Source organism: Lynx canadensis, chromosome E2 (genome assembly GCF_007474595.2).
Source record: "Lynx canadensis isolate LIC74 chromosome E2, mLynCan4.pri.v2, whole genome shotgun sequence".
NCBI classification, from domain to species: domain Eukaryota; kingdom Metazoa; phylum Chordata; class Mammalia; order Carnivora; family Felidae; genus Lynx; species Lynx canadensis.
The window spans coordinates 42,431,567-42,575,745 of NC_044317.1; the positions used below are offsets into that span (position 1 = coordinate 42,431,567).

A 144,179-nucleotide genomic window follows, 5' to 3' on the forward strand; every position below is an offset into this window, starting at 1 on the left:
CGGGCTCGGCCGCGACGGGGCGCGGGCTACGGGCTGGGGTGGGGGGCTGGTTTTCTCGCCAGCAATCAGGGAAGGCCGCTGGAGAGAGAGGAGGGAGGAGAGGAGGTGGGAGCGGCGGGAGGGCAGCCGGAGAGCGGCGCGAAGAGGAGGCGGCGGTGGCGGCGGCGGCGGCGGCCGCGAGGAGGGGAGGAGGCGAGGGGAGGGCGGGGAGGGGAGGCCCCGGCGCGCCGCGCCGCGAGGGGCCGCGCGAAGCGGGGGCCGGGGCGGGAGGGGTGGGTGGGGGGAGGGTTGGGGGCGAGAGAGAAAGTAACTCCAGGACGAGACCGGAGCGACCCGCGCAGCGAGCATAGGCGGCCAGGCTGCGCCCGGCGCCCGAGACCGGCGGCTGCGGGGGGCGGGGGCTGCGCCCGAGCCCGATCCGCCGCTCCGGCTCCGAGGTAAGCCCCGCGCGGGCGGCCACCGCTCGGCGCCGCGCACCCCTGTCCCCAAAGTGGCGGTGATACCGAGAAAGTAGCTCGGCCGGGGTTCGGACCTGGGTAGGGGCGGCTGCTTTGTCCCGGTGCCGGGCGGCGGGGGCTGGCGGCGCGGGGGCACCCAGCACAAAGGCCTGGCGCGGGAGGGGGGGTTGCCCACGTGGGCTGGCCCTGGCCCTGGCCCCGGGTGGACCCTCCCCACGCGGGCGGGCGCCGAGCTTCCTGCCGCGCGGGGCGGGGTGTGGGGGTGGTGGTGTTGCAGGTCCCGGCACTCGGGCCTCAGTGCAGGGCCGAGCGCCCTGCAGGGCCAGCGAGTTTCCGGGGTCAGCCCCGGGCTCACGCCTCTGGGGCTTCGGGGCGCACAGGGCCCGGCTTGGCGCCCAAATCAGAGAGAAAAAGTCTCTAACGGGACAGATGTGCGTCGTCTGACGCCCACCACGCGAGTCCGAGACGGGGCGGGGGGGCCGGCGAGCTGGTGGTGGTCCCAGGCGCGCGGTCTTGGGGGCCCCGGGCGGGCCTTGCGGAGACGCCTCGGGCTCCTGCTGCCCGCGGGTACCCCCTGACCTGGACGCGCGCACGGGGCACACATTCGGAAATGCCCCTCTCCCGCAGCCCAAACGCCTTTCCGTCATCCCTTGCCCCCCACCACGACTGCAGAAAGATAAGCTTCAAGTTTTCACTCCGTGTCTCAAATGTGCATGAAGGAATTTAACTGCACGAGTGAATAACAGCATTAGTTTCAATTAATTTTTTTTTAATCCCGGCAACAATAAACTTTGAGAACAAAAGCGCTTTTACGTCCTTAATTAGGCGAGCTTCCCATCTGTGGTCTCTAAGTGTCTGCCTCTTGATTTAACTTTGTCCTCCGCCCCGCCCCCGCCGTACACCCCTCCCCGCCCTGCCAGGCACTCCGGTTCCGTGGCCACCCCCGCCCCGCGGCGCCGCCGGCCGCGGCCCAGCCGGCTCCGGCCGCCCCGAAGTTCACACCGGCCGGCGGGCTCTGCGGCGGGGCTGGCGCGCACCAGGTGGCATGCCCGCCTCCCTCCGCCGCCCTCCCCCTCCATCCCGGACAATTCCGCAGGCCCCTGGCACTCTCGCCCGCGGCTGGCGCCCAGGGCGCAGAGCTGAAGGGAGCTCGCGAGGCGCCTTCTGTTTACCTTTTATGGTTAAAATAACAGCTTAGCAAAGAAGCGACTTCACGAAGAAGCGATTTAGTGAAATCGTCTCAAGCTGCCGCAGCTCAGCCAGTTTAATCACCCCCAGAGAGCTGAACAACTGCGAACACAATGGGACACAAAATCATTTTGTGTGTAAATGAGCGTGGCATTCTGCTCGCTTCCCTCCGCTCGGCGGGCGGGGCGCGGCGGCGGCGGCGGGCGGGCGGGCGCGGGACCCGGGGCTCCCACCGCAGCTCAGGGAAGCGGGTCAATACCTAGCCAGTTTGGAGACCCGCGGGCCCTGGAGCACGCTACAGCGCGGAAACCGCCGAGCCTCGGGAGGGCCGGGGCGCGCTGGGGCTGGGTGGTGGGTCGTGGGTTTGCCGGTGATGTTGAAGAAATGAACTTGCGTCTCTTACTGCACCCACTTTTGTGCTTCTGACCTCAGCAGTGGTGTCGGGGAAAGGGTCGTTGTCCAGCACAGATGCGTTGGCCGGAGGCAGCCCTGGAGGTTCTGGTGGAGGCGTAAAGCCTGGGGCTTCCAACGGTGAGTTTTTTGGTTTGCCAGTGAACATCAGGTTGCGCTTGTGATGGAGAAGAGGCTGGATGAGAACAGGATTGAGCAGCTTCTGTGATGGGTACTTGGTGTTAAATGTCACTTGAGTAAAACATTGCGCAGTCCGCTTTGATAGAATTTCCACTGGAATCCCTTCCAGCACACTTTATCCTCAGTTGTGGCTTTCCTTGTGACTCCTCCCCCAGCAGAACCTCCCAGGGCAGGAAAACCCATCCTGAGGTCTGTTTTGGTTTCTCAGAACTTCCTTGAGATAAGTGACCTGCATTTCTTTTCTGAGCTGGCCGGAAGTCAGGAATGCCAAAAGCCGCAGACCCTGAGTAGCCCCCCAGTGAGAGTATAAATTAAACATCACTGTTTAATCGCAACCCCCCGCCCAGTTTCGTGTCAGGGAACCTGCCAGAGCACTGAGGGCAGAACAGATCCTAGGATGGTGACCTCACTTAAATGTGCAGTATTGACGTTCGTTGGACCTTGGTCCATGTTTTAAAATTGGATGTTGAATTTCAAGGCACAAAGTCAAACCTGCGACGGAGAAGTCCAGGTTAGGCTTGTGGGAGCCAGTGTGTGTGTGTGTGTGTGTGTGTGTGTGTGTGTGTGTGTGTGTGTGTGTGGGGAGGGGGTTGGTGTTCACTGTGCCCTATGAGACAGCCTCAGGTCAATGCAGAGGGCTGCATAGACCTCTTCTCCCCCCACCCCCCGCCCCCTTTCGGTAGGGTCCTAAGGTGGCTTCTAGTGACTGAGAGTCTTATTTCAGGTGGTCGTGGCACACAGGAAAGTCACTAGTGGAGAAGAGCAGAACGGAGGGTCCGTTTGCTGAGCTGCTCTCTGTTTCCTTCCGGCCAGCTCTCTAGTGCCTTGGGGGGGTGTGATCCTGAGGGTGTCTGGAATACATTAGGCACAGACAAGACCTTTCTGGGGGTCTGGGTTGAAACTGCAGAGGTGCAGGCCAGGCAAACAAAGACAAGTTTCCTCTCTTAGGCGCCCTAGGGGAGAGGTGGCTTCCTAAGTGACTTTCACTCTTCCCTATGCCCTGGCTTCTGCCTAAAGAGACTTCTCTGTGACTGGCCATTCTCACACTGCATCTTAACACCGTGGAGACGGTGTTCAGAGTCCTGGGCTCCCGAGCCCATGGAGGCTGGGGGATCCTCCCTGAGCTGTGGTCCACAGGGCTCTCTGCTGATGCAAGAGGAGACACGGTTGGTAACATGGCTCTGAACCAAAATACCAGGAAAATCAGATTTGTTCTGAAACATTTTGGGGCAATAATGGTGAGCATATGTTTCAGCACTGTCATTAGCCGAATTAGACGTGGAGCTGCCCAGAAAACACGTGTGTGTGTGTGTGTGTGTGTGTGTGTGTGTGTGTGTGTGTTATGTATGTGTGTGTGCGCGCGTGTGTGCGTGTAAGCTGCTACGGCTTTGGAGCGTGGGGATAGGGTAGTGGCGGGTGGAATCTGGAGAGGGCTGTGTGGTGGGGGGTCCCAGAGAGAAAATGCAGAAAGGAGGATTCCAAGCGTCTTTGACTCTGGGAGACCCAGCGCCCACGACTCCTGAGGAGTAAAAGCCCTATGGTTTTGTCGGTGCTCCCCACAGATACTCTGGGCAGCGATGGAAGCCTAGATGCCTCACCGCAAGGAGCGGCCGAGCGGGTCCTCGCTTCACGCCCACGGCAGCGCCAGCACTGCGGTGAGAGCCAGCAGGGTGGGCTGGGGCAGCGGCCGGTGGCCCCCTCTCTGCCCTTGTCCCCTGCGCCTGCCTGCTTACCCGCCGCCCTTCCTCCCAGCCGCCGCAGTCAAGAGATGGCTGTTGACTGGCTGTGCGATTATGTATTTTTTGAAACAAAAATGCTCTTAATTTGATGTGAAATTTACTACATGTATAAAACTCAACGCCTTAGGTGCTGAGGAAGTCACTAATTTAGAGGTGTCTCGTTACTGAGACAAACTTGCAAAAACCCCTGAATCCCAATTCACAAATTGGTGATTCGTTTGTCAGGGGATATTTCACATCTAACACATAAGCCCGCGACCTTTAATTAGAATTTTGCAGTTTGTTTTATGCCCCTGGAGGCTGACACCTTGAAAATTTTTTTTCTTGATTTCTTATTGCTAATAAGCATCTTTCTTTTTCCCTCTGGTTCTTTGAAGAAAATGATGCAAATACACTTAATTACAGTGGTGGCCATAATTTGTCAGCTGAATATGTGATCAGGCACAGGCAGAAGTGATCTGATTAGATCTGTGATCACATTGGCAATAAAAGGGAGTGCCCAGCTCTGTTGTGGAGAAGCTCTCGTTTTCACCTTGTTTCCATCTCCAGGAGGGAGGAAGCATGTCCCGGTTGTCTCTTACCCGGTCGCCCGTGTCTCCCCTGGCCGCCCAGGGGATCCCACTGCCAGCCCAGCTCACCAAGTCCAACGCACCCGTGCACATCGATGTGGGTGGCCACATGTACACCAGCAGCCTGGCCACGCTCACCAAGTACCCTGACTCCAGGTAAGAGCTGAGCCCCTTGGAGCACCAGGCACACGGTGGTTGTTGGTCCCATCTGCAGCCCGCTGCCAGTGGGCTCTGTCTCCTCTGTCAGCCACTCAGGCTCTCCAGGGCCCTCCCGCTCTCCTGGACCTGGAGGACTAGAGTTTGGGAGGCCGAGTCTACCCCTTAAAAGATGCTTTCTACAGGGACTTGTGGCCCTGTGCTGGTGGTATTCAAAGTGCCCGGTGGAGCTCCCGACCCACCGGCAGAAGCCCCTTACGCAGGGCCAGCCCCACCTGAAAGTGGCCAGCAGCTGGCTGGGGAATCTCAGGTACCTTCAGGGTCCCCTTGAGCGAGCCTCAGGCCTGGCCTTTGCCAAGGATCATTTGTGAGCCATGCTGCATGCTCCTTGAGATCCTGGGGGGAGAGAAGTATTTAATCCCGTTTCCTACTCTGACCCTTGGTTAAGTACACAAGGGGGAGGATGAGGGGAGCTGCAGTTTCCAGCTTTGTCTGTCCGCGTGGCCGCTGCTAGACCCTCGGGTGTAGCAGCCGGCTCCCTTGGGCAGGGGTGGGGAGGTAGGGGGAGTTGCAGATGAGGTGTCTCTGACCATGGCATCCCAACAGTGCACCTGGCTCTCCGCCCAGCTCCTGGAGCTCCTGACTCCCGGGCCTATTTGTGGGAGGTGCTGGGCACTATCAGATCCCCCGCTCCCGCCACTTGGGCACATCCCTCCCAGGGACCTGGTTTCCCATTGGCATAGGAGCAGGGCGGACCAGAGACGGGCTGGGTCTCTGAGCACCCCCTGGAGATGGTACAGCACGCTGCACGCAGAGCCCACGACTGCTTGCTCCTGGCACAGCGAGGCGGCCACCGCCGAGGGCTGAGCAGCAGGAGGGCCAAGGCTACAGGGTATCGCCCTCGTTTTATACATTTAAAAAAAAAACAAGAGGAGTTAATTAATCCCCCAGACACCAAGGGATCATCTCTGGGAAGCCTTCTTGTCAGTCTGCCTTGTCGCTGGTGTGAAGGCTCGTTGTGGAGGAGTCCTAGCGCATGGCGGCTTGATGAGGGCCAGGGCGGAGCCCTCCACGGGGGCAGGAGTGCTCCCTCTAGGAGCACATGCTGGAGGTGGATGTGGAGTCCAGTTCAGAATTTGGGGAGTCTGGGGCACAGATGGCAGTTGGGACTTCATTCCCTCGGCCCAGCAGAGGCTGAGGCCTGGGGCAGGCACTGGTGAACTTGGGGCCTCGCCGGGGCCGCAGCCACGAGGCCACGTGGCAGTGGCAGCCTGTGAGCTCTGTCTAGGATGGGAGATGGATTCTGCTTATTTAATTTCAATTTTGCCTTCTGCGGCATTCCCGGGTTGTTTGAGATAGATCATCCCTTAATCGGTTGGCGACGTTTGTGAGTGAAATTCATAAAACCCTTGCCCACAACCTCTCTGAAGAGTGTTTCTTGAAATCAGACACTTGCCTTTCTAGAGCCATCGCAGCTCAGGCCTGCAGGGAATGGCTGCCTCATTCGCGTCTCCAGGCTGCTGCCTGGGAGCAGCAAGGACAGGGGGGTGGCCCTCCCCTCCCATACCCACAGGGCAGCTCATCCTTGCCCATCGTGCTGCTCTGTGGTGGGGCAGGCCTCCTCACCAGGGAGCCGAGGCCACGTGGCTCACGATCTGGCAGGTGGGACCCTCGGCGGCGGCAGGATGTGCCTGGAGGGGGTGGCAGTCTGCGTGCGCCTGGAGGGGGTGGCAGTCTGCGTGCCTTCCCCGAGGCTGGGGCTCTGCGATGAATCTGTTGTTCTTGCCTGGATGGCTTCTGGCTCAGGGCAGGGCTGCTCCCAGGGCCTGAAGCTTCGGCCCCGAGGCCAACGGGCGGCTTGACCTGTAGGACAGTCAGCGGACAGTGAGTCAGGCCGGGCCTGGGAGGTGGGTGGGGCTGCTGTGCTGGCAAGAGCCCCTCAGATCTCTCTCATCCTTCTTTCAGTGAATCATTAAAATTAAAAAGAAATGTTTTTCACCAATTCCAGAAACCAAGATCAATCCCTCACCCAGTGGCATTGATGTATGAGTCACCAAGCGATGGAGAAGATTGCTAAGGTCACCGAGGAGGCGGGGGGTTCTGGGTATCAGGAAAGTCCCACCTCGGGCAGTGCTGTGAAACCAGGGGGCTAGTGCCCTGCACCCTCGGGGCCCGTGCCCACGGGACTATGTCTGGGCTTCTGGTTCTTGGCTCATCAGGGAGCAGGTGCTACCACTGGGTGGCCCAGGGAAAGCCATCAGCCCTTGCCCATAAAGAGCAGAGCACGGCTACCCAGGGCTGGAAATGAACTCCAGGGGCTGCCGCCTCCCTCATCCCTGCCGGACATCCGTTAGCTGCTGCCATCACAGTCCCAAGCTGGTATCCATGCCGGCTGTGGGAAGCTGCAAATTACTAATAAAATCTTCCACCGAAACATCCGGGAAATTGGAGCCAAAGCTTAAACAAAAGACCTCCATCAGCTGGGGTCAGAGGCGCCCCAAAACCCTGTAGCCTCTCTCAGAGGGTAGCCCAGAAAGGAGTTGGCTCCCAAGACCCTGCAAAGTGATGGGGGGTGGGGGAGGCGGGGGTTGTCCTTTTGTGACCATTGTCCTAACCTGCCCTAAGCTGCTCTCATCCTTGGTAGCCTCAAATCCTGAGGGCATGGAAGGCCTTTGTCCCTTGGAGAGACACTGATGGTAAGGTCTAGAACCAGTCTTAAAGTAAGGCGGATTGAGAACCTTCTAGCCATGGACCAACAGGACAACCTAGAACCCAGCCAGCCCTGGAATGTGGGTGACCCAGGAAGCCCTCTAGACCAACAGGATGGTGTGGAGCCCCAGCCAGCCATGGCCTAGAATGTTGCTTGCTGCACAGAGTGTTTGAGCTCAACCAGGAACAGGAGAGAAAGTTCCACAGGGAGGCTGAGACTGTGGACTTGCTGGCTTGCCTGTGGGTGTGGCTCTTCCTTCTTCCTGCTGGTGCCATGTTTGGGCCCTCGGCTGTCTGCTGCTGAGGACTGCCCATGGGACAGGCAGTGTTGCCTCGTCCCATCTGTCTCTAGGGTGCTGGATGGCCCTCATTCTGACATCTGAATGCCCAAGCTCTGTGGAGGTCAGGTTTTGGGGACTTGGCCATGAAGCCCGTAAGGCTTTCCAGCAGGGGCTGCGTCCCCCGGGCCTGGGGAGGTGGGAGGGCTCCATGGCTTGAGGAGTCCCGAGATGAGTCGTATCTGGGTGACGGCAGTGCTGGTTCCACAGGCTGGGGCCTCTCCACGCCACATCATAGACTCTGAGCGGCTCACGCGCGTCCACGAGTTAGCCTTGCCTTTTCTACGGCCCCACTGGGACAGGGGCTGGGCCGTGTCCCCAGAAGGAGAATGTGTGATTGCATGGCTGCTGCACACCTGAGCAGGCCCTCCCGGCCAATGCCTTGAGTGTGCCAGGCCACCAGAGTGGGGAACAGTATAGATGAGAGGCTCTGAGCGAGGCTCTGGAGACTCTAACCCCTAAGCTTCCGCCCCGCTCACGTGCACTGGCACACAATGGTCGGGCAGAGCAGGGCCTCAGGAACAGTGACTTGGAGTGGACGGAGGACTGGGTTGTTGGTGGAGAGGGGAGCGCCCCTGGAGGGTCCTTGCTGGTAGGGGCAGTGAGGCAGGAGGCTTAGGCACCAGCCTGTGCGGGCTGGGCTAGAAGGCCTCGGTCCCAGACCAGGCCACCGTTCCCCCCGGGCTGTGCCTACAAGCTGCCGCCTTGGCAGGGTTTAGCTGGTGTGGGGCCCCGCCTGCTGAAGGATGTCTGGGGGTGTCATCACTGAGGGGACACTGCCAACCTCCCACCTGCTCCTGAGTCAAGCTCTCGGCTGTCCCCACCCCTCCTGGGGGCTCCTAACTGTCCACAGCTGGGCCTGGGGGCAGCCAGGGAATCAGCCAGATGGGGCCAGCCACCCTGGGCGTCGGAGAGGCCCCAGCCCTGGCCCTGAGGCCAGGGTCCTCCCTGGAGCGGATGGGGACAGGTATCAGGGGCTCCCCACGAGCATCCTGCAGGTCCTGTGTTTCTGTCAGAACCAAGTGCCCTTCAGAGGACATGGTGCCGGGATGGGACCTGTCTGTGTGCATCCACCAGCGTGTGGGCACACTGGAGTGCGTGCTTCTGTGTAGACCGTGGTGCGTGCAGACGCGTTCACACCGCAGCGTGTGTGCAAGCATGCTGTTGAGTGCACGTCTGCTGTGGCACATGCTGTCCCTCCCGCCTGCCTCTCTTCCTCCCCCAGGGCCCCCTGAGCGGGTGACTGCATGGTCTGCCTGTGAGTTTGTCCAGTGCAAACGGCTGTTTCTCTGCTCGGTTCACGCTGGCCGGCGTGTCCTTTGCCTGGGCGCGTCCGGGTCTGCGTGTGATTTGTGTGTTGCAAGGGAGGGGACCGTGTGAGCCTGTGCCTCTCGCCCAGGTGTGTCCCGTGTGCCGCTCATTTGTGTGGCTTGGGCGAGGTGTGGGACCCGAGACTGTCTTGCCGGGCTTACGTGTGTTAGCTGGGTGTGTGGCCGTGGGCTGGGGTATCTGACGGTCAGTGGGAGTTTTCGGGGGGGGGGGGCGGGGTCTGTCTGGCAGGGGTTGGCCTGCATGGGGCAACGAGGCTGTGTCTTTGTCTCACTGTAGTTTTCCAAGCCTGTCATGTGTCCACGGGTGCATGCAGACAGGCGCGTCTCTCTCTGGCTGTGGCTTGTGAGTGTAGGCTGGGTATACAGCGTGTGCCAGTGTCCTGACTGCGGCCTGGCTGCCCTTGGTGTATGCGGACATCCGTCATGCCCGGTACAGTCCCAGAGTGACCCATGTGAGGCCCCCCGCCCCTCCAGCAGGGCAGACCCTAAGGGGTGGGGGCAGGGCAGGTGGCCTGGCCCTTCCATCAGACATCCCACTCTCTCCCTCTCCCAGAATAAGCCGCCTCTTCAATGGCACTGAACCCATCGTCCTGGACAGTTTAAAGCAACATTATTTCATCGACCGGGATGGGGAGATTTTCCGCTACGTCCTGAGCTTCCTGCGGACGTCAAAACTGCTGCTCCCGGATGACTTCAAGGTAAGTCTGCAGCCGGCAGCTCCCCAGCGATGCCTGTGCGGTGGCATTACACAGGGGATGCTGTGACTTAATAAATGGACCCATGGTCGTCATGGCAACCATAAAAAGTTAAACGATGCAGCCGAGGGCTAAATCAGTTTTTCTAAACTAATTTTGTTTTCTCACGTTTTTAGCTTATTTATCAGGGTGTAACAACAATTAAGCAGTGGCGCTTACCCCATTTCATTTGCCGTGTTGAGGGACGGTCGTGCATCAGAGTTACGGGACTTAGAGGTTCCCACGTGTGCTCCTTGTCAGCAATTTGCAGGGGGAAGCCTGGTGCAAACTCAATACCTTTCAAATGAAAGGTTATCCCCCGGTCTTGGGGTGAGCCTGTCCAGGGCAGCCAATCTGGCTCTGAGAGGCTGCCTCAGTGCTGGGCCCCTCCGTGGCTCCGGGGATCCCAGAGGAAGGAAGCTTAGACCTGCCTTGAACCAGCAATTGTCCCTCCCTCCCTCCCTCCCTTCCTGCACCCAGAGGACCAATGGCCCTGGGGCTGTTTTGTCCTCCATCCAACTGATGCTGGGTGCCAACAAGCAAAGTCAGGCTGAAGATACAATGAAATCCGGGGCAGACATGGGTCCTGTCCTCATCGCACTTACAATCTAGTGAGAAGACAGATGTTCAACAACAATGAAATGCTTGAATCCCCTTGGTGGGGGAGCAGATGTTTCCTGGAAGTGAAGCGTGGTGAAGGGGAAGCATGGAGAACCTGGCCCCAGGGGGGTTGGAGGGAAGGATGCTTCTCTGGATGGCGAAGGAGGAACAGGGGCAAACAGCTGTGAGGGTCTTGGTGAGCAGGCAGGGTGGCAAGAAGCTTGGTACCGTCCAGAACCAGAGAGAAGGTGTCAGCCTGGGGCCGTAGGAACGGGGACGGGAAAGGAGGCTGCTGTTTGAGGTGGGACCTTGGTGGCTAGCTCGGCATGTGGCTGGTGGCATTTTACCCTGAACGCCGTGGCAGGGATGTGAGCAGGGAGTGACAGGTCTGCTAGCCCTGGCTACTGTGTGGAGAAGGAGGGTGAGGGGCGGGAGCAGGAGGCCAAGGGAGTTTCCTGAAGGCCTTGGTCCTGATTGGAGGCAGCAAAGACGGGGCAAGGGGGCAGACTGGGTTTATGTTTAGGACTTGGCCATAGAAGGCCGTGGTATGGACCGGTGGGGGGTCAGGGCATTCTTGAGGCTGCCTCCTGGTCTTTGGCTTGCGGCCTGAGTGGATGCATGGAGGCCCAGGGGTGGAACGGGCTGGCGGGAGTGTTACACCTCACTCCTGCGTGGAATTGGTGGTGTGGCATCGGGTGGAGAAGTTCTGGGCCATAAGAAAAAATTGTGTGCCGATATCGTTTAAAACCTCTGGAGTGGATGAGAGCAGATGCCCAGGATGGCACCCTGGGGAGCCCCTGTGGAGGGAAATTGGGCATTCCTCGGAGGGGTTCCAGAGGCTGGGGGACCAGCAGCGGGAAGGAAGGGGCGTAGGGCCTATAGGATGGGCCCTGCTTTGGGGGTTGGGCCTCCTGACTCAGCCTTGAGCTGAGCCCCAGTGACTGGCCCGAGTCATGGGTCCTGAGCTACTCAGGGCCAGGGCACATATGGGTGCACATGTGTTTGGGGGACAGATGGCATGAGCATGCCAGCCTGGGAGTCGGCTGCCTGAGGGTGGGCTTCCCACTCCCAGACACCTCCTCACCTGCCTGCTAGAGCGGGGTGGGCCCGGCACCTGGCGCATTTTGTTGTCCTTTGGCCCTCGCCCCCTTCTCTGAGACGGGCGTTTATGTCCATTTTATAGATGAGGAAACTGAGGCTCTGAGGAGGTAACTGATGACCAGAGACCTCAGAGCTGGTAGACAGCATGCGGGACATCCAACCCAGGGAGGTGTGCCCTGCCTCCCTGCTGGGCTGTGAGCTCCTCCGGGGCAGATGAGGGTGCTGCTGCTCTGTGCCCAGCCTCACTTCTCTGGGATTCTAAGAAGGCAGCAGGTCTCCAGACATAGGCACAGCCTCAGGCTCCACTAGTGCAGCCCCCTGGTCTTTCCAGAGGCCCCTCTCTGCTCCAGGCGTTTGGGGCCAGATGGGAAGAGAGCGAGTGTGGGACTTGTGGGACGAGTCTGGCAAAGGTGGACACCAACTGCTGCCTTTCGGTCAAGGCTAGACTCCTGTGCCTGTACACATTCACCTGAGCCTCATTTCCCCCATCTGTACAATGGGTACAACCATCCCAGTCCACACTGAGCCCTGGGGGTCGCAGCTCCACGGTATTGCATGGGGCCAGGCGGCGGCGTGGGGGGCTGGCCTTGGAAGGACCGGCCCCCACCTCCCACCATCCCCTCTGCGCATGCCCACAGGACTTCAGCCTGCTCTACGAGGAGGCGCGGTACTACCAGCTGCAGCCCATGGTGCGCGAGCTGGAGCGCTGGCAGCAGGAGCAGGAGCAGCGGCGCCGCAGCCGCGCCTGTGACTGCCTGGTGGTGCGGGTCACGCCGGACTTGGGTGAGCGGATCGCGCTCAGTGGCGAGAAGGCCCTCATCGAGGAGGTTTTCCCCGAGACTGGGGACGTCATGTGCAACTCTGTCAACGCCGGCTGGAACCAGGACCCCACGCACGTCATCCGCTTCCCGCTCAACGGCTACTGCCGGCTCAACTCCGTGCAGGTGAGGGCTGCGCGCGCGCGCCCCACCCGCCTCACCCCTGCCTCCCCACAGCCCTCCGGCAGCAGGGATGGGTGGAGGGAGGCGCGGTCCCTGAAACGGTGAAGCCCTCCGTGCCATCTCACAGAAGAGGCAACAATGTGTCGATGCATAATTTATGTCCCGCTCATAATTAAATGATGGCGCCTGGGGGATGGACTTAAAAAAATTGATCCGTGCTTTTTTTTTTTTTTTTTCCAAAAGGATGTTCTATAAAAATGGCCCAGAGTATTTTCAACAGAGGGTGCCTCATTTGACACCCAGAGTCTCCCTTTCGATTCAAACTGAACCCAGGCCATAGGAGCGGCGGGTCAGAGGCTGAGTGGAGGTGGCCTGGAGCCCCCTCACGCACCCTGCTGACCCGCACAGCCGCAGGCGCCCAGATGGCTGCCCAGAGCCGTTCTGAACTGGCCTCCCTCCGAAGCGTCTCAGAGCTGGAGAACCCCAGATGGATGGGGCCTATTCTGCACCAGCTCTTTCAGACCTAAGAGCAGACTCCTATTTCTGCCTGAGGGCAAAGTGGGCATTGTGGGGGGGGGGGAGCAGGCGGGGGGAGAGTCCCATCCTCCCCCCTCCATGCACACATTCCCCAGGCTGTCAGTCAAAACTTAACTACTTGTGGGACACACGGGTCAGACACAGTGACAAGACCCCCCCCCCCCCCCCAGAGGCACAAACCCACGTGGACATGGAGGCTGGTAGAGACTCAGACCCCAAGAGGGCTCCTCCTTCTCCCCACCCCGAGTTCCCTTGAGCTGATGAGCCCCCAGGCCTCAAACCATCTGGGACTCACAGCTCAGGGAAGCAGGTGGCTGCCCAGAGGCCGAGGGCAGAGCCTCCGTGGAGTCAGGCCTCAGTGAGGCGGGGGAAGGGGCTGGGACCACGCCTCCAGAGAGAGGGGGCACGTTACATCATGGCGAAGAGAAGGGGCCCGAAGACTCTTTCTGCCTCCGGATGAAGGCTGCGGACCCCTGGGCGCAGCAGGGTGGGGCAGCCTTCCCAGGTTTGGTCACTCAGGAGGACCCGGGGTCTGGCTGCTCCTGTCCCTCCTGTGGTTGCTCAACTTGTGGGCTGTCAGGGGAGGGTGGCCTTGCCCTGGCTGATGCCTACCTGCCCACAAGGCCCAGCCAGGCAGACTCTTGCAGCGGGGCATTGCTGACCATTTCTGTCTTCCCTGGCAGGTCCTGGAGAGGCTGTTTCAGAGGGGCTTTAGCGTGGCTGCATCCTGTGGGGGTGGCGTGGACTCCTCCCAGTTCAGCGAGTACGTGCTTTGCCGTGAGGAGCGGCGACCGCAGCCCAACCCTACTGCGGTCCGGATAAAGCAGGAGCCCCTGGACTAGGCCCTGCCTCAGTGCCCACCTGAGGCCGTGTGGCCCTGGGGAACCCCCCGGGGCCCTGGAAACGGTGCTGGGGAGTTCTGCCTGTGCCTGCTTAGCAGTGGGCGTGAGACTGAGGGTGGGGCTGGAGCGTCCAAAGCCAGCCCAGGGAACCCCAGGTATCATGGCAACAGAACGTGGGGCGCCGGAGGCATGCCCGCGGAAGGACCGTTAATGTGACCCAAAGATGCTGCGGTGGGGACAGTTCTCGGGGCACTGCGGCTCCCCGGCCTGGCACAGCGTTCTCCGAGGCAGGGTCGGCAGAGGCCTCCCGGCCCACTCCGGAGGAGCCGTTCATCCTTCTCCACGCGTGGCAGACTCCGCGGGGTCTCCTTGCGTCACAGATGGCTTATTTTTCTACAGTATTTAAGATGGAAGTAACTAACTGCACAAGCCAGAGAGGCCGACAAGGACCAACGCTTCTTCATCTGGTGCTCAGTTCTTAGCCGGACGTGTGCGTGCCCCCGTGGCAGAGGAGCTCCCGGGGGCCGGGGCCCAGGTGCCCGCAGAGTGGGGCTTGGGAGACCTCTGGTCCCTGTTCCAGAGACAGAGGCAAGAGTGGCAATACCATAGGAACGGAAGCAGGGCCGCCACGGGGCAGGGCTGCTGGGAGGAGGGCTGGGTGGGTGTGGGGGATGGATGGCTCTGGAACCATCCGAGACCCTCACCTTTGCTGCCACCCGGGGTGCAGGCCACACATGGTGAGTCACCTGACCTACCAATACCCTGGGGCTTCCAGTCCTGTGTGTACTCACACCCGGGCTTCTGCAGAAGTCTCTCCCCATCCAGACCAGCCACGGGGCCACACCGCATCCTTACCTCAGGAACGGGCCCCACGGTGAAGGGGCCCATGTGTCAGCGTCCTCTGGGTCCCCAGCTCAGGAAGCCGTCCCCAGCTCCGATTTTCCCACACTAATATGCACACTGAATTTGAGTTAAACCGTTCCACTAGCCTGCCAATAAGACTGGGACACAAGGCATACCTGGGGCTGTTGGCCCCGGATTCCAACAAGGACTGGCCCCGAGGGGTGCTCACAGACCTGCTCCCTCCCAGACGACAGGCCCAAAGATGGACACCCCTGGCCTTGTCACCCTTCCCTGCGCGCTGGCTCCACCCGGGTGGGGAAACCTCGGAGGGGCGCCGCAGCCAGCCCCGCGCTGTGTAACAACGCCTGTAGACTTGTATATGACTCCTTTAATATTGTAAAGATGCCGATGTACAATTGTCGTGTGTTTGTGTAAACACATTACGTTCCTAGTTCATGCCATAAATGATGCTATAAAGCGAATGACTCAGGCTCCGTCCTGTGCAGAAGCGACAGCCGTATCCTGCATTCCACGTAGCGTGGGGTGGTTTGGGGGCGGGGTTCGTCCCTGATGCGGGAGAACCAGCAGACCCTGCAGAGGTAGTGGGGGAGGGGGAGGGGCAGGGTCCCGAGCGGGCCGTTATTTATTGCATTTGGGTGTTTCCTCTCTGCTGTGCCTGTCGCCTCTGGGCAGCACAGATTCTGAATTCTGATTCACAGCCCCTAACCAGATGCGAGCCGGGAAAAGGCAGACAGAAGGTGTCCGAGGGCTTTTGAACCCAGTCAAATGTTTGAGAGTTTCCCCTCTCTGGCTTTTGGTTGAGGCTGGCGTCCTCTTTAAAGCCCCACGGAGCAGAAGGTGGCCAGCCACGGAACTTGCAGCCCCCAGCCTGAGAACTGCCGGTCGCCGGAGCGCAGAACAGGACCTCGGTGGGTCTCTTTCCAGGGGTGCGCCCTGCGTTCTAATGAGTCTTTTTGTGTTTTTCCTCAAAGTCCTTATGTTCCAACACACGAGGACCCTTTTCCATGCCCGGTCAGGGACACCAGCTTCAACCTGACTGCAGGACAGGAGCACAGAGCAGCCTCATCCCGTCGGAGGCCACAGAGCAGACGCCATCAGACAATCTAATTTGCTGGACAGAGTTGCTAGCCTTTTCCTTTGCTTAGCAACGCGCCTGTGGTTGGCACATCTGTATTTGGGCATCTGAGGTTCACATCTGAGAGGAGGAGAAAGTGTGTTTATTAGAAAGGAAGTCTTGTGAAAACAGCTCAGTGCCGTGTGCGTTTTTGGATTTTTTTTTTTCTGGTGTGACTGCGGGAGACTCCCTGACAATTTCAGGCAAACCATCTTTTTGATTAAACCATTGTGCTAAAAAACAAAAAGACTAACGACCTTACTGAATGTTACTCCCATTTCTTTACTAATTGAGTAAAATCAGGAAGTCGATTTTGCATAAATCGGGGAATTTCAGACTTTGGAGACAAAACTGTGCTCCCGTAGTAATGCTAAAATTCTAATATATGCAGTCCCTTAAACAGCACAAATTATTGATTCCTTTAAAACATTTTTGTACTTCTGGAATGAATATATTCTAAGTAATCTTTTGATCAAATACCAGCAGCATAAATGTTTCTTCTGTTCTTCATAAGCCTCAAAACTGATTATTTCTTATAAGCCCATGCTGCCAAACCTCTAGCAGTGCAGGGTGAACCAGGCAAGCCACAGCAGGTGGCTTCTGTCACTGTCCTCACATGGGGCTCAAAGCCAGGTCATAGGGGCACCTGGGTGGCTCAGTCGGTTAAGTGACTTCAGCTCAGATCATGATCTTACGGTTCTTGAGTTCAAGCCCCACACTGGGCTCTGTGCTGACAGCTCAGAGCCTGGAGCCTGCTTCCTATTCTGTGTCTCCTCTCTCTGCCCCTCCCCTGCTCACGTTCTCTCTCTCTCTCTCTCTCAAAAATAAATGATTAAAAAAAAAAAAAAAAGCCAGGTCACAACACTAAATATCTTTTAAAAAGTGGTGTTTTTTTTTTTTTAAGCTACCACTTGACTGTGTTCCTTAGAATAAATAAAGGCTATTTTATAAATTACACACACAGCTTGACTGCTTTGTTTCTAATCCATTGAGGCAGCCACAAGAAGGTACTCTGGCTTAGATGATTCTGAAACCAGCACTCCTCACACTTGGACTTGGCTTGGCCAATGACTAGCCCTGAGTAGCCCAAGTCCCAATTCCTGACCTCATTTGAGGAGCTGCTTGGAGGGCTGCGCCCTAAGCGGCTGCGCGGTCCCCAGCCAGCCCAGCGTGCACCACGCTGGCAGACCTGGGAATGAGGGCAGCGAAGGCATGGGCTTCCTTCACCTCTCCCAACCCCCCAACCCTGACCCCTGTGTCCAGGGTGCAGTGGGCCTTTTGCACTACTATATTGTGCGCGTGTGTGTACCAAAGCAGTACATTTAGAAAATGGGCAGAGGAACGCAGATGTGAGCAGTGGGAACAGGATCTCCACCGAGCCCCGACCGAGGGAAGACTAATCTGGCTGAGCCGAGCAGAGCCTATGACTATGACGTTGGAGGACTACCCTTTCTCCCATCCGGGAGGCAGACCTGCGTTCTCTGGAAAGATGGACTATCTGCTAGGATGGCCCCATCCCACTGGGCCCTGTCCTCCCTCCTGACTCTCCGGAAACAGGAAAACAGCTGCAGCGGCCCTGGAGGACGCAAAGACACACGAGATCGGAGTTTCTCCTAAGGAGGTGACAAGGTGGAGCATACAAAAATGGGGGCAGCCAGAGGATCTTCAGTTTGACCCTTGGTCCAACCCAATGGGAGATCTGGGCAGAGGGACAACTGTTGGCCACACAGGGCAGCCTCTAGCCTTGAGCCTGACACCTAGGCTAACGCGGGGTGTTGCAGATACTAATGTCCAGTTTGATGGCCGTAACTTCCATTTGGCTTTAAGGTGGATGGGCCACAAAGCTCAAGACGGCTACAATATGGCGGGCTGGGCCAGGTCACAACACTGATGAGGACACGGCTGTCCCTCTTTCTGCTTACTTCACCCCCACCGAAAGGGGGTGGCTCCAGGTAGAGAGAAGCCTCACTCTGCCTGGAGATGGGGGCCCGTGAGGTAGCCCTTTCTGGACCAACAGAAAGAGGAAGGTATTGGTGGCAGGTAAGGGCAGCGTCCTGCTGGGAGCCAGCCCAGTTCTAAAGCGGCCCAAGTGAAACCCAACCGCAGTGAGAGTTGGAAGGCCAGAAGAGGAAGGCTACCCAGGAACGCTCCCTGGATCTCACAGCCCCTGCCCTCAGTCCCTGCCCTCAAGGCCCAGGAAGGCCAGGTGCATTTTTCTGTGACCTTTCAGTGGAGCAGAGACCACAGCCCCTGGGAAGCCCTTCCAACCCCATCCCCTGCCCGTAGCTGCTCTTACTGGGAACACAGGATGTCAGCCCTCTTCCCCTAAACCCCAGAGCCAGACAAGCAACGTACGTGCCTGAGCCGTGTGAGTTCAAACCTCCGAGCTGCAGGCGGAGTGAGGAGCCGCTAGGCATGGCTGCCTGTTGGCAGCTGTTTACTCACAGGGACGAAGGCCTCCTTTGTTTCTCATCCCACCCTCCTACCCCCAATGGAAGGATGTCTTGGAAGCTACTTGTGCTATTTTAGGCTCATATAACTTTGACTTGAAGAGTGGGCTGATGTGGCTGCTGAGGCTTTGGACGTCGGCTAGCAAAAGGGTCCCCGCTTCCTGCAAAGGTCCTCATCTTCCCATCCACTTGATGAGCGCCACTGATGGATGGCCAGCATGTGCCAGCCACTGCGGGTGCTTGGGGGACAAGACGGCCCAGGGGACTGAGAGAAAACATTTGTTTTCCCACAAGGATTGTTTACCCGAGGTTCTGTAGAGTTATCAGGAAGAGAATTTCCCCCAAATTCCTTGATTTGCACATAGAGCCAACAAGCTCTCCAGCTAGCACCTCCACAAGCCGCCTTTGAAATTCTAATGAGAGACCCAGTGGCAGAGGCGGGGACACTCCCTGGAGGGAACACAAAGGAGAGGGCTGGAGGTCAGCTGCTTTTGGATTTTCGTCTTTATTTCCATTACGCAGAACAGCCAGTCCTGACAGCCATCTCTGGGCCTGGTGGCCATGCTGGACAATGCTCTTCCTGGACCCAGAGCCATGACTCGGGGATGATAGGGGCTGGGTCACCCAGGGCCTCCCTCCCAAGACCTCCTCACACAGCAATCACAGACCAGGACAAAGTCTTAAAAAGCAGGGGCGGGGCCAGGGAGGGGCCAGGACGCCCAAGCCAAGCGCCTGGGAGGATGCCCTCGGCGCCTGCCCTGCCCCCACCCCCACCCCCACCCCGCCACCCCCCATCCCCTTCCCGGGAGAACACAGGTCCTCACGTCCCTGCCTGGACAGCCGGAGGTGCGCCACCTGCCAGCTGCTCGAGCTGCTCCGGGCCAAGCCTGCTGCTCGAAGCCCGTGTCTACAATGTCACCAGAGCTTCCTCTTCTGTGTCCTGGACCCGGTCCAGGGCTCCCGAGGAAGCTGCGGTTTGGGGTGAGCAGTCTGCACCAGCAGGGCGGGGCGGCCGCTCCCACTCCGGACGCGGGCCACGCCTTCTTGGACGCGAACACACCCCCATTTCCCGGAGCCCACGGAGACACGCCTCGCCCTGCAGCCAAACAGCAGGAAGGCAGATTTGTACGAGTATATACAAGGTCCTGGAATTCTCGCCCGGTTGCCACACAGTCTACGGAGCATAATTGGGGGAGGTTGTGCAACTGCCCGAGAAGCCAGGGCTCTCCACGTTCTCATCACAGGTGTCCAGTGAGCCCCGGGACAGGGCCAGACGCCAACACTGCCACCTTTGGGTGGCACTGATGGCCTTGCTCCAGCAGGCTCTGCCTAGGGTTGGGGAGCCCAGGTCCCTAGGAGCTGGGCCAATGGGAGTGTGAGTTGGGGAGAGGGGCAAGGCCTGCAGCGCAAACCCCCCCCCCCGCCCCCACCACCAGCCTTGGTGGTGGCAACAGCCCTGCCTGGCAGGCCTGCGAGCACAGGGTTGCCCGGAAGGCCCCCAGGCAGGACTCACACCGGGTCCTCTCGTAGGGGAAGGGTCCCAAGGGGAAGCCCCACCCAACTAAAGCCACCTTCCCCACCCCATGGGGCCTGTGCCCAGCAGCTGGGCTGCATTCTCAGTCTCTAGGAACCCCATGGGTGGGTCCTTCCCTGGGGCCCAGTGAGTCACTTCCCCAGGCCCCCGAGGCCTTAGTTGAAGGTGCCTCCCTCTCCGGCAAAGCCTTCTTTGTTCTCTTGCTGGCGTCACTTCACAACCCTCTCCTCCCCTCTCACTTGCAAACTCAGGTCCTGCGGGATTTAGGGGGCACCAGCTGTGAGCGGCACAGAGGTAGGCAAACATGCCTCCTGGGAAGTGGTCTGGCTGTGCGGAAAACTGGAACTGCGCTCTGGCTTCCTGCGTCCCTGCCCTTTCAGGGCTCAGTCTCTCACCCTTCCCCAGGCAGCTGGGGAAGCCCCTACCTCCCTACACAGGTGGTGGGTGTGCAGCCTGCAGGGCACCATTATTGGATGTGCACCAGGAGGCAGGGTGCTTTGGATGCGCTCACCCTGGTCAGCACCACCCGGAGCTGCTGAACTGGCCCCTGACACTTCTCTTTCATTAGGGAGAGGCTTCCTCCGCTCAGATGATGGCAGTTACCATCACTCACTCTCCTTGTTCTCCCTTTCCTTGGTGTCCCTTGCCCTGGTGGAGGAGCCCAGTGGAAGCCCAGCCCAGGAAGGGAATTCAGTAAAGTGCTTTTAGACACAGCTTCCAGTCGGCCTCCTCTCCCCTCCCCACCTGCCAGCCCCAGCCAGACAGGCCACATGGCGGGCTCACTGTCCTGGGAGGTGCCCAGCTGCTGGGTGAGCTGGACCACCCTGTGCTAAAGGCAGCTGTTCCGCAGCGCATCTTGTGTGTGTGAGCACCAGCCTTGCAGCCACCTTGGGCTCTTGTTTTGAAGAAGTAGAAGATAATTTTTTTTTTAAAGACTGCATGCACGTGTAAATTTTATTTACAATAGTAAAAAAAAAAGAAGAAGAAGAAGAAGAAGAAGAAGAAGAAGAACTTGGGGAGAAAAACCCCAGTGTCCTAAAAGCAAAGGAAAGATGAAGTCCATTATGGAACACCATTTGATGAAATGTGTTTATCCTTCCACCGATATGTATTGCCTACTGTCTCCCAGACACTTGCAGGGCCTCTGGTCAAGAAGAGGGGTTACAGGAAGCCAGGCCCTGAGCCATGTGCATTTCACCCATCAGCTCACCAAATCCTTAAGCTACACCCATGATGAAGGAACACTCAATAGTCTTGTTTACACAGAAGAAGAAAGGTGTGAGGTCCCTCAGCGAACAAGGGCCAGAAAAGCGGCCCCAGCTGGCTCCAGAGCCTGAGATCCTGCCATTAAAAACAATGGCTAGTGTATTAGTTTCTTATTGCTGCTGTGACATATAACTGCAGACTTAGTGGCTTTAAAACAACGCAAATTTATCGTCAGACAGTCCTAGAGATCACAGGTCTGAAATGGGTCTCATCAGGCTAAAATCAAGGTGTCAGCAGAGCCATATTCCCATCTGGCGACTCTAGGAGAGAATGCGTTTCCTTGCTTTTGCCAGCTTCCAGAGGCTGCCACATTCTTTGACTCATGGCTCCTTCCTCCATCTTCAAAGGCAGTAGTGTAATATCTTTAAATCTTTTTGACTCTGACTCTTCTGGACTCATGATTACATTGGGCCCACCCAGATAATCCGAGATAATCTCCCTATTTTAAGGTCAACCTATTAACCTGAATTCCATTTGCAACCTTAATTCCCCCTTGCCATGTAACCTAACATATCCAGATTCCTACATTTAGGATGTAGACATATTTGGGGCATTATCCTGTTTACCGCAGCTAGGTAGCAACTTCATCCACTCAAAAACTACTTATTGAATACAAGCTACGTGCCAGTTGAGGTTCTGCTGGGGATACAGCAGTGAATGAAGAAGATAGAAATCCCTGACCTTATGGAGTTTACACTGCAGTGGAGGGATATAGACAATAAATAAAGTAAGCAAAATGTAACAAAGTTAGATGGTGCTAACTGCTAAGGGGAAAGGTGAAGCAGGGAAGGGGGTAGGCAGTGTGCGTGTGTTGCTGTTTTGGTCAGCGTGCTGGACATCTGTGATGTGCTCCTCTCCCTGCCCTATGCCTGGCAGTTGGTATCTATGAACAACACAAAGAGGTTCCCTTCCCCTTTGGCTTCCTGTTGGGCATGGATGGTGGGAAACACCTTCAGGAGACTGGAAGGATGCCAGGGAGGTCAGCACCCCTCATTCTCGCTCCAAAGGTCTCAGCTCCTACTAGGAAGCTTCTCCTACACAGCCCACACCCAGCTCCAAGAACAGCTTCCTTTCTTTGCTCCTCCAGGCCTAGGGATGATAAGTGTGGCTGCCTTTACTAGTCCCAGGGGGATTCACTACCTCTTCCGCTTTCCCTATCCAAACCTTTGTAAATAGTACTTTATTAAACTCCCCTCAGATAGTCCTCACTGGAGGCTGCCATCTGTTTTCCCTGGAACGACTGGCTGTGCTGACAACCTTTAGAGAAAGCCCCAAAGAAGGTAAGGTGGGAGACATGCTGGTGGGAGAGCACTTGGGGCTAGGTAGTATAACGGCCCTGAGGCTGAAGCACGCAGGATGTGTGCGAGAAACAGTAAGGAGGCTTGAGTGGCTGGAGCGAGTAAGAGAGTGTAGAGTGGCAGATGAGGTCACTGGGATAGGACAGATGTCAGATCACGTAGGGCCTCGGAAGAAGGTGCTGTGAGCGCTCTACTATACCCCCTCAGCACTCCCCACTGGATGCACACAGACTCTGTGGTTTCCCTGCTCCTGCAGATCTCTGTCTGAGGGCCTTTGCTGGCCACAGGTATACACCCTGGTGCATGGACCAGGCCAGGGAGTTAATGCTCCTGGGGGTATCCCCCAACCTGTGTGGAGCTGGTGAATAAATACATAGGTGCCTCTCGGGTTTGACACTTGTGAGGCGTGCTCTTGGCAGATTCTCAGAGATCCCCAGGGGGGTTGAGCTCCAGCTACTCTCAGAGATCCCCAGGGGGGTTGAGCTCCAGCTACCCACAGCAGTAATTCACTTATTAACACACACTGTACTGGCCTCCTTCCTTTTCCCTGTCTCATTTCCTTGTTTATCCCCACCCCCGCCCCACGCTCCCAGAATCACCTCTCAAGCGAACTACCTATACACAAGCCCTTGTCTCAGTATCAGCTTCTAGAGCATCCCAATGTAAGATACCCTGCGGGCCATTATTAGAACTTGGGCTTCTGTGAGAGTGAGAGAAGTGAGCAGAGGAATGACGTGGGCTGAAGGGGGCGAGGGAGAAGCAGGGAGACCAGCTAGCTGCTACTGTAATAGTTCTGAGGACTGGGGATGTGGCTTGGAGCACGGTAGAGGCAGTGCAGGTGGTCAGAAGTGGGTAGATTCAGGGTTTTCTTCAAGGGAAGAACCCCTGTTCACCTGTGGGATATGAGAAACAGTAAGGTGTCTAGGGTGATTTCAAGGTTTTTGGCCTGAGCAAAGGAAAGACAGAGTTGCCTTTTACTGGGATGAGGAAGACTGTTTGGGGGAGAGCAAAGTAAACAAGGCCGGGAGCTCAGTTTTGGACATGCTGGGTTGAGATGCCTGTCAGACGTGTGAGTGGAGATGTCCAGCAGGCAGATGGTCAGGTGCACCAGCAGGGAACCAAGGAAGGAGTCCAGGCTGCAGGGAGAAGTTGAGAGTCTTCAGTGGCACGTACAGTCAGCACTGGATAAGGGCTCCAAGGGAGGGAGTGTGGAAAGAAAAGAGAAGAAGCCCCAGGACTGAGCCCCGGGCACCCAACACCCAGAAGTCAGAAGAGAGAAGATGGGACCAGCAGGGGACTCCAGAAGGAGCAGCCAGTGATGGGGGAGGAGGGCCAGGAGGCTGAGAGTGGAGAAAGGGATCAACCTGCCAGATGCCACTGCTGAGGCAGGCAAGATGTGGTCTGGGGCTGGACGGCTGGATCCAGCAGGTCAGCTCATCAGTGACTTTAATACCAGCTCTGCCAAGTAGAATGAGGAGGCAAGGACCGAAAGGGAGATTATTCAAGAGAGAACAGGAGAAGAATCTAAACATACACGGACAACTCTATTTCAAGTTAGTTTTGTTTCGGGGTACCTGAGTGGCTGTTGGTTGAGCGTCCGACTTCGGCTCGGGTCATGATCTCCTTGCGGGTGAGTTCGAGCACTGCATCAGGCTCTGTGCTGATGACTCAGAGCCTAGAGCCTGCTTCAGATTCTGACTCCCCCGTCCCTCTGCCTGTCCCCCCACTTGTGCTCTGTCTCCCCTCTGTCAAATATAAATAAACATTAAAAAAAGTAATTGGTTTTGTTCCATTTTTGCAATAATCCCAAATTAGCAAAACAAAATTGCAAGTGCCAGGAAAATTGGTTTTTTGATGAACCGTTTCACAGTAATGTGTTAAGATGATGCTCCATCACCCCCCAGATACTTCCGTGTGTTAGAAAGAGACCTAAAGACTTGCAAAGAGGTGATAGAACAAATACTCGTATAGCACTATGCACAACAGCCAATAGGTGGAAACAGCCCAAACATCTATCAATGGCTGAGAAGATAAACAACATGTGGTATATCCGTACAATGGACTATTATTCAGCCACAAAAAAGAATGGGTAGTGATAAACGCTACAACGTGGATAAACTCCAAAAGCAATATGTGTAGTAAAAGAAGCCGGTCACAAAAGACGCACATAATGTATGATTCCATTGACATGAAATATCAGAATCAGTAAATCCATAAAAACAGAAAGCAGATCAGTGGTTACCAGGGGCAGGGGTGGGAGAAAGGGGGAATGGGGAGTAACTGCTTAATGAGTATGGGGGTTCTATTTTGGAGTAATGAAAATATTTTGGAACTAGACAGGGGTGGTAGTTGTATAACATTGTTAATATGCTGAATGGCACTGAATCGTTCACTTTAAATTGGTTACATTTAGAGGCGCCTGGGTGGCTCTGTCTGTTGAGCATCTGACTCTTGATTTCAGCTCAGGTCATGATCCCAGGGTTGTGGGATCGAGCTTCATGTCTGGCTCCGTGCTCAACATGGATTCTCTCTCTCTCTCTCTCTCTCTCTCTCTGCCCTACTCAAGCTCAGTCTCTCTCTCTCTCTCTGTACCCCCCACCCCTCTCCACTGCTTGCACCCACACACACCCTCTCTCTCTAAAATAAAAAAAATTTAAATGGATACATTCATGTTATATAAATTTCACCTCAATTAAAAAAAAAAAGACTCAGATCATGCATCCTCGTCAGGAATATCCAAGAAGGGTCTTTCTGTTCGTCTCATTGGTCCTATGAGGTGACACATGGTTTCTATTTGTCCACTACCAACGGTGCTTACTTTGATCACTAGATTAAGGCGGTGTCTACTAGGCTTCCCCTCCATAAAGTCACTTGTTTTCTCTTTGTAATTAATAGCACATTGTGGGTGGCTGCTTTGAAACTGTAACACCTCTTCCTCATAGAATTTTCCATCTATTCATTTATCTGTTTAGGTCAGTGACTTCCTACTCATTCATTTATTCTACTCAGGGGGTTATGATCTGTTACTTTCATTGCTTATTTTGGTGCTCTAACTCGCCCAGATTTGGCCAGTGGGAGCCCCCCTAGGTTGGCTTTCATATTCTTTGGACACATCTGCCTCATTTTTCTAGTACCTCCTTGCCTACTGGCACAACAAGCTCATCTTGTGTTTTCCCTGTTCTAGTCCTGCGGTCAGTCCTTCTGGCAAAGAACACTGGTTCATCCCAACGGATACTAATGGAAAATAGTATTTAGAAGCCAAGATATAGGGTTAGGTGTACTCATTACTATTGAGGTGTCCACCTTCCCAGTGGACAATCCCAGGGAATACATGGGTGCATGTACACATGTATACTCATGTTTTTATGCATGTTATTTCTGTATATATAGAAAATCATGAGTTCTTACCAATACTTCCAATTCTAATCCAACACCACATGTCTCAGTCTCGTGTTCTCCTGCTCATATTTGAAGCTCTTTTCTAGCAGTGAGAAACATCACTCCCATAGCCTTAAAATATCCAGTCACTGCCCTCCCCACAAACACTCAGACGCCTTCCTCATCCTGCTTGGGCTCTGACACATGTGCTAGGTCACACCCCTGCACAGATGCTCCCCGCATCCACTGTGGGTTCACAGCCTGCACCCCCCCCCAAACCCCTGTGCTGAGCTCCTCCCCCATGCACATGTCCTCACGGTTTGGTTTGCAAGCACTGAGCTTTGGACCACCACAGCTTCCTCCCTTGCTCGGCTCCACCTAATACATTTTGGCCTGAATTGTTCAGGAGAGAAAGAGAGAAAGGAAGCACTGATAAAACATCATAAAAAGCAGATGAACAGACCTCATACGTTCTATATTTACAGTTTTGAATTTCGCATGGAAATAAGACTTGTAGAAATCAAACTAAAATTATCATTGGTATGGTTGTGGGTTAAAATTATGACGGCTTCTTCTTCTTTTCCCTGCTTCCCAAATTATCTGTAATATGGTTACGTTGCTTTTCAATTAAAATATTTCAAGGAAAACATAATTTAAATTGCACTCTCTACATCAGCTCAAGCTGCATACAGCACGCTCAGGATTCATGCTGATGGTCCGAGAAGAGGCCCACGATTTTAATAGAAGATCTAGAGAAGAGTAGTTTTATATCAAAACAAACTTGGATCAGAACACAAAGTTCTCATGAATTTGAAAAATAACACCTGAGCTCCAGTTCTGGTGGGGAATGATACCCTTCCCTGCTTCTCCCTGTGTGGGAAGGCTCAATATCATGTGCTGCCTTGACATCAGGGGACTTCGTGCCCTAACCGGAAGTTTCCTCCTCAACGCCTGCTCATAAATTAAGTTCCCCAGCCAGACGACTCTCCTTACCAAAGTGACCGGCACAATTCCTGTTCATCCCTGATTATTCAGGTTTCGGTGCCCTACTAGCTCATGGAATTATTGAAACAAGCTAATCACATCCTCCTGCAGGAACCAGGGGGTACCTCACTCTCTTGATACTCTGTAGCCTGCCTCCTGTAGCCCCTGCTGGTTCATTCTGTTCCCAAGTGCAAGCCCCATGTGACCCTGTGTAGCATGTGGTGTCCTCCAGGCTATGAGTATATGTGACTATCGATCTCACTTGCCCAGTCTCAGCGGTTGTGTATTCAACCATCCCCACAACCCTAAGGCAGGAAGCCCTCCCTCACCAAGGGGGTAAAGAAGAGGTGATCAAAACATTGCCCTCTAATTACAACTAAATATCCTGGAAACTACTTAACAGACAATGATTAGAAGACTCTGAAAGCTGGAAAGCAGAAGGTGGCCTAGCCAGGGACCTCAGGACTTGAGGGACAACAATGTAGTTAGTTTTCTAAGGACTGGGCACTGAAGATTCCTTCAACACCGAAGCGCCAGTAGGCACAAACCCAAACAAAAACAAACCAGAAAAGCCTGCTTTCACTGGACCAAGGGCAATTAAAGGAAGAGTCCAGAGGAGACCCAGTGGGGACCCTCAATGGCTCCTCCACGACAGAGGCACCAGCAGGCAGTCTGATCCACCTGTAGCAGGTGTACAATCAGAGTACAGGTTGGTGAGCTGGTCCAAACGCACAGGGGGCATCAGCTGAGCCCTGTGTCTACTTACCCTAGTGGCATAAAAAGACCCAGACCCAGCAGCTTCTGTCCCTCATCCTCAGCCCTCCAACGGAAGAGAATGACCCAGCAACACCAGGTACCCCTGAGAATGACACCAACAGAGGACACCAACAGAGACTAAGCCCCAGCAGTTCTAGAAGAAGAAAAAAACTAGAAGACAGGAATCACATTGGAAGCTTTCTGATAACCAAGCCGTCATAAATATATGCATACCAGAACCTATACATTAAATCTAAACAGAGCAACCGCCCACTAAAACAGATTTAAATAGGTCAAGAGTGTCATAACATAATAACCAAAATGTCCAGGATACAACTGAAAATCACTCGTTTCCCAAAGAATCACAATTTGAATGAGACAAGGCAACTGACTCCAGTATCTAGATAAATCAACGTTGGAAGTACCTACCAAGAATTTTAAAGCATTAGCATAAAAATGGTTCACCAAACACTTACAAATTCTCTTGAAACAAATGAAAAAAAAAAAAACCTTAGCAAAAAGTAGCCATAATTAAAGAGAACCAAATGCAAATTACAAACTGGAATATACAACTGAAAAGAAAAACCTGCTGGATAGTAGGTTCTCAATAGTAGAATGGAGGTGATAGAAGATATAAACAATAAACTTGAAGACAGAGCAACAGAATTTACTCAATCTAAACAACAGATGGAAAGCAGCCTGACAAAGAAAATGGCGGAGACTCTGTGGAGTTCTGTGGGACAATAATAAAAGATGTAACATTCATACAGAGTCCCAGTAGAGAAGAGAGTGTGGGCCTGAAAAATAGTTGAAGAAATGTTATAAAAAAAATAAAAATAAGGGGCACCTGGGTGGCTCAGTTGGTTAAACACCTGACTCTTGATTTCAGCTCAGGTCTCAATCTTGGGGTCCTGAGTTCAAGCCCCAAATTGGGCTCTGCACCAGGTGTGAAGCCTACTTAAAAAAGTAATTAATTAATTTATTAATTAATTACAAATAAATCAATCCCATGCCAAAATGTATTATAATCAAACTTCTAAAAACTAAAGACAAAGAAAAAAATCTTTTACAAAGCCAGAAAGAAATGACACATTACCTGTTAAGGAACATCAGTTAGAACGAGAATAGTTTTTTCATCTGAAACCACAGAGCCCAGAAATAAGTGGCCTAATATTTTTCAAGTACTGAAAGAAAAGAACCATCAACTGCAAATTTCTCTATCCCGTGAAATTCTCCTTAGAAATGAAGAGAAAATAAAGTCATCTCAAGCAGGGAAGCTAAGAGAATTTGTTGCTCGCAGATCTATCCTTGGAGGAAACTCTCCAAACAGAAAGAAAAATGGTAACAGAAGAAAGCCGAGACATTCAGAAGAGAAAGAAAAACAATGGAATGGGTAAAAAAAATAAAGGTAAATACAATAAACTCATCGTCACCTCATGAGTTTCTTTAATCATATTTTGTGGTTAAAGCAAAAGTTATACTATTATCTGATGTGGTGTTCAATATAGCGAGAGGAAATGCTTGCAACCATCATGTTTAAAAAGCAGACATAGTAAAACAAATGGTTTTTACACTTCACTTCAAGTGGTCAAACAATGACACCAGTAGACTGTGATATGTTATATATGTATAGTCAGTCCTACAGCAAGCACAAAGAAAACTATACAAAGTAATATACTAAAAAAATATATCAAAACATCAAAATGAAACTTACAATGCTCAAATAGCCCACAGGAAGGTAAGAGCAAAGAAACAGAAGGATGAGAATCAGAGGCAGAAAACAGAAAACAAATAATAAAATGACAGACTTAAGCTCCAACATATCAATAAATACTTTAAAAATAAATGCTCTAAATTCACAAATTAAAAGACAGAGATTGACAGAGTATGCAAAACAAAACAAAACAAAACAAAACCACAACCCAAGGATATGCTATCTACAAGAAACTTACTTCAAACATAATGACATACGAAGGTTAAAAATAAAAGGATGAAAAAGAGACATCATGCAAACACTAATTTTTTTGAAAAATTGACAATGACTTTTTGGGTTTAACACCAAAAGCAAAGGCAACAAAACCAAAAATAAGCATGCATCAAACTAAAAAGCCTTTGCACAGCAAAAGAAACCATCAACAAAAATGAAAATGTAACCTACGGAATTGGAAGAAAATATCTGCAAATCACATGAGTTAATATCCACAATACATAAAGAGATCATATAACTCAATAACAACAACAACAATAATAAACAACACACAAACAATCCAATGAACAAGGATCAGAGGATCTGAATACATATTTTCCAAAGAAGACATATGATATTCAGATTGGGCAACAGGTACATGAAAAAGTGCCCAACGTAACTAATCACTAGGGAAAAGCAAATCAAAATCACAATGAGATATCACCTCATGCCTGTTAGAATGGCTGTCATCAAAAAGATAAATGCTGGAGAGGATGTGGAGGAAAGGAACCCATGTACAATCCCCCTGTTAGTAGGATTGTAAACTCGTACAGCCACTATGGAAAACAGTATGGAGAATCCTCAAATTATTAAAAATAGAACTACCATATGGTCCAGCAATTCTGCTTCTGGGTATTTATCTGCAGAAAATGAAAACACTAACTCAAAAAGATATACGCAACCCCGTGTTCACTGCAGCATTGTTTACATCAAATGTACATTGATGGATAGAGGGATAAAGAAAATATGGTATAGTTGGGGCACCTGAACGGTTCAGTTGGTTGCGGGTCCGACTTCAGCTCAGATCATGATTTCTCGGCTTGTGAGTTAGAGCCCCAGGTTGGGCTCTGTGCTGACAGCTCAGAGCCTGGAGCCTGCTTCAGATTCCGTGTTCCTCTCTCGCTCTGTCCCTCCCTTGCTCATGCTCTGTCTCTCTCAAGAATAAATAAACTTAAAAAAAAATTTTTTTAAAGAAAATATGGTATAGCTATATAATGGAATATTATTCCACTAAAAAAAAAATGAAATCTTGTCCTTTGTGACAACATGGATGATTACAGTGAGCAAAATAAGTCAGAGAAAGACAAATACCATATGATCTCACTCATATGTGGAATCTAAACAAGCAAACAAAGAAAATACACAAAGTCACAGATACAAATAACAGATTAGTGGTTGTCAAAGACAGAGGTGCGGCTGGGGAAAATGGGTTAAAATAGTTCTTCTATTTATAAAATAAATAAGTCCTGAGGATGTAATGTATAGCATGGTGACTATAGTTAATAATACTATATTGTATATTTGAAAGTTGCTAAGGGAGTGAATCTTAAAAGTTCTCATCACAAGAAAAAAATTTGTGACTGTGGGTGATGATGGATATTAACTAGACTTATTCTGGTGAACATTTTGCAATATATACAAATATCAAATTATTATGTTATATATCTGAAGTCAATATAATGTTAAATGTCAATTATATCACAATAAAAATAAATAAATAAAATGATGGAAGAGATATATCATGCAAAAATTAATTTTTTAAAAAAACAGGAGTGGCTATATTACTATTAGATAAAGTAGACCTCAGAGCAAAAAAAGGTCACTAAGCACAAAGAGGGACATTACTTAATCCACTAAGAATATCTAGCTATCCTTAATGTATGTGCACCAAACAACAGAACCTCAAAATACAGGAAGCAAAAACTGACAGATCTAAAAGAAGAAATAGACAAATTCACAGTAATAGCTGGGTACTTTAACAGCCTACTATCAGCAAATGATGGATATACTCGACAGAAAATCAGCAAAGATATCAAAGAACCATCAGGATCTAATTGCCATGTGTAGAATATTCTACCCAACAACAGAACACATTTTTAAGTACCAATAAAATATTCACCACGATAGATGATATCTTGGGTCATAAAAGAAACCTTAACAATTTTAAAAGAATTGAGGGGTACCCGGGTGGCTCAGTTGGTTAAGCATCTGACTTCAGCTCATGCCTGGATCTCACGGTTCATGAGTTCCAGCCCCACTTCCAGCTCTGTGCTGACATCTCAGAGTATGAAGCCTGCTTCAGATTCTGTGTCTCCCTCTCTCTCTGTCCCTCCCCCGCTCACATTCTGTTTCTCTCTCTCTCTCTCTCTCTCTCAAAAATAAATAGACATTAAAAAAATAAAAATAAAAATAAAGGAATTGAAATCATTCAGAGCATATTCTCTGGCCATAATGAAACCAAACCACAAATCAATAACAGAAAGACAGCAAGAAAATCTCCAAACACTTTGAAATTAAACAACATACTTCTGAATAATCCATGGGCCAAAAAACAAACTCTCAAAAGAAATTTAAAAATATATATATATCACTGAGTGAAAAGGAAAACACAACATCTCAGAATTTGTGAGATGCAGCTAAAGAAGTGATGAGAAGAAATTTTAGAGCCCTAATGCTTAGATTAAAAAAAAGAAAAGCATCAAATCAATTATCTAAGCTCCCATCTCAAGAATCTAGAAAAAGAAATTAAAAGTATACACATTGGAATGTCAGAAATAAAACATTCTCCATGTGCAGATGACATGTGTCTGTGAGTGAAATCCCAAAGAATTGACAAAACAAAACAAAACAAAACAAACCTTCTAGAACTAATAAGTGAGTTCAGAAGGTTGCAGGAGATAAGATCAACACCCACAAATCAATTGCATTTCTATATATTAACAATGAACAAATGGAAATCAAAATTTAAAAATGCAATACCATTTAAAATTGCTCCAAAAAATTAAATAATTAGATATAAATCTAACAAGACATGTACAAGATTTGTGATAAGTTACAAATCCTGATGAAAGAAATCAAAAGATGTAAATATGTGGCGAGATATACTATGTTCATTGATTGAAAGACTCAACATCATAAAATGCTAGATCTCCCTAAAATGATTTATAGGTTCAATGCGATGTCTATCAAATTCTCAGCAAGATTTTTTTGTAGCAACAGGCAAAGTTATTTGAAAATTTATATGGAGAGACACAGGCCTTCTCTTGGCCAAAACTATTTGAAAAAGAATACAGTTGGAGGATACATTCTCCCTGATGTTAAGGTTCGCTAAATAGCTACAATAATTAAGATAGTGTGGCTATCGGCAAAGAGATAGACACATAGCAGGACAAAGTAGAGAACATCAAAATAAGATTCACACAAAATGTCCAATTCATATTTGGCAAAGGAGTAAAAGCAATTCAATGGAGTGTTTGCCTTTTCAATAAATGCTGCTGGAGCAATTGGACATTTCCAAGCAAATAAATAAATAAATAAACTTTGACTTAAGCTTCATTCCTTATAGAAAAATTAACTTGAGGGGCGCCTGGGTGGCTCAGTCGGTTGAGCGTCCGACTTCAGCTCAGGTCACGATCTCGCGGTCCGTGAGTTCGAGCCCCGCGTCAGGCTCCGGGCTGACGGCTCAGAGCCTGGAGCCTGCTTCCGATTCTGTGTCTCCCTCTCTCTCTGCCCCTCCCCCGTTCATGTTCTGTCTCTCTCTGTCTCAAAAATAAATAAAATGTTAAAAAAAATTTTTTTTTAAATTTTAACTTGAAATGGATTGCAGACTTAAATGTAAACTATAAACTCACAAAATATCTAGAAAAAAACATGGGAAGAAATGTTCAGGACGCAGGATGAAGGGACAAATTCTTAGAATGACATTAAGAGCACGATCCATAAGAGAAAAATTTGATAAATTACACCTCATCAAAATTAATATGAAAAAACCTTTGCTTTGCACAAAACTCAGGATGAAAAATGCAAACTACAGACTGAAAGACAATATTTGCAAATCATTTATCAAATCACTTTATACAAAGGACTAGTATCTAGAATATATAAAGAACCCTCAAAACTCAACCATCAAAAAACTCAAACAATCCAATTTAAAAATGGAGAAAAAAACCACACAGACACTTCACTGAAGAGGACGTACAGATGGCAAACAAGCACATGAAAGAATGCTCAGGAATGGGTGATGTATGGAAGTGTTGAATCACTATACGGTACACCTGAAACTGATATAATGCTGTATGTTAACTATACTGGAACTAAAATAAAAACTTAAAAAAAAAAAAAAAGAAGAATGCTCCACACCATTAGCTTTTGAGAAATGCAAATATAAACCCCACTGAGGGGGTGCCTGGGTGGCTCAGCTGGTTAAGCGCCCGACTTCGGCTCAGGTCATGATCTCACAGTTGGTGGATGTGAGCCCCGCATCGGGCTCTGTGCTGACAGCCCAGAGCCAGGAGCCTGCTTTGGACTCTGTGTCTCCCTCTCTCTCTGCTCCTCTTCCGCTCACGCTTTCTCTCTCTCTCTCTCTCTCTCTCAAAAATAAATAAACATTAACAAAAATAAACCCCACTGAGATATTACTATACATGTAAATGTATAAATGGCTAAAATAAAACTGCTGCTGAGTATGTGACAACTGAATCACTCACACAATTGTCACTGGGAAAATAGAAAATGGTCAGCCACTCTGAAAATTAGTTTGACAGTCCCTTTTAAAACTAGTAATGGGGGCGCCTGGGTGGCTCAGTCAGTTGTGTCCGACTCTTGATTTCAGCTCAGGTCATGACTTCACAGTTCATGAGATTGAGCCCCACATCAAACTCTGCACTGACAGCACGGAGCCTTCTTGGGGTCTCTTTCTCCCTCTCTCTCTCCCGCACATCTGCACTCTTTCTCTCTCTCAAAATAAATAAATAAACTTAAAAAAAAAAAAATAAAACTAGAAGTGGACTTACCATACAACCCAGCAATTGCACTTCTGGGTATTTTTCCCAGAGAAATGAAAACGTATTTTCGTGCAGAAGTTGTGAAACACATTACGTGTTCATAAAAGCTTTATTCATCATAGCTCCAACTTGGAACCTATCCACATGTCATTCAGTGGGTAAATAAACAAACTTTGATACATCATCTCATGAAATATTACTCAGCAATAAAAAAGAAAGATCAGTTGAAACACACAACAGCTTGGATGAACCTGAAGAAATTATGTTGAAACAAAAAAGTTAATCTTAAAAAGATGATACTGCATGATTCCACTTATATAACATTTTTAAAATAACATAATTATAGAGACTGAGAATAGATAAGTGGTCGCCAGAAGGGATGAGGGGAATGGGCAAGTAGGGGTGGGAATGTCTATAAATGGGTAGTTCCAATGTGATGGTACAGTTAATTATCTTGACTGGGGTGATGGTTACATGAAGCTATCCATGTGATAAAATTGCATAGTTGTATAGACACACACACACACACACACACACACACACACAAGTATGTACATGTATAACTGGTGAAATCTGAACAAACTCTATGGATTATACTGACATCAGTTTCCTAGTGTTTTACTGTATATAGTTATGTAAGATGGCACCATTGGGGGAAACTAGGTGAAGCATAGACAGGCCCCTCCCCATCTATTTCTTTGCAACTTCCTGTGAATCTGTAATTATTTCAAAATAAACATTTTTAAAAAATAAAAACAAAACTTGAGGCTTTGAGCTCATGCCGCAGGCCATGGGGCTTCTCCTCAGACTCTGGGAGGCTAGTCTCCATGCTCTGTTTCCTGCTCTGAAAGAAGCTCCCCATTTTATCCTATGCCCCGGGCACAGTGCCTATGAGGCGTTCAGTACATGTCTGCTGAAGGATTTCACGTGACTCCAATGATGCAAACATGGAAAGAACACCAAACAGGAGTCTGATCCTTTGGAATTTTCAGTAAGAGCAGGCAGGTGACAGGAGCGCAGAGCTAAGGTGCTGGGGATGCAGAGGGTTCATCACCCATTTTCCTAGAGGGCAGGCAAAGGAGGTCTGCTGCTAGAGAAGTGCTTCAGAAACGAGGTGAGGCTAAAGACACAGAAATGCCATGGTGGGTGGTGAGGGCATCAGGAGAAGAGGCAGGGAGGTGTGTACTCAGCCACCACATGGCCCTGAGAGAAGACGGAGCCCTGGCATACATAGCCCTTTTAGGCTTCTGGCTGTGGGCAACATCCCCAGGCGGGCAGCCTTCTGGCTTCCTGTCCCCAGCCCCTGAACCTAGGGGCTTATGGCCCATCTGTGGGCAGGCAGGGGCAGGCTGTTTTGCATTCTCGCCGTCTTTTTTCTTCCTCATCACGGCATACACCACCTTCTTTCTCTTCTTCCAGTTACAAAACGAGAGCTCCAGTGCATACACAGCAATAAATGTAACCAGTTGTTGAGATGAGAGTAGAGGGTCTGGGTGGACATTTCACATGGGCTCAGCACACAGGACCTCTTGAATTATAAACAGACCCGCTTTGGGGCATCCTCTGGCTTCCGCTCTGTTCTTGGCACCCACTGTGGGCCTGTCTCTGGCCAGGGGCAGTGACGGGGAGCATATTCTTAAGTTCCCACTCAGTGACTGTTTTAGAGATGGAAATGCTACCCAAGTGACTCCAAAAGGAATTCTAGTATGTGCATGGGAGATCCTGCTTCTGCTGGAGCTGCTGGCAGCTTCCTTGCCTCTGGAAAAGCCTACAAAGGAAACAGATGCCCAGGAGAGAGAGCTGAGGGCTGGAGGAGGAGTCTGAGACCTGATGAGGGTCTCTCCTGCCTCCAGCCATGTCTGAAGCAGCCTGCTCCACTGCCCCTGGGCTTTTCAGTTATTTGAACAAACAGATTTCCTTTTCTCTCTTAAGGCAGTTTGAACTGGGTTTTCATTGCCTTGCAACATAGAGTCCTGACTGATAAAAGGATTATCTACACTAGTATTGTCATGGGCCCAGTTTAGTCAGCCAAACATGATGTAAATATGGATTTCCAGGATCACATCTACTGCCTAGCATAATAGGGAAAACTCCCCATTACAGTGATAAACTAAAAAATGGTGTGAGACTAGCCCTCAATTTCTTATAAAGGGAAATCTCATCTGAGGAGTAGATAGCAGAACTGAGTGGAACAATGTTAATGATACCTCCTCAGAATTTCAGGGACTAAAGATGAGGATAAGTTTGAGGCAGTTATTAAAACTTCTAAGAAATGGGGCGCCTGGGTGGCGCAGTCGGTTAAGCGTCCGACTTCAGCCAGGTCACGATCTCGCGATCCGTGAGTTCGAGCCCCGCGTCGGGCTCTGGGCTGATGGCTCAGAGCCTGGAGCCTGTTTCTGATTCTGTGTCTCCCTCTCTCTCTGCCCCTCCCCCGTTCATGCTCTGTCTCTCTCTGTCCCAAAAATAAAATAAACGTTGAAAAAAAAATTAAAAAAAAAAAAAAAAAAAAAACTTCTAAGAAATGTATTCGGCCCTGGAATACCCAGGATTTAGGATTTCTCCCACAGTGGTCCAAGAGAGATAGGGAAGAAACAGGAAAAATGATAAAGATCTAATTAATATTCATAATTTTGAGAGGTGATTGCACCTAAAAAGGGAGAACAAGAAGTAATGAAAATAGGACAATCTGGAGACGGAAATATTCTTGGAAATGAAAAACAGATTGCTTTTTCTATGAAGCCATGAGAACAGAACACTCAAGTTTGAAAAAGAACATAATTATAAGCCAGTCTTATTCATGAACATACACACAAAAATACCTATAAAGTGTTACAAACTAAATAAAGCAATTTAAAGCCCATCATAACCAAGTAGGGTTTAACCCAATAATATATGGAAGGTTTATCATTCAAAAATTTTGATGCAATTAACTAAAAATAGATTAAAGGAAAAAAGAAACACATAATCACCTGAATAGATGCAGAAGAAGCATTTGATAAAATTCTGTATGTACTCATTATAAAAATTAGGATAAAAGAACTACAGCAAAAACCTACAGCAAATATTTTACCTAATGGTAAAATCCCAGGAATCTTTCCTTTAAAGTCAAAAGACTATGAGGGTGCCTACTATCACTGATGCTATTTAACCCTATACTGGAAATTCTAACCACCTCAGTAAGGAAAAAGAAGAAGAAGAAGAAGAAGAAGAAGAAGAAGAAGAAGAAGAAGAAGAAGCAGAAGAAGGAAAAGGAGAAGGAGAAGGAGGAGGAGGAAAAGGAGAAGGAGAAGGAGAAGGAGGAGAAGAAGAAGAAGGAGAAGAAGAGGAAGAAGAAGAAGTAGAAGTAGGAGGAGGAGGAGGGGGAGGAGGAGGGGGGGAGGGGAAGAAGTAGTAAAAGGATTGGAGACATCATAATTACGTACATGGGGAAAAAAAGCTGGAAACAAGTAGAACTAATAAGAGAGTTTAGCAAATTTCCTATAAGCCTAATCAACATACAAAAATGGCATGACCTGATGCCAGCAACAAACTATTAGAAAAAGCAGTTTTAAAAAATACCATTCACAGCCACAACAAAACCATAAAGTACCTAGAGATAAATTTAACCAAACACATGCAAGATATTTTGGAGAAAAACTTTACAGAAGGACATAATAAAATACTTAAATAAATGGAGAGATACATAAACAGTGCTCATTGATGAAAAGATGGCATCGTGAAAACATTTGAATTTGCCTATATAAGCATTAAACACACTGTGTCTCCAACTAGAATGCCAACTTTTTTTTGTTTTGCAACTTGAAACACTGATCTTAGAAGTTACATGGAAAAGGTAACAAATAGACAAGAAAATTATAAAGAAAAACAGAGAAGTATGACTTGTTCTACCAGAAATAAAGGCTTATTACAAAGTTATGGTAATTAAATCAATGAGGTACTAGCATGGGTAGAAGAGAAGAGCCAAAGGGCGGGGGCAAACAAAATGAACTGACGAATGTAAATATAAAACCTTGGCATATCACAGAGGTGACTAAAATGAGTGGGGGAAAGAAACTATTTGGTAAGTGTTGTTGGGACTACTGGCTACATAAATAGAAAAAAAATAAAATCACCTCCTCCCACCTTCACACTATATATAAAAGTAAATTCCAGAAGGACTGAAGTCCTAAATATAAAAAGCAAAATGTAAAATCTTTTCAAAAGATAACATAGGTGAATTTCTACTCCTGGTCATCATACATCATAAACAACTAGAAAACTGGACAAAATATATGAATCAACTGTTTTCTGACATTGAACAACAAGCAGTGTGGGACTGAGAGAAAGGAAACAAATGAAGTGGGCTCTTATAATCACCTTGGCTTTCTGCTTGGAAGCATCTTCTGGCCTGTGCCACAAGGGAAGGAATTCAAACAGAGCATGGCATTCCTATTCAATTGAGAAGACAGAGACAGAGACAGAGTTCAGAGAGGCTCAGGGGACTGGAGTTTGCAGGACACAATAGAGGCGAAGAAGGAACTATGCACAGAAAAATCTCTAGAAATATGCATAGGTGTCCTCTTCAGTCTTTAGCTGTGCATATATAGAGTGAGACTCAAAGAGGCTAGATAAGGAACAACTACCAGGAAAAGAACAACTACTAAGGAGTAATAAGTGGAACAATTCCCAGAGCTCACAGAGAGCTGGGAGACATTGGAATTCTAACAGGCAGAGTGGAAAAAATTTATTGAACACTGAGGCCATTCAGTAGATACTCCAGAAGAAACACAGTGTGATATTAAGGCTACACTAGACCTAGCATAAAGACTACTATAGATTCACCCTAACAACTTTTAAAAACATGCCTCAAATGATCCATGGGTTATTTAGTTGGTTGCCAAAACAAAACTTAACTCTTTTTTAAAGGAAGAGAACAAAATCCAGGCACTAAACAATGTCTAGCATCCAATAAAAAATTACTAGACATGTGATAATGTGAACTAGAACCATGAGGAAAATGAGTCAATTCAATAGAACAGAAATAACAAAGATGATAAAACTATTAGACAAAAATTTAAACACTTATTTTTAAAAATTCAAATATATATATATATATATATATATATATATATATATATATATGAGCCAAATAGAACTTCTGAAAAACATGCATTTGAAATGAAAATTTCACTAGATAGGACTAATATCAGAATAGACACCAAAGAAGATATAAATCAGCAAACATAAAGACATAGGATTTTAATACATAGAATAGAAGCAAAGTAAAGCAGAAAGAAAAAAAGACTTAAAAAAATGAACAGAGTCTTAGCAACTTGTGGAAGAAAATCAAGCAGTCTAAAACAACTATAAAAGGAAACAAAGAAGGAAGTGGAGGAGGGGCTTTTTTGTCAGGAAATGATGATCCAAAACATCCCACATTTGAGGAAAAATGTCCACCCATAGATAGAAGAATCCCAAACCCCCAAAGAGGATAAGCATAAATCATAGTTAAATAGCTAAAAGCAAGTGATGAAGCTATTTTATTTATTTATTTATTTATTTATTTACTTACTTACTTACTTACTTAAAGGTGCATTACAACATTACATACGGAGATTACAAAGATAATAGCTAATGCTAAAAAAAAAATAGTTAACGCTGACTTCGGTCAGAAACAATGTAATCAAGAAGAAAATTGAATAACATCTTTAGATGCCGAAAAAAATGTCAATTTGTAATTCTACATCCAACAAGATAATCTGCAAAGTTGTTTGTTGGAATCTGTCTTTATTTTACTTCCATCTTGAAGGTTACTTTCGCTGGATATAGAATTGACCTATTTTGGGGCTCCTGGGTGGCTCAGTCAGTTAAGTGTCCAAATTTGGCTCAGGTCATGATCTCACTGTTTATGGATTCCAGCCCCATATCGGGATCTGCACTGACATCTCAGAGCCTGGAGCCTGCTTCAGATTCTGTGTCTCTTTCTCTCTCTGCTCCTCCCCCACTCATTCTGTCTGTCTCTCTCTCTTAAAAATAAATAAACATTTAGGGGCGCCTGGGTGGCGCAGTCGGTTAAGCGTCCGACTTCAGCCAGGTCACGATCTCGCGGTCCGGGAGTTCGAGCCCCGCGTCGGGCTCTGGGCTGATGGCTCAGAGCCTGGAGCCTGTTTCCGATTCTGTGTCTCCCTCTCTCTCTGCCCCTCCCCCGTTCATGCTCTGTCTCTCTCTGTCCCAAAAATAAATAAATAACGTTGAAAAAAAAAAAATTAAAAAATAAATAAACATTTAAAAAAATTGACATTTTTTTTCTTTCAGCATTTCAGAGAATATGTCACTTAGCAGACCTTTGCCTCAAGAAAAGGTAAAAGAAATTCTACAGCTGAAGGAATATGACACTAAATGGAAATCTGACCAACACAAAAAAGGGAAGAGAGGTGGAAATGGTAAATAGGTGGATAAATATTAGCTCTCCCTTTTCTTGTTTTTTAAAAAATTTCTTTGGGACACCTGGATGGCTCAGTTGGTTAAGTATCTGACTTCAGCTCAGGTCATGATCTCACAGTACGTGAGTTTGAGTCCCGCATTGGGCTCTGTGCTGACAGCTCAGAACCTGGAGCTTGCTTTGAATTCTGTGTGTCTCTCTCTCTGCCCCTCCCCCACTTAAATATTTTTGTCTCTCAAAAATAAACATTAAAAACATTTTAAAAATTCTTTAAAAGATATTTGATAATTTAAAGCAAATTTGAGATTTATAACATATATAGAAGTAAATTATATGATAACAATTGTACAAAGCACATGAAGAGGTAAAAAGGAACTATGCTATTGTATTGCTCTTCAATTATACATAAAGTAATAATACTTGGAGGCAGACTGTGATAAGATGCACAAAGTAAACCCTAGAACATGACTAAAAATATAATGAGGAAGTATAGTTAGCCAACATAGAGTGGAATAATAAAAAAAAATGCTTAATCCAAAAGAAGACAGGGAAGAGGAACAAAAGAACGATGGATATGGAACAAGAAGAAAACAAATAGCAAGATGTTGATTTAAACCCAACCATATAGATAATTACTTTAAATATAAATGATCTAAACACTCAAAGGCAGAGATTGCCCAACTGTATAAAAAGGCAACATAAAACTATATGCTGTTTAAGAAACATTTTAAATACAAAAACACAATATAGGTTAAACATAAAAAAGAAAAAAGAAAAACATATATCATTCAAATATGCATAAGAAACCTGAAGTAACTACATTAATATCATACAATGTAGACACCCAGAGAGAATATTATTGTAGATAAACAAGAACATTACATAATGATGAAAGGATCAATCCATCAAGGAAACATAAAAAAATTATATACACTTAGTAATACAGCTTCAAAATGCCTAAAGCAAAAATTAACTGAAAAGGAGAAATAGATAAAATTACAATCATGGCTGGAGATTTCTATATTCCTCTCTCAGTAAGTACATAGAATATCAGTAAGGATATAGAAAACTTGAACAGTATTATCAACTGTCTTGACATAACTGACCTAGAACATTACATTTAATAAGGATACAGTGTCTTTTTAGTGTATATGCATCCTTCATCAAAATAAACTATTTGCTGTTATACAACACAAGTCTAAATACATTTTAAAAGATTTAAATCATAGATGTTTTCTGACCACAAAATATTAAAGATTAATAACAATTAGATATTTTTTTCACAAATATTTGGAAATTAAACAATAGTTTTAAATAATCTATGAGTAAAGAAGAAATCACAAAAAATTAGAAAATATCTTGAATTGAATAATAATGGAAATGCAACACACTAAAGTATTGGTACACATCTAATGTGGAGTTGAGTGCACCTACATGGTGCTTACAGGAAAACTAAGAGCTTTCAATGCATATATTTAGAATACGAGAAAAGTCTAAAGTCAATGATCTAAACTATAACCTTAAGAAGCTAGAAAAAGAAGAGCAAATTAAACTTAAAGGAAGTAGAAGGAAGGAAATAACATAAATAAGAGTGGAAATCAATAAAACTAAAAATGGACAAATAATAGAGAAAATTAATGAAATAAAAACTGGATTCTTTGAAAACCTCAATAAAACCTATAAACTTATAGTTAAACTGATCAGAAAAAAAGAGTGAAGGCACAATTACCAACATTAGGTATAAAAGAGGAGTCATCGTTAAAGATCCCACAGACATTAAAAGAATAAGGAAATATCAAAACTTTAATGTTAGTAAATTTTAAAATGTAGATGAACTGAGTAAACTCCTTGAAAAATACAAAGTATCAAAACTGACCCAGGAAGAAATAGAAAGTCTGAATAGTCCTCCATCTACTTTTGAAATTTTTGTTAATAACTTTTAAAGCTTCTAATAAAAAAAAAAATCCAAACCAAGGTGGCTTCACTGGGAACCCCTATCAAACACTTAAAGGAAGAAATCACTCATAAGTATACATAAATTCTTTCAGAAAATTGAAAAGGAGGGAATGCTTCCCACAACTCTTATTATGAGGCCAATATGAACCTGTTAACAAAACCAGACAAAGACATTACAAGAAAACTCCAGACTGCTATACTTCATTAATATAGATGTATAAGTCTTCAACAAAATACTAACAGATAACTCCAACAGTAGATGACCAAATGAGGTTTACCCCAGAAATGCAAGGCTGGTTTAACATTTCAAAATTAAACAATGTAATTCACTGTATTAACAGAATGAAAGAGAAAAATCCATATGATCATTTCAACGGATGCAAAAAGAAGCTTTAACAAAATTCATCATTCATTCATGAAAAGAAAATGCTCAGCAACCAAGGACTGCAAAGGAACATCTTCAACTAGTAAAGGACATCTGAAGAAGCTATAGCTAACATCACACTTAATCATGAAAGATTGGATGCTTTCATCCTAAGATCAGGAATAACAAGAAGTCCGTTCTTACCACTTTTTTTCAACATTGTATTTAATATCTTAGTCAATGCAATAAGGCAAAAAAATGAAATGTATTATTTTTTTAAATTTGAGTATACCTGACACATCATGTTACTTAGTTTCAGGTGTACAACATATGATTCCACACCTCTATATGTTATTCTGTGCTCATCACAAGTGTAGCCACAATCTGCTTGCATGCAACACTATTATGATACCATTGACTATATTCCCTATGCAGCACCTTTTATTCCATAACTAGAAGCCTGCATCTCCCACTCCCCTTCACCATTTTGCCCATTGCCCCTCCCCTTCTGGAAAATGAAATTTAAAAAATAGGCAACTTGTATATGAAGAACATTTTTCTTTCTTTAAAGATGACATGATAGGGACACCTGGGTGACTCAGTCAGTTAAGCGGCCAACTTTGGCTCAGGTCATGACCTTGCAGTTTGTGGGTTCAAGCCCCACATCTGGCTCTGTGCTGACAGCTCAGAGCCTGGAGCCTGCTTCAGATTCTGTGTGTGTCTCTCTCTCTGCCCTCCCCCACTTGCACTCTTTCTCTCTCTCTCTCTCTCTCTTAAAAATAAATAAACATTTAAAAAAATTTTTTAAGATGACATGATAGTTTACATTTAAAAAATCCTAAGGAATGTCCAAAAGCCTTGTAGAAATAATAAATAAATTTAGTAAAGCCTCAGAGTTCAATTTCAATGTGAAACAAAACAGTTCTCTCCATACTAGCAGCAAAGAATTGAAAAGAAATTAAAAAAAATTGTAATAGCATCTAAAACCATGAAATTATATAGGCCTAAATTTAACAAAACATTTGCATGACCTTATACTTGAAACTAAAAAACTTTGTTGAGACCAATTAAAGAAGACCTATGTAAGTGGAGAGTGGATATATATTCCACGTTCATGAACTGAAAACTACATAGTGCTAAAATGTCAATTCTCTTCAGGTATACCTACAGATTCAAAACAATCCCAATAGAAATGTCAGTAGGCCTTTTTGTTTGTTAGTTTGTTTGTTTGGGTTGAAATTGACAAGCTGTTCTGAAATGTATACGGAAGTATAAAGGCCTAGAGCATCCAAAGCAATTCTGAAAAAAAGGGAAATCTGCAGGACTTTACTACCGGATATCAAGACTTTCAGTAAAACTATCATAATCAAGGCCATGTGGTACTGGTGTCAGGACAGATCAGTAGATATAGACTCTGAAATGCAGATCAGAACAGAAATAGACCCACATTTATATGGTTACTTGATTTTTGACACAAGTGCTAAAGTTTTTTGAGTGGGAAAGTGACAGGAAAATGACAGGGAAATGACAGGGACAGTGGGAAAATGACAGGAAAGCTTCTTTGCAGGAAATGGTACCAAAACAATTGGACATCCATATGGGAAAAAATGAGCTTTAACCATTACCTCACAGCCCACACAAAAATTCACCTGAAACAGCCCTAAATGTAAAATTCTAAATTATAAAACTTCTAGAAGTAAATATAAGAGAAAATCTTTGCATACCCAGGGTAGGCTAAGATGTGTTAGACAAGACACATTTGTATTCACAATAGAAACATTTGATCAATTAGACTATCAAAATGAAAAAACTGCTGCTTTCTGAAAGGCACTGTTTAAAACTAAAAATCCAAGACATAAACTGGGAGAAAACACTCTTTTTGAATGTTTATTTATTTCAGGGGGGAGGGGCAGGGAGAGAGGGAGAGAGAGAATCACAAGCAGTCTCTGCACTGTCAGAGTTGAACTCACAACTGTGAGTTCATGACCTGACCTGAAATCAAGAGTCAGACACTTATCCGACTGTGTCATTCAGGTGCCCTGAGAAAATACGCTTAATACACATTTCTTACAAAGGACTTGTATAATTTCTTACAAACGACTCAATAATAAGACAAACAACCCAATTTTAAAATGGGCAAAAGATTTAAACAGACATTTCACAGGCTAGGAAGCACATGAATAAATGCTCAGCATTATCAGGCATTAGAGAAAGATAAATTAAAACATAAGTTAAGATACCCCTGGGGCGCCTGGGTGGCTCAGTCGGTTGAGTGTCCAACTTCGGCTTAGGTTATGATCTCACGGTTTGTGAGTTCAAGCCCCGCATCAGGCTCACCGCTATCAGCACAGAAGCTTGCTTCAGATCCTCTGTTCCCCTCTCTCTCTGTGCCCCCCCCAACTCAATTCCTTCTCTCAAAAATAAACAAATATTTTTTAAAAAGTAAGATACCACATAACACCCACTAAACTTGGCTAAAGTTGAAAAGACAGCCAATATTAAGGCTTGGTGAAGCAACAGAACTTTTGTACGTCTCAGAAGTGGAAGGTGGTTCAACTACTTTGCAAACAGCTTGGCAATGTTCATAATGTTAAACATATACTCACATATGATCCAGAAACTCCACACCAAGGTACTCAACCAAAAGAAAGACAAATGTGTATATGTGACCAAGACTTGTACACAAATGTTCATAGCAGCTTTATTCATAATGGCCCCAAACTGGAAATAACCCAAGTGTCTAACAACAGATAAATGAAACACACACACACACACACACACACACACACACACACACAGACACTATGGTTTATCCACACAATTAAAAACTAGTTAGCAAGAAAAAGGATGAACTCCAGTACATGGGACAGTGTGGATGAATCTCAAAAGCATTATATTGCGCAAAAGATGCCAGAGGAATATGGCATTATTCCATTTAAATGAAATTTAGAAAAGGTAAACTCATCTATAGTGACAAAAAGCAGATTAGGCATTGCTTGGGGCCAAAGGGTAGGAAGGCAGATTGTCTTGGCAGGGGTGAGGGGACATTCTATATATTCTGGGAGGGGGCACACATTTGTCAAGAGGCATCAGATTCTACATTTAGAATGTGTGCATTTTATTGTGGGTAAATTATGCCTCAATCAATTTGAACGAAGAAGAAAAAATACAGGAAAATATTTTTATGTCATCGAGGGTAGAGAAAGATTTTTTTTAATAAATGTAAAAATTAGAAACCACAAAGGAAAAGGAGAATTCCATTACATTAAAATTCAAAACCTCTGCACATCAAAAGACACCACCAGCAATCCAGCGATGTTTAAAAAAAAAAAAAAAAAAACAGTCCACAGACTGGGAGAAGATATTTATAACCCATATAACTGAAAAAAAGATTAGTATTGAGAATATTTCACAAAGTGTTACAAATCAATAAGAAAAATACTAACAATCTAATAGAAAAAATGGCCAGGATACCATCAGGCAAATCATAGGTGAGGAAAAACCGGATAGTCCATAAACCTGCAAAGAGATATTCAAGTTCACTATTAAACAGGAAAATATAAATAAGAATGGCAAAATGTGATCGTCTGATAGCACCAACTGTTGGCAAGGATGGGGGGAAATGGGGACAGTTTTGTGTTCCCAGGGGGGATGTATCTTCCTACAGCAATTTGGGGAGGAATTTGGCAAGGACTAGGGAAGTCACTTCCCATCACCTGACAGTTCAATGTATACCCTAGAGCCCTCAAGTCTAGGTGCATAAGGAGACATTACAATGTGCTGAGCCCAGCATTGTTTATTAGTCCCAAAGTGGGAATGTCATAGATTTCCATTACTTGAGCAACGGGTAAATAAAACACAGTATAGTCACATGACGGAATAAAGTCAGTAATTAAAACAAATAACCTAGATCTATAGATGTCCACATGACAAGATCCAGAAAGTATATATATCTCTATATTAAATACACATATTTAGAGAGAGAGAAAGTAAAAAAGCAAGCTATGAAAAGATATAGGCTGCCTAGAAAGAGAGGTGCTTAGCAGCACCCTAAGAAGGGGGTTCCCACTTTATGGAGATGGAAGGGGGCGGTGTTGGGGTAAGCAGGTGCAACCTGCCTGCGGAGGACAAGGCGTCTCCCAGGCCCTAGGACTTTCCAGCAGAGACCCAGTACAGGCTTTCTATCAGCAGTACAGGTCTTTTGAATGTGTGGGATGCTGCTGCCCGTCTGTGTCACCCTTGGCAATAAGATATGAAAAAGCGATGGAAAGCGTTGTGATCCCACAGCCCGAGCGCGGCAGAATTCGAGATGAGCAGGCCCACAGGGCCTCCAGCACCACCCCGCATCACAACTTGCCTTGTTTTTCTTCTCCACTACCATTTCACTCACTTGGCTCCATGGACTTGCTTTGAGGTTTGGCATTTTCAGATTTTTTTTTTTTAATTTTTTTTTTCAACGTTTATTTATTTTTGGGACAGAGAGAGACAGAGCATGAACGGGGGAGGGGCAGAGAGAGGGAGACACAGAATCGGAAACAGGCTCCAGGCTCCGAGCCATCAGCCCAGAGCCCGACGCGGGGCTCGAACTCACGGACCGCGAGATCGTGACCTGGCTGAAGTCGGACGCTTAACCGACTGCGCCACCCAGGCGCCCCTCAGATTTTTAATATAAACTCAGATTCTTAAAACACCAGCATCAAATTCGTATATATATATGTATGTATATATAAATCCCCAAACCCTACTTCCTAATTTTCTACCTGCACTTTGTCTCCATAAAAGCACATCCATGTAGGAACAGTATCTTGTAGGTTGTCACCTTTGTCCCAAACAAGAAAAGCGGACCCTGTTTCCTCCTTCTCACACACGCCAACCTCTTTACTCCCAAACCAGTGTGTGGATGAAGCTTGTGACTTTTGATCCCCTGCTGGAGACTGGCTGGGGTGTGGGAAGGTGGGAGGTGGCTGTGTCTGAGGTTTGTCTCTGACCATGACCCTACCCTGCCAAGTCTGTCTTTGTCTGCCTTCTATGGGGAATTTAAAAAAAACATTAGTATTTGAGCTGCACAGGATCAACAAAACTGATGAAGGCTCTTTTTGTACAAATTAGAGAACACTGCCGAGTGGGAACCACTTCCCTTTCTTCTCCCAAGAGCCAAATGTATTCTTCTCTGCTTCGGAACCCCCTCCACCTGGCTGTCTGCCCTCTGGGCTGGCCTGTGCAGACACAGGGATGGGCTCCTTTGCCTCTGGTTTCTGGTTGGGGCCAGCCCCTGGGATTCTCCTGCCCTAGACAGGAATGAGAGAGAACGGGGAGGGCATTTATTCCCTACGGGGCTACCCTCGTTGAAGGTCACTGCTCAGAGGGGCTATCACACAGCCCTTGTTTTCTTTCATGCTCAAACTTGACCTGTGTGACAACATCCTAAAAGGGAAATAAAACTGCATTGCCATTCTCTCAGCAATCTCTCTCCCTCTCTTTCTCTGTATTAGGGAAGAAAACCTCAGTCCTTCCCCCTCCTGTGTCTCTCTCCTGTGCTTTCACACAGAACATTTCACTGCTAACACTTCCAAGTCACCAAATGTGTGTGTGGCGGTGGGGGCGGGGGTGGGGGGTGGGGGCGGGCGGGAGGGTTCCCACAAGAAGCAATCCTGTGACACCTGCTGGGTGTCCTACAATTTAACTCTATTCTGACACTTTCTACCTGGAAGAGCTCCAGACCCCAGAGGTTAAGTAAGGGCTCAGTCGTACAAGGCTGCCCTCCCACTTCAGGTGCTAATCACCTATAGCCACCTGTGCTTCTGGACCCATTGGCTATAATCAGAAGTTCCCATGACCCCCCTCCTTGGGTTCAATTAATTTACTAGAGCAGCTCACAGACCTCAGGAAAACAGTCACTTACAATTACCAGTTTATAAAAGGATGATATGACAAAGGACACAGATGAACAGCCAGACGAAGAGATACATGGGGGGAGGTCTGGGAGGGTCCCTGGCCCAGAGCTTCTGTCCCCGTGGAGTTGGGGGACACCAGCCTCCCGATACACAGATGTGTTCACCAACCTGGAAGCTCTGTGAATGCTATACTTTGGGGATTTTTCTGGAAGTTTCATCACATAGGCACGATCGATCATTAACTAACTCTATTTTCAAGAGAATGAGGGGTGGAGCTGAAAATGGCAAGCTTCTAATCATGGCTTGGTCTTTCCTGTGACCAGCCCTCATCCAGGAGACCACCCTCGGTTGCCTCATTAGGACAAAAGACACCCCATCACCCAGAATATTACCAGGATTTTCAGGAGCCAAGAACTGAGAGGGCAGAGAGACCAACTGGTATCTTTTATTCCCTCAATCTTTACTTCTGTCTCCCTCTCCTTGTTCACTGACAACATCTGTTTATGCCACACCTACGATGTGCTAGGTGCTGGCGGCGGGGGAGGGGGGGCGGTGACAGCGAGGACCTGGACATGGGCCCTGCCTCCAGGGAGAACGTGGTGTGTCCAGCAGAGAAGTGCGGGTGCAGAGCTGGGAGGGCCAGGAGAGGAGTGTTTCTGACCGCCTGACCATCCGAAAGCTGGCCTCTGCCTCTTTCTGTACCACAGAGTAAGGACTAAATGACAAACGTGACTAACAATCACTTGGCATTCTCATTCATGTGAGCACTTGCCTCACATGAAGCCCCTCTGTGTGGGGACAAGTGCACAAGTTGGGGGACAACCCCTTCCCTGCCTTCTTGAAGATTAGCATCTATTGGGAGATGTCCAGTGAAGGGGGCCATCTGAGGGGGAAGGAGTCCTTTCTTTTTTTCTTTTTTGAGAGAGAGATGGGGGGTGCAAGTGAGCAAGGGGCAGGGAGAGAGAGAGAATCCCATGAGGGGCAGAGAGAGAGAGAAGCAGGCTCATGTTTTACCAGAAGCGGTACTGTAGATCACCCGATGCGGGACCTGAACTCATGAACCGTGAGATCAGGACCGAGGCTGAAGTCAGATGCTTAATGACTAAGCCGCCCAGGTGCCCTGAGGGGGAAGGATTTCTGAGTAATTTTCAGGGACAGGAGGGGAAGGCCGTAGAGGAGGGATTTCAATAAAGCTCTTCTCATACCAGAACGGGCTTCTTTAGTGAAAGTCCATGAAAGTGGTTTTTAAAAAAACATGACACACTACCGCTGGACTCCTGAGTCATCCAGTGACACATCGGTTCCTGACTAGGCATTCAACTGCCAGGATGTCGCCACCTGTTTCCCCAGGGAGTCTCCGGAGCAGCTTCAGACCAAGGACCTGCGAGCAGGCCCAGGAGTGCTGGATGCGGGCTGCCTTTATGGGAGAGCCTGGTCCCCTCTTCCCTGCCATGAAAGCCAACAACTAAACCCATAATCACAAACCAGGGTATCCCTACAGACCCTGCCACCCTCACCCCTGCTGCCACCTGCCAAGGATCCTCCCTGCCTTGAGGGCTCCCTGCCCGCAGCCGGCAGGAAACCAGCATTGACGGTGCAGAAAGAATGGCAAAGGGAGGGGGTGATCCCATCCAGTGGAGGTGGTCAGTGGGGCAGGGACAGAACCGGGCCCTGAGGCTGAGTGGAGCCTGGAGAGGTGAGGAGCCTGGAGCCTGGCAGTGAGGATGAGGATGATGAGGCACAGAAAGTGTGAGCTGTGCAAAGGGCTCCACGTCAGTTCGCAAACTCAGTCCTGCCTGAGCCCTACGGGGTAGTCATGGTCATCCCCACTTACCGGGGAGGAGACCAAAGGTGAAACGGGTAAGTGACCTGCCCACGGTGACCCTGAATGGGTACTTTCGCCGTGGTGCCAGACAGGCTTGAGAGAGGCAGGGCACAGCACGGGTGACGGCCAGGGCCAAGGGGTGGGACAGCACAGAGCAGGTCTGGGGAGAGGCAGGAAATCAGCTGGGTAGGAGCAGAGGCCTGGTGAGGGGTGTTGAGAGACAGGGGAAGCCCCAGGGGGGTTAGGGTCAGGGTTAGGGGGTTAGGGCCCCTGGGTCAGGCTGAGAGGTCAGGGCTGGAGGGGGGAGGTGGGAGGGTGGGGTGAGGACAGCCCTGCAAGCTAGGGTGCCTTAGGCAGAAGCACAGCCCCCAACATCCCCCTTCCATTCACATAAAGCTGGGTTTGTTTCCATTTATCTGCTTGACTTTTCAGCCAAGATGCTGTTAGAAAAACATATTGCTCTAATTTAACCCACATGTGCATCCCCAGGACAGAGTCTGAAAGGAAACTTCGGGTCCTGAGTCCTCGGTCCCGTGGAGGTGGCAGGGAAGGGCGCTGGCCTCGGGACTGGCCCTGACCCACCTCTCAGGCACCCTCCTAAAGCAAGTCCCCACTCCACCTGTGTCCTGGGCAGGCAGGAGGGGGGTGTCGTGGGAAAGGAGGTCTGCCTCCCGCAACTGCCCAACGCTGGTGGGATGGAAACAGGAGGAAGCCAGTGGGCACGGGGTAGGCATGGAGCCTGGGCGTGAGGGGCCTTCGATCCCCTTCCACAGGATCAAGGTCCCGAAACTCCGAAGCAAGCAGAGGTGACAGGAGGCAGTTTATCCAGTCACGTGGGGGAGATGCCGTCTGCGAGACGGAAACAGGGAGCAGCCAGGCCCAGGGCTCTGCGACGGGGCACGAGACCACATGAGATTTCGCCCGAATGTCTGGCGCGCGTGACAGGCATGGTTTTGGAAACTTGTCCTGCAGGCCCCACCTCGCTGGCAGAGGGCCAGCAGGGAACAGAGCCAGTGTGCTCATTTCAATACTCTCCACAAATTCTGCTCCCGTCCCATAACTTATTTTGAACGTAATCATATTATTTGGAAGAACTGATCGCCAAAACTTAGGAAATCAAACCAGTCTCACACAGACTCGGGTTGGAGACACAGCACCAAAGGGCAGAGCGGAAGTGTCACCCTTTGATTCAGGACCTAGTGCTTTCTTGGTGGCTTACAAATCAAGTTCTTGGTGAATTAATCCACAAGGAGATGCTGATCTGTCTTCCCCAGGCTTGCCACCTCCAGTGGGGCTCTGTCTACAACGAAACTCACCGTCCATTTGGTCTGACCTTGATTTCTGAGCAAAGGCACTTTTAAATGCTGGTGCATGAAGAAACTGATGCCCGAGGCAGTGCTGGAGTGAGCGTTCACACGAGCAGCTTACATCTGTGACCCTCAGGGACCCCTCCCACCCTCCCACTCTCTGGGGCTTCCAAGAGTTGAGGCCCCAGACCCCTCAGCTAGGAAGGGCCAGGAGCAACCTCAGAACCCACCTGGGTTGGCATCTCCAAGGATGCTGCTGGAAAGAAGGGATTGGGGCAGATTACAGGGTTGTTTTTTTTTTTCTTAATGTTTATTTACTTTTTGAGAGAGAGAGGTGGTGGGGGTGGCTGGGTGGAGGGGCAGAGAGAGGAACACAGAGGATCCAAAGCAGGCTCCACACTGAGAACAGCGAGCCTGATGCGGGACTCAAACTTGTGAACGGTGAGATCGTGACCTGAGCCGAAGTCAGATGCTCAACCAACTGAGCCACCCAGGTGCCCCAGGGGTTTTGAATTATACAAAAATGTATTTCTATCAGAAACAACAAAAGAAATGGAAGTGGTAGCTCAGAACGTCAGCATGGAATGGGTTTGCATTTACTGTCCACAGACTGGAGAACAGCTCTTGTTCAAGACTGTGACTGGTGGTCCCTGTTCATGTCTGTGACTGGACAGTCCTCCTAGGGTCCCCCCCAACCAAAGGCAGGGCAGGGCTCCCTGGGGTCTGATACTGAAAGCTTTGGAATCTCCCAGGCTACCAGCTATTCCCCTCAATCTCAAGACAGAGGTTCAGCTGGTGGCCAGAACGAAGCTACCAGGAGCTTCCTCAAGGCTGGAAGGCTCTGGGAGGTCCACCTGAGGCACAGCGACACTCCCTTGGTGCCCTTCACAGATGAGCAAAGTAGGGAGGCCATTCTGGATTTTGCAAGGACTGGTGTCTACACCAGGCTTGAGCTGCTCTGGTTCTATGTGTGTGTGTGGCGGGGTGGGGGCGGGAGGGGGGTGGTGGTGGCACTCAGCCCATTTCCTGGCCAATCCTTTGATGAACCCCATGCAGAGAAGCTGGTGAGCTATCACAGCGGAGACACTTAGCAAGAACCCAAGGCCATGAGCAGGCAGAGAACACAGACATCCGAAACACTGGATCCACACAACTTCAGCCCTGCACTGACATACAGAAGTGAAGGCCTAGGACCCTGCACCTTTTTTTTTTTTTTTTAAGTTTATTTACTTATTTTGAGAGAGAGAGAGAGCATGAGGAGAGGAGGGGCAGAGAGAGGGGGAGAAAGAGAGGATCCCAAGTGGGCTCCACACTGTCAGCGTGGAGCCCGATGTGGGGCTTGATCCCATGAACTGTGAGATCATGACCTGAGCCAAAATCAGGAGTCCGACGCTTGATGGAGTGAACCACCCAAGTGCCCCAGGCATCAGGTCTTAGATGTCACTTTACATCTTAGTTGCGGCTGGGCCTGAATTTGGGTTTATCAGATTGGTCTTTCCAAGTTTCAGTGACCAATTAAGCTGAAACTGCCTTTCACCATTAACAAAGTTGATAACTACAGCACAAACGTGTGCCAGGTTCCCCACTCACAGTCACCAAGGCCGCCCATGTGCCTCTGATGGAAACTTTTTTATGGTTTGACAAGAATTTGATGTGATTCTCTTTTTCCACAAAGGGCTGGGCCTCTGGACACAATACTATACAGTAACCCTGTAATCTTGGGACTTAATCAAAACATATTCCAACAACTCATTCTGGTGCTACAAATGAATGTTTATTTTAAAACAATTTGCTATGGCTTTTTTTTTCTTCTTCTTCTTCTTCTTCTCGGAGCTAGATTCCTCCCTGCCCTAAGCTGTTCTCTCCCCCTCGAAAGACTGTGTCATATGCTCAGGTCGTAATTAACCACAGAGCTGTTTCGGAGAAGGGGACAACAAGAGGACATTTGACAAAGAGTTAACAGATGTCATCTCGGAGGCTGCTGGCCCACTGCTGCTGGGTCATTTGTGGGATGGAAGCTGATTTTGCTGCTGTTGTCAACAGAGAGTAGTAATAATTATATGCGGGCTGCATTAGGCATAACAGATTGGATGTGGAATGTTCTGTGAAAAACCAGCTCATACCCTGTTTCTCCTGAGATACAATGGAGACGACCCCTGGTTCCTACTTTTAAAGTCGTCCCCAAGGATTCTTACAGACTTTCCAACAGAGAAATAGGTCATGTTCTTCCATGGCTAATTCTGCTGAGGTCCGGGGACGGCAAAGAGATCGGCTCCGGAACAGGCACACTTCAGTGAGCCAGCCTCACCGCACCCCAGAGCTGCCTTTTTCCATTTGAAAAATGAAAGAATTAAATTCAAAACAAACAACTTCAATTTAACACCAAACTACAGGATAACCAATCTTAAAAATGTCACAGCGTAATGGATCTTAATACCCACAGAAAACACAAAAACAGCACCATTGTTCCCCAGCAAGGCAGAGCAACCTCGCAGAATTTCAGTGAAGGAGAAAGAAGGGAAAAACACCTTATTACTTCCAACCCCTGCGAGCCATTTTGGTCTCCAAAGGTTTTAGGCTGCCCGAGGCCGTGTGTCTGCAGTGTTTCGGGAAATGACTTGCCTTTGCACGAACGCAGCTCTGTTCTGCAGCGAGGCTGCTTGCCCCGGAGCAGCGCCGCTCCATTTCTGGTTAACTCTTCCTTTCCGGGCCCGCCGCGCGCAGGAGCAGTGCGGACAGGGCTGGCGGCGGGCAGGGCCCAGGGACGCCCAGGCCACCGCAGCCCGGCCTCCTGCAGGGCAGCCGGGACTCGCCGGGGCCAGGAGCGGCTTCTCAAAGGTGGCGTCTCCCCCAGGAAGGCCAGCTAGCCCCCTGCTCTTTAAAGAATCTATTCTCAAACCAAGCTAGAAAGCAACTATCATAAAACACACAACACAGCAGAAGCCAGAGGACAGAAGTGGGACCTTGTGAGCCGAGATAGGCAAATCCAGCCTCAGGATCCCCAGGAGGGACAGATTCCCGCCTCTGCCACAGGCCCCAGGAAGAACACTCTTCTCGTTAACACGGTGCCCAGCAAGGGTCCAGTCGGCTAGCGAGCGGGGCAGGACTTGGGCCTGAGGACGCTTAGTTCCCCGGTGACACTGACCGAGGAGAAGCAAAGTGACAGAAACACGTCCGGCTGCACGTCTGAGCAGGGAGACGACAGAAAACCACTTAGCACTTAAGAGGTTAATACAATTCCTAAGTGTTCAGCAATCACTGCAATTTAGTGCCATTTCGATTATTACACAATAAACAGACCCTGTTGTCTGGAAGCAAATTTTTATGAGTATAGCTGAAGGGGCTGCAACTTATTTAGCTGCTGAAACTCGAAGGGAAGGAGCATTTCCGAATGCTAAGACCGCGGATCAGAAATGCAGGTAGCAGACAGGGGTTATTCTTGGGTCACTGCTCTGGCAGCTCAACACCATGACCTTTAAAATGAGCACATCGTTAAAAGGAGATAAAGTTCACCCAAGTGTTCTTTATAAACAGAACCATTTTAATGACAATACTATTGAGTTTCCGAGTGAAGGATTTGGGGATTTTCAGAAACATGTTATGTTCGGGAAAGAACATCATGTTAACATGGACTGGTAATATGTAAACCATTTGCCTACCTCGAATACACCTTATACACACACGTACATACGTACACACACACACACACACACACACACACACACACAGAGGCATGCATGCACACCCAAAGCAGCCAGTTCATCCGTCCTGGCCACTCTTTCACAGGTCCTTGAGTGCAATGATTACAAACTAAATCAAATTCCCAATATAACAAGAGACTCAAACATTGAAACATTGGAGAACAGGAAGGCGGGGGGATACTGTTGCTCACAAAGCCTGTGCAAAATTTCACTGCACGCTCATCTCCAACAGACACTCCCCACCACCCCCCTCCCCACCAAGGCACACAGGGGTTCAGCTCTGGGGAGGAAGAAAGCCTTGCCCCAGATCCACTCATGGAGGAAGGAAATCACCCAAAATAAACTTCAAGATTCAAGGTTAACATGTGCACAGAGGCTTTATGTTTGCACATTTTAATACGTGCAAAGGGATCTCGCCTTGATGAGGTGTGAAGCAGCCTCTGAGTGAGGCAAGGAGGTTATTTTTACTCCCATTTTACAGATGACATAACTAGGGTTCCACCTAAGAAGAACCAGCTTTGCTTGCCCACACCAACAGCTGGTATATTCCAGGAACCCCTTCCAGAGTGGATGAAATCTCAGAAGGAAGGTCTAGGCTCCCTCCTTTAGGGGAATTGGACAAGCTAATCGTTAACCTACGGGAACCACACAAGGTCCCTGGGACCCAAGGATCTTAATGTGGGCAGTATGGGAGTGAGGGCAAAGCTGCAAAGATCCACCCTGATCGCAGGGTAAGTGAGCCTGCTGCTGAGAGAGATGGGTCTGGGTGACAGAGAGGGCATCTTATGCCCAGGAGGCTGGGATAGATCCTGGGACTGTGTTAGCCCAGCTAACACAGGTGGTACAGAGACAGGTAAGCGTTTCCACCTTACCTCAGGTAGATCAGTATCAAGTGGTCAGAGGAGCACGCCTTGAGAAACCTCAATTTTAAGTCACATATCTTTGTGTGTAGCATCCTTCTTGGGTGTCTCAAAAATGCTGATTCCTTGAACTGCTTCTGATACAGTTTCTGATGCGAGTTTATGAGATACTCTCAACCATCCTCCAATCTATTTGCTCTTCCATCCCTCCATCCACTCATCCCTCCATCCACCCATCCATCCATCCACCCATCCATCCATCCACCCATCCATCCACCTACCCATCCACTCATCTGTCCGTCCATCCATCCATCCATCCATCCATCCATCCATCCTTCCTTCTGATCAACAGATCCTTCCAGACACCTATTCTGTGTCAGGACAGGTTCTAGGTGCTGGAGTGACAAGACGTCCCAGCATGTATACGAGGGAAGAACTTCAAGAGGGTTGGAGACTTAGAAAGGGGACTATGAGAGACTATGGGAGACTCAGAGGTGGGTGAGCCACCATGGTCACACACCCCGATGGCCCCCATGTTGCTTTGACCACTATGAGAGATGGCTCACAGCACAGTTTGGGCCTCTTGAGCATTAATCATCTCCTCAAGGGGTCAAGTCGCCTCTCCTCTCAGAGAGGAAAATGCAATTCATAATCATTGCACGGTAAGAGAGAAAAGGCAGTGTAGGAAAGGCATGTAGGAAAAACAGGAATAGGAAGACAGTGACAATGGCAGCCACAATGAGACTGCAGAAAATTCTTCATTGGAGACCCTTTAGAGACCCAGGCAAGGCCTATTAGGAGCACAGAAGGCACCAGGCTTGGAGCTGTCTCGTCCCCATCCTGCACCCCTATTCTGAATTCTCTTTGAAACATTGCTTGGAGTTAGCCGTTCAAAACAACCCTGTACTTATAAAGCCATCACCTATGAGGTCCAGGCTCAGTGTAGTGTCTCAGACAAAGAAACACAATCCACCAACTGAAATGTAGACTTGAGCCTTGAATAATATGGGGATTATAGGGGTGCTGACCCCCTGACACGGTCAAAAATCTGAGTATAACTTTTGACTGCCCCCAGACTTGAACCACTAATGGTCTACTGTTGACTGGAAGCCTTAACAATTACATAAGCATAACATGACACATATTTTGTATGATATTTGCATTATATACCATATTCTTACAAAAAAGTATGCTAGAGAAAAGAAAATGTTATTTTAAAAAATCATGAAGGGGGCGCCTGGGTGGCGCAGTCGGTTAAGCGTCCGACTTCAGCCAGGTCACGATCTCGCGGTCCGTGGGTTCGAGCCCCGCGTCGGGCTCTGGGCTGATGGCTCAGAGCCTGGAGCCTGTTTCCGATTCTGTGTCTCCCTCTCTCTCTGCCCCTCCCCCGTTCATGCTCTGTCTCTCTCTGTCCCAAAAATAAATAAACGTTAAAAAATCATGAGGAAGAGAAAATACATTTACAGCACTGTACTGTATTTATTGAAAAGAAATCCGTGTATAACTGAATCTGTGCAGTTCAATAGTTTGAATTGTTCAAGGGTCAGCTGTCATTTCAAACTAAGCCAGCTTCAGTCTTGACATTTGTCAAACAATCAGAAGGAGATACATAGACCACAGCACTGCTAATGAAACCTGTCCCTTCTCTCCTGCTTTTTCCCTGACATACTTTTCAACACTCGTCAACACTGTCCCACAGGCCTCTCCCTCTTGGCCCTAACTTTCTCTCTTTTTCCCTTTCTTTCTGATCCTGCTACATAAAACTCCAAAGGACTGGCTGGCCACAGAGAGAAGTTGCTGGATGATCATGGGCCCCTTGGACCCATCATATGAAAAGTGGGGATAAGACCACAATCTCATGGGTGTGTGGTAAGAATTAAATGGAATAATATAAAGAAAACATTTAATGAAAGAATTGGTACACGGTGGGCAATTAATGAATAGCTTTTCATCCATGAAAAGCTAAATGTAGGAAGAAAATCATTACAGGTTTTATTATTTCAAAAGTGTTCATGGGGCGCCTAGGTGGCTCAGCCGGTTGAGTGTCCGACTCTTGATTCAGCTCAGATCATGATCTCATGGTTTTGGAGTTCGAGCTCCACATTAGGCTCTCTGCTGTCAGCACAGAGCCCGCCTTGGATCCTCTGTCTCCCTCTCTCTCTCTGCCCCTTCCCTGCTCATGCTCTCTTTGTCTCTCTCTCTCTCTCTCTCTCTCTCTCTCTCTCCAAAATAAATAGACATTAAAAAAATTAAAATTAAAGAAATTGCTCATTATTTCACAGAAAATGATTCTTTATGTTGGGGCCCTGAGTGGCTCAGTCGGTTAAGCATCTAACTCTTGATTTCAGCTCAGGTCATGATCTCACAGTTTGTGAGATCGCGCCCCGCATCAGATTCTGCACTGACAGTGTGAAACCTGCTTGGGATTCTCTCCCACACTATCTGTCCCTCCCCTGCTCTCTCTCTCTCAAAATAAGTAAACTTAAAAGATGATTCTATATATTATAAAAATTAATTTAGAAATTTGGGAGAATGTTCTCCCAGTTTATGGCAAGGAGAACTGGAGAGTAAAATTACTATTATGCAAGGTTTTCCCCCAAATAATTCCTGTATTAATATTCAAATGAAAATGGGCTCCCCAAATTCTGCATTTTTATCATGTGTGTCTGCGCTAGCATTTATGTTATATTCTGAGTTAACAAACATCAAACGCTAAAAAATTACATATGCATAAAAATGGGGAAAGGGATATGCATCTTTTGTAAATCTCAGTGGAACAGACTCAAACCTCTAGCCCTACCAGATACTCCCAGCTCAAACCACATGGTAATTTTGGAATAAGGAGCGTTCTGTTAATGAGTACAAAACAATAAGAAGGCTGTTTGGGCATGTGCTAAAAAAAATCTTTAAATCAGGCTGTCCTTATCATTGGGTGCCTACTAATGAATATCATTCTCAGTAAAGAACCTTCTGGCTCACTCATGTTCTTCCTGTTTGTTAACATCCATTCAAGTCATTGTATGTCACACGAAGTTAACGCAAATCCAAAACAAAATAAAAAGGAAAGAATGTCAAAAGAACAAACTTTTAAACTCTGCACTTTTCATTATTAGACGCTCTTCCTAACTTGTTAAAATTGATCAAATAGAAGGCTGTGAAAAGAGAAAAAATTAAGCCAACTAGAAAAAGGGTGACTTGGATTTAATATTTTATAATTGCCAAGGGACATACTGAGATCAATGAATTTTTGCCTGAGATGAACGTCAGAAAGAGATGTACTTCAGTCTTTTAGGGAACATTGGTCTATTTAATTCTTGTGTCTGATGCATGTGAAGTAGGCCCTGCCTGGTCTTCTTTCTTTGCCTGGGGCATCGCCAGCGGCGGACATTACCACTTTTAATAGGCCGCTGTCTGAGGAGTGGCAAGGGATCCCATAACCCATCGACTCTAATGGATCTGCCTGTGTATTCACTTACACCTTTTTTCCAGCTAATTTTAGTTTTGCATGCTGAGTTGTTTCACTTTGAATTAAATGAAAAGAAACAAAGGAAAAAGCCAGTGCCGCTAATAAACCATGATTATGTTCATGGCCCCTCTCGACAGGCTTCTCCACACACCAGGTATGCCATCTGAGAACAGATTCGCTGTGGCATTTTCTCCACTTGTTGACGAAATGAACATTTTATTCATGCTCGAGTTTAGGGGAAAAATTAGATTATTCAAATCACTTTACGTATAACGTGCCGTTGTTTGTAGTAGATCTTAATGCCCAGCCTCGGGCTCCAGATGTCCTCAGATTTCAGACACCGGCCAGTGACTTTTCCTACCTGGGGAGTCACTCCAGAGCTTTCTGCAGGGTCACACAAACAGGACAAATGCCCAAATGCTTTGCTTTGGCTAATGGAAAACCAGAGAGACACAGGGGGACCAGGGCTGAGTGTCCTCTAACAGAAATAACAGAAGCTGCTGGTTTAAAAAAATCTTCCCTTTCAAACTCTCTCCTTATGCCTAGAGAGCTTGAAGAATATTCCAGAAACTTTTAGACTGATAGCTGCCAAGGAATGTGAGAGGGACAAGGGTGTCCAATATAGGAGAGAAGGAAAAATAGGGCCAGCTTCCCCATATTTTCTGAACAAGAGCTATTTTCCACCTTGGGATTTTGCCACAAAGATCCCATATGCGGGAAGGGTGGGCAGTGCCCAACTGTGCCCCATGGGGACTCCCACTGATTCTTCGTGGTCCCAGCAGATTCCAAGGGCTGCCACCTCCCCACCACAGGTGGAGTCGGCCTAGGTTTGAGGCCGGCGGCCTGAGCTCCAGAAAAGGCATCTTCTGTGTGTGGGGAGGGATGATATTCCCCAGAGACCAGAAGATTCACCCCTAAACAGCTCGTGCCCCGAGCTAACTGCCCCAAGGAAGACGCCATACTGGGTGGCCGGCTTGTCTCCTGGCAGAGAATTACTAACATCATTGCCCAATCAGAAGCTAAGATGATTTACAAAATAATCTGGAAATTTTTGAGGGAAATTTAGACTAGCCGGGAGGAACAGAACGTGATCTGTCATGGAATCTAATAAAAATAGGGCCCTCCGAGTGTTAACCAGAATGTCAACAGCTATCTGAATGAAATCCCTTTCAGACGAAACAATAGCCTAATGCCTACTTTTGCCCTCACGCAATTAAAACAGGGTAATTTTTTAGCCTGTTTCTCTCAGCTATAATCTGTCACTATAAGAAAGGCCCTTAGCGTCCCAGCTGTATCCAGTTTCACACAATGGCTTTTCTTCTCCTACCAATTCTCAGTGCAGCCGGAAGTCAGGCAGCTCACAGACTCCGCAGCCCTGCCTTTCTTGGACTCACAGTCCTTATGGGTGATTTCTTCCCTCACAAGCCCCAAATCACCCAAACAGGCTTTCCTTCATTCAGCGGGATTCCGTCAGCAAATACACACTGACTTCTACCATATGCAAAGCGTTGGACTGGCGCTCAGATGCATGGAGCTGAGGAAGACGGGCTTCTGTTTGCTAAAGAAATGAAGGAATGCAGTGCGAAGGGTCCCCAGCTTACCTCCCCGCACAGTGCCATTCAGTCCTGCTGTTCAACCCAGGGTCAGTCGGGCTCTCTTGTCAATGCATAGCTTACAACGAAACAAGGCACAGGTCCACAATAGGTGTCTGCAAGGGTCACCGCAAGCACACCCTCGCCACGCGAGGAACCACGCAGCCACCGAATAATTATTTTTCCCCTCCATTCGTGTGTGGGACCTGGATCTTCACTCTCAGACCCAGTGTGCAAAGCAGACGGGGAACAACAGACTCAAGTTGGAAGTGATTTACTTCATTAGCCGGGATTACAAGTTTAACTTACAAACCAGAGGTCAAAATTTCTCATTAACAAGGGGGCCGTGAATCGCTGCAGGCTTTGGTTCAAGAGGAGACCACTCTTATTACTAACTACACATTTCAATCTGTCTTTGATGTTCTCCTTCTTCCCTCCTCCCTTTTATTTTTTGGCAGAGGAGCCGATTTTAATTGTGGCACTACAACAAGGCTCCCTCCATCCCGGGGAGCAGCCTCCTGTCTGCTGCTGCGGAGCGAGGCTGCAAGATTGGGTGCAGCCCATCGCTCAGGGCACATTTTAATGGCTCCTCTTTCCTACAAGGCTTGGATTGTTTTCCACGTGATTCTGGTTAATTTCACTGCGGGGAAAGGGCATCGGTTTTCCTTGTGAGCTTCTGATCCGTCTGCCTCAGAGAGGTGAAATATATTAAAACAGAGAAGGAGGCGTCATTCTAACTGTCCCAACTGCAAGGACCAGACCCGGCACATTCTCGGCGCCCAGAACAGAGGAAGGAGTTTGACAGAGACCACTGTGCTATGAAAAGTGCTCTCTTGGAAAACATCAGCTCATGTTGTTTACAAAATACTCAGACTTGTTCTTCACATGCCTCTTCTCTTCACAACGCTGCCAAGGGTTAAAAGAAGCAACTCAAATGAGATGAAGTCTTTGCAGAGGACGCTATACTTGGAATCTCAAAATCCAACATGACACAGAACCCTCCAAATAAGAACACGGAGAAAATATAGCAGCAGCTCACGGCATGGGGCACAGATACTAGATCGCCGAACCGTGCACTTTCTACTTCTAAAGACCAGGACCCACATGCAGGCCATGGTGGCACAATGACCATTTTAACTGAGACAGGGCTTCGGTCGGAGTCACTGATGGAAGTGATTACAGTATCTAATTATTTAGTAGCATGGCAGTTATAGAGAATAACTAAATTGTTATTCTGGTCCAGTCTGGTAAGAAGGTCACATTCAAACCACACAAGCTCTAAATACTCCTCAGTTACTATTAATGTGCGGGGACGTTGCTGTTAATGTTTGTTCTCCCTGAGAAATGTTTTCTTAGTCGCTGCATGAAGAGCCCGCGCACGGGTACCGCAGAGGGCACGGGCGCATGCCCAGTGCCCAGCCGAGAGGTGGCCGCGCTGCCCCCGATTCAGAAGGCACAGTCGGCTGCCGGGATCCGGGCTGGGCCACTTGGCTGCATCCAGCCACAGCCACGCTCCAGGCCAGGCGGTTTGCTGTGGGGAAGAAAACTCACCGTGCAAAATGAGCCCGACAAGCGGGACTGGGTGGGGCTCCTGCAGGGGACCACCCGGTTCCCCTTCTGTGTCCCTCGGGGGCTTCTCTTCCTGGGAGGGATGACTACTTTCTTTGCTTTTTCTGCTTAAAGGATTTTTGTCCCTTTACGTCTCCAGTCCCCTTTAATGAAAACACTGGTTAGAACTCAAGGAATCTGTTTGACCTGGAGGTGAAGAGCGGTCCTCAGCTAGGGACAGTCAGCGGCTCAGACCTAGGAAGCGTCGGTGGCTCCGGGTCACAGGGACCCGAGGCAGCCTGGCCATCTGGGCTAGCTGCCACTTCCTGCCGCCCGGCAGCACCCCGGGCCAGGCCAGGCCCGGCGGTCACCTTGACCGGGCTGCTGGGTGTCTCCCCCACTCTGGGGGGTTCCTCCGGCGGCCTTTCAGCTTCAACAGGGGGCTATCTTAACAACAAGACATCTTAGAAAGGTCATTATTGCTGGTCTGATTTCACATAGGCACCACAATGAAGGGCTGTCTTTGTGTGGGATTAATTTTAAAACCTCAGGATTTGATGTCAGTGGGAAAGAACCAGCGTGGGACTCATACTGTTGCCTTCTCCTGCTTCTGGCCAGTGCCGGGGGCTCGTTTCTTAGGAGATGAAAACTCTGACAAGCCCTTCAGTCAAGCTGAAAGCAGGCAGTGGTTCAACAACACCCACAGGCCTCCCGGGCATCCTGTGACCCCTCCGAAAAGTCACATTCACTTTGCTCTTGAGAAAGGAAAAATAATGCTGGAGGCACTTTATTTTAAACCATGTGAAATAAGGAAATGTGAAGATGTGAAAATGAAGTGAAAAAAAAAAAGTTAGAATTCATTTCTGTCCTTTGCAATGGCTCAGAAGCCAAACTCGTTCATTTTGAAAGAGTGTAAAAATCTGATCCATTCACCAGTAGGCAGAGACTACAAAATGCTTAAGGTAAAATATGTAAATATGTAAAATTATCTGTTGAAAACCATCTCCTTTTGTGCTTGAAAGAATTTTTTTTAAAGCATCTTTATTTCTATTCTGCATTAATATACTGTTGAACAGAAAAGTTACTTTCTGGCAAAACAACAAAACCAAGGTGCTGAAAATAGAGCCAGTCTACAGTGAAGTCTATAGATAAAGGGAAGGACAAAAAGGATTCTACCGTGTCGTTCACTTATATGGCATTTTTAGTAATAATTTAAAGAATATCATTAATATAACAAATTACAGAATCCATTTGTCAAAAAAGCAGTGTTTGCCCGAAAGCTTGAAACAAAAAACCCACCTCCCAGCCTACACTGTTTTTTCTTTTGGAAGTGGGGTCCTTCTCCCTATTCCTCCACCTCCCCCTGACCCCGCACCCCCATGTCCTTGTTGGCAGTACCCGAAGCCCCTCAGCAGTGCATTTTGACACATACTATGAATAATACGCCACAAACAGCTTACTTCATTTCTAAATATTCTCAACTTCATTTTTAAAAAAATACGCAGAAGAGAGGCAGAAGAAATGCATATGACCATCATTCATTTCATTTGGGTTAAACAGATTTTATTGCCCACAGAAATGGTTTTTGTCTAACTTGCAGAAATAGTTTTGTGGGCTGTTTTTCTTCCACCTAATTCCATTCCTTTGGGGAGGGGTTTAACCAACGAACGGAGTGTCTCATCAAATGAACTTCTAGATTGCCGTGTTTCCTGTCTCTTCCTGGGTGGAAATATGCTTGCCAGCTGGACATCCAGCCCCATCAGCCAGGGATGGAGGGATGTGCCTCAGATTGCAAACGGTGTGTGTCTGAGAGCAAAGCATCTGAACTTTCAAGCCGGGTGTAAAGAATGCTCAGATCCTCCAGGGGCAGACATGATATACACTTGAACCTGTCCTTATTTATTGCAACAGCATTGTTGGGGTGGTGGGCGGGAAGGCACTTAAAACCGAAAAATTGCTCTTGGTTTTGCCAACCCTTGGGTATTTTCTGAAAGATCAGATAGTAGAAACTAGAAGGCTTTCTTAGAACAGTTTGCAAGTCCCCTTTTTCTACCATAGGCTCTCATGTTCCTCTCCCTTACTTCCATGCTTTCTTTTGAATAAATCTCTCATTTCCTCAAAAGGGTCACTAAAAAAAAAAAAAAAAAAAAAATTAAAAAAAATTTTTTTAATCATATACAAACCCTCAAAAGATACTTGGCGAGAAAGGGTGCCCAGCTCCTACCCATGCTGATCGAGGCCAAATTCACAGAGCCCAGCTCCCAGCTCCCTGCCCTTGAACCAGGGCAGACCTAGAGCTGACACCAGAGAGCCCAGGAAGGAGGATGTTAGGAGCCTGAGAGCCGCTGATGGGTCAGTAAGATGGGACTAGGAGCCAGGTGTAAAGTGCTCACATTTTGTTCATCATAGAAATGTTTTTCATTAATTCTTATTTTAAAAATATGCATTAAAATATTTATCTCGACTACTGAGTATTTTGGCATTTTCTTAAATTTTTTCCAAAGGTAAGTGCCTTGCCCACCTCTCTCTGATCCTAGCCTTACTGTGGGGAATGGATGCCCCACCAGCTGAGCAGAACCCTGCCTGGACCAGCCAACATGGCGGAGGAGCGGCCATTTCTCCCTCCCTAGAGGGCTGGAAGCAGTTTCTCTACTGGCCCTTCTCAATCCAGGCTAGCTGCTCTCTCTCTCTTCTTAGGCCTTATCCCTTCATAAAGATTTCTGAAACAATGAAACTTCAAGAAATCCAGGATGGGAGGGGCATCAGTTGAACGTCCGACTTTGGCTCAGGTCATGATCTCACGGCTAGTGAGTTCAAGCCCCAAGTGGGAATCTGTACTGACAGCTCAGAGCCTGGAGTCTGCTTCAGATTCTGTGTCTCCCTCTTTCTCTGCCCCTTCCCCACTCATGCTCTGTCTCTCTCTCTCCCTCTCTCAAAAGTAAATAAACATTAGGAGAAGAAGAAGAAGAAGAAGAAGAAGAAGAAGAAGAAGAAGAAGAAGAAGAAGAAGAGGAGGAGGAAGAGGAAAAGAAACCCACGATAGGAAAGAGTTACTGAATTAAAATAGAATTTTCTTGTACACGACACTAGAATATATTATCCTAAGTACTATCAGGAACCACATACATAGTGTGCAAAGGTTTGTGTTCCGATAAGGGTCTTAAAAAGACAGGAGAAATATATTATTAGCATCATTATTAATCAGCCACCTCCATCACTTCCTTGGTGCCATTCGTGGAGCTGCAGGCTCTACATGTTTATTTTGCTTAGTTCCCAGCAATGCGGATGGCCGATCTGAGGTTGCACACAGTTATACACACCGGCCATGGGGCACAGCCAGGGTGTGAAGTCAGACTGGACCGCAAAGCCCGCATGCCAAGGAGCCTTGGAGATAAGTTTAATTTTGCTCTCTCTTGCACATTTCACTGGCCTAACTCTGGGCACGGATGCTGAGCCCAGGGCTGAAAGTTGGCCAGGTATCTGCAGTTGAGGCTCTGCACTACCACTGCCCCACCACCACCCTGTAAGCCTGGGGCTCCACAGCTGAGGGGCCCTGAACATCACCCAACAGAGGCCGTTTCCCCATCCACAGGGCCATGGGTGGAGGCAGGCCCTTCTGCCCGGCTGGGCAGTGCTGGATGGCAAAGGCATGCCCAGGACCGGGATCCACTTCTACTGGATGATGTTTCAGGAGCATCCATGATAAAATCATCCATTAAAAATCAGTTTTTAATTCTGGAAGCTTATGCAATAATAATCAAGACTAAGCAGTAAGATAAACAGATCTCCAGCTTAAAAGAAGGATAGGAGGGGCACAGGGAGGAATGTTGGATGTCGAAACCAGAAACCTAAGCATCAAGAAATGCATTTCTGTCAAGCTTCCAGCCTGACAAAAATTCAGTCAGGCTAAGATGGAAACAGTCACCAACCTGGGCTCTTCACTTTCCCTCCTCCCTGGGAGCCCTGTCTGTGTGTCCAGGCTCCCTGTCCTTTTCTCCCTTAGGTGAGCCTCACAGGATAGTGTGCTCCTAGTGCCCTCCCTTCCATTCCTTCTTGGCTATTCTCTCAGCTTTTCACCTTGTATTCTGCCAAGAGCCCCCACCTGCACTATCGGACCCCTCCCCAACCAAGCCTCTTTTAAAACTTAACCTCCATCCTCCATGGGGTACGATAACCCACATGCCTCCAAAAGACCTATCACGTTACACAGAAGGCTCAAGTTTCCCTGGAGTCCTAAAATCCATGACTACTTCTCAACCTTCTCAAAAGGTAGGCTCTCAGTCTGTATACAGTTGACCCTTGAACGCCACGGGTTTGAACTGTGTGGACCCAGTTATATATGGATTTTTTTTCTTGAATAATGTGGTACAGTGCTGTAAATGTATTTTCTCTTCCTTACATTTTTCTTTTTATTTATTTATTTATTTTGAGAGAGAGAGAGAGAGAGCATGAGCAGGGAGGGGCAGAGAGAAAGGGAGAGAGAGAATCCCAAGCAGGCTCTGCACAGTCAGCATGGGGTTGAACTCATGAACCACGAGATCATGACCCGAGCTGAAACCAAGAGTTGGCCGTGCAACTGACTGAGCCATCCAGGTGCCCTTCTTACTTATGATTTTCTTAACATGTTCTTTCTCTTTTCTTTTCTTTTTTAATGTTTATTTTTGAGAGAGAGAGAGAGAGAGAGAGAGAGAGAGCAAGTCAGGGAGGGGCAGAGAGAGAGGGAGACACAGAATCTGAAGCAGGCTCCAGGCTCTGAGCTGTCAGCACAGAGACTGACATGGGGCTCGAACTCACAAACGGCAAGATCGTGACCTGAGCCAAAGTCAGACGCTTAACCGACTGAGCCACCCAGGTGCCCCTCTTAACATTTTCTTTTCTGTAGTTTACTTTATTGTGTACAATACTGTATATAATACAGCTCACTTTCAAAACATGTTAAGCAACTGTTTATGTCATCAGTAAGGCTACCAGTCAACAGTAAGCTATTGGTAGAGAAGGTTTTGGGGAGTCAGAAGTTACACATGGATAGTCTACTGTGCAGGGATGTTGGTGTCCCTAACCTCTGTGTTGTTCAAGGGTTAGATGGTTTTACAACATGCATGGGACTCCATTAAAACTATGTAGTATTAGTTGTTATTGATGAACTTTCCATATATTGTTATACAGAATGTTGGGTTTTGGGGGTTTTGTTTTGTTTTTTACTCAATGGTACATCTGCAAAATCTATTGGCATACATATAGATCCATCTCAAAAGTTGCTGTATAAAACTCCATGCTGTGAAGATGATTCAGTCTACTTAGGCATTCTAATATTTATGGGCATTCAGGTTTCTTCTGCCCAAGGTCCTGCAGTGACCCTCTACACATATGTATTTCTTGAGGAGAGATATGGCAGAAGGGAAATTGCTGGGTTGCAGGGTGGGCACATGTCTGAAGGACACCAGTAGGCCCTCCAGGGAAGGTACACAACTACGTGGTCCAGGGGCATCTGAAAGCAGTATCCTGACATCCTCACTGTCATTAGATGTGTAAATTTACCATTAGATGTGTAAATTTCTGCTCATTTGATGGAGTGACAAACGCATTCAATTTGCATTCCCCTTAAGATTTGGCAAGATTGAGCATCTTTTTGTAATACATTTAGAAGACATTTTCCACGCCTCTTCTGTGAATTGCCTGTTCATATTCTTTGCCCATTTCAAAAAAAAAATGAGTATTTTGTCTTTTCACGCCATTCACTCTTGCTTCCCCACTCGAGCACACAGTCGGTACTTAGGACATGTGGGATCTCAAGTCATCCACACACTTCGTACAGGGGCCTGGCAGCCTGTGTCTCTGACATATTTCTTTGAACAGGATCAAATATCACCTCCTCTGGGAAAACTTCTCATATTTCCATGGCATTTGTGGATCGCTGATCCCAAAGCCAGAGGTGACATGAGCTAGCACTGAAAAGGAGCCCCTTAAAGGCAGGGGGACTCGAAACATGCCACACTTCAGCCTCCACAGCCCTGCCCCAGCAGTTTTCTCACAACCAGTTGGGGCTTCCCCTCTGGATCTGTGCAGCCACCTGTGGGCCAGCCCCAGACTTGGCCTCAGCCCAGTGTCCGGGGTTCTACAGGGCTCCACTTGCAGGGGCCCTCCCTGGCTGAATGCCTACTGTGTGCAAGCACTAAGCAAGGTGGTCCCCAACTGCCACTTTGTTTAACCCCCTACATCGACAGATGCCACGTTCCACGAGTGGCTCCAAACTTCCCAGGGGGCCTTGGGAAGACGGATCTGAACTGAGATCAGCCTGCCTGCAGCACGCGTGCGCTGCTGATGGCACCATCTGCACGCCTGGGTGGGCTGCTCGTGGAAGCTGAAGTGCAAGCCAGAGTGATTGGGGCCCAGCCACAGCATCCAGCACCCTCACCGAGCACCCACACCATGAGCACGGTGCGAGCGCCCCTGTTCCATCACATGAGCTGCTGTAGGCAGAGTACTGGGGAGTCTGACTTCTCAGTGAGGAACCCCTTGCCTTCCCCCTCCCCATGGCCCCACCTCAGAGGATACTGAGTAACAGGTGCACAGGGGAGAGACATCCCTGAGCTGACAAGGGCTTTGGGGAAGGGCCAGAGTCAGCCAGAGACCCAGCTACCCTGGGTGCCCCTGCCCTGAGAGCCCAAGACAGAGAGGGCACGGGCACGGTTCCTGAAGGCCAACAGACCAAATTTTGGTCAATTCTAATAAATCTTCCACTCAATATTAACATTAAATACTGAAAAGTACTAACGGTGACCTGATTCCCTCTTTTGAATTCTAGCCCTCTCAGATAGGCTATCTCTCTAGGTGACAAGCCAGTGGTACCTGAATTCATTACTGCCTGATTAATTATGCTGCCTTTGTACAGGGGAAACGGGGACTTCAATCAGCCGCAGCCACCATCCCCAGGCCGCTGCCTCATCAGGCCGGCCACTGTCAGAGAGCCTGGCCCCTCGCCCGATGCGGGGGCGGCTAGGAAGCTGGGAGTGGTGGCTGGATAGATGTGGCTGCCAGCCGTCAGAGGGCCTGGGATTTAGGGCCCTTTCTGGAAAAAAAAAAAAAAAAAAAGCAGGAGGGCATTTGAGCAGTCAAGGGAGGGAGGGCTAAGTCAGGTCCAGAGGCTACAGAGTGGAGATTTCTGCTCTGTCCCAGGAGGAGCCTGACCAGGAAGCCTCCTCCAGATTCTCTGAAATTCAGTGTCATCCCATCAGGAGGGGGGAAAGGGTCTCAGAAAGTGCTGTTTAGAGCAAATGTACCCCTGGGGATACATGGACACTTGGTAAAGGTGAAGGTTAACTTGCCGGCTACCCAGACCTGAGGGCGGGCACAGCTCTGGTGGGCATCAAAGTGGAGTCTCAACATCCGGGGTGGGGGGCGGGCAGCTCCAGGCACCCGGGCAGGCTGAGAACCACCACCTCCCAACATTGCTGGTCTGTTTACCTGCCAGGGTGTTCCTGGCGTGGCCCCCGGTCCTGCACGTTCTGCATTTGTCAAGGTCTACAAAGCCCTTTGCAGTGTAGAGAACAGATGAGCCTGAGTGTCCTGTGAGCCTCATCCTCAGCAGGTCTGGTTTTGAATCCTACCCTGTCATGGATGTGCTGTGTGACCATGGCCAAGACACCTAACCTCTCTGAGCCTTGGTTTCAGAGACAGCACTGCGTCCCACAGGGTGGTTGTGAGAGTTACCTAAGAAACCATGCATGAAACCCTTGTTTTTGCTCCAGAGGACCTCCTTGATTCAGCTGTTTCGGCGCCACTTTGTCAAAGCCAAGTAGTCAAAACATGCAGTGCTGACTTTCCTTGCTACGCTGTGTGTGAATCCACCATCCCACTGGGAAGCTCCAGGGACCGGGAGAACATGCAATACAGGGCAACTTTATAAAACCTTGTTTCTAGGCCACAACAGAGCAATCCACACACCCTGCCAGCTCTGTTCAAGTGCCCCACCCAGCTGCCCTCCCTGGAGGCTTCACTGGCCTCCCCACAAGCCACCTGGCAGGTGTGGTCACAGGGACACCCCCGCAGGGTGGGAAGGGAGGACGCGGGCCCCAGGAAGGCCCGGGGACAGTTGCTCACGTCCTGGGAGAGGCGGGTGTGTGTAGAGGTGCAGCTAGGAAGGCCATGAAGAGTCGGCAGTGGTTCAGGAACACTAGGAAATGGGGCAGGAGCAACACCAATCAGACGCCAGACCTGGCGTTCAGTCAAGGGAGAAGTTTCAGTCCAGCCTGGTCAGAAGCAATCACAAGCTGAGCACCAGGAATCCTGTGTGGGCACCCCCACTCCAACCACGGTGTGGGCCCAGCAGGGCACGGCTGGGCCATCTGAGCCTCTATTTGGAACCCTAAAGCACACAGGGCGAGGTCCCGCCAGAGACCCAGAAAGAAAGATCTAGTAGCTGGAGTCTGCTGAGGGCAGAAGGGAAGGGGGCTGGGTCAAGGAGACTGAACTAAGTTCAGAAAGCAAAATGGGGCAGCAGCCTCCCATAGCATCTCCATTTTCAGCTGCTGAGCCCACAAGCTTCAAACTTGGGAGGTTTGAAAAGAAGTTGGAAAGCTATAAAAGATACAAAGTCCACTTCATCAGTGACTTGACCTTCAGGCAGAAGCAGCAGCCACCTTCCTAGGTTTCTGGGTGTCTGAACACAGATTCGACACTACCTAGGACATATGCCCCCCACCTCCCAACTCACTTGGAGAAAATGTGCAGCTGCTTGAGGCCCCTCCTGATTCTGGCCATGAACTTGCCAAAGGACCTCTGAAAAGACAGGGGGAGACGATAGCCCACAGGGCAGCAGCCCTTACTTGCTACCCCTTTGGAATCACAATATACCCATTACACTGGTAAGAGACTACGAGACTTGCCCAAAGGCAAAAAACCCCAATAGTTATGGACTGAATTGTGTCCCACAAATTTCATATGTTGAAGCCCTAACCCCTAGCATGATAGTATTTGGAGGTGAGGGCCTTTGGGAAGTAATTAGGGTTAGATGAGGTCATGACGGTGGGGTTTTCACGATGGGATTAGTGGCCTTATGAGACATCAGACCTCGCTCTGTCTCTCTCTCTTTCTCTCTCTCTGCCAAGTGGTGACAGGAGGCTCAAACTACTGAGCCACCCAGGTGCCCCAAAAGATTTGATGTGTATAGATCAGCTCCTCAATTTTAAACTGGGACCTCAGGGCAAGTTGCTTAAACTTTCTGTGCCTTAATTTCCTATCTGTAAATGTACCCACACAGCCAACATCAGGTTATTATGGGGTCAGTGAGATAACAAATAATGAGGGCTCTGTAGAGGTTGGTTTCCTTTCCCCTTTTTCCTACCTTGGCATCTGCATTTGCCCATTTACTTTTTTTAATTAGTTAATTAATGTATGTATGTATGTATTTATGTATGTATGTATGTACATATTATTCATTTATTTGTTTTTAAAATAGACTCCACACTGAGTGTGGAACCCAACTCAGGGCTTGAATTCATGACCTTGAGATCAAGACCTGAGCTGAGATCAAGAGTCAGACACCTAACCGACTGAGCCACCCAGCTGCCCCCATTTGCTCTTAATTTTACCAGTATTTCACAGAGTTCACTGACCAGAGAGAAAAATCTTCCCCACCTTTTTTTTTAAGATCCATAGTATTTTAGAAAGAATACGAGTCTTAGAAAATGTTGACTAGGCTGGCACATAGTAGGTATTCAATAAACATCTTAAGAAGGGGGAAAGGAAGGAACAAAGGAACTCTCCAGGGAGAGTGGGCCACTCTCTTATCAGGCTCCTTTACCCTCGCTACAGGACACACTCGATTTGGGGGCCCTCTGCACATGTCGAGACCTCTTGGGGGTTGTGTGCTCCACGAGGACAGGCACTGCCCAACACTAAGCCTGAGCTCTGGAAAAGCTCAGCAAACACAGGAGGAACAGAAAGGAAGCTGTCTAGTTCCTAGAGTTTCTTCCCTACACACAGATTGTCAGACCCAACAGCATGGTTTTCCAGGCTCTGTGCACCTGACCATGTGAGTACGGATGGTATAGTAGGGAAGATGGAGTAGGACCCCACTGTAAGAAAGTGACTGGCCTCAAAGGCATACTGGAACAGCTGATTTTATTCAGTAAAAGTAAAAAAAAAAAAAAAAAAAAAAAGAATACATTCACCACTAACTGCTATTGATAGTGGCAAATTTGTGTGGTGATATCAGAAATATTTACCTTTCTGTCTCCTACATACCTTTTTTCATCTTTGCAATTTATACCCGCCTTACCCTTACACCTAACATATGTCTCAACATGTAATTGGGTGTGGGTTATTTATCCTTTCCAATAGGCTTTGTAGTTTGATGGCAGTATTTAGTTCACTTACATTTAATTTAATTGCTTATGTGCTTGGGTTTAAATCTACAATGGTTCTATTTATTTTTCTGTTTGCCTCACCTTCTTTACCTTCTTTTGGAGTAATTATTTTCATATCATTTCCCCCTTTATTATTAGCTTGTTAGTTATATCTTTTTACCATTCATTTAGTGGCTACACCCTAGAAATTATGTGATGGATTGAGTTGTGTCCCCACAACAAATTCCTATGTTGAAGCCCTAATGCTCAAATGTTTGAAGATAGTGCCTTTAGAAGTAACTAAAATCGTAAGGGTAAGACCCTAATCTGATATGCTTAGTGTCCTCGTAAGAAGAGACCCCAGAGAGTTCTCTCTCTCTTTTTCTGCATATCTAAGTTTCCATTTGTGATAATTCCCCTTTTGCCTCAAAGAATTTCCTTGAGCATTTCTTTTAGTGCATATTTGCTGGTGACCAATGTTCTCATTTTTTCCCCCTATTTAAAAATATCCTTGGGTACCTGGGTGGCTCAGTTAGTTAAGCATCTGACTCTTGATTTTGGCTCAGGTCATAATCTTGCAGTTTGTGGGATCGAGCCCCACATCAGGCTCAGTGCTGACAGCCTGCTTGGGATTCTCTCTCTCTCTCTCTCTCTCTCTCTCTCTCTCATTCCCTCTCTCTCTTTCCCTCTCTTTCTCCCTCTTTCTCTCCCCCTCTCATGTGCATGGGTTCTCTCTCTCTCTTTCAAATAAATGTTTTAAAATAATAATAATAAAATATACAAATTTAACTTTCATATTGAGGAGTATTTTATTGGTCATGGAATTCTAGATTGACTTTTCAATGCTTTAAAGATGTTATTTCATTTTCTTCTTGCTTTCATGGTTTGTTGAAAAGTTAGCTATAAATCCTATATAGCTCCAGTGGAGGTAATTTGTCATTTTATTTGGCTACTTGTTTAAAAAAAATTTTTTTTCTAATTTATTTTGGGAGAGAGAATGAGGGAGAGGCAAGCAGGTTCCTCGATGTCAGCACCAAGCCCAACATGGGACTCAATCCCATGAACTATAAGATTATGACCTGAGCTGAAATTGAGAGTTGGATGCTTAACTGACTGAGCCACCCAGGTACCCCTTTACTTGGCTACTTTTAAGACTATCTCTTCCTCTTTGGTTTCTGGTGGTTACACTATAATGTGTGTAGGTATGACTCTTTTTGTATTTACACTGCTTATGGTTCTACAAGGCTTCTTGAATCAGTGGATTCACTTCTCTCATCAATTTTGGAAAATTCCTGGCCATTATCTATTCATATATTGCTTCTGTTTTATTATTTCTCTCCTTGCCCTCTTCTAGAACTTCAATTACAATTATGCTAAACATTTTCACTATGTCCAAAATACAACACACTCTTTCCATATTTTCCATTCTTTTTTCTTTGTGCTTCAATCCAGATATTTTCTTCTGATATAGCTTCCAATTCACTAATCCTCTCTTCATTTGTGTCTGATCTGCTTTTCAATTCATCTAATATGTCCTTAACTTTAATTATTTTTTTCAGCTATAAATTTCCCATTGATTTTTAAAATAAATTTCTATTCTTTTGTGGAATTTTCCATTTTTGCTTTTTATCTCCTTGAATATATCAATCAGAAGTTATCCTGAAGTCTATCTGATAACTCTAATATCTGGATCTCCTATGGGTCAGTTTCTATTATCTATTTCTTCTCTTGGTTTTGGATCATTTGGTCTTGTCTCCTAGTATGCCTAGTAAATTCTGATCAAATGCTACATGTTGTATATGAAAATTATAGAACCAATGTGATGCTGTGAATAATGCTATCTTTCTTCAGAGATTTTCTTTTCTTTTTGTAAAGCAGTTAGTATGGACACAGACTATCTTAATCTGACTTGAGTCAAAGTTGTATCTTTGTGGGGCACCCGGGTGGCTTAGTCAGTTAAGAATCCAACTCTTGATTTCAGCACAGGTCATGATCTCACAGTCATGGAATGGGGTCCTGCATCAGGCTCCATGCTAAGCATGGAGTCTGCTCGGGATTCTCTCTCTCTGCCCCCGTCTCATGCACATGCACTCTCTCTCCCTCTCTCTCTCAAAATAAATAAATAAACATTTTTTTAAATGTTTTTTTAAAAAATTTAAGGGGTGCCTGGGTGGTTCAGTCAGTTAAGTGCCTGACTCTTGGTTTTAGTTCAGGTCATGATCTCATCTTTTGTGGGTTTGAACCTTGCGTCAGGCTCCACAATGATAGTGGAGGGCCTACTCAGGATTCTCTCTCCCTCTCTCTGTGCCCCTCCCTTGCTCTCTCCCTCTCTCCCTCTCTCTCTCAAAATAAATAAATAAACTCAAAAAAATTTTTAAAGTATGTGTCTTTGTGAGAATTGGTCCTTTTTTGATATGCCCTTACTACTGGTATAACCTTCAGAGGTCCTAACCAAAAGCCTAGGATATTATCAGGCACTCTCTATGATTGTCAAAGGTTTGCTCATCTTCTTCTTTGCCTTAAGTCACTGCTCTTAGAAATAAATGTCTTGGAGGGAATAATAGTGTTGTTAGGGACTAAATGTTTGTGCCTCCCATCCCCCAATTCATATGTTGAAGCCCTAACTCCCAATATGATAAGGAAGTGAAACCTTTGGAAGGTAATTAGGTTTAGATGAAATCATGAAGGTGGAGCTTGCATGATGGGATTAGTGCTCTTGTAAGAAAAATAAGAAGCACCAGAGCTTCCCTCTCTCTTCTATGTAAAGCCTGTTAGCCAGGAAAAGAGCCCTCATCAAATCTTCCACTACCTTGATCTTTGACTTCCAGCCCTCATTACTACGGGAAATAAATGTCTGTTGTCTTAGCCACCCAATCTATGGTATTTGTGTATAGCAGCCCAAACTGACTGAGGCAAGTGTCAAATGTCAGGCTCACTTTTCTATGCTTCCTTTCTCTCCAGGATCTTGCCCTCTGAAGTGCTTACTGCAAAAGTAGATCTCTGATGTTTTAGGACAGAACTTTAAATTAGCTGCTCTAGTTGTTTGAGGTAGGAGGCTTGGTTTGCACCAGGCTGGTGTTCCAGAGCCAGAAGCCAAAGTCTCCACTATTCCTTTCCCATAATTCCCCAGCTATAATCACGGCTAGCACAAAAATTAAGGTTTAGGGTATTGGCTTTGGAGTAATAAATTCCATCTGGGTGGGTATAAAAAAAGTACAAATTAGCTCAACTGATTGGAAAAGGTAGAAAATTATAGTTTTCTATTAAAGTAAATTATTCTAATTAAATTGGCATATGAGGCTTTTGAGCTTTTGAGCAGTCCCTCGAAACACGCAATATATCGCAGCTAACTTCCCAATATTTTTTCCTACAGAGAAGTGTACCTTTGGTTTATAGCGGCAAAAATTAGAGGAGCTCCTAACATTTCCAGCCTTCCACGAGGCTTTGAATCACACTGAAAGATGCTTGTTAGGTCCGTAGGAAGACAATGTGTTTGACTGCATCTGAACCCAGGAAAACTCTTTCAATAAACATGTAGCAACCAAATTTAAAGATTCTTATCTTCTCCAAAAGTTTCAGAAATTGTTCTTTTAACGTGTAAATGTCCATTAAAACCAAGATTATAAAAAGAATAAATAGAAACAAACAAACATAATTTTCCATAATAGAGATGTGATACAGTCAACTACTTGTCTGTTGACCACGGCCATTTCAAGCCTTGCCCTAGCAGACGGTTCATGTCACATGGGCAAAAGGGCCATCAAAGCACAAAGTTCAACCTGTTATGGCAGAGTATCAAGATGAACTAGTTAACCAGAAGGCCAGGCTGCATGCTGTATCTTGAACTCCATGTTTTACAGGGACAGAGGGACGATAAGAGCAGTTGGGAAAGCTCAGAGTATCGATGGCAGGCACTCACATTTTGATAAGCAAATGATCTTTATTACCAACGCTGGGCATAACTGCCAGCAAATGTAAAGCTAAGGTTACTTAAGCGAAATGCCTTGGGAGCTAGATGGATGGAAATAAATCTGCGAGCCTGAGAGACCACTCCCTAAGAAGGTTATGGACTGGCTAATGTGATAATGTTTTGGTCTCCAAACACAATTGAGAGATTCAAGGCCACCAGCTCAAGTTGGATTGCTTTGGCTAACAAAATAAAGGATGATGGCAGGAAGTCCATGGGGGTCTCTCAACTCCCTGGAGGGAGACACACGGGGGCGGGGGGAAATGGTTATAGGCAGGTTATAATCACAGAATCTATTAGGACTAAGTAGATCCTTGTAGATCCAGTCTAACCATCTTATCTTACAGAAGATGAACTGACACCACCCAGGGAACTCCTTGCCATCTGTCAGGACTCATATCAAACACCAATTCTTTTGCAAAGGCTTCCCCACCTCCATCTGGAGGCATCCTTCCTTATCATTTTCTAACCTAGCGTGTGAGCTCCACAGTTTCAGAAGCTCAAGCAGACAGAAAGCCCTCCATGTTTCCTAAATGGATAAGTGAGAACCAGTGCATGCAAAGTCACAGAGCAAGCCGTGGGCCAGTTGTCCCGTGCTCCAGGCCAGACAGTTCAGTCAGGTTTCAGTGCCAGTTCTCAAGTTTGAACACACTGTGCAAAAAGTAAAAGATTAAACAATTCAAACATAAGAAAAAATAGACATAATAATATAATAAACCATCATATGCCCATGACTGATGTCCGGTCTTGTTTCGAACTATACCCACTTTCCTTACCACTACATAAAATGACTTAGGAATAAATCCCAGATATCATATCATTTCATCTGTAAATATTTTAGCAGATATTTCCAAAACACATGAAAAATATCTTAAAATAGTTTTAAAATACCTCAAAATGTAACCATAGTATCCCGCTGAAATAATGTAATAACTTTTTAAATATCAAATATCCCATCAGTGTTCAAATTTACAAGTGTTCTATGAATGTCACTTGTTTTTCTTTTTGCCATTTGTTTTAGAATCTAAATGTGATTATCTTCCCTACAATTAATTATTGAAGAAGTCGGTCACTTGTCCCATAGTGTCACATGATCTGGATACCTGTGATTCTGTTCCCGTAGTATTGTTTAACAGGATCCCTGTACTTGGTGTTTCACGTAAGCTGGTTGTTGATCTACTTGAGGCTGGATCAGCTGTGGGTTCGATTTGTGTGTGGGGACAGGAGCGTGTGGAACGTCAATACTACACAATCGGTGCTGAGTTTTTCCATCAGAAGGCACATCATGTCAAGTTCTCTCTCCTTCTCTCTCTCTCTCTAATTTTAGGGAGAGAGAGCACAAGCAGGGGAGTATCTTGATGGAGGGAGGGAGAGGGAGAGAGGGAGAGAATCCTAAGCAGGCCCCACCCTCAGCACAGAGCCCAGCGAGACCGTGGGATCATGACCTGAGCCAAAATCAAGAGTCAGATGCTCCATTGACTGAGCCACCCAGGCACCTCCCAGGTTCTCTCCTCAAGTTGTCAGTAGCCAGGGCTTATCCTGCCTAGATCTGTTCATTCGTTAGGGATGCAAAACAGCAAATGTTCTATCTGCCATTCTTTCTCTTCGCTTATGAGCCGGAAACGCTTTTAAAAAGAGAAAATTCCCCTCATCTGCCACCCAAGACCAGTTTTAAAACTGTTCCACCAAGACCACGCTTTCTCTCACGTTAAAATCCTAAGTAGGGGCGTGAACAACTTTAAGCAAACCTTCATTTATTCTTTACTTTCTAGCCAAGAATTAACTGGAAGACGGGAGGCCTGACAGCTGCAGAAAAGACATGCTTGCTTCTTCCCTCACCACTCGGCTGAAGACCTGCCTGCCCTGAGATTTTCTTTAGAAGCATTTGCTCCAGGGCTTGCGCTAAAGGTCTACCCTTTCTCTTTGAAAATGTTTTCTCCTATAATTAAAGGAGTTTCTAATTTGGGGAACAGACACAAATTCATCAAAATTATATGTGTTTTAAAAAGTCATAATCCTGAAGCTGCCACATCCGGCTCCAGGGAAATCCTGAATTGAGGAAGGAGGCTAATCGGGACAGAATGTAAGACAATAGTTTATATAATCTTTCATTCCCAGAACTGGGAATATCCCAAGGAAATGCCAAGTAAAAAAGTAAAATCGGCGATTGATTTTGCATTTTGAGAAACTGACCAAGTTTCTCGATCAAATGCTCATCGCAAGTCTGACTCAAGGTTGAACAGATAAAAGAATCCTCCAGGGCACCCCCACTCCTGGGTCTTCGCATGATGTTATTTTGAAAAACCAGATCCTGGCAATCAGAGACCTCACTAGTTCCACCGCTGAGGAAATGAAGGATGTTTCGCCTCCAATTCCTGGCTCCTGTTAACATGCCCTGGGGTCCATGCTGGCGCCAGGCTGGGAGGGAGAGTGGTCCCTGTCTTGCTGTCTGCAGAGGTTAAACGGAATCTCTACTCTTCGGTTGAGGAAAGAAAGGCATCATTCTCATTAATTTCGTGAGGCCGGGACCCTCGCTGAGATGTGGCTCTGTCCATCCCGTGGAGCTGTCCCGGCAGCGGGCACGCAGCCCCTCCTGGGTCACCTGGTCCCTCTTGTCTAGCCCAGACACCCCAGGACTCAGGACCGGGGGAAGATCCCGGCCTCTTTCCGGTAGCTCTTCCTAGGCTTTCCATAGGCTCCCTTATGGTTTGCTAACTCATACAGCGGCCTTGGTACAATCTGTGCCTCAGTCTCCCCAGGTAAAGTAATAAGGTTGGACCGGAGCTTTGATTTGCAGACTCACTGAGGAAGCGTTTCCAAAACGCTCTGTTAGGGTGCTCCTGGGGCCACACGGGATCCGACGTCAGACCGGGGGCTGAAAAGGCCCAGGGAGCCCGCCGCCGCGCCTGGGACCCAGGACCCGGGTTCTCCCGCCTCTCCCTCCGGGGGCTCCACCTTTCGGCCTGGTCTCGCCCTGGGCCTGGGCGGGGTCGCGCACCGCTCGGGGCGGGTTCCGGGAGGCTGGGCGCGGCGGCCCGGGCTGGGTAGCCCCACCGGAAAGACTCGTTCCAGCCGGAGCGGGCGGAGGCCGGGCGGAAGCAGACTTGTCGTCCCCCCGCGGGGCCCTCCCGGTCCCCGCCCCCCTCCCGCGCAGGCCCGCCGGGGTCGGGGACACGGCGGCTCGCAGCGGTGGCGCGCAGGTCACCCCCTCCCACGCCGCCCCCCCTCCCCCAGGCCACACCTGGGCTCCGCCTCGGGTGCGGGGGCGGGGACTCCGGGAGCCTCGGAGGGGGAGGGGATAGAGGCCGGCCCGGGCCGGCGGGGCCCGACCCGAGCAGGGGACCCGTTGCCAAGAAACGGGACCCCCGCCTCGGGGTCCGACAGCAGCCTGGCGCAGCTGCCTCTTCTCCCCACGCCGTCCCCGTCCCCTTATCGTGCAGAAAGGCTTCTGGAGCTGTGACGCTCAGGCGACCCCAGGAGGAGACAAGAAAGAACCTTGGACGGCGGCTCCGTGGCTGAAAGCCCCACGGGCAAGCCGGACGGCCACCCCCAGCCCCGCCGCGCCTCTGGGCCCCGGGGTGGGGCCGGAGATCGGGCCGCGGCCCTGCCCCCGCCGGCTGGACGGCCTCCCCCCACTCCCCCTTCCTCTGGTGGCCGTCGCCTGCAAACGCGGCGCGCTCTTGCGGAGCTGTGAGGCGGCGGGACAGGCCCTTGACCGAAGGGCCGGCCAGCTCGGGTGGGGGCCGCGCACGGGCGGGTCTGGGGCTTGCACGAGCCGTCTGTCAGCCGGCACGCGCAGGGTCCCCAGCGCTGCCCCGGTGGGTGTCAGGGCACCGGGGAGGCCAGCCCCTGCCCGGACTGCAGCCCCGCTGACCGCGTGGACGAGGCACTGTCCCCTCTCCGCAGAATAGGAGCCCTTTCCTGCGGGGGAGGATGGGCACGCCCCAGGTCTCTGCCCACGGCCTCCCTGGGGCCACCACGACAGAGGATGGGACATCCAGGTGTCCCGCAGGCCCTCCGTGAAGAGGGAAACCTGGATGGCAAACAGCCCTTTCCTTGACCGCGCGCAGATGGCTCAAATCTCTGCTCACCTGCTCAAAAGCTCTTCGGGATTGTGCCTGGAGAGGAACACTGATGGGGAAGTATTATTGTCTGTAAAATTCCCACAGAAACCTCGGGTGTCTTTACTGCCAGGCTAGGTTGAGTCGGAAACCAGACTGGGGACCAGTTTAAGAGAAACAAACGCAATCCCAAAGCAGGTGCGGGCCAGTCTGTCCCGGCCGGAATCCTATGTGACACTGGTCAACTTATTTAAAATCTCTAAGCCACACAGTGTTCTCACTCATAAAAAGAATCTGTCCTACCTTCAGAGTACCGTCAGAACAAGTGGGACAATAAACACAACTCATTGCCACCTTTGGAGCCCCATACACGAGGCGAGTTTTCTCAGCACTTGGAGAAGAATGTACAACCGCCAAGATTTGTGGGAGGGAGACAATCCCATTCCTGCAGGAAGGAAACTGAAATAAGTACACTATTTTCCCTTCTATACAACCCAATACTGGAGAAGTGTAAAAATCAAGGAGTTGTTAGAGGCCATTTGCTGGGTTTTAACTTTCTATGGAAGAAACAGTGGGGTGGGGGGACAGGCACGCGGGATGCTCTAGATCTGTGGGAGTTAGCTTCAATTGTAGAGTCACACACTGGTGTCCTGCTTCTATTATTTACCAGCACGGTTACCATAGAAAAGTGACTTAACCTCCCTGAGCCTCAGTTTTCTCATCCGTAAAATGGAAAAAATAGTAGCACCAAGCTATGGGGCTGTTGAGAAGACTGAACGAGATAATGAATACAGAAGTGCTTGGCACAGGGCCCGGCACACTGCCATACAAGATAAATGCTAGCTAGTGTGTTTTCTATTATTCACAGTGCTTTCTCTTCTTTCCTCCAGCATTCTACTGTAAACATTTTCAAATATACAAAAAAAGAATGGAAACAGTTGTAGACTGACACACTCGTGCACGTTTCACCTAGATTCTACAATTAATATTTTACTCTGCTTGCTTTATCACGCATCTGTCTACCAGTCCAGCCCGCTATCCATTTAGCAATCCATCTGTTCTGGTTACTACTGTGGAGCAAACTCCACCCAAAACGTATAGTGATTTGACACAACAGCTATTTTGCTATGCTCATGGATTCTGTGAGTTAGGAATTCAGGCAGGGCATGGTGAGGTTGGCTTGTTATTGCTCTATAGTGTCTAGGGCCTCGGCTGGGAAGACTTGATACCTGGGGGCTAGAAACATCTGGAAGCACCTTCACACACATGTCTGGGGGTGCCAGCCGAGAGCCTGTGTGTGGTCTCCCCATGGAGCCTGGACTTCCTGCCAGGACGGTAGACTCAAGGTGGCCAAACCTCTTACCTGACAGCTCCGGGCTTAGTGTGAGCTCTGGCAGACAAGGCCCAAGTTGCATTGCCTCTATAACTTGGCTTGGAAGTTGCGGAGCATCGCTTCCTACCGGTCGAAGTAGTTATAGGTTCAAACAGAGGAGACATAAAGTTCTCCCCCGCCCCCGCCCTTGACAGTGAAGTGGCTAGGTCACTTTGTAGAAGATCCCGTGGATGGGAGCTCTGGTTGCAGCCATCTTTGGAGGTGCCATATTTGCCCCTTGGTCATGACAATTCTTATGCAAAACGTCCACCCTAATAGCTCCCCAAAGTCTCCTTCTGTGAAAGCTATACAGGCTCAGGCTCAAAGTCCAAATTTCTTTTTATAAATCACTTCCAGGTGTGAAATAAGGACCCTCAAGTATGGTCCCTTGGGTACTCTATTTGAAGACCTGTGAACTAAATGGACATGTTATCAGCACCCCGCCCCCCGCCCCGGCCCCTTCACATAAATGGGCAGAACAGAAATAGGATAATCACCACCGATACTCCTGTTCAAAGAGGGAGAAAACGGGAGACACATAGGCGACACTGGACCAAAACAATTTTGAAATCTAGCTGGGCTGCCAATTCCTTGGGACTTGCTTGCCATGGCTCTTGGCTCTGCCCTTCTGAGTCATGCTTCCTTTTCCATAAGAAATGGCCTGCATTTGTAACTAAGCCTTTTGAACCCGCTCCCTGCATGGGAGTTCAAAAGCCTGTTTTCATTTTGAATTGTCTCTTTCCCTTTCAGTCCAGTCTAATTCACCTCCTTTAAAACCTCTGTGGAGGGACACCTCGGTGGCTCAGTCAGTCAAGCGTCCTACTTCGGCTCAGGTCGTGATCTTGTGGTTTGTGAGTTCGAGCCCCGTGTCAGGCTCTGTGCTGACAGCTCAGAGCCTGGAGCCTGTTTTAGATTCTGTGTCCCTCTCTCTGTGCCCCTCCCCAGCTCATGCTCTGTCTCCTCCCTCTCTCTCTCTCTCTCTCTCTCAAAAATAAATAAACATCAAAAAATTAAAAAAGAAAAGCCTCTGTGGATTTCTTCTGTATCAATCTGTAAATGCAGTAAATTAAACAAAAGCCATATTTACAAATCTCTTCAAAATAAGCCCTGCTCTACTTTTGGGTTCTGCATGAGGTCTCTGCGGGACAGTTCCCTCAGGATTGGTAGGCGTTGTACTGTTTAATGCACACGGTCTGCAAGGTATGCGTCTCTGCGGGACAGTTCCCTCAGGATTGGTAGGCGTTGTACTGTTTAATGCACACGGTCTGCAAGGTATGCTGTTCGTATCTTTTAAAGACCTTCTGTCTGGTTGGAAGGGTCTACCAGGCACTGCCTGAAGCCTTCCTGGTGTCTTAATGAAGAGTTTTACAGGTGGGCACTTGGGCTCATCTTTACCCTGAGATGTCTTGGATTTATTCTTGGGTTTATTCTTTATTGGATTTATTCTTTCCTCTAAAACCCTTTCTCACTTTGAGAATCTTCCACTGGGAGAAACTTGGAATGAGAAATTGTTTCTGAAGCCAGCTCCTCCTGACTTCCAGATTCTTCTGAATTTAATTCTTGAAACTGAGTATTTCCTTCTTTAGTTCATCTCTAGCCACATGTTACCATGCACAGCTGAGAGGTGCAGGTGCAGGTGATCCATTCAGGGTTCTGCTTGGAAATCTCCTTAGGCTGAGGTGACTTGATGGGTAAGAGCTGGAATTAGCAGGAGGGTCTTTCACTCGCGTGTCTGGCACCTGGTACAATGACTTGCAGACTGAGGTGACAGAATGGAATGACCACATGTGGCCTGTCAATTGAGTTGGCTTCCTTGCAACACAGTGGCCTCACTGTGGTCAAACTTCTCACCAATGGCTCAGGGCTCCACGCACAAGTGTTCCTGTAGAGTCACGGACTTTCCTGACAGGCCTTGGAACTCACGCAGCATCCTTCATTCCCACTGAACTCCATTGTTCAACAGTGACAAACTCACTGGATTCCAGGGGAGGACAATCAGACTCCTTGTCTACAAAGGGGAGTGGCCTTAGCTCCCCTCACCGGCCATGGTCGTACAAGAGCAGGTGGGAAGGGAGATGTTGCTGTGGTCACTTTTGGAAAACAAATTCTGCCTCGCTATCCACCCATTTTGATGCTTTTTTTTTTTTTTTTTTTTTGAGAGAGAGAGAGAACAGGGGAGGGGCAGGGAGAGAGGGAGACACAGAATTCGAAGCAGGCTCCAGGCTCTGGGCCGTCATCACAGAGCCTGACGTGGGACTCGAACTCATGAACGGAGAGATTGTGACCTGAGCGGGAAGTTGGACACTTAACTGACGGACGATGCATTTCAAAGTAAGTGACTGATATCCTTATACTTCTTCACCGAAATGGGTGAGATTGCCCCACATCCTTGCCGACATTTGTAGCTGTCGGTCTTATGTTTTCATTGGTGTGGTGGGTATCTAGTGTGGGTTATCTCAGTGTGGAGTTAATTTGCATTTCTAGCTACAGATGTTGAATACTTTCTCACATGCTTATTGACCGTCTTCCTCTACGAAGTGTCTTTTCAAATCTTTTGCCCGTGTTTTGGACTTTCTATTATTGAGTTAGTAATGACTATATGTTTTATGAATATTTTCATATTTTTATGAATATTTTCACAGATGAGTCTGTGGCTTATCTTTTCATTTTGTGACGGCATTTTTTTTGACCAGCAGAGGGTTTTCATTTTGATGAAGTCTGCTCTGTCAGTTTGTTCTCCTATGGTTTGCTTCTTAGGTCGTTTGTGAGCTATCTCCTGTACATTGTGAAGATGTTTTCCTGTGTTTTCCTCTGGAAGCTTTAAGCTTTAACCTTTTTTAATGTTTATTTATTTTGACAGAGAGAGTGTGTGAGCAGGGGAGGGGCAGAGAGAAAGGAAGAGAAAGAGAATCCCAAGCAGGTTCTTCCTGCCACCACAGAGCCTGACACGGGGCCAATCCCACAAACCGTGAGATGGTGACCTGAGCCAAAACCAAGAGTTGGACACTTAACCGACTGAGCCACCCACGCAGTCCTAAGCCTTAGCATTTATACTCAAGTCTATGAGCCACATGGGATTAATCTTTTAATGTGGTATGAAGGAAGGGTCGTGGAAGTTTTTCCTGTGGCAAGGAAGTTAACTAAGCTGGCACTACATTTCCCTTCCCTGTGTGGTTCCAGGTTTGGGATGAGCACAAGAGGAATTTGCACCATATTTGGAAGGTGGAAGTAAAGGAAGGGCCATCTTTTTTTTTTTTTTTTTTAATGTTTAGTTATTTTTTGAAAGAGACAGAAACAGAGTGTGAGTGGGGGGAGGGGCAGAGAGAGAGGGGGACACAGAATCTGAAGCAGGCTCCAGGCTCTGAGCCGTCAGCACAGAGCCAGACATGGGGCTCGAACTCAAGAACTGCAAGATCGTGTCCGATGCTTAACCGACTGAGCCACCCAGGTGCCCAGGAAGTGCCATCTTTAACCTCCAGTGATCCGTAGAGAGCCAGGCACATTGTCATTGACCCACTGGATCACGGTGTTGACCTTGTCCGCTCCTCCAGCTCCACCGAATTGTCTCCTCTTCCCTGAGTCCTGGGCCGGAGAGCGATGCTGCATGGTGAAGGGCACCAGCTTCCTGTAGGGCGTCCCCATCACTGAGGTCAGCAGGGCTGACAGACACATGCAGCTTTCAATTCATCCTCATGGGTTCCAGTCTGTCCCTGTTCTCCCCCTCCTCACATCCATCCTTCCTTCCTGCCTACCAGTCCCGCTGATTTCAGGCCTTGCGTCTAAGCAAAAGCAACCGCTTTCCGTAGACTGTTTAACCGGCTCTCACAATTGGTACGGTCTAATTCCTATAATAAAACCCTCATTCTATATCACTCACAGTGACTCTGATTCTCTGATCAAACCCTAACTGCCACCAGAGTTGAGGTTCATTTTTTTTTCTCTATGGATATACCATAGTCCCAGCACTGTTTGTGAGAGACCCTTCTTTCCCTATTGGATTGTTTTGGGATTTTGGTCAAAATCAAGTGACTTCTGGGTTCTCTACTCTCTTCATTAATCTATTCTTCAAACTTGTCACCGGTACCACACTTGATTCCTATAGGTCTTGATTCCTATAATTTTATAGTGAATCTTAAAGTTCCCATTCTTTCTTGGGTAAGAAGATCCCTTTTTATTTTTCACTTTTTTTATTTTAAAGTTTATTTATTTATTTTGAGAGAGAGAGAGAGAGAGAGAGAGAGAGAGAGCACGCGCGCACGCGCACAAGTGGGGGAGGGGCATAGAGAGGGAGAAAGAATCCCAAGCAGGCTCTGTGCTGCCAATGCAGAGCCCAATGTGGCACTTGAACTCACGAAACTGAGATCATGACCTGAGTCAAAACCAAGAGTCAGATGCCTAACTGACTAAGCTGCCCAGGTGCCCCCAGAGATCCCTTTTTAATACACAGAATATTGCTGACCTTCAATACAGCTGCTGTCTGTCTAGTGTGTGTTGATTTAGCAAATACAAAACGTTAAAAGAATCTGTGAACACTTTAAAATTTTTTTTTTAACGTTTATTTATTTTTGAGACAGAGAGAGACAGCATGAACGGGGAAGGGTCAGAGAGAGAAGGAGACACAGAATCTGAAACAGGCTCCAGGCTCTGAGCTGTCAGCACAGAGCCCGACGCGGGGCTCGAACTCACGGACCGCGAGATCGTGACCTGAGCCGAAGTCGGACGCTTAACCGACTGAGCCACCCAGGCGCCCCTGTAAACACTTTAAATTAACCTTGGACCTTATTAATAAGAATGCCAACTGCAGATACCTGAAAATCAGGCACCTGTGCGCACATGGCCATGCACCCTCCAGCAGGAGGCAGTGTCGGCCCCTGGTGTATTTTTCTGCTATGGGGATTACTTGTAGCCAAGATTTCAGGTGAAATTCCCGTAAGAGCGGGAAGATCATCAGTTTGAGTTTTCCAATTTGTCCAGATTGAGGCTCCTTCCAGGACAGAGCAAGACACACAGGGAAGGGAAAAGGTCCTCTCTGAAACACAGTCTTGCCTGAGACACTAGATCGGATGTCCCAAAAGGACGGTTACGGGTGTAATCGTGTCCCCCCACTAATCCCCAGCACCTCAGGATGGGACCCTATTTGGAAATGGGGCCACTGCAGCTGCAGTTTGCTAAGTTAAGATGAGGTAATGCTAGAGTATGATGGCCCCTGATCTAATACGACTGTGTCTTTATAAAAAGGAGAAATTTGGATGCAGAGACAGACACGCCTAGGGGAAAGATGGTATGAAGATGTAGGGAGAATACTGGCTATAGCCAAGGAATGCCTCAGGCTACAGGAAGCTACCACAGGGCCCTGAAACACATCCTTCCCTCCCAGCTGTCAGAAGGAGGTGACCCCTTGATCTCAGACTTCCACCCCCCAGAATTGTGAGAACAGACACTTCTGTTGTTGAAAACACTCAAACCCTTTCATTCTCAGGTGCTCATGGCCTGCCCTGCGGTGGGCAACCAGGCCCCTCTTTTCCTTTGGGAACTTGCCTTTCCTATTTCATGCGGCTCTGGTGGGAAGTCAAATCCAGTACCTCCTTCCTGGCCGAGGGCTCGGTCTGACACACACCCCTTGCCAGGAATCTGAGTTTTAAATGGAACAACCCAGGAAGGAAAAAGGTTTGTGCTGAGCCATTCCCATAGCACTAACCCCAAACCCTTCCTACACCCCCACGTCCTCAGTCCACCTTGGTTCCCAACCTACCTGTGGTTGACTAGCTTTTATTTGATTCTTTGTGTGGCCTCGGGTCTTTTTCATAATAATTATTTCTTTGGCTTACATTAGCCACAGTAGGTTTCTGTCATTTGCAATAAAGAGCCCCAGTTAGGCCTGTCATGCCCTCAGCCTGGGATCCGGGAGGACCCAAAGCCCACAGGGAATTCATCTTCCGTGTCTCCATCTAAAGGCCACCAAGTGAGGCCCAGGGAAAGTAAGCATCTGCTGTAGCCTGGGGTGGGGAGCGCCAGAGCCCAGGGGGGTAAAGGGGCATTCGTGAAGCCTGGTGTGGGGTATTAGAGCCTCAGTGAGATGAGGGGGTGCCTGGGAGGGGGGTAGCAGTGGCAGTGGCCTGTCACCGGGAGCGGGATAAGGAAGGTGCCCAGAGTGAGGGACTGGAGTCTTTGTGGGATGAGATAGGTGGCTGCATGGAGTGGGGGTGGGGGATGCATCTTGGGGGTTGTTTGACCCCAAGGGGGATGAGGAGGGCCTCTGTGTGCGGGCCAACGTGGCAGCTGTAAGAGATCGGTACATATAGAGGGCACTGATCTAAGGCATAAATATTACGGCTATAATGGGAGCCAGATTTCTCACTGTTAGAAAAGGGAGTTTTAAGTATGAAAGGAAGAGGGGGGCCTGGGCGGCTTGGCTGGTTGAGCATCCGACTCACAGTTTGTGAGATCGAGCCCTGCATTGGGCTCTATGCTGACAGAGCGGAGCCTGCTTAGGATTCTCTCCCCCTCTCTCGCTCTCTCTGCCCCTCTCCCCTGCTCTCACTCTCCATCTCTCTCTCTCTCTCAAAATAAATAAACTTAAATAAATAAATAAATAAATAAATAAATAAATAAATAAATAAGAAGGGAAGAAAAAACTAGAATCGACCCATTATGGGCTGAGACGTGTCTTCTGCCCAAATTCACATGTTAAAGCCCTAACCCCCAGTACCTAAGAATGACTGCATTTGAAGACAGAGTGTCTAAAGGGATAATTAAGTTAAAATGAGGCCCTTAGGGTGAGCCCTAATGCAATCTGACAGGTGTCCTCATAAAGAGGAGATTAGGACACCCAGAGAGACATTGGGGCACCTGTGCACAAAGGGATGCTCTTCTGAAGAGACAGCAAGAGGGTGGCCATCTGCAAGCCAGAGAGAGAGAGACCTCAGAGGAAACCATCCCTGTCGGCTTCCAGCCTCCAGAACTGTGAGAAATTAAACTTCTGTTGTTTAAGACACCCAGTCTGTGGTATTTATTATGGCAGCCCTAGAAAACTAATATAGAATGCTTTAGGATTAGAGGAAAATTTGAGTTGTCCGTACCCACGCATGGTTTCCAATACATAGACAGATATAAAAATAAACACAGATGTAAATGTGGGTGTGTGTATATAGATACGTGTATGTAGGTTTGTCTGTATGTATGTGCATTCATGTATTTCCTCCTGTGTTCACTGAGAGAGAGCGGTGACACCCCAAAAGCCATGAGCTCCCCTAGTATCCAGGTGTTACTTCCTAAATATCATTCTCCACAAAATGGATGGGGCAGGGAAAGCACACGATGAGCCTGGAACACGTTGTTGCCCCAGAAAATAAAGAAGTGCTCAAAGCATGATGGGGCTTTGTCAAAGGATGCCAGAGGCGCTCCCACTGGCCAAAGGTGGGGCAATTAGGATCCACTGACTGAAACAGACATCCATGAGCCCACGCTGATGTAAATGAGTAAATGAAGAACCATAGGATGCTTCCCTGCAGTAGGATAGGGGAGCCAAGTGTATAAGGAATGATGGAGTGAGAAAATCATCCCCCAGCCACCACGGTAACTAATTCATCCAAGAGTCACCAATGGATACTAGAGCCAGTGGATAGAGGTGTGATGGGAAGCAAGATATTTACTTAGTCTCAAAGTACCTCCCCATGAAATGTTCATTAATTACAAAAGTAAAAAGAGTACTTTTGTAGCAAAAAAAAAAAAAAGCTTAGCAGATACAGATACACCTTAGTCAAGTTACCATCATCAGTAATGGGACAAACAAGTCAGATGCCACCTGGTAAGATGCAATTAGAAGATCACAGTGTCACATTCCAGGCAAAAATACAAAACCTGAATCTAAATGTGACGAAACATCAGTCAAACCAAATGGAGGGGGAGTCCACCAAATAACTGGAAATACACATTGAAGTTTTAGGCAGTGACAGGGCATCAAGCCAGCAACTTATCCTCATACTGCTGAAGAATAATGAAGTTTTTCATGCTGCACTGGCCACTCGTCTGTTGGCTTGAAATTATTTAAAAATAGGGGCACCTAGGTGGCTCAGTCGGTTAAGTGTCTGACTTCCAATCAGCTCATGATCTCATGGTTCACGAGTTCGGGCCTCACATCTGGCTCTGTGCTGACAGCTCAGAGCCTGGAGCCTTGCTTCAGGTTCTGTGTCTCCCTTTCTCTCTCAAAAATAAATAAACATTAAAAAAAAATTTAAATACAATACAAAATAAAAAATATCTCTAGAAGATATACAGATGGTAAATAAGCCTATGAAAAGAAAATCATTAGTCACTAGGCAAATGTCAATTAAAATAACAAAGCAATACAACTGTACCCATACCAGAATGGCAAAAATCTAAAAAATTGATGATACCAGTTGCCAATGAGAAGATACAGAGCAACAGGAACTCATGCGGCAGGCGGGGATGCAAAAATGGCATCTTGGGAAGACGGTTTGGCAGTTTCTTACAAAGCTAAGCATAGTCTCACCATACCACGCAGCAGTCGTGCTCCTAGGAATTTATCTATTAAATCAAAAACTTAAGTTCACCAAAAAAGTCTGTACATGAATATTTACAGTAGATTAATTCATAGTCACTTCAAGCTGGAAGCAACCGAGATGTTCTTCAATAAGTGAAGGGACGGGGGCACCTGGGTGGCTCAGTGGGTTAAGCATCTGACTTTGGCTCGGGTCGTGATGTCACAGTTCATGGGTTCGAGCCCCGTGTCGGGCTCTCTGCTGTCAATGCAGGGCCTGCTTCGGATCCTCTGTCCCCCTTTCTCTCTACCCCTCCCCTGCTAGTTCTCTCTCTCTCTCTCTCTCAAAATAAATAAATTAATTTTATTTTTAAATTTTTTTTAACATTTATTTATTTTTGAGAGACAGAGAGAGACAGAGCATGAGTGGGGGAGGGGCAGAGAGAGAGGGAGGCACAGAATCTGAAGCAGGCTCCAGGCTCTGAGCTGTCAGCACAGAGCCCGATGCGGGGCCCGAACTCACAAACTGTGAGATCACGGCCTGAGCCGAAGTCGGAAGCTTAACCGACTGAGCCACCCAGGGGCCCAAGATAAATAAATTAATTTTAAAAAAATAAGTGAAGGGCCAAACAGTAGTAGATCTAGTCAGTGGAATATTATTTAGTGATAGAAAGAAATTAGACATGTAAACTCATGAATGAGTATTAAATGCGTGTGACTAAATGAAAGAAGCCAGTCTGAAAAGGCCACATATTATATGACTCCATTCATATGACATGTTGGAGAAGGCAAAGCTACAGCGACAGTAAAGAGATCCATGGTTGCCAGGGGTTGAGGGAGGAAGGAGGCTCAGCAGGGGAAACACAGGTGATACATTTGGAGGAAGTGAAATTCTTCTGTATGATGGACAGATGACATTATGCACGTGTCAAACCCATAGAATGCTATGGCACACAGAATGAACCTTAGCTTGTATAAATTTTTTTTAAAAAATCCCTTAGGAGTTTGGAAAATCTCAGGATGGAATACAGACAATGATAAATGAATTTAATTGTATTACAAATGTATGAAATAACTGAAGGGGGTGCTGACCTACATAACTCCGGAAATGAGTGAAGCCTGAAGACAGAAGGCAAAGGGAACCAGGCGCAGGTACAGAACTCTAGCTGGTAAAACATTTCCCATGGGGGAGGGCTTAGCAATCGTACAGCCATGATATATGAACTGAACAATTAAATAAATGCTTGGAGGATGGTTGGAGCCGGTGTCTCACCACTGGAGTAGGAGTTCACAGACAAGCAAGGGGAGGGAGCTAGAATGACCCACGTGTAATACATTTGAGTTGGAGACATCAGTGTGACCCGTGTTTAGCTTACTGTAGACACATCTGGCTACCTACTGAAGTATTTACAGACGTGTGTAGATACACAAGTTGTGTACACACATATATTTCCTTGCTTTGCCATCTGAGAGGGCCCAGAAGGGAGAAACCCCAGTAGGAATGAATGCACCTGTTGCCCAGATCTTTGTTTGGAATATCATCCTCCGATACAAAGGAACTAGGGTTCTTTGGAGAAACGGTGGGCACCAGGACTGAGAAATACAAAATGAGCCTGGAGCATCCTACAGGGCTCGAGAGTAAGGAAGGGCTCCGTAAAGGCACAAGGGTGAAGCTAGGGACCAACTGAAAAAGTGGCAAAGTTGGCACAATCTGATCAACAAAATAAGTAGCCTGGTAGTGGATTATAAGTCAAAGTATAATAAAAATATTCATATAATATATGAGTGCATATAATATATGAGCCCATATGGGTCCATATAATACAAATAAATTACTGATTAAATAAATGGAGTAGAATCAACACAACTCTATGCAGAAGAATTCCAAATAATTTATGTATGTAGTCTGCCTTAACGAGGTGGAGTATAGCTGCCCACCCCTTAAGCATCACGATTTCCTTCCAAGAAGTACAGTATGGAAAGGGTGGGGAGAAAGTTTATGTGGAGAGGCCTGACAAACAAACAAACCTGTCAGGTGATCAGAGTCAGGGGAATGGCCTGTACCCTCGATAAGGTGTAATGACCAGCTACTTCACTTCTGTGGTCTTCCTCTCCACAAGCCACAAGTCTGACCGTGAGAAAACATCAGACAAATTCCAACTAAGGGACATTCTACAAAATGCCCGACCTGTTAAGCTTATCAAAAACAAGGAAAGTCAGAGAAATTGTCACAGGCAGGCAGAGCCCAAGGAGATATGACAACTGAATGTCATGTGGTGTCCTGACTGGGATCCTAGAACAGAAAACAAACAAACGAACAAAAAACAGGACATTATGTAAAAAAAATGAGGAAATGTGAATGAAGTATGGACTTAATAGTGTCTCATTAATTGTGACAAATGTACCACACTGATGCAAGATGTCAGTAACAGGGGAAACCAGGTGTGGGGTATATGGGAACTCTCTGTCCTACCTTCCCAACTTTTCTGTAAGTCTCAAACTAATCGAGGGGCACCTGGGTGGCTTAGCCCTTAGCTCTGTGCTCAGAGCCTGGAACCTGCTTCAGATTCTGTGTCTCCCTCTCTCTGTCCCTCCCCTACTTGTTCTCTCTCTCAAAAATTAGTAAACATTTTTTTAAAAGTGTCAAACTGGGGCACCGAGGTGGCTCAGTCGGTTGAGTGTCCGATTCGGCTCAGGTCATGATCTCGCTGTTCGTGGGTTCGAGCCCCGCGTCGGGCTCTGTGCCGACAGCTCAGAGCCTGGAGCCTGCTTCGGATTCTGTGTCTCCTTCTCTCTCTGCCCCTCCCCTGCTCATGCTCTGTCTCTCTGTCTCTCAAAAATAAATAAACGTTAAAATTTTTTTTTTTTAATTTCAAACTAGTGAAAATAAAACCTCTATTAAGAATTCTTTTTAGAATTTTTTAAAGTTTGATATTACGATAGAGCAACAATCATTACCTACGGACGCTCTGCCGCTCAACTGCAACGCTAGACAGAAGTCGTGCGAAAGTGTGGGAAGTTGCACTGGTCAGGCCAAGCCTGCTGGTGCGGCTGCCTTGCCTTCGTTATGGTATCCTTCCCTGCGCTTGCCCGAGGCTCGGGTTTAGTCTGTTCCTCTGTCCCTGGATGTGGGGATGTGGTTCCTGAGAGCCCCCCCACAGGCCTGGTGCGGTACTGCAGACGTGCTTCTGAGCGCTTCAGAGAGAGGCTCTACCCCTGCTTCCCTTGCACGTGTAGTTTCCCCCGTCCTTTTGCACTCGCTTGCCGCTTTACACAATCGTCTCTGAAAACGTCCTTGAAACCTTAGATGTGGACACGTGGCAACGTTTCAGTGTCATTGCGTTTGAAGTAATCAAATAATCTCCGAATTAAAAAATAGATAAAATGAAGTGGTCAAGCTATGTGTTCTTTTTCTTAATTTTTTTTAAATGTTTATTTATATTTGAGAGAGAGACAGAGAGACAGAGACAGACTCTAAAGCAGGCTCCAGGCTCTGAGCTGTCAGCACAGAGCCCGATGTGCGGCTTGAACTCACTTGCTGTGAGATCATGACCTGAGCCGAAGTTGGATGCTTACCCAACTGAGCCACCCGGGTGCCCCGTCAACCTGTGTTTTCCTTGAAGAAAGGCAGAGCAAGGCAGACCACGGCCCCCATCCCTGTCTTGGACCTGAGCTCCTATGTGGTCCCAGACTGGCTTGGGTACTATGGATTGTCACTGGTGAAAGCACCAGGTCAAAATAACAAAAGTAAAAAAGAAAAGGCTCCTGTCTTCTGATCTTCTTCAAAAGGCTGGTGATCTAATGGAGACTAAGCAAAGCAAAATCTCCCAGGTGAACCTAACTGGAGAGGTGGGAGGCCACCGCTTAGCTCCAGGGGGAAGCTTGCACGGGTTCGCGTTTACACAGAAAAGTCACTTTACTAATCACAGCAATACTCCTGAGAGTTGGCCGTGGCTGATGTCACCCTCTCTTTACAGAGCAGCGGGCTAAGTTCAGGAGGGCAGATGGCCAGTCCGTTGTCAGAGGACCAGGAACTTTCCATTCGCCCTCTCCGTGACAGGCCCAGGCTGCCTTGACCCCACGTCAGCATGGGAGAAGAGGGGATACCTGGCAAGGCTCCCAAAGACATGCCCACCTCAGGATCCTCACTGAGTGAGGTCAGGGACAGGGTGAGAGCTGCCTCCACCCCACACCACAGACAGCATTCGGGACAGGTGCACTGATAGGAAACGTATATTCTTTGTCACCAGAGTTTAAAGTTGGTTTGGCAAGCATGCCAGAATACCTGCTACACTCTTGTTCTGGGTTGGTGCTAGCCGTCCATGTGGAATGTTCCAAAACTGCCTTGGGCTTCAGCTAGAAGGCAAACTCTGGGAGGCCCTTGGTCCTTAAGAGTCTTCTTTTTAAATGAACAAACTTGGTTTCTAGAGCAGTATTTGCTTCGCAGAAAAATTAAGTAGAAAGTACTGAGAGTTTTGATCTACTCCCTCGCTCCCACACAATTTCCCCTGTTATTGACATCTTGTATTGCTGTGATGCATTTGTACAATTGATCAGCCAACGTCAATACATTATTGTCAATTAACAGCTACATAGTATACATTAGGTTTCACTCTCTATGCTGTACATCATTCTATGGGTTTTCACATGGACCCACCACGACAGCATCATGCAAAACAGTCTCAGTGCCCTAAATACCCGTGTCCTCCACTTACTCATCCCCCCTCTCCCCCCGAGTCCCCTGAACCCCTGGAAACCACTGATCTTCTCACTCTCTCTGCACCTCTGCCCTTTCCAAAATGTGATAGTTGGAGACAGATGGTGTGTAACCTTTTTAGATTGTCTTCTTTCACTTAGAAGTATGCATTTAAGGTTCCTCCGTGTCTTTTCCATCTGGAATATACTGACAAATAGAAATGAAATGGTCGGGGAGTGGCTGGGGGAAAGGATGGTTGGGAGAGGGCCGCAGGGCTCCTGGCTCTGGTGGCCCTCCCTCTCCAGTGAAGAAAAGAACCCAGAAGTCTCTGTTTAAATGTTGCTAAGTCAGGGGCACCTCGGTGGCTCAGTCAGTAAGCGTACGACTTCAGCTCACGCCATGATCTCATGGTTTGTGAGTTCGGGCTCCGTGCTGACAGCTTGGAGCCTGGAGCCTACTTCAGATTCTGCGTCTCCTCCTCTCTCTACTCCTCCCCTGCTCATGCTCTGTGTCTCTCTCTCTATAATAAATAAACGTTAAAAAGAAATTTTTTTTTAAATGTTGCTAAGTCTGAAGTACCTTTGGGGTGTCTGGAAAGCAATGTGTTCCCTGCGAGGACCCAGTAAATGATAGCAAGTGCTTCCTGGTTCCTGGGAGTGCCCAGGGTTCTAGCTGGTAAGGGGCAGGCATGCAGGTAAGTGGCCCAGCAAAGACCCTTCTCCTTTTCCAACCTTAGTATTAAAATTTCTTTGATGGTCCAGTGAGCCTTGGATCCAAGGACAGAAAGAGTTCATGAAAAACCATTCAAAGAACTAAAAATAACTCCCTTATTTCTCAGCTGGACTGGCTTTGCTCAAGTCTTGGGAAAGGCAAGGAAAAAAAAAACCAACTTGAGAGTGGAAATCCATGGCAACAGGCAAGTTCTGTTTATGGATAGCATCCCAGGGAAATGAAGTGCCTGGCTGCTACAGAGGAGAAGTGAAGGTGAAGTCATATATATCCATCTACTTTGCTCTGACTGAGCCAACAGGAAACTCCTACCTGTTCTATCCATCCACGAGAAATAAATTCTTATATTTTTGTCTGACAAGACATGTGCCATACTGTCTCGGGACTTTCGAATAAAGACTATAACATACCACTCTGATCTCTGACCTGGATTTCAAGCTGGCTTTATGTAGCATATGGATCACCAGGAACAGGGGACAGAATGAAAGCAGTGAGTGTCAGTAGGTGTAGGCTGTAATTTCTAATTAAAATTCTTGTCGCTGTTTCATTTAAACCGTTGACTGCCTTCCTTCTTCGACTCTCTTTCGTAAATTTTCCAATTGGTTTCAAGCAGACAAAAAAGTAGTGATCCTTCCTCAACTGTCTCCAACTATTTTAGACACAGTTCAGAATCTTTTTCTTGTTGTCCTATTATTTCCGGTTCTTGGAATGCCAATTCTTCTGTTTGCTGCAGCAGACGCTCCCCCACGGTGGTTTGCAATTTATGATCATGAATTCGACTTCAGTAGGGGTTCCTTTGCCGGGGAGTCTCATGTGCCTTGAGGTACAAAAGGGGCCTAACGGGAGCCTCTGCTAGGGGTGCGACCCTGCCACCCGAGATCCTGAAGCGCCGCTCTCGTTTCTGACCAAAGCCACTCTTGGAGTCCATCAAAGACACCATTTATCGACATCTACGTCAGGGCTCGATCCCCGAGAGATCCATACCGCCCACAAAGAAAGAGCCAACACCACAGGTGACGACATGCGTTTTTGAAGGCATTTCCCCTTCACCCGGCACCAGTGACCATCCTGAAAGATGCTTCTCTGCATGAATAAGAACATTCACATTTCACATCTTCTGCTTCCTCCTGCTGGGCTCTTGGCCGATCAACGCTTCCATCAACTGATATTCCTCACAAGCTAAAGAATCAGCTCTCACACCGTATAGACAAATAGGGTCTCCTTCGTGGATGTGCTGGTACTGTCCATGTTCCACCGCCTGGTGGTTGTAAACATTAAAAACAAAAACAAAAACATGCTTCTGGAGAGCGTGGCTAGAAGAAAAACATCCCTTCTATAGACAAACAGGATAGTCTGACGTTAGCCATGACTCACCCTACCTTCTCCAGCCACCATGTGGGGCTCGGCTAAGCAAGACAGATGACAGAGAGATGGACGAGGCAATGACCACCAGAAGCTTTGGAACACGGCATGGAAGGTAAGAAAACAGGAGAGAGAACAAAACCAGCCATGCCTGGCTGGTGAATGATGACTCTGGAAGTCTAGAAAAGGAAGGAACCAGGAGGCCAGAGGGGCAGCACAGAGGATGGGAGGGTAGACGATGGGCACAGGTTCCAGGCGGGTGGGCAGGGGTTGGGGTGGGAGTCCAGGAGGCAGGCTGGCATCCTGCGAATGAGGCCAACCCTCTGAGGCCCCGTTATCTGACACCGCTGGGGTCCTGGCTTTGGCCGGGAGGTGGCCGTCATTGCGCACCCCCTCCATGATGAAGAATCCTAGGACTCCGACACCACTGTTGCCACCACCATCAACCCTGCTGACACAGCACATCGGCCCAAGGGCAGGCCTCAGACTGGAAGACTCTTCTAGGCTCGGCGGTACAGCAGCTTGGAAAAGCTGGTGATTCACGGTGGAGCAGGAGCAGCCCAGCCAGGGTCCCTGTGCCTGCCCCCCTCAGCTAGGACTCCCTGTCAAGGACACGTGTTCCTAAACCCCTTGGGCCATGCAGGTTAAGTGAGAGATCATGCCTACAGGCGTGCGAGCAGCAGAGGGAGGGGGAACAAAATCCCAGGGACAGGAACCACACGAGGCCCTGTCACCCAGAAAGGACTCTGCCTGCAGCATAAACAGCAGGACAGGACATCTGTGATCAGGACCAGGTGACTGGAGGGGCACCTGGCATGCATACACACCCCTGAGATCCCAGATTTGGCGTTGTGAGGTGAGGTGAGATTTTCAGAACACCTTGTAGCTGTGAACACACTGATTCCTTTTTTTTTTTTTTTTTTTTTTTGAGAAAGAGAGAGCGAGTGCATGCACATGATACGGGGGGGGGGGGGGGGGGGGGGGGGAAGGAATGGAGGAGAGAGACAGAGAGAGAGAGAAAGAATCTCAAGCAGGCCCCGTGCCCGGCATGGAGCCCAACGTGGGGCTCGATCCCACAACCCTGGGATCATGACCTGAGCCGAAATCAAGAGTCAGACTCTCAACCGACTGAGCCACCCAGGTGTCCCGAACCCTTTGATTCTAATCCATCTTCTAAACACTGAACACATTCAAATGGTGGGGTTTTCACCTGGGCCGGGGCTGCCCACGGTTTAAGTGCAGAGCACACATCAATAAGTGCCTGTGGCCCACACCTCATGGTTCTAATAAACATGTGCCCACTATCCAGTTAGTCAAGTATTTATAGCATCTTCCAAGTCACGGGCATGGTTCTAAACATATGGGGCCAGTGTAAATGAGACATTCTTGGCCATCGATCTATCCTCCAGAGATTCACGTCCAGGCAGGGAGAAATAATAAAGCAATAAACAAACAAGATAAGTTCAGAGGACAATGAATGCTATCAAGAAATTAATAAATGTCAATGGTATACAAAGGCACAGGGGCTGGGGGCCAGGACAGAGTCGTTGATTAGGAAAAAGCACGTCTCACAAGGTGGTTTTAAGCTGTGATCAAAATGACAGGGAGAAGACAGGTGTGAAGTTAGAGGCAATAAGTTTCCAGGCAGGAAAAATAGCAAGTGCAAAGGCCCTGAGGCAGGGAAGGGCTTGAGGAGTTTCAAGGACTGGAAGAGGCCAGGGTGGCTGAAGCCTTTGGGAAGGAGGAAAGTGGAACGAGAGGGGCCGGGCAAGGGCAGGCAGGCTGCGCTCTACTCCGAATGCAATAGGAAGCCATTGGAGGGTTTTAAGTGGGGGCATGACCTACCAAATCTTCTTCTACAGAGCCCCTCAGGCTGTGTATGAGGAATGGGCCCTGGGGGGACAAAAGAACAACTGGGTGCCTGCTGGAGCCTGGTGCATTTGTCAGGTAAGAGGAGATGGAGGTGTGAACAAGGACAGGGCAGGGCACCTCCCTCTCTCGGAGATGCACAACGCAAGGTAAAGAAGGCGGTTTTACGTGGTCCGGCCCAGTGCTTCCCAAACTTCCCAGATGATGAAACCCTTTTATCCTGGAACTCCCCTTCACCCACTCCTGCATTTCATGGAACACACAGTGGGAAATGTGGCTAAGTTCTCATTTACCAAAGTCGTCTGCTTTGCTGGTTTTGCCCCAGCCGGGTGGTCTGGACATGAGACTGTATTATACTGACTTGGCTACAACAATCGATTGTTCCAGAATCTTGGGGGCACGTAGGTGCTGCTTTTCCCTTTCTTAACATAAGGAGTCCAAAAAGAATTTAGAAAAGGAACCAATTCCCAATCAAGCATTCATCATTTACAGACACAGGTTCCTGCCTGTCCCAGAAGATGCCAGAAGGGGGGATAACCCTTTCTGCCCATGAGCAGACTCCTGTCTCTCCCTTTGGGTTTTCTGGGTGTCTGTAGGATAAGCAGAACTCTGCAAAAATGACATTACCACGGAGGCTAAACAGCGAGTTTAAAGAGTGCAAAGTCCTCGCTTTCAAAATGCAGGCCGTTATTCTCATCAGAATACTGTATGCGCCAAGACAAAGGAGAAATGCAACAGATACAATCTGCCTGTGGTGGGATCAATTACCATACCTCGCTGTGACGACCGTGCACTTCCTTCATTCACGGGAGCAAGAGATTTTGCACGAAAGCTTCTCACCTAAACGCTACTGTTACATACCATTCGCAAAACATGACACTAATGTAAGCATCTTCGAAAACACTTCCATGTACACATGTTAAGAGTGGGAAAGTAAACCACACTCAAACCGGCAAAGTCGCTGCTCTTCGGGGAGTGAACGAAAAGGTAACTGCAAACAAAGGTGCAGAAGAGACGTCCTCCCAGTCAAGATTTACCGGCTCACACTGTGCACGGGACTCGTGCCGGATGATGTCAGGGGCTCGGGAACACCGGTTCCCTGGATTCTGGCTCCGGGTTCCATTCTGCTGCTGGGCCCAGGGACACATTCTAGAGCCCACCCAGACAGCACACACAATGCATGGGATGCTTCCCGCTCGACATGATGTTTGGGAATTAAATCAGTTGCTTCAAACTGTAATCCTTGGATGTACCATAACAGAGAGATCTTGAAATATGCCGTGCTCACGTTCCCGGGGCCTGCTAGAATTTGTCCTTTAAAACCAACTATGACAACCAGAAAGGTCTAACCTCTGAGATTACAGTCTCTTGTTCTAGAAATAAAGGGAGAGGACAAAGGAAACACGTGCTTGGTTTTCACCGCATTTCAGAGGACAAACACGATGCTTAGGCACGGGGCCTGGAAGAAATCGTGTGTTCACACGTGCGCACGCACCTCCACCTGGAGAAAGGGCTCAGGTGACTTCAGCTCATGGCTTTTCAAGGGCGGACGATGCTGTTCGGTCGTTCGCCTTTGCTGCAGTAGAACCAGCTCCTGTTTCTGCATCTGTGGCAAACAGAGTCATCCTCCAAATTCCCTTTCCAAGTTACTGTAAGACTCTCAACCCACGTGTACTCGTGACCCATGGCGGGGGGGGGGCACCGCCTCAGCAGCACCTTCCAGAGACTTCCACGGCAGGCCAAAACAGTGGTTTGCTTCACACTCTTCATGTGATTTAAATCGTAAACTCTTGATGACGGCTTTTGCTTCTGGGAACATTAGTGCTTTCGTTAAGAATTCTGTTAGCGGTTGAGCCACAGAGAGACACCAGCAGGCCAGCCATGGGAACAAGCCTGATTTGCCAGCACAGATTGGCTTATCCCCTCACCAGGTTTCCTCCTCTAGTCCTGGGACGCCAGGTGTCTAAGAGCCAAGGAGAACTCTTGTAGGTCGGTAGGGGAGTGGACGAGGAGGAGCCACAGTGTCTATAAAGATACGCTCAGGGGCTCAGCAGTGTGGGGACAGGCTAGGTGCTGAGCCCTGAGCAGGTACCATCCCTGCTGTCTGGAGGGCTCAGGGGAGCCGGCACAGAGGTGAGGCTGGACGGACATGGACAAGGGAAGAGTAGGGGTGGTGATGGGGGGTTCTGGGCCATCATATGGTGGCAGCTGATGCACTGGTGCCCAGTAGGGTCAGCCCCAGTGAGACTGGCCCGGCCAGAGAGGGGAAGGAGGGTGTAAGAGAGAACCAGTGGGCTCCAAGCCTGGGCTAAGGGATTCTCAAAGAAACCCAAGACAGTGTTAGTGGCCGACAGCCTGAAGACGACTGCCCGGAAGGAAACATGTCTCTGCTGCCTAGAATAAGATCCCGGAAAGGCCGACAAGAGTAACCTCAGTGACACAGTCAGCACCCTGACCACAAAGGTCACTCCTAATAGCAACGGTTCAAGAGGCAAAGAGGACGACACCTTCTCACCATCTCCAGCAGCCTTTCATTGCCATCAAGAGGGTGGGTGGAACAGTCTTCTGGATGGACTGCTCACCCCTGAAATGCAGGAGGCCTGAGGTCCTGGGGGGCTTTATGGCTGGCCTTCAGCCATCTGTCCCCAAGCAGCTCCAGGGGCCTCAGGGTGGCTTAAACACGCCACAGCTGACTTCTGATTCAGTGACTTGGACTCTGGGGATGACTTGGGCATTAAATGGAAGCTCCAGGCAAGGCTTGCCCCGGCCTCCTCAGGAAGAACGCTTTACTCTGTGGCTTTCTCAGGCTTCACGATCAAAAGCTTAGTGTTTGAGACCAAATGCAGTGACCAAAAAAAAAAAAAAAAAAAAAAGTAAGGAAGGAAAGGAAAGGGCAGGAAAGGACAGGAAAGGAAAGGAGGAAAAAAGAAACTTCTTTCCGACAAATAACAATTTTTATCTACAGGTCTAAAACTTCCGGGGATATGCTGAATTCAGCCCAGGAGGATGTGCTGGGGGAAGCTGTGTCAACAGGCTCTGAAGCAAACAGACATCCGCAGAAGCCAGGACTTAGACAAAGGAGAGCGGGTGTGAGGGGACACACAGGAAGTGTCCCCAGGGCAGAAAGTCTACACGACCTTTCTCTACAGGCAGCTCCTGGCCAGTTTTCACCTGGAATATCTTTGGCCCACGTCCAGGTTAAATGCCAGTTAGAAAGCTCTGCCCACTCGCTCTTTCTGGGCAGACAGCAACAGTGGTGAGCTCTAATCATTTACAAAGGTCACGATCGGGAGCGAGCCCCGGAGCAGTCATTTAAAATTCGATTGATCCCTATTTGTAGTCAAGGGAAGAAAATGGGCACTTGGACTGTATTGTAATTATGGGGCTTCCAGGCAACCGTAAATAGATGTGCAATCTCGATACTGGCAAATACCTGGGAGAAGAAATTATTACTCTGGTATCGCACGTTGCTAGGAAAGGTCGAAGATAAAATTGCGCATAAAAAAAATCAATCATCTTTTAGCTAATTTGCCCTGCTCACCACCCGTCAGGGTTATCACAATTATCAGATGTCTGCCGAATATATTAAGGATGAGGGTCTACTTGCGAAAAACGATCGCCAGGCAAGTGAAGGCCTCAAACGCAGTGGCGACTCTGCAGAGCTGACAGCTGGGTGGGCTGCAGGGGCCGCAGCTCAGGGACAGGGTAGCAGAGCTCTCCAGACCATCTCGGAAATGAGCTTCAGTGCCCTCCCCGAGTGGGCACTGCAGACACCATCCCTATGCCCACTCTGCTGATGACGGGGGACAAAGGGCCTCCCCAGCCCTACTGGAGAAGGAAGGTCTGCTTGTCCTGGGAGTGACGGAGAGAGGACCAGTGGCCAGCACCTTCTGTGCAGCTTAGTCACAACAGGCTAGGCCTGGAGCTTCGATATCCATAAGCTTAACCCTTGCCGCAACCCCCGGAAATAAGCATTAGCCCCTATCACTGATGGGGAAACAGGCACACTGAGGTTCAGACATGTGGCTGAGGCCACATGGAGGGAAGTGGCAGAGGGGGGCCCAGAGCCAGCTGGAGGTAGTGACCAGGTGGCACCTCATCCCATCTCAGGCGGGGTTGCACCAGCACCTCCAAAAGAGCTGAGGGAAGGGGTGGTCATGCCCACTCTCCAAATCTGCGTCTGCCCCTCTTCCACACCCCTGAAGAATCTGTCCCCCTTTGCATCCTTAGGAACCACAAGGCACTAGGCAGAGATGACACTTGCTGGGGCAGCTGGGTGGCTCAGTTGGTTGAGCGTCCCACTTTGGCTCAGGTCACGATCTCACAGTTCATGAGTTCGAACCCCATGTCGGGCTCGCTGCTGTCAGCCTGTCAGCGCAGAGCCTGCTTGGGATCCTCTGTTCCCCTCTCTCTACCCCTCCCCCAACTGGCGCTCTCCCAAACATAAATAAAATATTTTTTAAAAAATGACACTTGCTGGACGGCAGACATTCCCTCTGTCAACCTCATGGGAAGCAGGGCTGGAGGGCTGGCTGTGGTTCTGCTTGGGGATGGTCTCTCACATCTGCCCCCTCTCCTCAATCCCACCTTCACGGTCATTACTTACTGAGCTTGGTGTCCCCGGAGCTTAGTGACAGCCACTATAGGGACTGGCAGCACCTCTCTCAGGAGTGATGCATATAAAGTCAAGATAACCCATTTCCCATTTCCCCACGTGGAAATAGCAGTGCTGGGACACCGGAAGTGGGCTGGGCACGGACGGAGGTGACAAAGGTACAGCCTTTTCTGGGAATCCACCTGCTGCCATGGGGCAACCTCTAACAGTATACTTACTTCTACAAATCTACACCAGGGAAATGATCAGGGTGTAGACAGATTGATGCACAAAGATGTCGACCACAGTGTTGTTTATAATGTGAAAAACTGTGAAGAACTTAAATATCCAGTGTTTGGGATGGGTCAAGTGCATTACGGCACTGGATAGAATAGTAAGGGCAATTGCAATGCTTTGTATAAAGAGTTTCTGGAGATAGGAGAAAACGTTCATGAAATGACACTAAGCAACAGCTATCACAAAACCCACGTGTAAAATGACATAAAACCTTATGAAGAAAACATTCACAGATAATTTAGGACTACGGGGGGTGTGGTTCTGCTTCCATTGACATCTGTTCTCAAAATTATCCACGCGGAGTCTTCCTCTTCCCCAAGCCCACAGCAGCCCCAGGAGCCCCATTCAGTTTCATCAGCAGGTGCTATTCTGTTTAATTGTTGCAGTAAAATACACGTAACATAAAATGTATCATTTTAGCCATTTCTAAGTGTAGGGTGCAGTGGCATGAAGTAAGGACATTCACATTGTTGTGCAAACGTTACCACTACCCATCTCGGAACACTTTCTATCATCCCAAACAGAAACTCTTGTGCTCTAGTCTACTCTCTGTGGATTTGCCTGTTCTAGGGACCTCATATAAGTGGAATCATACATTTGTCCTTCTACGCCTGGCTGCCTTCATTTAGTCCAGCACATCTTCAAGCTTCATCCAAAATGGTGCACCCTCCCCACCCTTACCTCCACGCGGTCAGCGGTCACTCCCATTTGGCAGCTGAAGAAACTGAGGCTCACGAAGGTAGAGCGGAGACTTTTCTTCAGTTTGACTGACTCCATCGCTCGCGGCGGGCGGCAGGAAACCTGACGTAAGAGGTCCAGAGTCAGGCAAGGGGCAGTGGTCTGGTCTCTTCACACTGAGTTATCTCATGCTGAACTTGCATGAATGCACAAACCCCCAAATCCAGAGAATAAATGGCACACTCCAAAAGCCTGCCTCGGGCCGCCAGTGTATTGCACAATATTCCCATCCTTCTGGGGAGCTGGTCTCTGGCACCCTGGCCTTGCCACCTTCCTCCCCCCCACCCCCCCACCCCCGCCCCCGTGCATGGGCACAAGGTGAGGGGACAGCCTTGCCCTCCAGGCCAGCTGCAGACCAGCTTATACTCTCCTTTCAAATCAGTCCTCTGGGGCCACTTGGTGAGGGTCAGGACAGACAGGACTAGTGGTCCCAGGAACTGGTCTTTCCCCAGCAACCCCGGCTTTTTACTTCTGCCCGGGAAAGCGCCCCCACTCTGAAAACTCCACTATAGTCACCAGCGAATCCTTGCAAGTCGACCTCTGTTAAAGGTATGTTTTCCATGACCCAATCACAACAGCTAATTAATTGATACAGTCCTCTTAAACAGGTATAACACCTGCTAACAACACACATCTGATAGAATACAATACCTGTGAACTGCTGCTAGGCAATTATCAAGTTCCTACTCTGTTTAATACAACATATTACATCATACTGTGGTACAATAATCTTACAAATGGCAATCTCGTCCTGCTGTGTATCATTTTCATCCTAAAGTGATTATAACCGAAGATCCGAACAGGCCTGTCCCTGCAAACCTGGTTTTGCTCAACTCTCTCCCACTATCCCCAGCTTGAACAACCACAGGGCCTCCTCACTGGCCTCCTTGCCTTCCTCTTGCCTTCCTTGGGTCTATTCTTTCCACGAGAGACAGAGTGACCTTTAAAAAATATAAATCAGATTTACATTCCCGGCTTCAAAAGCTCCAAGAGCTTCCCATGGCCTGCAGGCTGTGCCCCAGTGGTGTCCCAGTCTCATTCTCCCCACTGGCTCTACAGGACATGGCGTCTTCCCTCTCCCTTGAACACCTGCCCCAGGGCCTTTGCACTGGCACACCCTCCTCCAGTTCTCTGCCCAACTGGGTCTTTGTCACCACTCACAGTCAGTGCTGCTGTCACCTCCTTAGAGAGACTTTCCCTGACCAGTCCAGCTAAAGTAGCCCTGTCACTCTCTGTCATATTGTCCTGATGTATTTTTTCATGCATCTTATCCGTATCTAAAATTCTTTATTTTTCTTTTTTAAAATATTTTTTAATGTTTATTTTTGAGAGAGAGAGACTAAGTGTGAGCAGGAGAGGTGCAGAGAGACAGGGAGACACAGAATCCGAAGCAGGCTCCAGGCTCCGAGCTGTCTGCACAAAGCCCGACGCGGGGCTCCAACTCACAAACTGTGAGATCATGACCTGAGCCCAAGTTGGACGCTCAACCATCTGAGCCACCCAGGCACCCCAAAATTTATTTATTTTTAATTACATGTTTACTCTCCAAGGTCAAACTCTCCGAGTCTGTGTTGGTAACTGCTATGCCCTCAGGGACTATCACACATGAGGCACTCGGTAATGTTTGTTGACTGACTGATGGAATAATCTTGTTTTTAAGAAGTCCCTTTTGAAAATATTTTTTTATTGAGTATAGTCGATACACATTACATTAGTTTCAGGTGTACAACATAGTGATTCCACATCTCTATTCATTATGCTGTGCTCACCACAAGTACAGCTACCTTCTGTCACCATACATCCCCATCACAATGTCATTGACTGTATTGCCTATGCTGTGACTTTTATCCCTGTGACTTATTCATTCCACAACTGGAAGCCTATGTCTCCCACCCCACTTTGACCCTTTTTACCCCTCCCTACTTCCCTTCCCTCCCGTAGCCATCAGTTTGTTCTCCATATTTATAGGTCTGATTCTGCTTTTTGTTTCTTTATTAATTTGTTTCATTTTTTTTACCTTCCACATGTGAGGAAAATCATATGGTACTTGTCTTTCTCTGTCTGACTCATTTCACTCAGCACAATACCCTCCAGGTCCAACCGTGTTGTCACAAATGGCACGCGCTCCTCCTTTTTCATGGCTGTGTAATATTCCAGCCACATCTTCCTTATCCATTTATCTAACTTCCTTTTACTCTAAGGCTCCCTCAGCCTCCGTCTTATGATTCTCCTCCTCGAAGGAGTTGCCTCCACTTTGCCACATCTGCCCCCTCCCCCAGTTAGATGCTGCCCTCTCCCCTCCACCCCACTGCAGCTGCCTCTACCGAGGCCACAAGGGTCACCCACTCTGGTGGCTTCCAGAGCCTCAGCCATGCCCCCAGGTCAACCTGCCTGGATATGCAAACCCCACCCAGTGCTGACTGGACTGAGCACCGTCCCCTGACCCTGCTCCTCTTCCTAGGCTCCCCATCCCAGCAGGTGCCCGAGCCAGAAACTCAGGAGCCTGGGGCATGTGCTTTCCGTGTCTTGGCTGCCTCCCCTGGGCACATGTGATTCAGCACAGCAACCACGAACAGTCTCATGCACACAGCCTAGGTCCCATCTCAAATGCCTCAGCACCCACCAGACTTTTCAGCGCCCACGGGTGGCCATTAGCAGGACGTGGAGAGATAATGTTCCTGGGTCACTGTGATGGTTAGGTCTATGTGTCATCCTGACTGGGCCACAGGGTGCCCAGATGTTTGGTCATACTACTTCCGAAGGTATCTGTGAGTGTGCTTTCAGATGAGATTAACATGTGCGGTTGGTAGACGGGATAAAGAAGACTGCCCTCCCTCATTCAGGTGGGCCTCATCCAACCCATTGAAGGTCTGAGTACAACAAAAAGACTGATCCTCTCATGAGTAAGAAGGAATTCTCCCTGCCTGACTATTTGACCTGGGACATCAGTTTTTTCCTGCCTTCAGAATTGAACTGAAACATTTGTTTTTTTCTGGGTCTCTAGCTTGCTGGTCACAGATTTTGGAATGTCACAGAGACAATCTCCATATTCATGTGAGCCAATTCATTATAATAAATCTCTTTATATATATATCTCTTTATAATAAATATTTTTATAATAAAAATTATTTATATTATATCTCATATAATAAACCTCAATAAATCTCTTTATATATATCTCTCTTTATAATAAATATTTTTATAATAAAAATTATTTATATTATATCTCATATAATAAACCTCAATAAATATATATATATATCTCTTTATAATATTTTCATAATAAAAATTATTTATATTATATCTCATATAATAAACCTCAATAAATCTCTTTATATATATCTCTCTTTATAATAAATACTTTTATAATGAAAATTATTTATATTATATCTCATATAATAAACCTCAATAAATCTCTTTATATATATCTCTCTTTATAATAAATATTTTTATAATAAAAATTATTTATATTATATCTCATATAATAAACCTCAATAAATCTCTTTATATATAATCTCTTTATAATAAATATTTTTATAATAAAAATTATTTATATTATATCTCATATAACAAATATATATATATATATATAGCCGTCGTATTGGTTCTGTTTCTCTGGAGAATCTGACTGATACAGGCAACCACCAACCAGTGGGAAAATGGAGCCAGTGGATTAACGCCTCAGCTTCCTGTCCTTCTGAGGGACAATTCTGAGGAGTACCCCGTGTGGTTTCTCTGGCCACCACAGTCTCCAGCCCAGTCATGCACCTGCACGGGAGTCTCTCCCTTCCCTGCTCTGCTCCCTCTGTGCTCACCCTCCGCTTCCTGGACTCACTCCTACACCCACAGCTGAGTCTCAGGCTGGCTCACAGCAAGACCCAACCTGGACACGTCCTAGGTGCTGCCAATTCCGCCAAAAGACACATCCGCTCAGCCCCTGGTCTGGTGGATTCCACCCACAGGTCTGTCTGACGGTGTCCGTATGGCTTCCTGTGGCTGCTCTAACAAACTACCATGAGCTCGACGGGTTGAAGCAACAGAGAGGTATTCATTCTCCCACGGTCCTGGAGGTCAGAAGTTACAAAGCTGTGTCCCTGGGCTGAAATCAAGGTGTCAGCGGGCCTACACTCCTTCCAGAGGCTCTAGGGAACAATCTGGCCCATGCCTCTTTCAGTGTCTGTGGTCATTGGCGTTCCTTGGCTTGTGGCCACATCGCTCCTGTCTTTGCTTCCATGGTCACATTGCCTCCTCCTCTTCTGTGTGTGTCAAATCTCCCCCTGCCTTCCTTTCATAAGGATACATGTGATGGCATTTAGGGCCCACCTGGGTAATTCTGGATAATCTCCCAATCTCAAAATCCTTAACTTAAGCATGGCCATAAAGCCCTTTTTTGCCATTATAAGGTCACATCTGATATCGTTTTTTAAGTTTATTCATTTATTTCGAGACAGAGCACGCAAGCAGGGGAGGGGCAGAGAAAGAGGGGGACAGAGGATCCGAAGCAAGCTCTATGCTGACAGCAGAACCCAACGAGGGGCTTGAACTCACAAACCGTGAGGTCACGATCTGAGCCAAAGTCGGACGCCTAACCGACTGAGTCACCCAGGTGTCCCTAGAATCTGTTATTGCTGCAGGGCCATTATTCAGCTATCACAATCTTACCATGACCCCTCCTGTGACTATTGCAGAAGGCCTCCTTTATGACCCCATCAAATCCATTCTCCAGGCTGTCACCAGAGATGCCCTTCTGGAAGGCAAACCTGGTAGCCCCATGCTCACAGACACTGGATGGTCTTCTGCTACCTGCAGACCGGTGCTGATGGCCTAGGCAAGGCCGCAGCCCCCTGCACTGCCTCTCACTCTCCAGCTCTAGCCCCAGATGCACTGGGGGCCGGGAAGGCTCTGGAGCCCTGTGCATACACGGAAGGGCCTGGCTCCAGGGTACTGCGGTCAGGCAGGAATGCAGATGCCAAATATTTAGGAGAGCCCAAAATTCCAGGTTTGTTGGTTTGGTTTTGAATGTAAAACCTCTCAGTGTTTAAATGCTGGCAGCTTATTTAAAAAGAAAATGTAACATAGTATAGGCCACACAAAGCGGTCTGCAGGCTGCCCTTCGGCAAACTCTCTGCCCAGCAGCTGGACCATGTTGCTCCTTTATGGCCCCAGGCCTTTGCCTGCTCTCACCGCTTTGCTGGAAACACTCCCCTGACCATCCCGCCCCAGCCTCAGTATGCTCCTTGTCTGACAAATCCCTGTTCTCCTTTGCTCTTAGCTGGCACCTCTGGTGGCCTGAGTCCTGCCCCAGCTTACATCTGCAGGGATGGTGCCTGCCCACGGTCTCCGTCTCCCTCCAGACCCTGATCACCTCGCAGATGAAGACGCATCCCCTCGTAGCAGAGAATCTGGCCCCTAGGGAGCACTCAACAGATATCTGCAGTATTATGACCATGTCTTCACCCTTAAGAAAACATCCAACGTTTTATTTTCAGAACATAGCCACAGAATCACCAAATTTGGAAGTATAAATATGGGTTAAAGTTGTTCCAAAATGAGCTCTTAAATTTAGACTTCAGGATTGTTTGGTCTACTCCGGCAAAGGACAGACGGGAGCAAAATAGCTGTGGCCTGCATTTTCTGGGCAGATTCACCACTCACCGATTTGTACGTGGTTGGCTGAGAGCACTCGGCAGGTTGTCCCGCTGTTCAGGAAGTGGGACCCCTGCTCCCACCCGCACACCCCTTTATACAATACACCAACACTACTGTGAGCACCACCAGTCATTCTCATGAGCGTGAATGGCGATCACTTCACTGTCTTGTGTAGACCAGCTTGACCTCACTTGGCCTTGTAGCATCCCACACCCCCCACTAGGAAGGAGATCAGGTGTCACCGCAATAGGAAAGTCGAGCTGCTGGGAGTTTACACTCTTGTATTAACTATTACTGTAAAGGAACACACCATAAAGCATAGAATGCTTCCCTCATAATAACCAATACAAAGTAATGAAGCCAAAGTTCAGACATTAGATCGCAAAATCAATTGGAGCATTGTCTAGGTGGGATTCAGGGAGGGGCGGGCAGCATATATTTGGCCCAAATGAGCTGGGAACAGCCATTCCTGAAACAGAATCGAGTGGCTTTGCGCTTTCCAAGCTGTCTGCCATCGGCACACATTACCCTTAGAATCCAGTAAAAAGATGAACATTTTACATGTGTGGAGAAACTGTTAACTCTAATTAGCAGAGGCTTTCTAAGAGCCCACAATGCCACTGAACTTGGGAGTGGGGGTGGGGGACAATGGGAGGTGGGCAAGACTTTGCCCTCCAGGAATTTGTCACACACTTGGCAAACATGAGCATCACGTGTGGCACTCAGCCCACAGTGGGGGCCACGGTTGGTGGGCACCCAATGGGGGTGGCGTGGGCTGAGAGGGCCTCATGTCCCGGGAGAAAACTTGACGAGGCTTTCAGTTGCTATTTTAATTTTTTTTTTTCAACGTTTTATTTATTTTTGGGACAGAGAGAGACAGAGCATGAACGGGGGAGGGGCAGAGAGAGAGAGGGAGACACAGAATCGGAAACAGGCTCCAGGCTCCGAGCCATCAGCCCAGAGCCCGACGCGGGGCTCGAACTCACGAACCGCGAGATCGTGACCTGGCTGAAGTCGGACGCTTAACCGTCTGCGCCACCCAGGCGCCCCTCAGTTGCTATTTTAATACTGCTTTCATTTCACTCTGTGTGTGTGCGTGTTCCACATCTTCATTTTCTTGTCACTCATGTCACTGAAGCAAATGACTTGCTAAAGGAACAAAGTCTGGCACCAAAAGTGTTCTTTACGTTCACAGAGACCCGGGTTTCTGTCGGAGCACCGATGTGTTTGCGAGAGGCCCCAAGCACGTGGCCCCTCCTGAGAAGCATCTCCCAGGCACACTGGCTCTCTGAGGGACCATTTCAGTGCCCGGCATACATAAATGATGCTGATTAAATCTTGCTGGATTACAGATCAATCCACACCACTTGTCTAACCCTGGACAGCGAAGCCTGATGGCAGTGGGAGCATCCTGGAGACAGTGGAGTCATGCCTCCTGACTTTCCCCAGGTAGAACGCACTAAGCAGATTTGGGGGCTGCCGAACTCCTCTAAATCAATATTGCAACATCACTGTGAACTTGAGCCTCATGCGGTGACCTGAAATGCTCGCTCCATAGACAGGACTTATCTGACAAGAAGGTGCTCTCACCCACGGAGGTGAGCTGGGGCCCAGGGATTCCTAAGTTAGAAAGGGGTCTAGATCTGGGTCCCCTGGCTCCGCCTCCTGCCTGGCGCAAGCCTGACCACCCACCATAGGGAAGAGGGACTTTGTTTAAAAAAAGGGGGGGGGGACATACCATATTAGGGTTGGTACAGCTCGCAATTGTCATTTTACAGCCAATTTAGAAGCAGCAGTGTATTCTGGTGGTGACGAATTCATCGTCATGTCCAACACCACCTGGACGGCGGGTGTGAACGTGTCTGGATTTTCCATTCTGTAGCTAGAACCCCATAAACTGTGAAGGAGGAAGTCTCACATAGCTACAAGCCACAACTGCTGGGTCTACAAATAGGAGGCATTAATTCACTCTGATGCTTAGTCCCTAGGCTGGCAGCCTCCTCCTCCTAGGCAGCCCTCACCCTCCCATCCCCCAAGACTTGATCGTTGAGCCTCAGAATCTCCTCCCAGTCTGTACTGGTTCAGACCTGGCTGGCTCTTGCCATGATGGTAAAAAAGCCGCTGCCATCAGATGGCAGGATGCCCTGGAAAGCGTTGTGACAGGTGCCCCTGTTGTACACCTGGGTGGCAAAAGCCTCCTTTATATATTCAAACCTGCCCTAAATCCTTCCATCCTCTTCACCCGGGGCCCTCCTGCAAACCCTCCAGAATCATTCCGAGTGGGAGCCTGGATGAGTCCTTGCAGCCCCTGAACACACCGTGCACATTCGCATCTCCTTGCTGTGCTCCTTGTCTATCTTCAGCCCCATTCATCCCGTAAGACTCCGTGTCACCTCCCCCGTGATGCCACCCTCTCCCGGCTGCTGCTTTGATACTTAGCAGTGTGTTCCCTATATCTCTGCAAACATGCGTCACTCTGCCTGTCTCTTGTAAGCGTCGTAAAGCCAGGAGATGGTGTCTTTTTCATCTTTGCATCCCCGGTTACTTGCACTGACCCTAGCAAAAGGCAGGTGCTCAAATCCCGTTTGAGGAACCAAACCGAGTGTTTGGGAAGTACTGCGTGCCACGCTGCCGCCCGAATCTTCGGTACAATTCTCAAGGTCAAACAGGCAGAGGCTCTCACAGAGGCGGCTGGTTTTGCCTGGGAAGTTCCTGGCCCACTAGTATCCACTGCCAGCTACGTCCCTGCTCCCTACATCGGACGGTTCCTGCACCCAGGGCTGGAGCTGTGCGGAGGGCCAGTGTGCCACAGAAGCCAAGCACACTTCTGCATCCTCCCCTAGAGTCCTACAGACCTGCTCCTGCAGAGCCAGGGGGCCCGCCTGGGGCTGACACACATTGGTATGAACGGTGTGCACAGTAATAGTGCAGTGAGAAACACCCCGGTGACGTCCAGGGTAAAAGGCTGGCCTTCGGGACCCGACTGCTGTTCCCTGCCCCTGCAGCTGTCTCTCCTTTCACTCACTCACTCTCTAGCCCTGGCAGTCCCTCACACCCCCCTGCAGTGGGCTGGGCTGTGCATCCCACACATTCGTGTGCACGGTGTTCCCTGCCTTCAAGGCCATCTCCACGTGGCAAGTTCTCTTGCTCCCCAGCAGCCCTTGCAGACATCCCTCCCTCTGGGACCTCAGTCCCAACTCCCTTCCTCTGTGCAGGCTCCACATCGCCCGCCACTCTGTGTGGTACAGTTTGCTGCTTCTCTGGTTCTTTCCTCCATCTGCACGTGGTGTCCTGAGGACGGAGATGGTCTCTGCATGCTGGAGCTTCCCTCAGGGCTGGGGCAGTGTTTTGCATTCAGCAAGTGCTCAATGTGTGCTTGTGGGCACAAAAATGGATATTCGTGACGGTGGAAAAAGCACTCTAGAAAACAGCTACCATGGTGTGTGCCCTTCCCAGGAGGAGCAGGTATAAAATTCTACTTCCTAAGAAATATTTGAAAATCTTTCGCCTGAATCTCTGCAAGTGAGCATGTACGATTACTGCAAATGCTATGGATGAGCGGAAAGGTTAACCGTGTTTAAGATATTAAGTAACCACAAAGACTGATAATGGGGTTCTTGAATCAGGCTCCGCAGCAGAGACACCTAGATCTGGTGGGGTTGAGCCCCTTCCTTTCTTTACTTTCTCTACCCACCTGCCTTTCAACCAATGAGAGTTCACTGCCTCTTCCTATTCTCCTTTAACTGGAATACTTAATTTTCACCAAGTAGTTGGAGAGGAAGCCGCTGAAACTGCTTTCTAAAGGGCCGTATGCAGGTAGGAAAAGGAGGCAACATGTTGTTTAAAGATACTACTGTTTCTGGGGTTGGGTCCACGGTCTGATCAAGCCAAAATATCATTTAAATTTTTTAAATCTTCTTTTAAAGGCACACGAACGCATCTAAACCCCCAATTCCGCTAAGTGGGATCTCTGCTACAAAAGAATTACCTGCTGTGCCCTGTTTCTTCCCCAGCAGGCGGGGCCCAGGGGAGGCTGGGGAGAAGTTTCTGGTCAAACACCCTCCTTGGAGGCCCGGATTTCAGAGGCTTCCCTCCCTCTGCGAGCGAACAACAAGCCGCCAGGCCAGGCTCCGAGAGCTCACACAGAGCAGCTGTGTTTCTCACTCAACACCCTCTTTCGCCAGACGAAGGACACTGATTCACAGAGAGGAGACACACATGCCAGGCCATTTTTCCTACACTGACAAGAAGTAAATTAGGAAATCATGTACGTACAATACAGGAGTCGTGCCTTCCTATTGATCACATGTGATTTACATCTTACAGAGATGTGAGTTCTCGTATTCTCACTCCACAAGGAAAATCTCAATGATTTATTCATTTCAAATAAAAAATAGAAGGTAGATGAGAAGAATGACTTCACAGACGCCTCGTTCTCGGGGCACTGGTGCGAGGCTCTCGCGCGCACTGCCCGAAGGGCTCCGTGTGCAAGTCCCTCTAATTAACAAGGTGAATCAGGCGGCAGCTCTCTAATTAGTGAGCATGACAAGCCGGCGGAAACAGGCAGACAGACTGGTACACAGAGCTGGCCAACAAAGGCACAGCACATTCCGAATTAAAAAAAAAAAAAAATGCAGATTTCTGCCAAATAACTATTAAAAGTAAGATGTTTGGCGGGGGGAGAACACCTCATTCTGATGCTCGGCGTCTCATGTGCACCCCTCACCCATTCTCAGGGATTACCAGCTCTTTGGCAAGACAGGGTTTCCCTCAGCTCTTTGTGCAACATTTCCAGGCAAGGCGGGCATTTTTACTTGAAATAAGAATCAACATCTTCATTTGGGAGTTCTGATCGATTTGTGTGTGTTTTAGCCCAGGAAGCAGTACCTGCCACTTCTCATTCCTAATTCTTCCAAAAACTGGAGATGGCTGATGCGAAACCCTCTCCGGAGACATACTCAGAGCTGCTCAGTCCCACGGGACCTGCGGCAAGGAGGCCCCAAAGGGCAGAAACAAAGGGAGACTCCCAACTCTCCAAAGAGGGGCAGAGCCCATGCAGGGCCACACCTGGTCACCGGCTTAGCCGCAAGGGGAGCCTCGGATGCAGAGGGCATACCAGCCGCTTGCCCTGGTTTTACCCGGTTAACGGCCGACAATGGTTAGCTAGTCCTCTGAGCGTGCCCAGCAGCTGGGGAGGGGTCTTGAGGGCAGCCGCCGGATGAGCTCCTCTCCGCGTCAGCTCAGTTTCGTGGGTGCAGCCTGCGGTCACCCACAGCATGACTGTGTGTCGGTGGGGACACCACCATTCACGTCCACCTCCTCGTCGATGGCACCTTGCAGCCAGGTGGGTTTGACCTCACTGAGGACTGTGAATGACCTTGCACTCTTTCTGTTCCGGCAGCATCCAGTGTAGCTCGAAAGGTAATTTCTTTCTCTCTCTTTTTAATGTTTATTTTATTTTTGAGAGAGAGCGAGCAGGGGAGGAGCGGCGAGAGACGGGGACAGAGGATCTGAAGCAGGCTCTGCACTGATAGCAGAGAGCCCGATGCAGGGCTCAAACTCAGGAGCCATGAGATCATGACCTGAGCCACAGTCAGATACTTAACCGACTAAGCCAGCCACCCAGGTGCCCCTCGAGAGGTACTTTCTTTAGCAGCAGGGATCAGTTGTTAGCTAACTGCTAAAAACAGTCTTCTGGAGGGAAAACAGACTGACTCTGATTTGGATACCACACCTATTGGACACGAGCTCTGTGCCAAACACGGTGTGGGGCATTTCTGCTGCAGCGGGCCCTGATGTTACTATTGTGATCAAGTCATAGAAACAGGGCATCAGGAGGGTGAAAAAGTGTGCCATGAGTCCTTCAGAAAATGCTTCTGCAGGGGCGCCTGGGTGGCTCAGTCAGGTGTCTGACTCTTGATCTCAGCTCAGATCTTGACTTTACGGTCATGAGTTCAAGCCCCACATTGGGCTCTATGCTGGGCGTGAAGCCTACTTAAAAAATGCCTCTGGGGCGCCTGGGTGGCTCAGTCGGTTAAACACCCAACTCTTGGTTTCTGCTCAGGTCATGATCTTGCAGCTTCATGGCTTTGAGCCCGTCAGGCTGTGCTGGGAGTGCCAGAGTCTGCTTGGGATTCTCTCTCTCTGTCCCTCCCCAACTCATGCTGTCTCCGTCTCTCTCAAAATAAATACATAAACTTAAAAAAAAAGAAGCCTCTGAAAGCAATGAATTCTGGGTTTATACCCCAATCTGCACCTCCCTCTCCTTCCTCAGACTCATGTTCCCGGCACTCGACTGGCAGGCCAAAGATGTCACTTCATGAGACTCCCTGCACTTCTCAAGCAAAGGCCAGTCACAACAGTAAACTCTAAGACCGGTAAGCAATCCAACGGTTCTTTGCATTGGAGAGTCGTTCTGCCTCTCTCCAAAGAGAAATAAGAATGACAGGTTTAGAAATGTGGGGGCCTGCATAAGGGCAGCCCTCCCTCGGCACCATCGCTCGCCCCGAAACACTGAACCTCGTGAAAGATTATTTCAGGGTGGGTATCTGTGAAAAAGATCTGCGTGGCAGTCAGGAGAAAGAGGCCAGGCAAAATAAGAAGGCAAAGGGACGCTGTGGCCCACCGGAGGACACATCTGCTCCACTCCACTGTGGCGGGGAGTCCCTTCCTGCTGTGGGCCTCGGTGGCTCCCAGCTTAACTTTTCTTCTAGCTTCTCTCTGCATCCACGCAAACACCCCTCCACACGCCCTCTCTGCCTGCTTCAACTCTTGATTCACAATTGCATAGTCTCTCGTCCTACGCACGAAGTCGGCACTGAAGAGTCTCCAGCACACGCTGGCCACAAGGGCAGCAGTGGCCGAGGGGACAATAAGGACAAGCCTTTCTCCCCTGCCTCCATACTTTCCCCACCGTGGAGGGGGCTTCATAGCCCCCCTTCCTGGAAAGCTTCCACGAAGCTTTCCTGGTCACCCTCATCACCAACTCTGAATCCTGTGGGGACCTCATGGCACTTTTTTTTTTTTAATTTTTTTTTTAATGCTTATTTATTTTTGAGACAGAGAGAGACAGAGCATGAACAGGGGAGGGTCAGAGAGAGAGGGAGACACAGAATCCGAAGCAGGCTCCAGGCTCCGAGCTGTCAGCACAGAGCCCGACATGGGGCTTGAACTCACGGACCGTGAGATCATGACCTGAGCTGAACTCGGACGCTTAACCGACTGAGCCACCCAGGCACCCCATCATGGCACTTCCTTGATGCTTGTCATATTTGGCTTCGTACCATATTGCCTTCCATGCAGCAGAACAAAGTCAGACCTGGGCTCAAATTCTGCCCCTGCCAATTTTCGGCCACGCCACTGTACTTATATGTGACATCCTTAAGTTTCTGTTTCCTCAGCTGGAAAAAGCAGAAATAACCCTCCTACCTTGCAGAGGACAAAATGAGATAAAGCTATGAAGTGGCTTCGTGTGGAATCTGGCATAGAGTGAGTGCTAGGGAGTGATTTAGCAAGGATTCTTTTCATTGTGGGGACTGCCTGGTATAATTTCTTTATAATTATGGATTTGAGCTTCACTTAGGTCTGGTACCAACCCTAAGCAGTCACAAACTAGCTCTGTGACCTTGTGCAATGCAAGAAACTCCTCAGAGCCTCAGTTGCCTCCATAATATGGGGTGAGCCAGACCTCACTCACAGGTGTGGTTTAGTGAAGTAGCGGGTGCTGGGGTACTCGGCCCAGGGATCATCTGATAAACGTGAGTCAGAAGCGAGAACTGTGTCTCCTTCATCTGCATGAGCCCAAACCTGACGAAGAATTCGAGCACGAATGCCGCTCTCAATCAAAGAACACTCGTGGAAGGAATGAGAAGGCAAAAAGTGTGATAGATATCTGTTCCTCTTGCAATTTTTATTCTTTCTGGCTTTGGATAAGAGGCCTTTCCCGGGCCTCGGCATTTTCAATCCTTAAAATGGGAGACAACCTGTCAACCTCACTGGATTGCTTCCAGAATTAATCCTTTAAAAAATGGAAGTCTAGAAAAAAAGGAGGTCAGACTACGAAACAAGGACTATTTCAGAAATTCAGGTAATTATTTCACGTGGAGTGACTATGATAGACAATATATATGACATTGATTATAATTCCATGTTTTTACTTGGCCAAAATTGGTGGTCACTTTTTTTGCTTGATACTAATCAAAAGGTATCTGCCTTTTTAACCTGTGGAGGCAAGCCATCTGAGATAATCCATGACAGCTGTTTTTACATTCAACAAGGGAATTGTAACATTTCATTTAAAAAACTGCCATTTTGTGCAAATAGCTTTAAGTGTCTGAACTTTCTTACTGGAAAGTTAGTACACAGTTAAAAAATAAAATTCCAAAGTAAATTTGTAGGGATCGCAAACCATTGAAATAAACAGCCTAAATTTACTTAAATTGGGGGCAGAATGATAAGAGATGCATTAGTAAATTATAATTTGTCTTTAGGAATATCTTTTGGTGCTAACGTCTTCTACCTGCATCGCTGAAATGCTTATTTTATCTGAAAACCACCTAGAAATAAAAAAGCACTAGATGATACTTGTTCAGCCCTGTGGAACACCTGTCCCTGCTCGTAGAAATCCCCCACGGCCAGAGATTCTGTAAGGGTCACACCAACCATACCCATGGGGAGTTCATATTCATAGGGCATTGCTTTTCCAGCAACAGGTAATGTCAGGGACCAGGGCTAAATGGGGGACTCTTCATGAACAGCCTTACTTCTGAGTCCCCTGGTGAAAAGTCCAGCACCAGGTATATTTGCTTCCTAGAATTGCTGTAAAAAAGTTCCACCAACAGGGTGCCTCAAACAACAGAAATGTATGGTCTCCCACTTCTGAGGCTAGAAGTTCTAAATCAAGGGGTCAGCAGGATGGGTTCCTTGAGAGGGCTGTGAGTCTGTTCCTCACCTCTCTCCTAGACCTGGTGGTCTCAGTCGTTCCTTGGTTTGTAGATGATGTTCTCTCTGTATCTTCACATCTGTGAAGTCCAAATTCCCCTTGTTTATAAAGACAGCAGATTGGGGCGCCTGGGTGGCGCAGTCGGTTAAGCGTCCGACTTCAGCCAGGTCACGATCTCGCGGTCCGTGAGTTCGAGCCCCGCGTCAGGCTCTGGGCTGATGGCTCAGAGCCTGGAGCCTGTTTCCGATTCTGTGTCTCCCTCTCTCTCTGCCCCTCCCCCATTCATGCTCTGTCTCTCTCTGTCCCAAAAATAAATAAACGTTGAAAAAAAAAAAAAAAAGACAGCAGATTGGATTAGGGTCCACCCTAATGACTTCATCTTAACTTGATCATCTGCAAAGACCCTATTTCCAAATAGGATCAACATTCACAGGTACTGGGGCTAGGACTTCAACGTCTTTTAGGGACACAGGGAAAATTGTCAAGAGTCACTGGTTTTAAAGTACAGTCTCCAAGGCTGAGGCTGAGCAGGGAGCTGAAGTGTGTAACTGAACCGCTATGGCCAGACCTCCTGGGAGGCCGCTGACAGAACTGCCTCGGGGTGGGGTCTGCCTGTTGGCCCTGCAGGCTTGGGAACGGCGTATGGCTGGCCTGTGGAGAGCCCCTTCTTTCAGGGGCTGGGTGCCATGAGGCAGGTTCTCAGGACTGCCGTAAAAAATCAGCAGGCCCATTTATTGATAGAGACCACTCATAGGGAGAATGATGTTTGGGTCCACATGACCTGCATATCTCCCCCCCCCCCCCCCCCCCCGCCCTGGCTGTGGGAAGAATGTGGATTCACGTGTTGAAGGACAACCAGCCTTGGCCCCATCTCCACAGCAGGGTCAGCCCTCCTCAGAGGATGAGGTGCCTATAGGGGCCTCTCATAGTCAATCCCTGCCAACTGTGAGTGGACCAGACACATCTTTTTTGACATATTCCTAGGAAAGCTCCCTATTGACAAGCTGACTCTGAAGAACTCAGCTTTAATACAATTCTTATAGATTTCATCACTTAGCTCTGAGGTCATTCTCTCCATCATTTCCAGGTTCTTGGGGAACCTCACTATGGTCCCCAACTACACACCCACAGCCTTTCTAAAATATGTTGGCCTGGGTGCCTGGCTGGCTCAGTCGGTTAACCGTCTGACTCTTGACTTTGGCTCAGGTCATGACCTCACGGTTCATGAGATGAAGCCCTGTGTGGAGCTCTGTGCTGACAGCGCTGAGCCTGCTTGGGATTCTTTCTTTCCCTCTCCCTCTGTCCCTCCTCTGTTTGCTTAATTGTGTGCTCTCTAAATAAATAAATAAATAAATAAATAAAATTTTTTTTAAAGTTTAAGAAAAAATTAAAAATAAATACAATACGGGCATCTGGCTGGTGACTCTTGATCTCGGGGTTGTGAGTTTGAGCCCCATGTTGAATGTAGAGATTACTTTTTTAAAAAATTAAAATTAAGGGGCACCTGAGTGGCTCAGTCCATTAAGCATCCAACTTTGGCTCAGGTCGTGATCTCACGGTTCGTGAGTTTGAGCCCCACGTCAGGCTCTGTGCTGACGGCTCAGAGCTGGCGCCTGCTTCAGATTCTGTGTCTCCCTCTCTCTTGCCCCTCCCTGCTCACACTCTGTCTCTCTCTCTCTCAAAAATAAATAAACATTAAAAAAATAAAATAAAAAGGGGCACCTGGGTGGCTCAGTCGGTTAAGCGTCCGACTTTGGCTCAGGTCATGATCTCACAGTTTGTGGGTTCGAGCCTCTCATTGGGCTCTGTGCTGACAGCTCAGAGCCTGGAGCGCACTTCAGATTCTGTGCCTCCCTCTCGCCCTCTGCCCCTCCCCTGTTTGAGCTCTGTCTCTCTGTCTGTCAAATATATAAATATTTAATTTTTTTTTAATTTTTAAAAAAATTTTAAAAATCAACATTCATGAGCACCTGGGTGGGTCAGTCGGTTAAGTGTCCCAACTCTTTAATTTTTTTTAATGTTTATTTATTTTTGACAGAGAGAGAGAGAGAGAAAGAGAGAGAGAGAGAGAGAGAGACAGAGCATGAGCAGGGGAGGGGCAGAGAGAGAGGGAGACACAGAATCCAAAGCAGGCTCCAGGCTCTGAGCTGTCAGCACAGAGCCCGACACAGGGCTCGAACTCACAGATGGTGAGATCATGACCTGAGCCGAAGTTGGAGGCTCAACCGACTGAGCCACCCAGGTGCCCCTAAGTGTCCCAACTCTTGATTTCAGCTCAGGTCATGATCTCATGGTTAAGTTTGTGAAATCAAGCCCAGTGTAGGGCTCCCACTGCTTTAGATTCTCTTTAAAAAATTTCTCTGCCCCCCTTCCCTGCTCATGCTCTCTTTTCTTTCTCTCAAAATAAATAAACTTTAAAATCATCATTCTAAATGAGAAGTTGAGATCATGGACATAAATAACTAGTTTTTTACTAAATATGAGGTGATTCCTTTCATCTAGGCTTCATTTCATCTACATCTTCCTAAGAGTGAACATCTCGATCTTTACTGTCTTGTTGAATACAATTAGCACCTGATTCCTGCTTTTTAAGTTCAGACTCACTTCCCATTTATATCTCTGACACCTCCCTACAGCCTACTTGACTTGTCCAACACATTTGTCAGATATTCGGGTTTTGCAGAAGACAGATTTCTTACCCTTTGGGGTAATTTGGGGACATTAATAGACTTTTGGGAGGCTTGACATGTAGATAGAGTCTCTGGCCAAAAAAAAAAAAAAAAAAAAAAAAGGAGTGGAAAAAGTTATTAAAATAGAATTATCACTGGTTTTAAAAATAGGAATACCTCAAAGAAGATTTCCCCAGATATTGATATATTTAAAGATTTTTTTAAGTGTGTCTGTGATTCTGTGATATTTGTACATAAGAGCAGAAACTGCACACCTGATAGATCCTCTTTATCCTGCCCCATAGAAATAGTAAAGTCTATAACCAAGAGCTAAAGAGAAGCCATTAGAACTAAGAATCTGTATGATCTCACCTTTGAAGAGACCAACAAAGGACTCTACAATAACAAACAGAAAGGCATAGAGGTTAAGAACATGGGGCTTTTGAGTCATGTAGCCCTGGGTCTGACTCCCAGTTTCCCTCCTTCCCCTCATTACTGCTCCCTAATTACTGTCCACTTCAATTTTCTCATCTGCAAAATGGGATTAAGTACAGTGTTGTTGAAACAATTCAATAAGGTCAGGCCTCCAGAATGCTTAGTACGGTGCCTGGCACGCAGTAAAAATGCTCCAAATTCTCAGCCCAGCCAATAGCTCTACCCATCGGCAGAGCCAAGCTGGTGACCCTGTCTTCCCAGGGAGCTTGGTAGGCAGTTCTGCCTGATTTGGGTTCCCAGACAAGTTTGACCAGATGTAGAGCCTGTTCTAAAGCCCTGTTCAGGCAGGGAAGCAGATTTGAAGCCTGCCTACTACTGAACATAGCTCCTGTGCTAGCCCAGCCAGGGGTCTGTTGGAGTACAGGGCGACTGTATGGCCCATCTTACAGTCCACTTATAGTGGCACCTGAGCAGAGAAACCAGCAAACAGCTCTGTCCACATGCAGATTCAAGCCACTGGGTAGTTCTGCTTGATTCGGGTCCCCAGCCAATGAACCATGCCAGCCTTTGAGCCTGTTCTGCTGGTTCTCCCCAGGCAGGGAAGCAGATTCATGGCTCCACCTACTCCTGAGTGTAGCATTCAATCCCGCCTGACCAGGAAGCTTGTCCAGATCCTCTGGTCCTATAGCTATACTTGGACAAGGAACCCAGTCAGCAGTCCTATCTGATTAATCCTAACCAGCAGCATCTCCATGACCTCAGAGCTTGGGCAGTGGCCTTGCCCAAATAGAGACCCTTATGGCAAGCCCCACCACTTGACCCAGCCAGAACCCAAAACTGAGCTGACCGGGGAAGAACTATCTCTGCCAAAGCAAACCTATAAAGTCTGGAAGAGGAGGCAGCTTACTCAAATGTGCAGATACCAACTAAGGAACCAAGAATCGTGAAGAATTAGGAAGGTATGCCATGACCAAAGGAAACCAGTAATGCTTTAGTAACTGACTGCAAAGAAATGGATATCTATAAACTGTCTGACAAAGAATCCAGAATGGTCCTCTTAAAGAAGTTTAGTGAGCTACAGGAACATACAAACAACTAAAGCTTAAGAAAACAATGAACAAATGAGAAGGCATGAACAAAATGAGAAGTTCAACAAAGAAATAGTAATCCCCCCAAATACCAAACAAAAATCCTACAATGTCTGGGGGCACCTGGGTGGCTCAGTTGGTTAAGCACCCATCTTTGGCTCAGGTCATGATTTCACAGTCTGGGAGTTCGAGCCCCACGTCAGGCTCTGTGCTGACAGCTCAGAGCTGGAGCCTGCTTCAGATTCTGTGTCTCCCTCTCTCTCTGCCCCTCCCCTCCTCACCCTGTCTCTCTCTCAAAAATAAATAAACATTAAAAATAAAAAAAAAAAAAGAATACAATGTCTGAATTAAAGAATTCAATAGAAGGTTCACTATTCGACTTGACCAAGCAGAAGAAAGAAGCAGTAATTAGAAGATAAGATTCATCTGAAAGTATCCAGAGAAGCAAAAAGAAAAAGAATGAAAAAAGCAACGAAAGTCCACATCCCAAGCGACTAATGGAACACCATTGAAAGGTATAATACACATGTTTTGGGAATCACAGAAGGAGAGGAGAAAGAGAAAGGGACAGAAAGTATATTTAAAGCAATAAAAACTGAAGAACTCTCAAACTTGGAGAAATAAATAGACATCTAGATTCATGAGGCCCAAAAGACTCCAGATAGGTTGAACTTGAAAAGAACTACACCAAAATACTTACAATTAAATTGTCAATGAAGACAAAGAGAGAATCTTAAAAGCAGCAAGAGAAAAGCAGCTCATCACATATAAGGGAACCTCCATCACATGATGGGCAGATTTATCAAGAGATACTTTGCAGACCTAGAAAGAGTGGGATGATATATTCAAAATATTGAAAGAAAAAAACCTGTCCACTAAGAATACTACTGGAGCAAGACTGTCCTTCAGAAATGAAGGACAGAGGCACCTGGGTGGCTCAGTTGGCTAAATGTCCGACTTCAGCTCAAGTCACGATTTCCCAGCTTGTGGGTTCGAGCCCCACGTCGGACTCTGTGCTCACGGCCTAGAGCTCTCCCTCTGCCCCTCTCCCCCACTCATGTTCTTTCTCTCTAAACTAAAATTAAAAAAAAATTTTAATGCCACTTCGGATTGTCTCTTTCTCTCTCTCTTTCTCTGCCCCTCCCCTGCTCACACTCTGTCTGTCTGTCTCTCTCTCTCTCTCTCAAAAATAAAAATAAATAAATATTAAAAATTAAAAAAAAAAAAGAAATGAAGGACAAGAAAAGACTTTAAGTTTTTTTTTAAGTTTATTTATTTTGAAAGAGAAAGAGAACCCGAGCATGGAGGGAAAGAGAGAGAGAATCCCAAGCAGGATTCACACTGTCAGCATGGAGTGCAATGTGGGGCTGGAACTGACAAACCATGAGATCAAGACCTGAGCCAAAATCAAGAGTCAGATGCTTAACCAACTGAGCCACCCAGGTGCCCCAAAAAGACCTACTTGAATAAATAAAAGCTGAAGGATTTCATCACCACTACCCCTGCCTTACAAGCAATGCTAAATGATGTTCTTCAAGTGGTAATAAAAGGATGCTGATTAACATTGTAAACATATGAATGTATGTATAAAACTCACTGGCAATAGTAAATATGCAACCAAAGGCAGATTCTCTAATATTATAATGGTGGTGTATAATTTACTTACAACTCCAGTTTAAAAGTTTAAAAACAGGGGTGCTTGGATGGTTCAGTTGGTTAAGCATCCTACTCTTGATCTTGGCTCAGGTCTTGACCTCAGGGTCGTGAGTTCAAGCCCCATGCTGGGCTCCATGCTGGGCATGAAGCCTACTTTTAAAAAATTAAAATAAAAAAGTAAAGTTAAAACACAGACTATTAAATATAGAGAACAACCAGTGATTGCTAAAGGGGAGGTGGGTGGGTGGATGGGTGAAATATGTGTAAGAGATTAAAAGTACACTTATTGTGATGAGTACTGAGTAATATATAGAATTATTGCAGTGTTATATTTTACATCTGAAACTAATATAACACCATATGTTAATTACACTTGAATTTTTTTAAGCTAAAAAACAAATGTATTAAAAGTAACCATAACTGCCATAATTTGTTATAGGACACATAATAAATGTAAACTGCAACATCAATAACCTAAAATATGAGAGGGGGAAGTAAATGTATAAAGTTTATGTATGCTATTGAAGTTAAGTTGTTATCAGCTTAAAATAGGACATTATTGGATATCTTATGTAAGTTTCATGGTAAAAAGTCTCAAAAGAAAAACCTACAGTAGATAAACAAAAGATTGTGATAAAGAAACCAAAGCATACAGCTACAGGAAGCCATCAAATCACAAAACAAGACAGCAACATAAGCAAGAAACAATAAATCTACAAAACAGAAAAAAAATTAACAAAATGGCAAGAGTAAGGCCTTACTTATCAATAATGACTATGAATGTAAATGGATCAAATTCTCCAATCACAAGACATAGAAAGGCTGAATGTATATAAACACAAGATCTAACTATATGCTGCCTATAAGGGACTCTAGCTTTAACGGCACACAAAGATGGAAGTGTCTGGGTGGCTCAGTCAGTTGAGCGTCTGACTCTTAATTTCGGCTCAGGTAACGATCCCAAGGTTGTGGGATTGAGCCTGTGTTGGGCTTCATGCTGAGCATGGAGCCTACTTGAGAGTCTCTCTCTCTCTCTCTCTCTCTCTCTCTCTCTCTCTCTCTTTCTCTCTCTCTCTCTCTCCCTCTCCCTCTGCCCCTCTCTCCCACTCATGTTCTTTCTCTCTAAAATAAAATTTAAAAAAAATTTTAATGCCACACAAAGACAGAGTGAAGAGACAGAAAAAGATATTTCATGCAAACAGTAACCAAAAGACAGCATACCAGACAAAATAAATTTTAAGCTACAAATGGTCAAGAGAGACAAAGAAAATTATTATATAATGATAGGTCAATCCATCAAGACAATATAACAGTTGCAAATATTTATGTACCCAACATCAGAGCACCTAAATATATTAAAGCAAATATTAACAGAACTAAAAAGAGAAAGAAACAGCAATATAATTATAGTTGGAGTCTTTAATAACCCACTCTCAAAATGAATAGGTCATCCATACAAATAATCAATAAGGAAACAGCAGATTTCAACAACACTATTGACCAAACAGACATACACAAAACATACCATCTGGCAACAACAGAATACATATAATTCTCAAGCGCACAAAGAACATTTTCTCGGCCAGGTCATATGTTAGGTCACAAAATAAGTCTTAGCAAATTTAAGAAGGCTGAAATCCTTCCAACTATCTTTTCCAACCACAACGTATGAAACTAGAAATCAATAACTGGAGGAAAGTTAGAAAATTCACATACACATGGCAGTTAAACAACAGACTCCTGAACAACTAATGGATCAAACAAGAAATCAAAATGGAAATTTAAAAAATACCTTGAGATGACTGAAAATGGAAACACAACAAATCAAACTATGAGATTACAGCAGAAGCAGTTCTAACAGGGAAGTTTATAGTGATAAATGCATACATCAAGAAAAAAAATCTCAACCTGACTTTACACTTCAAGGAACTAGAAAAAGAACAAACTAAGCTCAAAATTAGCAGAAATAAAGAAATAATAAAGATTAGAACAGAAATAAATGAAATGAAGAATAGGAAAACACTAGAAAAGATTGACAAAACCAAGAGTTGTTTCTTGAAAAAATAAATAAAATTGACAAAACTTTAGCTAGACTAACCAAGAAAAAAAGAGAGAGCACTCAAATAAATAAAATTATAAATGAAAGAGGAGACATTGCAACTGATACCACAGAAATTAAAAGAGTCACAAGAGACTACTGTGAATGATTATATGCCAACAAACTGGACAACCCAGGAGAGGTGGATAAGTTGCTGGAAACATATAACCTACCAAGACTGAATCATGAAGAAATAGAAAATCTGAACAAACCAATAATGACAAAGGATTAAATTAGTAGTCAAAAACCTCCCAACAAAGAACAGCCCAGAACCAAATGGTTTCACTGGTGAATTTTACCAAACACTTAAAAATTAACACCAATCCTTCTCAAACTCTTCCAAAAAAATCAAAGAGGAGAGAACACTCCAAAACTTACTTTAAGAGGCCAGCATTACCCTGATACCAAAGCCAGATAAGGACACTACAGGAAGAGAAAAATATAGGCCAATATCCCTGACAAATATAGATGCAAAAATTCTCAACAAAATCCTAGCAAGCTAGAATTCAATACCACATTGAATTCAACATCACATTCATACCCTGTGATTAAGTGAGATTTATCCCTGCTCTACAATAATGGCTTGTTCAACATATGCAAATCAACAATGTGATATATGACATTAATAGAGTGAGAGCCAAAAATCACATGATCCTCTCAACAGAGATGCAGAAAAGGCATCTGACAAAATACAACATCCTTTTATAATAAGAACTCTCAACAAATTGAGTACAGAAGGAATGTATCTCAATATAAAAAAGGCCATGTATGACAAGTCCATGGCCAACATCATACTCAATGGTGAAAGACTGAAAACTTTTGCTCTAAAAATCAGGAACAAGACAAGGGTGCTCACCCTCACCACTCTTTTTTTTTTTTTTTTAATGTCTGTTTATTTTTTAGAGAGAGAGAGAGACAGAGTATGAGCAGGGGAAGGGGTAGAAAGAGGAAGACACAGAATCGGAAGCAGGCTCCAAGCGCTGAGCTGTCAGCACAGAGCTCAACATGGGGCTCGAACTCATAGACCATGAGATCATGACCTGACCCGAAGTCAGACACTTAATTGACTGAGCCACCCAGGAGCCCCTCACTCTCACCACTCTTATTCAGCATAATACTGGAATTCCTAGCTATAGCAATCTGGCAAGGAAAAGAAATAAAAGGCATCCAAATGAGAAAGAAAGAAAGAAAACTGTCTGTTTGCAGATGACATGATTTTACATGCAGAAAACCCTAACCACTCCACACACAAAAAAAACCTGTTAGAACTAATCAATAAATTTAGTAAAGTTGCAGAATACAAAATCAACATACAAAAATCAGTAACATTTCTATATACTAATAAACTATCTGAAAAATAAATAAAGAAAACTATCCCATTTATGATAACATCAAAAACAACAACACCAAAAATACTTAGGAATAAATTTAAGGAAGTGAAAGATATCTACACTGAAAACCATAATACATTGATAAAAGAAACTGAAGGAGATGTAAATGAATGGAAATATATTCTGTGTTTATGGACTGAAAGAATAAATATTGCTAACATGTCCATACTACCCATCTATAGATTCAGTGCAATTTCTATTAAGATTCCAACAGCATTTAAAAATTTTTTTTATTTTTTATTTTTTTTTATTTTTTAATTTTTTTTTTAATTTTTTATTTTTTTAAATTTTTTTTTCAATGTTTATTTATTTTTGGGACAGAGAGAGACAGAGCATGAATGGGGGAGGGGCAGAGAGAGAGGGAGACACAGAATCGGAAACAGGCTCCAGGCTCTGAGCCATCAGCCCAGAGCCTGACGCGGGGCTCGAACTCACGGACCGCGAGATCGTGACCTGGCTGAAGTCGGACGCTTAACCGACTGCGCCACCCAGGCGCCCCTAAAAAAATTTTTTAATGTTTATTTTTGAGAGAGAGAGAGAGAGAGAGCAGGGGAGGGGCACAGAGAGGGAGACACAGAATCCAAAGCAGGTTCCAGGCTCTGAGCTGTAAGCACAGAACCCAATGTGGGGCTTGAACCCGCAAACCATGAGATCATGACCTAAGCTAAAGCCAGATGCTTAATGGACTGAACCACCCAGGTGCCCCTCCAACAGCATTGCTTACAGAAATTAAAAAAAAAAATCCCCAAACTTATTTGGAACTACAAAAGATCCCAAAGAGTCAAACCAATCCTGAGAAAGAAGAACAACTCTGGAGGTACCACAAGTCATGATTTGAAACTACATTACACAGCTATAGTCATCAAAAGTGTATGGTGCTGGCATAAACACAGACCCATAGACCAATGGAGCAGAATTAAGAGCCCATAAATAAACCCATGAATGTGTAGTCAGCTAATGTCAGACAAGGGAGCCAAGAATACTCAACGGGGAAAAGACAACCTATTCAATAAGTGGCACTGGAAAAACTAGACATTCACAGGCAAAAGGGGGAAAGTGGACCCTCACCTTGCACCATTCATAAAAATTAACCCAAAAAAGGGGCGCCTGGGTGGCTCAGCCATTGAGCATCCGACTTCGGCTCGGGTCATGATCTTGCAGTCCGTGGGTTCGAGCCCCGCGTCGGGCTCTGTGCTGACAGCTCAGAGCCTGGAGCCTGTTTCAGATTCTGTGTCTCCCTCTTTCTCTGACCCTCCCCTGTTCATGCTCGCTCGCTCTCTCTCTCTCTCTCTCTCTCTGTCTCAAAAATAAATAAAATGTTAAAAAAAATAAAAAAAATAACCCAAAATGGATGAAATACTTACACATAAGACCTGAAACCATAACATTCCTAGAAGAAAGCATAGGGGAAAACTCCTTGACATTGGTCTTCACAAAGATTTTTTGGATATGACACCAAAAGCACAAGTAACAAAAACAAAAATAAACAAGTGGGGCTACGCCGAACCGAAAAGTTCCTGCACAGCAAAATGAATGATCAAAAAAATGAGCAACCTATCAAATGAAAGAAAATATTTGCAAACCATATATCTGATAACAGGTTGATATACAAATATATAAGGAACTCATTCAACTCAATAGCAAAAAAAAAACACCCAAAACCAAACCAAAACAAAACAAAACAATCCAAGTTTTAAATGCAAAGAGGATCTAAATAAACATTTTCCCAAAGAAGACCTATAGATGACCAATAGGTACCTTAGAAGATACTCAACATCACAAATCACGAGGGGCGCACAAGTCAAAAGCACAGTGAAGTATTGCCCCACACCTTACTAGCTGTTAAAAAAAAAAAAAAGGAAGAAAAAGAAAAAAAGAAGGTAACAAGTGTTGGCAAGGATGTGGGAAAATGGCAACATTTGTGTACTGTTGGTGGAAATGTAAATTGGTGCAGTCTGTATGAAAACAATATGGAGGTTCCTCAAAAAATTAAAGATTAAACTACTGTATGATCCAGCAATTCCACCTCTGGGTATATATCCAAAGGAAATGAAACACTGTCTCAAAAGCTACACCCCCACCTACATAGCAGCATTATTTACAATAGCCAAGATATGGAAACAACCTAAGTGTCCGTCAATGGATGAATGGATAAAGAAAATATGGTTTATATAATAAATTATTATTCAACCATAGAAAGGAAGGAAATCCTGCCATTTGCAACAACATAAATAGCCTTGAGGGCATTCTGCTAGGTGAAATAAATCAGACAGAGAAAGGTGACCACTGTATGATCTCACTTATATGTGTAATCTTAAATAAAACCAAACCCATCAAAAGAGAGAATAGATTGGTGGTTGCCAGAGGCAGGGGGTGGAGAGTGGGGAAAATGAGTGAAGGTCGTCAAAGGGTATAGACTTCCAATTATAAGATAAATAAATTCCTGGGGATGTAATACACAGCACAGCTACTACAATTAACAATACTGCATTGTATATTTGAAAGTTGCTAAGTTCTTAAAAGTTCTCGTCACAAGAAAAAAAAAGTTGTAGGGGCTCCTGGTTGGCTCTGTCAGATCAGACTCTTGATCTCAGCTCAGGTCTTGATCTTAGGGTCCTGAGTTCAAGCCCTATGGTGGGCTCCATGCTCCTGGGTGTGAAGCCTACTTAAAAAAATTGTAACCATATGAGGTAATAGATGTTAACTAAATTTAGTGTGAGAAGCCTTTTCCAATATATACAAATATGAAATCATTGCAATTTTATATGTCAATTATATCTTTAAAAAACTGGAAAAAATGTTCAAAATTCTTTAGCCATCATCAACTGCATCATGAAAGGTATGTTCCACTGATCTGTAACAGTCAAAGCCAACTACAGTGGCTGAAATCCAGGGGCACTGGCATCTGCTCTATACTATGGCTATCCGACCCAAGACTCAGGTCAGCAGGGCCTCATCTCCGTGCGAACATTTTAAACCTTTACTGTCTTTACTGCTTCTCTGACTTTCCACATAGTCCTTCTTCCCGTTATATAAACACTATATGCCTATTCCACATCTCCACTCGCATGTCTAAAATCCAGTCAAATTAACACATCCAAAGCTAACTCCTGAAATTCTTTCCCTAACCTGTCCTGCCCACGATATTCCCCATCTCAGTTCAACACAGCTCTATTAGTTCTGGCGCTCAAGTGAGAAAGCTTGGAATCATTCTTCATTCTTCTATCTCAAACTCCACAACCAGTTCATCAACACATTGTCAGCTCAGTCTTCAAAATACATTCAGAGTCCAACCACCTCTCTCTCTCCCTCTACCGCTGCCTCCTGGTGCAGACAGTCATCTACTCTCCCAGGATTATTGCAATGGCCCTAATCAGACTTCTGCCCGGGACTCGATGGTTATTGTCAATGCAGCTTGACCGGATTTGTGATCAATTAAGTCAGATCGTAATCCTTCCACTGGTCAAACTGTAGTGGTTCCCCATCTCAACCAGAGTAAAATCTGTTTATGTTGAAGTCTCAGATTTATACATTTGTTATACTGTTGTTGCGTTTAGTTCCCTGCTGTGGTTTTTGGGGAGACGACAGTGGCCTGTTAGCGGTAGAAATGGAGGGGACTTGGTAGATAAGAACTTGGTGGATAAAACAGGGAAAGGGGAAAAACATATGCAGTCAAATCCAAGAAAAATGTTTCAGTGTAATAATTCTACCACTCTTTGCTTAGAAAGGCCTCTCTTCTCCAGAGATTTGATGAATATTCAGTTGAGATTTTCATTTGCTTCTGTCTTATACGGTGAACATTTTTTGTCTGCTGCTACTATCTCTGATATGCACAGATCTTATCAACTCTTTGCTTCCACTGAGCCAAAAAATCTTTAGAGAAAAGAGGTAGAGCAGGAATGGGGGATGTCATTTCCCTCAGCTGGTTAAGCATCCAGCTCCTGGTTTTGGCTCAGGCCATTATCTCAGGATATGTCATGATCTCTGCACTGTCAGCGACAAGCCTGCTTAGGATTCTCTCTTTCTCTCCGTCTCTCTCTGCCCCTCCCCTGCTAGTGCGTGCGCTCTCCTCTCTCACTCAAAAATAAATAAACTTAAAAAGAAAGAAAATCTTGGGCGCCTGGGTGGCGCAGTCGGTTAAGCGTCCAACTTCAGCCAGGTCACGATCTCGCGGTCCGTGAGTTCGAGCCCGCGTCGGGCTCTGGGCTGATGGCTCAGAGCCTGGAGCCTGTTTCCGATTCTGTGTCCTCCCTCTCTCTCTGCCCCTCCCCCCGTCTCTTCATGCTCTGTCTCTCTCTGTCCCAAAAATAAATAAACGTTGAAAAAAAAAAATTTAAAAAAAAAAAGAAAGAAAATCTTAACATTATGCCATATTTGTTTCAAGTTCTTTGTCTTTTGTTTTTGTTGTGTAGGAAATAAAACATTGCCACCAGAGGTGAAGTCTCCATTTTCTTTCTCCATCCCCAACCTCCGCTTTTTCCCTTAGAGATAACTGCAAGTTGGTGTGAATCCTTTCTGCTCTTTCTGTTGTTACATCTTTACAACTTCTGTATATATCTTTAAGGAATTTAGAGTACTATTTTCCTTACTTTTTTTTTTTAAGTTTATTTATTATTTTGATGGGGGGGCGGAGGGGAGGGTTGTGTGTGCAGGTGAGGGGCAGAGAGAAAGGGAGAAAGAATCCCAAGCAGGTTTTGAGCTGTCAGCATGGGGCCTGATGCGGGGCTTGATCCCACCAACTGCAAGATCATGACCTGAGTCGAAATAAAGAGCTGGATGCTTAACTGGATGCCCCTATTTTCCTTGCTTTTAAACTTTGCATTTTGTCATATTGTACACATTGCCATTCAACATGTCCTTCTCCTCATTAATACAGTCTCAAAATGTTGATGTACACAGACACAGCTCAATCAATAATTTTAACTGCTTTGTATTAATCTAGTATATAAATATGTTTTTAAAAAAATCTTATTAGTTTATGTTTAAAGAAAAATGTTTAACGTTTATTTTTAAGAGAGGGAGCGAGACAGAGGGCGAGCAGGGAAGGGGCAGAGAGAGAGAGGGGGAGACACAGGATCTGAAGCAGGCTCCAGGCTCTGAGCTGTCAGCACAGAACCTGATGCAGGGCTCGAACCCACTGGCCGTGAGATCATGACCTGAGCCAAAGTTGGACGCTTAACCAACTGAGCCACCCAGGCACTCTAGTTTGTTTATGTTTTGAGAGAGAGAGAGAGAGAGAGAGAGAGAGAGAGAGCAGAGGAGGAGCAGAGAGAGAGGGAGAGAGAGAGAATCCCAAGCAGGCTCCACACTGTTAGCACAGAGCCTGATGTGGAGCTCAAACTCATGAACCGTGAGATCATGACCTAAGCTGAAATCAAGAGTCGGACACTTAACTGACTGAGCCACCCAGGCACCCCTAAAATATATGTTTTAAACCCATTTTCCTATTGATGGGCACATATGTTATTTCCCATTTTTTATCACCACTAATGGTACACAATAAAGCCCCGATATAAGTCTCCTTATGCACTGTTTAATACCTCAAGGGTTTATAACTAGGTCTGGGATGGTTGAATCAAAAGGAGTATTATTCAATTTTCAATAGATATTGACATCTAAAGTACAGCGCTTTAGATGGTTTAAAGAACAATGGGCCGTTCTCATTTGTAGTCTGGTTTTTGGGGGTGACTTCCTGTCTCTCCAATATGTTTCAAACACTTGACATATTTTTTTTTTATACTATGATGGACATGAAACATTTCACTGCTTTAGTTTTGAATTTCCTGATTATTGGTGAGGTAAGCATCTTTTCAATGCTTATCAGTCACAAAAGCGTCCTCTTCGGGATCATTGTGTCTTTTTGCTATTTTTTTCCTGTTGGGTTATTTTTTAAAAAATTTATTCTGGATACAAATCTTTGGCCAGTTATGAAGGTTTAAAAATAATTTCTGAAATGCGCTTGAATTTTAACCTTAGTTTTGTCAACTTTTGTTCTTATAAACTTTGTATTTTCTTTTTATCTAATTCAGCAATTTTTTCCCTTAGGTATGCTTTCTGGGTACTTCTGTTTTAAGCATATCAGGATAAAGTCCTTGATTTTCTCCTAAAAGTCATCAAGCTTTACTTTTCTTATTTTGGCCTTTAATTCATGTTGAATATACTATTGTGTATGAAGTAAAGTAGAGATTTACTTTTCTTTTTTTCAAGAAAAGTCCATTTTGAAGGAAAAGAATAAAGCAAAACACTTCCATTTCAAGTAATGGTAGACTAGTTCCCACTAACCCTACCACAAAAGAAATGGGAGAATCTAGAAAAGTAAAATAAAATCTGCTAGCAAGCACCAAAGAGCTCCACCATGATAATAATGAATTGCCAGGCCAGGATCTAGGAAAGGATGAAGACCCTGGGAGTAAAGCATGGCATTTGGGGCCACTTTCCTCCAGGAGACATTTGCCAGTTCTGAGGTGGGAAAACTGAGAAGCCAAGAGATTAGGCTATCATTTTGACAGATTTGAGGGTGAGAGGGATTGATGTCCAGGCCTGGCAAGCACATAGAAGACTAGTGAGCCTCCAACAATTTGGTTTTACACCACAAAAGTCTCTGTTCCGGGTGTAAGTACGAGCCGTAGGTAGAGTCCATCAAGGACTTCTATTCAGCTATACATCCTCTCAATCCCTGAAATTTTATTAAAGTGGTCCTGAATGGCTAGTATCCCCAGCTATCTGGCAGAAGTAAAAAACTAATCTACTCTGGAGTAAACTAACATGATCCTAGTCCTCAAAACTTTCTACAAACAATATTGCACATACAATGTCCAAAACACAATAAAAATAACCAGACCATAAAAAAACTAAGACAATGAAAATTAATAGAAATAATAGTCCATAGAAACAGACACAGAAGCTCCAGACACCGAAGCTCCAAAATAACTATACTTACTATGTTCAAGCAGGTGAAAATAAGATTTGAGAATGTCAGCAGTGACCTAGAAACAAAACAAAAAGGAAATTTAAGGGTTGCCTGGGTGACCTCAGTCGGTTAAGTGTTCCTGACTTCTGCTCAGGTTATGATCTTGAGGTTCATGAGTTCAAGCCACGCATCAGGCTCTGTGCTGATAGGTCAGAGCCTGGAGCCTGCTTCAGATTCTGTGCCTCCCTCTCCCTCTGCCCCTCCCCTGATCGCTCTCTCTCTCTCTGTCTCTCAAAACTAAATAAACATTAAAAAAACTTTAAGGAAATACATGAGTTGAAAAATAAAATAATCTGAATTAAGAACTCAGTAGACGGATTATTCAGCAGTCTATGCACGATAAAGAACGAATTAATGAACTGGCAGATAAAGCAGAAGAAAATATTCATACTTAAGCAGGAAAGATAACAGTTTGGAAAATTTGAAGAGAGGTAAAAAACATAGAAGACACAGAAAGGAGATCTAACATACCAGTAATTGAAATCCAAGAATAAGAGAGAATGGTAAACAGTTGACGAAGAATTTATCAAAAAAATTTAAAAAACATCAATCCTCAACTCAGAAGGCATAAGAATACCAAAAAAGATAATACAAAGAAATCAATACCAGGGGCACCTGGTAGCTCAGTTGGTTGGACATCTTGATTTTGGCTCAGGTCATGACCCCAGGGTTATGGGATCAAGCCCCACATCAGGCTCTGTGCTGAGTGTGGAGCCTGCTTAAGATTCTCTCTCTCTCTCTCTCTCTCTCTCTCTCTCTCCCTCTCCCTCTCCCTCTCCCTCTCCCTCTCCCTCTCCCCCTCTCCCCCACTCATGGTCTCTCTCCTTCTAAAAACAATTAATTAATTAATTAATTAAAAAAGAAGTCCAAACCTAAACCCATCATAATCAAACTACTAAACCAAAGACAAAGAAAAATTTTTTTAAATAGGCAAAGAAAAGACAGATTGCTTTAAAGAAGCAATGGTTAGACTGATAGATGACTTCTCAACAAAAACAATGAAGCCAAAAGACAGTGAAATAATATCTTTAAAATTCTAGAAGAAAATGACTATCAGGCTAGAAGTCTATATTCAGCAAACTGATCTTCAAAAATAAAGGTGAAATGGAACAGTCTCATACAAACAAAAAGGATTGAATATCAGTAGACTTACACTAAAGGATATACTAAAGAATATTTTTCAGACAAAAGGAAAATAGTCCCAAATGGAGGTCTGAAGGTACAGAAAGGAAGAAAAAGCAATATACGTGTGGTTAAATAAAAATGAATATTGGCTGTATTAAACATAATAATAATAATAATGTATTATGGGAATTGTATTTTATAGAGAGAGAATTAAAATGTTAGGCAACAGTGGCCTTTAAGCCAGTAAAAAGAGTTAAAGAGTTCTATGATTTTTGTATTTTTCTGGGAGGAGATAAAGGTACTAATTAAATTAGAATTATATAAATCAAGCATACATATAAGTAAACGTATATATTTGCTGTAAATAGCAAAGGATAAAGCACTTTAAAATTGTTTAAAAGAGTGTATAACATTTAGGCTAATTGAGGAAGAAATGGAATCATAGAAAACACTTGATTAATCCGCAACAAAGCCTGAAATGAGAGAAGTGAAATACAGACCATGCAGGAGACATACAAAGTATTGAGTAAGGTGGTAGAATTAAGCCCTGATGCATCAGTAATGGAAATAATATAAATAGATTAAGTTCTCCAACATTTAAAAGACAGAAGGCACCTGGGTGGCTCAGTCAGTTAAGCGTCCCTACTTCTGCTCAGGTCATGATCTCATGGTTCGTGAGTTTGAGCCCCACATCAGGCTCTCTGCTCTCAGCCCAGAGCCCACTTTGGATCCTCTGTCTCCTCCTCTCTCTGCCCCTCCTGCTTGTTTGCTCTCTCTCTCTCTCTCTCAAAAATAAATAAACATTTTTTAAAAAGACAACTGAAAGACAAAGATGAATTAGAAGACAAAGAAGGGGCACCTGAGTGGCTCAGTTGGTTAAGTATCCAACTCTTAATTTCAGCTCAGGTCATGGTCTTGCCATTGTGAGGTCAAGCCCCACATCAAGCTCCATGCTGAGCATGGAGCCTGCTTGGTATCTCTCTCTCTCCCTCTCTCTCTCTGCCCCTCCTGGGTTCATGTGTGCGTGCTCTCTCACTCTCTCTTTCCCAAACAAACATTTTTTAGAAAAACACAAAGAAGAGCTGAATTTTTTTAAACCAACTATATGTTATATACAAGAGTTACGTCTAAAATGTAAGGATACAAGAAAGTTGAAAATAAAAGGATGGAAAAAGATATACCCTACAAATATTAACCAAAAGAAAGATGTATGGCTATGTTAATATTAGTAGATCAACAAAGGATACATTAAGGCAAAAAGCATTACCATAGATAAATATGAAAAATTCATGATGATACAGAGTTCAATTAATGGGGCAGAGGAAATAATTCTAAATTTGCATGAAACTAATAATAGACTCAGAATATATAACACAGACTTTGAAGAGACTCTAAGGGGAAATAGACAAATTGACAATCATGATAGATTTTAACACACTTATAAGTGTCAGAAAAGGCAGACAAAAAATAATCAGTGAATGTACAGATTTGAACCACACAATAACAACCCTTTCTTAAGGAAAGGGTATAGAACACTGCATTCAACTAAAGAATACATTTAAAGCAAGTGTCAACTGATATCATTTGATGTCTGAAATCATAGAAGATGTTTTCTAATCATAATGTAATCAGGCTAAAAAGCAGTAAGAATAAAACTAGAAAATTCCTATATGTTTGAAAATTAATAACCTAGGAGTCATAGAATGAACTACAATGCAAATTACAGAATAATTTGATTAATGAATGAAAACACTACACACCAATGTAATTAGGTGTACCTCAAACTATATTTAAAGGAAGTTTTTGCTTTAAATGCATATGTTAAAGAAAAAGAAAGCCGAAAAAAATCAATGAACCAAGTATCCACCTCAGGAAGTTAGAAAAAATTAAATCAAAGGAAAGTAGAAAGAAAGAAACAATTTAAGAGTAGAAATTAATGAAATACAGAATCAGAATACAGTAAAGAAAATCAACAAAGGCAAAAGTTATTCTTTGAAAAGGCTAATAAAATAAACTCCTAACAAGATAAAAAGGAAGAAAGTTACAAATAAGTGCTTTCAAGAATGAACAAGGGGATGTTACCATAGATCTTAGAGATATGTATAGAGAGAATATTAGCATGACATGAATAATTAAATTTCTAAAAATGTAGGGATTTTTCCTGTTATCTTTTCAAAAACTCATGTCTAGCTTAATTGTAATGTTGAAAGAAAACAGATGTTATATGAAATCAATCCTTTGAGGGGCGCCTGGGTGGCTTAGTTAGTTAAGTATCCGACATCAGCTCAGGGCATGATCTTGCAGGTTCGAGCCCTACATGGGGCTCTGTGCTAACAGCTCAGAGACTGGAGCCTGCTTCAGATTCTGCCTCCCTCTCTCTCACACCCCATCCCCCCGCCCCAGCTCACACTCTCTCTCTCTCAAAAATAAATAAACATTTAAAAAAATTTTTTAAAATCAATTCTTTGAAATTTATGGCTCAGTATATGGTTAATTTTTAAAAATATTCTAAGTATGCTTGAAAAGAATGTTTATTCTGCAGCTGTTGAGTATAGGGTTTTTATAAGACAAATTAAATCAAGTGTATCAACAGTCCTATTGTTACATCTTTCTTGGTTTTTTATGCTTGTTCTGTTACATAGATACTAAGAGATATCCTAATATCTCCCACTATGGATGAGGATTTATGCATTTCTATTTTTGTCTATTGACAAGTCAACCTTCAGTCCAACTGTCACCCCTTTGAAAGTAATCTTTATTGTCTTCTACAGCTGCTTTTAAGATCTCTTTGCCTTTAGTTTTCAACAGTTTTTTAACATATATATTAACAGAATATATATATATTAACTTATTATCTATTTGAGGATGTATATATTAACATATCATATGCATATATATTTGAGGGTGTGATTTTCTTTGTATTTACCCTACTTGAAGGTTTTAGTCTTCATGAATCTACAGCTTGATGTCTTTTAACAAATTCTTAGCTATTATTATATCTTCAAGTAATCACATATATGTTGAACTTTGTCACTATATCTTACCCTTTCTACTGCATTTCCCCTTCTTTCTGCAGTTCACTGTAGACATTTTATTCCAACTTATCTTCTAGCATCTTACTAATGTTGCTAGATGCAACACTGGCATCATCTGGGGGCTTGTTTGAAATGCAGAATCTCAGCCCCAACAAAGCCTACTGAACCATCGATAAAGGAGCATTGAAATCTCGACCCATTATTGTAGATTTGTCTATTTATTCTTGGCAGTTCTATAAGCTTTTGCTTCATATATTTTGAATCTTTGTTATTGGGTGAATAAACGTTTAGAATACTTATTTCATAATGATAATCCCTGTTATATTTTAATGTGAAATCTATTTTGTCTGGTATTAATATAGCCACCCCAAATTTCTTTCAGTTAGTGTTAGCATGGCATATGTTTTTTCATTCTTTTACTTTAAAACCCATTTGTGTCTTTACATTTGAAGTGTGCTTCCAATAAACAACATATAGTCGAGTCTTGCTTTCTTATCCATTCTGAGACTATCTTCTCATTGAGGTGTTTAGACCATTTACATTTAATGTGATTATTGATATGGTTGCATTTAAGTCTATTTATTATCTTGCTACTTGTTTTCTATTTTTTCCTTCTGTCCTTTCTTCCCTTTTCCTCTTTTTCTGTCTTCCTTTGAATTGAAGGCTTTTTATGATTCCATTTTATCTCCTTTGTGAGCTTATTAGACGTAATTCTTCATATTGTTAGTGTTTGCTCTAGAGTTTATAATACATATTTAATTTATCACAATCTGCCTTATAATGCTATTGTACCACTTCATATATAGTATAAGAATCTTACAATAGTATACTCCCATTTCTCCTTTCAAGATCTTTATGATGTTGTCATACATTTAATATAAATGTACATTACTCTATAATCTTTGCTTGTCTGATTCTGCTTGTATTATTTCTGCTGGGTTTTTTTATGACAGCTTCTCTCTCTCTCTCTCTCTCTCTCTCTCCCCCTTTCTCTCTCTCTCTCAATATACTTTGTGTATGTTTTTGTTTATTTAATTATACTGTGTGCTCATATTTTTTTTTAGTACATCACCTAGGTAAATTCTTTGAGCTCATAAGGAAGGTATGTTCCTCCAGAGAGGATTTTCAATTGTTTCTGAGGCAGAATGGAAACATTTTATACTAAAACTCCAGATTGAGATTTTTTTTTTCAAACTGTATAAATAGTATGAATTTTGGTAACAAACTTGTATGAGGACTTGATTGTGATTACATTCAGGAGAGACTGCTTCTCATCCTATCTTAGCACTGTATTTCCAGATTGGTAATTTTCTGTGAAATTCCCTGAGGGTAGTAGACCACCCTGCTTTCTTTCTGGTTTGTCCTTACTTTAAGGGTGTAATTTCTGGCATCTCAGTTATATGATGTAGGTCTCCTATTAGACTCCATATTTTAGATAGGCCCCAAGCTGTGTCCCGAACTCCATAGCCAAAAAGGAAATAAAAATCAAACTTTAAGTTCATCTTCTTTAGCAAATGCCCCAAAGATAAAGAGGAAACATCTATGCTTCTCTTTCTGAGCTCCTTTATTTACCTGGTTTTTGGTTTCTTACTTTCTTGCCAGCTCATTGATTCCTTTAATAATTTATTTAAAAGCTGCTTTCATCTGGCATTTTTAGTTGCTTTCAATGGGAAGGTTGGCCAGAGTATCTCAGCCATTGCACTGTCTATAACGGACATGCTCTAGAGTGATGTTTCTGAAACACCAACTAGATCATTTTACTTTACTGTTTAAACATCTTCAGTGGTTTCAATGTTTTCACAATAACATGGAAACTCCTTAGCTTGCTACCCAAAGATTTCTGATCTGGCCTCTGATCACCTCTCTAACCTTACCACCTGCACAGCATTCTCACATCTCTCTGTCTTTTGTGTGTAATCTCTTCTCCCAGCTTAGCCACTGCAGAAAACCACCAAAAACTCAGTCCGGGTACACGCTCTCTTGATCTGTTCACAAACACTACACTGCTTACCCTCATGCAGGTGTAAATCATCTGTTGCTAGATTAAGCCCTACAGAAACCACAGGATATAATTTTCCAGCACAGGCGATGGCCCATAACAGGTATTCAACAAGTATTTCTTAAGTGATTAAGTGAACAAACCATTATTGCTATGGTCCTGAGGTTACTGAGTATTAGAATGGACTAAGATTTCATAAAAGATAGGGGATATGAGTCAGAATACTTCATAAAATTTAAACTTAGAAAAGATCTAGATAACCTTAATCTGATACTAATTTTCCAAAAAGTTCAAAGTCTTAAAATTTCTCACAAGTCATATGTTCTGAACCTTTTCTTCAGAAAAACCCCAGGCAGTTAAATTAGAGCATTGTCTTCACAGGTTTGCATCTTCCTAACAAAATTCTGGAGCAGCATTGGATGTCATTTCTTGCTTGGAAAAACAACACAAGCCAGATCAGGTCTCAAAGAACAGAGCAAAATGAAGAAGTGATGTTGGGGGATGGGGTGGAATTGGGGAAGTAGGAGGAGATTTGGCCTTTTTTTATAAACATGATGATTGATTTGTACTAGAGTTGACCTGAATATAATCTAGTCAGTAGCATTAATCTTTACTAATACTGGCTATAGAGAACTGTCCTTACATTTCCTCTTCCCTTCCAGAACTGTCTCCAACTGCATTTTCATCCTCTGGGATAACCCAAAAAAACCAAAAAGTGCCATTTGAAATATAAAACCAAGAGACACAAAAATTCCAACTGGAATAAGAAATCAGATGCAAAGACATTAATTTTCACTGTTATTGTTCCAGCTGTTATACTGTTAATTGATACAACCTATTTATTCATAAATAAATGTATTCATAGCAAAAATATGGATAATCAAACCTGATGTAACCGTCTGTCTAAAGATTCAAATTTCTTCAAACTTAGAAAATTCTTAACTGCAATTATTAGTCAGTGTTGGAAAAGAATCTTTCCTAACTTACAGTACTTTCTGCAGTTTGGTGAAGGTAAAATTTCTTAATTTGGCAATTTGGGTGATTAGTAATCTTTTCATGCTCTACAGTTTAAAGGGTTAACATTAATTAAGGATGCATGATTTCAATTATTATGCCAATATATTATTAGGTAGCTACAAAAATGGCCCAAAAGAGCTCCATACATTTGATGTAATAAAATTTTGTATATTTAAATTTATGGTTTCTATATTGCTACTCACTAAAAACCAAGAACAAAGAAAACAACCTCAATACCCAAGAGGTGAACCTGATAAAATGGTGTGTTCAAAGCTAAATGATGCTGAATCACAGCTATGCACTCTGTAGGCCAATCTCCTTGAGACATCTGGCAGTTCAATTTTGGCCACTTGCCAAGGCTATCTTTAAATAGGGGGTGCTTTAAAATGGAATTCTGGGGGCGCCTGAGTGGC

The 144,179-nt window shown here is 46.5% G+C and overlaps 1 protein-coding gene and 1 long non-coding RNA gene across 5 annotated transcripts; one reads left to right on the top strand and one right to left on the bottom strand.

Annotated features, from left to right (window-relative positions):
- The first annotated feature begins 296 nt into the window (after positions 1-296).
- Positions 297-15,159, top strand: KCTD15 (potassium channel tetramerization domain containing 15). 4 transcript variants are annotated; one of them, XM_030298588.1, is made up of 7 exons: positions 297-437; positions 2,079-2,177; positions 3,800-3,892; positions 4,526-4,701; positions 9,633-9,777; positions 12,153-12,458; positions 13,676-15,159. In XM_030298588.1, exons 3-7 carry the CDS (start codon positions 3,827-3,829, stop codon positions 13,832-13,834), a joined length of 852 nt encoding a protein of 283 aa, XP_030154448.1. In that variant the 5' UTR covers positions 297-437; positions 2,079-2,177; positions 3,800-3,826; the 3' UTR covers positions 13,835-15,159. The 4 variants fall into 4 exon arrangements, with proteins under 4 accessions (XP_030154448.1, XP_030154450.1, XP_030154449.1 ...); XM_030298590.1 differs by having other exon boundaries at positions 2,082-2,177; XM_030298589.1 differs by lacking the exon at positions 297-437 and adding an exon at positions 1,536-1,779.
- A 595-nt stretch (positions 15,160-15,754) lies between these two features.
- On the bottom strand, positions 15,755-120,381 carry LOC116737791. Its single transcript, XR_004342971.1, has 3 exons — positions 120,293-120,381; positions 105,637-105,756; positions 15,755-15,893 (listed from the first exon to the last, which is right to left on the bottom strand). It is a non-coding gene; the product is annotated as an uncharacterized LOC116737791 (long non-coding RNA).
- Between the last annotated feature and the right edge of the window lie 23,798 nt (positions 120,382-144,179).

What these genes read in the sequence shown, in the direction of transcription:
- KCTD15 (XM_030298588.1), top strand. Translation starts at nt 3,827, where the DNA reads ATGCCTCACCGCAAGGAGCGGCCGAGCGGGTCCTCGCTTCACGCCCAC. An exon ending in TGCTCCCGGATGACTTCAAG is followed by an intron (nt 9,778 to 12,152) that starts GTAAGTCTGCAG and finishes GCATGCCCACAG; the next exon opens with GACTTCAGCCTGCTCTACGA. An exon ending in GCCGGCTCAACTCCGTGCAG is followed by an intron (nt 12,459 to 13,675) that starts GTGAGGGCTGCG and finishes CTTCCCTGGCAG; the next exon opens with GTCCTGGAGAGGCTGTTTCA.